The sequence below is a fragment of the Mytilus galloprovincialis genome, chromosome 1 (genome assembly GCF_965363235.1).
Source record: "Mytilus galloprovincialis chromosome 1, xbMytGall1.hap1.1, whole genome shotgun sequence".
In the NCBI taxonomy this organism is placed as follows: Eukaryota; Metazoa; Mollusca; class Bivalvia; order Mytilida; family Mytilidae; genus Mytilus; species Mytilus galloprovincialis.
Genome location: NC_134838.1, coordinates 82,760,936 through 82,888,668, shown reverse-complemented (window position 1 = coordinate 82,888,668; position 127,733 = coordinate 82,760,936). Strand labels below are relative to the sequence as shown.

The 127,733-nt window shown below is 32.4% G+C and overlaps 2 protein-coding genes across 6 annotated transcripts; both read right to left on the bottom strand.

Moving 5' to 3' along the window:
* Nucleotides 1-21,003: 21,003 nt before the first annotated feature.
* LOC143042043 (olfactory receptor 2M4-like) lies at nt 21,004-33,501 on the bottom strand. 5 transcript variants are annotated; one of them, XM_076214301.1, is made up of 3 exons: nt 33,391-33,427; nt 23,243-23,388; nt 21,004-22,173 (listed from the first exon to the last, which is right to left on the bottom strand). In XM_076214301.1, exon 3 carries the CDS (start codon nt 22,093-22,095, stop codon nt 21,091-21,093), a length of 1,005 nt encoding a protein of 334 aa, XP_076070416.1. In that variant the 5' UTR covers nt 22,096-22,173; nt 23,243-23,388; nt 33,391-33,427; the 3' UTR covers nt 21,004-21,090. The 5 variants fall into 5 exon arrangements, with proteins under 5 accessions (XP_076070416.1, XP_076070395.1, XP_076070405.1 ...); XM_076214280.1 differs by lacking the exon at nt 23,243-23,388 and having other exon boundaries at nt 33,391-33,501; XM_076214290.1 differs by lacking the exon at nt 23,243-23,388 and having other exon boundaries at nt 33,385-33,487.
* Nucleotides 33,502-51,520: 18,019 nt separating this feature from the next.
* LOC143042039 (TPR and ankyrin repeat-containing protein 1-like) lies at nt 51,521-110,107 on the bottom strand. The gene is made up of 29 exons (XM_076214268.1): nt 110,009-110,107; nt 108,911-109,158; nt 108,475-108,634; nt 106,724-107,071; nt 105,314-105,583; nt 101,918-102,168; nt 99,921-100,077; nt 99,514-99,672; nt 98,803-99,018; nt 98,127-98,393; nt 89,340-89,776; nt 88,704-88,875; nt 87,029-87,343; nt 85,888-86,163; nt 77,615-77,986; nt 71,866-72,126; nt 70,403-70,558; nt 68,786-69,396; nt 68,352-68,489; nt 67,022-67,928; nt 65,302-66,404; nt 64,612-65,025; nt 64,126-64,219; nt 62,361-62,579; nt 61,595-61,920; nt 59,629-59,793; nt 58,590-58,836; nt 54,879-58,003; nt 51,521-54,086 (listed from the first exon to the last, which is right to left on the bottom strand). Exons 1-29 carry the CDS (start codon nt 110,052-110,054, stop codon nt 53,928-53,930), a joined length of 11,619 nt encoding a protein of 3,872 aa, XP_076070383.1. The 5' UTR covers nt 110,055-110,107; the 3' UTR covers nt 51,521-53,927.
* Between the last annotated feature and the right edge of the window lie 17,626 nt (nt 110,108-127,733).

Below are 127,733 nucleotides of genomic sequence, written 5' to 3'. Positions count from 1 at the left end.
TAAGGCTCGACTAGGCACGTGCCTATACATAGATTTGCCGATTGTACCCCCTTTGGAAAAATAGAATTAAAAAAACTTTTAATTCTAATGCGTATTAGTATATATACATAACACACCCGTATTCAAATCCCGATACTAGTATCCTGGTTAAGTACGATAAATCGTGCATAGGTAAACAAAATTTCAAAATGGATAAATTTGTTGTTCGTTCAAAACGAAAGAAAGATAAAGAAGAGAGTCCAAATTGTCAGACTAGGACTGTAACTGACGATAGTGGCGAATCATCTAAGATTGAAGCTTCTCCGACAAGTAATACATCGTCATGTACACAACACCATCCCCCTTACCTAGATATCGGGCTTTACAACAAACAATACCCGACTTCTTGGTGTCCTTTCGACTTAAAAATCTATCTCTTTTTCATATACACTGACACCTCAGTGTTGATGTGGATGCGAGTATTACTAATTTTATCGGCAGGAAAAACCGTCGACATGATTTGAGTAAATGTATCATTGATTGTCATTGTCATTGTGTATGAAACTGGATCTGAAAGTTATCAGTCATAAAAGTTCAGAAATATTAGAATTGTTTAACCAATTTTTGCCCTAATTTGAGATTTTAAAGATTCGTTCAAAAAAGTTGACAATCTTTTCCTTTGATCCTCTGTGGGCCTTAATCTAAAACTAGTCTGATCTACACTGGGCATATTGTAATATTTGTGTTTCTTTCAGATTTTTGATTGTACACTACTACGTTAATCAAGGTGTTAATGTAAAATTATTCATAATTCTTCGAACTTTTCTTCATGAATATTATCATGATAAAAACCAGTAAATATGATATTTTTGTACACAAAAATTATGCAACTAAAATGCTGAAAACCGTTTTCCGTCGGGGGGCTTCGTCACCCTGAACCCCCTACCAGACCTGCAGGGGGCCTTGGGCGGCCCCAGACCTCCTGCCGATTTGTGCCTACAGTAGATTTGATACATAGCTACGCCCCTGGTTTTGTCATGTGTTTTCCTACAGTTTTACATCAGCATTATTCAAAACTTTCACATTGAATGAAGAAGTTTAAATAAAAACAAGGAGATTTGGTATAGTATTGCAAATGAGACAATTCTCAGCCAAAGACTAAATGACATAAAAACAACTAAAAACTATGGATCACTTTACAGTCTTTAATAATGATCAGCAAAACCCATACAGCAAAGTCAGCTATATGACAACATACCCTGCATGTGTTTGTAGGATTGGTGTTGTGTAGGCAAGGTGACTTGCCAGAATAGAAAGTTGAAGAATGCGAGACATGGGGAGCTTTTCATTTGTCATGTCCATTGTATTTGATCTCATTTTCATGGTTAAGTGCGACTGCTTGAACAAATATATTTTTCAATGATAAATACTCATTTAGCTTTATTTGATATATAGGATTCTTCCTAGGTCTCATTGACCAGTGCCTCTGAAAGGTGTACCAGTTACCACAACCTCAATTCAAGGATCAGTGCTTCATAAAGGTGTTCCTGGTCTGACCTTAAAACCATGTTAAGTGTATGAGGTTTGTCTGTTTTTAGGGTTCTGTAAACAAGAGGACTCCTATATTTGGTGAATTGAATGATTGTAAAACAATGAAAACAACATGTTAAATAACTTCATGTGTCTGAAGTGCTTTTCTGGATTAACCTTCAATAGAATGACTTAAAGCTGAAGATGTAAGGTTTACATGTCTGGCGTGGTTCATCTGAATTTGACCTCATTTAAATGGTTAAGTTCATGTATTCATTTATGTAAAACTTCATATTATAGACTGTCAACATGAATTTAGTCATTAGTAAAAACAGCAGGCGATACACGTCAGCGTATGCACACTAGTTTAATGCTAATGTAGTTGTCAGTTTATTTTCTACAGATAAGTTTGAAATATCCTTTTATGTCTGTTATGTCTTTTGTCTCTCTTTCAACTCATAATTGAAACCCATATCTCGTTCTTTGTCAGTTTACAAATGGATATAACCAAAAAAGGCTAAACAGTAATAGTAATAATTAACAAAGATAAACAAAAGAACACTATACATGTAGCACTTAATAAATATGATTAACAGAGTCAGAACGTAGAATATATACTTCAAGACCATCATGAATTAGTTTTTAAATTGATACAGAATAATTATCAACAAGGTCTTGGTTCTTTCCGATGATTTTTTTTTACATTTTTACCTATCATGTTAGTTTGTTTTGTTCACACATCGTTGTCAATTTAATGGAATTTTATGCTACTGTCATACAAGTGAGAGGTGCAGATGGCTATAAAACTTGGTTTGATCCACAATTTTCTACAAACGAAAATGCTGCTTAAAAAAGAAGCGAAATATATCAAATGGACATTTAAACTCATAAGTAGAAAATAAACTGACTGCGTCATGGCTAAAAAGAAAAGAAAATGACCAATAAACAATAGTACACAAAACATAAAATAGAAAACTTAAAACTGAGCAACATTAATCTAATCTAAAACTCGGAAAGATAATTAATAGCTATCCCACGATTACGCGGTGTGTCAGTGTAAGATCAGCCCGGAGGGCAGAGGGTGATCTGACACTGACACACCAAGTCCGAATCAATGGGATAACTATTTTACATCCCAGCTGTTTCAGATAAGACGAAAAACCATTTACAATTCATAAAATCTTGTTTAGAACGCCACAAACCATTATAATATACTCTATACTTTACTATATGATTTATACCCTTTTTCACCCCCCACGATGAGTAGATATCAAACAATGTCAACTCGCCCCACTGGCCAATCGACCCAACCTATATCGCCACTCTTGTTTACCGACTCGCCCCACTTTTGAAAAAGTGTAAAATCAAACTGAACAATCACTGACAACTCACTTATTAACGAAAAGGGTTTAAAGCTTACTGAATAAAGGTCTGCCAACTCGCCCCACTTATAAAAATATCTTGCTTCTTTTTAGTTTTTATAGTGGATTTGACATTCCCGCCAAAATGTTACAGAACAAAGGAAAGCATGCATAACAAAGAAACTCAAACTGGGGTGATCTGGTAGGGGTGATCCGGCTCAGATCACCCCTGTTAGAACAAAGGAGCTGGGATGTAACTTAACTTATTGATAAAATGTAAGTATTCAATACATTCAATAATGAAAGATAATTATCCAAAGAATCTGATAAAATAAAAATTTTGTTCATTAAAACATTTAATTTCTCATCCGACTAGCTTTACTTTTGTCGTTTATGTTTCTATCAGCTCCTTAACATTTGCCACAGAAATTTGACTTTCAAATATATTGACCTCGAGCATCACTGAAGGGGTTTTTGTTGTCGAAATGTGCATCTTGTATCATAAAATAAGTACCTTTTATGTTATTTTGTCTGAAAGTTGAATGCTTCAAATGATAATAGTTTTTTTTGTGTGAACTTTGTTCGACTTTGCTGTAGATAAAAGCAACAGTAGTATACCGCTGTTCAATAGTCATAAATGGATTAAGCAAAAACAGATTTGAGTCTTAAACCAAAACCAACGGAAAAATATCATGTATAAGAGGAACAACAAAAACACTGAACTGCTACTAAAACAAATGCCAACATACATAAAAACGGAACTGCCGTATATCTGACCTATTACAGGGCATGTGTCTTTATATTGACGTATAATCTTCATTCAGGATTCTACTTCGTCAAAATTATCTCCCCATCACGCCAGTTCATTTTCACAATCGTAGAAATGGAAGCCATTGTAGGAATGGAGCGCTGCCAATTTTGCTCTCGGAAACCGATAAATTTATCCACATTGCACCATTACGATCCTTATATGTCAGTTGTATTTTAAAAAACAAATGTATCAACTAGCTAATTGGCATCAGTTAATGATCTTGTCTGCATTGATTCAACTTAAAACTATTGTCTGATTGGTTGTCAGGTGGAATTTTCGAAAATTCATAAACATTTAAAAAAATTCTAATTAAATATTTCGTGGAAGGGCAGACTAGATTTTTTAAGTGGTTGAAGACTATAAACCCTAGTTTTCACACACACAAAAAAATATAATTTTTCGAAGATATGCATTTTCATCATCCAACTTGAAAGACTGTCGTCAAGTACTTTCAGTAAAAAATAGCTATTCGAACACACCTACTCTGTTTTTGTGATTCATTAGATAGGTATTTCACTTGACCCATATATTTCATCTTTTAGTACTGTGATGTTTTTATGTTATAAAGTCAACCTGTAGCTTTGATATATAAAAATGATAGAATCTGAAGCGAGACGATGTATGAAATATTCATGCTTTGTACGATATTAAGACAAAATATTCAACTCAAACACGCCCTAACATAAAAAGGTGCACTCGATTTTCTCTTTTCGATACAATTGTTACCCATTTTTTGGAATTTTTTCTTCGAGTCACATAATGGAAGGGTAGACACGAAAATTACTGAACTAAAAGATTGATATGTTTTCCGTCCGTGGTAAGTTTAAAAAAAAAATCGGAGGTTATGCATTTTCTACATCCAACTTGAAAGATACACATGTCTTCGACTTGATATCTAATTATTCTGCTTAACTATGTACTGAATAATTTGAAAACTTATGCAAATGGTGTTTTTAAAATAAAACACTTCGTAATTGAGAAGAACATTGTAATTTTGTTTGTTTCTATTAACTTTTAAAATTTTTGTCACTATAGTAAACATTACAGTAAGCATTTATCGCCTTCTCTAACAAAGAGCTTCGATTCTTTTGTTCTATTTCAACCGGGTTTCCGACTGCATTGTCTGTCAAGAATCTAGAAAAGTAACAAGGTATTGCAAAACAGCCGTACATTATCTTGTTGGAAAAACTCCTTAAAGACACCTGGATTATAATTGTGTACGCAGAGCGTTCAAGATTAATCCATCCATTTCGCCAAAAGAACAAGAAAACTCTTCTTGATCTATATTATTTCCACCTTTGCAATTTCACCTTGAGCACTGAAGAGAAATTGATAGGCGAAATGCGCATCTCATGTAGAAAATTGGTATCGTTCATGTTATAACTAATACTGGGTTGATGCCTCTGCTCGTGGACTAGTAGTCATCGAGGGAATCACCAGCCCAGTAACCAGTACCTCGTTACTGACATGAAAATATGGATTTTGAGTTATTAAAACTTGTTGGAAATTATTTGAAATTAAGGAATGTATCATCGTCATTCAAAGCTCTAATTTCTTGCCCAGCTTTGGCTATAGTTTTTTTGTCCTTTTACGTATATAGCTCTTCATCTTTTTATCAATCTTTGAATTTTCAAATATTTTGGTCTGGAGCATCATTTGAAGAGATAATGATTGTCGAAATGCGCATCTGGTGCAGATCTTGAAACAGTATTTCTATCTACTAGTAAATCATTACTTTTCAAAACCTCTATTAATGAACTGCCTAGATAACGACTATGAAGGGTTTTGGATATATATATGTGTAGACGATTGTAACTGCCTATATTATACGCATTATTCAATCATTGTGTTGACTCTTAAAATTAGAATACGTTCAGTGCTTCAAAAAAGTAACATGTTTACATTTTAGTTGAGCAAACAATTAGATTCACTTAATAATATATAAAACAATTTGCTCTTCTTTTATATGTTTGCTATCAATTGACATCAATTAAAAAGTAAAATTTAAAGTTTTATTCTTATATTTCAGAGGAAAGGTAAACATATCTAAGTAGAAACACAATGTCAATATATACTGATGTTATACATTTCCTTATTTTTTTCTAATTTCCAAAGCTAATGTAAGGTAACATGAAGGTAACCGATAAAATTCCTTGATGATACTAGCATTTCATTTAAAAATAGCATAATATAGGGTATTTTGTTTTACTCACCCGTAAACGAGTATACATATGGTAATACTACAAAGGGGTGTTAAATAAATAACAGAACCATCGCAGATAATTAACGTCGGTTTGTTTGATGTAGACATGCTAATAAATAGAGAAAACATGGTATCTTTTAATAATTAAATAAATCTAAAAATATAAATCATTGTATAACAAAAGGGAAAAAAAACCATGTAAATACATCTTAATTATCTATACGATCAAAGATATCTAGTTTGATAACATATAATTACTGATACGATAATCAATACTTTGTTTCATCTGAATTTTTCACAATAAAATGAACTGTCTGAGATTTCCACTTGAAAATAACGTTATATCATTGGCATAGAGGTCGCTGCACGGTATGAGCATTGCGATGTTTACATTTTGCTTCGATTAATACATAAATGCTGGCGGTTTCTGTTTATTAAATACTAAAACTATATAACTTGTCCATCCATAGGCAAACATGGCTTAAATGATAATTTTGATTTAATTTTCTTTCTTTTTATAAATTGTACTTTTTTCTTGCCACTGGTGAGACGAAAAGATTTTTTGAATTATTAATTCATGAGCCTGATATATAGTTTTTTTTTACTGTTTTCTTAATATTATGATGGTTTTGTTTGGTTCTACTGTCTGTTGGTATTAAAATTTCAGATGATATGACAATAGACCACTTTCGAGTTCATCCGTCACCGGAAAAAAACTCGTCAATTATACACGCCTTTATGACGTCATTTACCAGATAGAGGGATCGCCTGTATCCCTGCACTATTTACGTTCATCAAGCGTCTTAGTGATCGTCATTGTGCATGACAAACTAGAAATAATGGTTGTTCTGTAGGTACTTAATGACAAATCCCTAATGACAGCAATGCTGATTGTCAATTTTGAGAATTCAATTTGCCGAATAATTCGTACAATATAGAATTGTAGTTTTCCAACCACTCGCTCAACATTGGAATGGAAGTGACGACGCCCCTAAACGCACAAATGACGTTCACTAAAACCAGAGTTTTTGACGGAAATGCATCGAAATCGAAAGTTGTCTATTAGGCCGCGAATTACTTTATGAAATATAATAAGACGCAGTTTAAGGCGGCGTTCAGTTAATGTAGGTAGTTTTTGAATTATTCGTCATATGTGTAACGCTACTGTTGTTATTGTAGTTGGTATGATAGCATTAGCTGTTATAAGGGGAAAACTCGGATATTACATCATTAGCAGGAAAAAAGTGTACAGTTGTTGTTGGAATTTATTACACAAATACATTTTTTTATGTTTTATCTATAATATAAAGGCAAAGAAATTCCTTTTTGGAGAACAAACATGTCAACATGTTATAAAAAAATCCAAAGTTCATGTAAGGATATTAATTTAAAACTAAGGGATTTCATCTAAAATTATGTACACTAAATATTTTTCATTTTGACAACATATTCGGTTCACGTTTACTGAGATATTGGACAAACGCATATGAGACAGCAACAAAAACTCATTTTGTTTTATTTTTTAATTTTATTCTATTATTTCTGATATATATTTTATCTACTATATACAATGTTCAACCAAATATAATGTATAAAAGTTATAAAAATAGTAGGTTGTGATTTTAGTTGAATAATCTTTGTATAAGAATATTTATCAAAGGTACCAGGATTATAATTTAATACGCCAGACGCGTGTTTCGTCTACATAAGTCTCATCAGTGACGCTCATATCAAAACATTTATAAAGCCAGACAAGTACAAAGTTGAAGAGCATTTAAATCTGTTTAACAAAATGTAAATTACAAAAGAATCTTGAATCAAATATGAAAAAAGGATATTTTTAATCAATATATTTATTGTCATTAAAAACATCAAGGTTGGTACAAAAAAAAACTACACGTCAACATTATATAGCAAATAAATAACAATTCTATAATAAATAAACACATTAGTACAATTATAAGACTTCGATCTGACCTCAGTTCTGATGACCATTTTATAAAAGATTTTATAAAATATTTTCAACATGTTCCATGATGTAGTAGTTTAAAAACTCTTTTACTTTTTGTTCTTAGGTAAGAGACATAAGATAAGCAAAAGGTAAATAATTTTTTAATAGGTCATCTCTTATATTTTTGTTTATTTTAAATGCAAGGAGGAAGTGTATTTTTTATTAGGAACTTTCCGTTTTGAGTATTTTTGTAATTTTACTATTCATTGCCCAGCAAAAAACACAGTTTACATATTCTATCTTTTCTTAGAATTTTGTAATAGCTCCAAGATATAAAGAAACATTTATCATGTAGACATAGGTATTGGAAACGTTTGTACTTCCCTGAAAGAGATAGATAAATAGCAATCAAACAAATGTGTAAAATTAGATTTCATATGTAGAATGTTTAATTCCAAAATAACAACGATTCATATATCCTTGACAATATTCAGCAAACAAATTCAAATTGTTTACAATTTTCAAACACACTTAACATTACGGAACAATTCTATAACACTACATCATTATTAAGATTTTCTGTGGAATAAGTATTCTTTTCTGTATTCAGAAATGTTCCGTACATCAAAGTCCTCTTCTGGATCTGTGCATCTTTGAATTTCTTTCTGCAGAAGCAGAGATATATAGATATATTCAATCTACATTCCTTAAATCTGAATACATAAATTATAGAATCAAGGAACATTACGGCTGTGGTGAATATGGACTGTATAGTCAGAGCCCTTGTTGAGGTCTGCTTGATAAAGGGTTTCAGGAGGAATAAAATGATGTATAATACATGTAGAACTAAATGTGGTGCGACTATGAGAAGAATTTTAATAATGGGTCGCAATTCGCCATGTTTCATCCCACTACTGTATATTTTCTCCATTGAGAGGATTTTCACATATATACTCGTGTACGAAAAAGCCATCAGAGATATGCAAATTACTCGTAAAAATATAAGAAACCAGGGGTAAATTTCTTTTTGAGACATCCGTAGTTCGCACCCTTTTTCTGTGTATGTAAACTCCATAAACATAGTTGTAAATGAAATCAATGCTCCTGTACTCCATAATACCCAACAGACAAGAGTTAATGCATGCTTTGTGACATGCTGAATATACTTCATTGGAAAAAATACACTGATATATCTGTCAATAGCGATCGCAGAAACCAAAAAGGCAGACACATTAAAAATACATGTGGTAAATAAGATATCCATTCTGCAATTCATTTCCTCGTCTGTGGAACTTAATCTGAACAATGCTCTGATACATCCCCAGACACCGGCTATAATGTCGATAATGCACAAGTTTGTCACCAAAATTTTAATAGAATTTTGTACGATTCTACATTTTGATATCAGAAATATTGCAAAAGCATGCTGAAGAACGATTACAAGGCTTCCTAAAATTTCCGAAATCACTCCTAAAAGTACCTGTTTTTCCTCCATTTTATTTGTAGCATTCATTCTATCCTCTATGTGAATACCAGTGAATCTACAAAAAATTGTAACAGGTAATTGTGATGGTTAATCACATTTAGTTGACGTACTCAATTCTTATAAATCGATCAGAGATTAACACATATTCCTTTATTTAACAATTTAACAATGCGTGAACCTTTTTGTTCGCTTATTACATGTATCTGGTATTGAATTCATTATCTGATCATAATATCCATAATCCACGGATTCTTATCACGATTTTCCTGATCAAAAATAAACATCGTATTTGATCTCATCTTCAAAATTCTTTAACTGAAGTGTGCCCTTCCCGATTACGATACATCATTAAAAGAATATACATCTTAAAAAAAGAGAAAATATGTCAACGAAACACACAAGCAACCGACGACGTAAATAAAAAAAAACGAATAACAAAAATACCGTTTTCCACAACCAATTCAAAAAGAGAAAATATGTCAATGAAACAACAAGCAACCGAGAACGTACATAAAAAAAAACAACGAATAACAAAAATACCGTTTTCCACTGCCAATTAAAAAGGAGAAGTCCATAAAAACTTAAGCCAAACGTTATCAACCAACAAAACAAGTGAAAAAACAACTGCCACACTCCAAACTCGGCACAGCGATTTTCCGAAGATCCACGTAAATATAGTGTTTATCAAATTGTCTTTACAATATACCCAGCTGTTATTCATCACACCAACAGCAGGGAATAATTGAGTAAAAGTAATCTGCTATCAACACCAAATACAAGACAATATCACAAAACATTTGATAGAACTTAAGAAACCACAAAGAAAAAACAAAAGTACAAACAACAGAGTCTGAACAGTAGATGACAAATAACGACACAATGGTTGAATAAACACAAAATAAAAACATTGATACAATAGATTTAAAGAATTACCGAGTCGAACAACAACATAACAGATTATAAAAAAAGTACAAACAACAGTACAATTAATAGACGAAAAACACAAATGAAAACAACGGCAAAACAGTTTAAAAAAGCACAATAACAAACAACGACCATATAGATAAAAAAAAAGCACAAGTACAAACAACGACACAATAAATAAAAAACACGAAATACAAATAACGGTACAATGAATGAAAAGTACAAAAAAAAAACCCACAATAATAAGCAATAATATAGCACACGATCAAAGTACTCAAACTGCTCATACGCTATCCCGCTCGTGTATACTCTGATATCAATTACTGTACATATTTAATTCAATATCAATCTCATAAAAGAATGAAAAGATAATATTTTATAATAAATTTACTTGTAGTGGTTAAAAATAATACATTAAATAACACCATTTCAAACTTAATCCCAATTCCATTTTTCCAAATTCACTCGTGACGTCACTTTTTGTGGTGTTGATACTTTCGTGTGACGCACATTCACCACCATTGTGATGTATTTATGTTCTGTGGTTTACATGTTGCAGAGTACTATAATATTATTTATTTATGTATTTCTCTGGCGTGAATGATTTCGCATTTATTTGTACTGTAATCCTGTCAAGTAATGTAATTTTAGCGGCATTTTTAACATTATCATAAAGCCGGAGGTTTGGCTAGTCATAAACCAGGGTTAACTCCACCGTTGTTTCTTGCAATGTCCTATTCCAAGTCAGAAATATGACAGTTATTATCGCAAAGTCCGTTTCTATGTATTTTGGCGTTTATTTTTGTAGCAGCTCAGTGCTCTTGTTGTTCTGCATTTCTTTCCTATGTGGTCGATGTATTTCCCTCGGTTTTGGTTTGTGACCCGGATTTGTTTCAGTTAAACTATTTATGACTATTGAAGAGGGAAAATCCTATTGCTTTATTTTGTTTAGTATTTTAGTCCAATACCTTAAAACAAGATGTGCGCACTTCCAATGCATAGAAATAAAAGCCAAGAATTGAGTCTTGCTTCAAACTAAAAAAAATGACCAAGTTGATGCTTATGAAAAAAAAATCAAAACATGACGCAGAGATTGGACAAGGTTCTTTCAAATATCGTGCAAATACAACACTTTTTATAACATCCTTGCGAGTTGAATCAGTTTTCCTCATCAAATTTCCATATAAATGATAACATTTAGAAAGTGTTTAGGCGAAGTCTTGATATCTTAATCATTGCTGTAAAAATTTGACTATTTAGATATGTCAATCAATAAAATCATAGAAGAAAGAAAAGCAGTGTTAAGGGAGATATATTTTACAGAAACAAAATGTTTTGTGAGACTGGTTGAGTCTCAAAAGCACGATAACTGATTCCAATATGTTCCAAACATTTTGTAGACATGTTGCGCAAGAAAAGGTAGCACTGAATAAAACAAATCAAGACAAAACTAGTCTGTGAACAGAAAATGGAACGAAACCATGGGCGTTTTCCTTTTTTGGTTTGTTACTGCTGTCTGTTAAATTCCATGTAAGTTTCGAAAGATATTTTAAAATATTGAAAAATAATAATCAAGTGAATATATACACGTATATGTATGTAGAGAAATGAACTTCATGTTTAGTAAATTAACGATTCGTTAAAAAATCTTCTATAGAATTTACTGTTATACAAAAGTCTATTTTACGCCTCTTTCCAAATTTGTTGGCAGTATATATTCGAATAATTGCAGAATTGATATGTTCATACATTATGTTTTTGTTTAAATGTGTTTGAGTGTTGACTGTGATGCTGGCACATAGAGAATAACAATAAGCTATCTAACTGCAAAACATAATCTAGTAATAATAACAATACCAATTGTTCTGCATCAGATGCGCAAATTTTACAGCTAAATGTCCTATTCTAAAATTTACGACAAAAGTGAAGATTTGTCATTCCCTTTTGTTAATTTTCCTTTTTTTAAACGGCGATGTTCCTTTGGCTCCATCATACGGTGTATATATATCCCAACTCGTTCGTTATTTCAAATGTAAATCAGTAGAAACTGAACTATATACTTTTTGTTCAGAATTAAAGAAATTATTTTTCACATTTTTTGGGAATGTAATGTATCACAAAACTTCTGGCTATCCGTTAAAGATTGGATTAAAAATTGTGGCATTCTCCTACCTTTCAGTGCAAAAGAAGTCATTTTAGGTGTGTCTGAGGATTTTGTTAACAGTAAAACAGTTATTACTCAAATATTATATATACAAATGTAGATGTTAGAACATATCTCTCACAAAATATGGTGGGGCAGAATATTTAAAATATTTCTATCAAGTATTACTTTATTTTTTATAATGTGTATCGAATACTGTAATATGTAATTTTACATATTTCATCATCAAAAATGAAATAGTTACAAAAAAAAAACTTTTTCGTTATTGTCATAGATTTTAAGGAATGTAATCAATGCATCAATGTTAAATTATAAAATCAGGGATTTCGTAACCCTAAATTACTAAAATTTTTACTTAATTCTTTCATAGGTACACAAATTTGATTAAACATTCGGCTGTACTTGTAAAAAACTTTTTAAAAGCGGTATTTCACATCCTACATTTTACGGTAATAGTGTACTAAATAAAGGCAACAGTAGTATACCGCTGTTCAAAACTCATAAATCTATGGACAAAAAACTAAATCGGGGTAACAAACTAAAACTGAGGGAAACGCATTAAATATGAGGGGGGAAAAACGACACAACATTAACTAAAAGCGGTGAAATCACTATGTGATCCGTGTAAATTCATCAAACATATATACAAACTTATAAGTAAAGGTTTTCTTAACAATTTTGTAATTAGATCTTTGATAATATTTCACTTTAGCAAAATATCGATATTGTCATCAGTAAATTAAAACCAGTTTAGTTGGTGTGTTTTTTTAGCTCACCTGTCCCGAAGGGACAAGTGAGCTTATGCCATCACTTGGCGTCCGTCGTCGTCCGTCGTCTGTCGTCGTCTGTCGTCGTAAACTATTTCAAGAATCATCTCCTCTGAAACTACTGGGCCAAATACTTTCAAACTTTAACTGAATGTTCCTTAGGGTATCTAATTTATAAATTGTATCCGAAGTTTTGATCTATCAACAAACATGGTCGCCATTGCTAAAAATAGAACATAGGGGTCAAATGCAGTTTTTGGCTTATAACTCAAAAACCAAAGCATTTAGAGCAAATCTGACGTGGGTAAAATTGTTTATTAGGTCAAGATCTATCTGCCCTGAAATTTTCAGATGAATCAGACAACCTGTTGTTGGGTTTTTGCCCTTGAATTGATAATTTTAAAGAAATTTTGCTGTTTTTGGTTATTATCTTGAATATTATTATAGATAGAGATAAACTGTAAACAGGAATAATGTTCAGCAAAGTAAGATTTACAAATAAGTCAACATGACGGAAATGGTCAGTTGACCCCTTTAGGAGTTATTGCCCTTTATAGTCAATTTTTAACCATTTTTCGTAAATCTTGGTAATCTTTTACAAAAATCTTCTCCTCTGAAACTACTGGGCCAAATACTTCCAAACTTTAATTGAATGTTCCTTAGGGTATCTAGTTTGTAAATTGTATCCGAAGTTATGATTTATCAACAAACATGGTCGCCATTGCTAAAAATAGAACATAGGGGTCAAATGCAGTTTTTGGCTTATAACTCAAAAACCAAAGCATTTAGAGCAAATCTGACGTGGGTAATATTGTTTATCAGGTCAAGATCTATCTGCCCTGAAATTTTCAGATGAATCAGACAACCTGTTGTTGGGTTACTGCCCCTGAATTGGTAATTTTAAAGAAATTTTGCTGTTTTTGGTTATTATCTTGAATATTATTATAGATAGAGATAAACTGTAAACAGCAATAATGTTCAGCAAAGTAAGATTTACAAATAAGTCAACATGACAGAAATGGTCAGTTGATCCCTTTAGGAGTTATTGCCCTTTATAGTCAATTTTTAACCATTTTTCGTAAATCTTAGTAATCTTTTAGAAAAATCTTCTCCTCTGAAACTACTGGGCCAAATACTTCCAAACTTTAACTGAATGTTCCTTAGGGTATCTAGTTTGTAAATTGTATCCGAAGTTATGATCTATCAACAAACATGGTCGCCATTGCTAAAAATAGAACATAGGGATCAAATGCAGTTTTTGGCTTATAACTCAAAAACCAAAGCATTTAGAGCAAATCTGACGTATTAATGTCTATAATGTTCAGCAAAGAAAGATCTTCAATTAAGTCAAATTTACCAAAATTGTCAATTGACCACTTAAGGAGTTATTGCCCTTTAAAGACTTTTTTCACAATTTGTTCATCATGTTGACTTACTTTAAAAAATCTTCTCCTTTGAAACTGCTGTATCAATTTCAGCCAATCTTAGGCTAAATGAGTTTCAGAGTATCTAGTAAAAATTTTTATTTTATTTCCTTGTATGTCAAGAAACATAGCTCCTATGGCTAAAATAGAACATAGGAGAAAATGATTATTTTTTTTGGCTTTTGAAGAAAATAGAACGATCCAAAAAACATTTAAATAAATTGAAGAGCCAAAATAATCATTGATGAGAGATTTAACCAAAAGAATTAAGGTGAGCGATTCAGGCTCTTGAGAGCCTCTTGTTTCAAACGGGATGAATAGATACACACTCACGTTCATTTGTTTTTTTGTATATAACTTGACTTCAAACTATCATACTGCCTGTCGATACTTTTATTTTTTGGCATTGCATGAATCATGTCTTCTCCGACTGTCCATGACGATAAAATATTAAATCCCTGGGATGTGTTTTAGCTGATTTTAGTCTCTGATGCATGATTAATTTATTATTAATTCTTTTTAGCTTTTAACTAGCTTTCAGTAGCTGCGAGTACTCCCAAATCGTACGTTCGTGTTATTATGAACTGTTGATACAATCTGGTTTCTCTATTTTTAATACAAAGTGTTTGGAATGACTATACATTTTTACTCCTGTTCTCGTACTATGAACAACAAAATTCTTTATTTTGTAAGAAATAATTCCGTAATTTATAATGTACCACATTATTTTCATTCATCTTATACATTATTTTATTTGAAGGTATTTTGTTCAAGGTTATGGTTGACTTTCTGAAAATGTTTATTATCTCGCCCCTTATTTCATTGATTTTGTATTTACATTGGGTCAGAGACCAAATTTATTCGTTCAGTGTATGTTCACTTGTTTGTGTTAATATGTTTTCTGATTGAGTATTGATATTCTATAGTGTGTCTTTCTGTGTTGTGATTTTACACTATTGTTTCAGGTAAGGGTGAAGACTGGTATTTTAGCTCGTTTTTATATAGACCGTTGGTTTTCCCGTTTGAATGGTTGTTTTGGGGTCTTTTATAGCTTGCTGCTAAGTGTGAGTCAAGGCTCCGTGTTGAAGACTGTATTTTGACCCATAAAGGTTTACTTTTACAAATTGTGACTTGGATGGAGAGTTGTCTAATTAGCACTTATACCACATCATCTTATATCTATCAACCAAAAAAGGACAAAAAGTATAGCCACAGCCTGGAAAAAAATCAGAGCTTTTAATGAGGGAGATATATTCCTTAATTTTAACGAATTGCAAAAATTTTGTGAGAGCAAATTTTCATAACACGAAATCCGTATTTCATGCTTGTACTGTAGCACTAGCTACTGGGTTGGTATTATCGTTGGGACCACATAAAATTGGAGTAAAAGTTCAGCATATTCATTGATTTATATTCTATAAATTGTATAAATTTATATATATTGAACGAATTTCAAGATTAATGTTTTGGTTTGTTTTTAGATGTTTTCCCATCTCTCTCATTGAGTTCACCAGATTCAAAGAGTTCGTAACTGGTGCATCCAAAATCTCTCTCTCTCTCTTGTCATCCTTGTGTGTCCAAAATTTATTTTCTCAATGATTTGAAATCTGACGTTTTCAAAAGCATGCCCTTCTCTTAATATATGTCTTGTTATTTGACCGTGTCTTTCCTTTGTATAAAATGATCGATGGTTATTCACTAGGATGTTGAATTGTGTTTCTGTCTCACCAACATATTGCAGCTAGCAAGTTCGGTCCTCAACTTTCTTCAATTTTGTACTTGTTTGGCTTTTTAACTGTTTTTATCTGAGCGTCACTGGTGTGTGTTATGTTGACGAAACGTGCGTCTGGCGTATTAATTATAATCCTGGTACCTTTGATAACTATTTACACCACTGGGTCGATGCCACTGCTGGTGGACGTTTTGTCCCCGAGGGTATTACCAACCTGTAGTCAGCACTTCGGTGTTGACATGGATATCAATTGTATTGTCATTTTTATAAATTTCCTGTTTACAAAACTTTGAATTTTTCGAAAAACTTTTGCGTTTTGCAATTTGATGTTATAAATTTATAGTATTTATATTTAAATAGATACTCATTAACATGCACAAAGGTTTAACACACATAAAACAGAATGTTATAAGTGCCGATATTTAAATGTCACAATATATGACGATTTAAACGGACATTATCACATCTTCTTTTTTATAATATGCTACCATTTTCACACTCGATTATCAGAGTTGATGAGGTTATTTTTAAAAACATCGGTATTACCGGGTTAAAATTGGCTAACAAATATTTTTGAATAGTTTTTCTTTCAATATTCTTCGGTTTCAGTTGATGAAATCATCAAAGATATAATCTGAAGTTTTTACCACGGAAGGAGAACATATCAATCTATTAGTTCAGTAATTTACGTGTCTGCCCTATAATTATGTGACTCAAGAAAAAATTCCAAAAAGTGGGTAACAATTGTATCGAAAAGAAAAAATCGAATGCACCTTTTTATTTTATGTTAGGACGTGTTTGAGTTGAATATTCTGTCTTGAAATCGTACAAAGCAAGAACATCTCGCTTCAGATTCTATCATTTTATATATCAAAGCTACAGGTTGACTTTATAACTTAGAAAAATCACATTACTAAAAGATGAAATATATGGGTCAAGTGAAATACCTATCTAATGAATCACAAAAACAGAGTAGGTGTGTTCGAATAGATATTTTTTTTAACCCAAAGTACTTGACGACAGTCTTTCAAGTTGGATGATGAAAATGCATATCTTCAAAAAAAAAATCAAATTGTTTGTGTGTGATATCTATGGTTCATAGTCTTCAACCTCTATAAAATTCTAGACTGTCCTTCAACGAAATATTTAATAACATTTTTTTTAAATGTTTATAAATTTTTGAAAATTCCACCTGACAACGGATTAGACAATAGTTTTTGTTAAGTTGAATCAATGCAGACAAGCATATTAACTGATGCTCATTAGAAAGTATATACATTTGTCTTTTAAAATACAACTGACATATAAGGATCGTAATGATGCTATGTGGATAAATTTATCGGTTTTCAAGAGCAAAATTGGCAGCGCGTCATTCCTACAATGGCTTCCATTTCTACGATTGTGAAAATGAACTGGCGTAATGGGGAGATAATTTTGACGAGCATAATCCTGACTGATTAAAGACGAATATTTGAAAGTCAAGAATCGAAGCAGTTGAACGGCAATATGAATAAAATGACCTTTAAAAAAGGTCAAATCTATAGTAGGTGAGCTTTGCGTGAGGGAGTTGAAACCCTAGTTACTTATAATTTCAAAATTTATAAACGGATGATTTAAGAAATGTTTGTGCCAAAGTACTAACGATTGAGCTGCGCCTTTCTGGACCTAACTTCATGAAGAACGATCACACTCAAATATAAATAAAGGCCAAGGTAATATCTTAACTAATGTAAAGTAAACTTAACGTATTTTAACACACATGTTATGAATTATAAACCTCATTTCAATCGTAGTTAAAGCGTGCACATCTAACATCGATGGAAGTTTTTAACAACATTGACTGGCTATAAAGCCCTTGCACGGTCGGTACATATCTAATATTTTATATCCAGTACATGTTTAAATTAAAATTATATCAACGTGCTGTATTTGTGATCTCAGGTGATTTAGTAAAATACTTTCGTGAAACCAGAACGTTATTGGCTGCTTTGTTAATAGGTGCATACACACAATAATGTTTTTCGACAGCATTTTAAAGGTATAAAGTATGGATATTGTATAAGTATAACACCTTTGTATAAATGTCATACTTCCAACGCGCTTTTCTGGATTTGGTTTCATCAAGAATGCTCAAAGTTGAATATTTGAAAGCCAGGGATGTTTGCGAACCAATTCAGTTGACGAGCGAAAAAACAGACAAGGATAATAATCAGATCTAACTACGGTCAGTTTTCCCTGACAGAGCTGAAACATAGTTTAAAGACGGGCAATTCAAGAAAGTTTGCTATTAATCATGTTAAAACCGAGGTACTGAGTGTTGAGCTGATGATACCAAAGTTTAATTCGAATTAGCTATTTCAATTATAAATATTATTCATGCATTTTTCTCAAAAACTAACATGTCTATGAAGTGTTTTTTTTATTCACGTTTGTGTTGTCGTCGTTTCAGCTGATGTCTTTAAGAAATTGCTTTTAGTCAGTTTTTAACGGTGAATGCAATTTCGTTCCTTTCTTTAGTCAAATACTAGTATATATAAATCTTGTGGTATGCAGACAACTTGTTGTGTTCGACTGTATTGTTTTTTCTCATCTTTCTTTCAACAAACCCTCTTTCGTCACTTTATAACTTTAGTTTAAAATTAAAGTTAAAATGCACCATATGATATGTAATAACGGGAAAGTATTCAAGGCTGATAAATTTAAGAAGAATTGATTACTGTAATTTTTTTAATTATCGTCTGCATTAACTATTGCGATATTCAAAGAATGGACAAACGTGCAAAAATTATAATTGCGATATATGTAAATCATATATCAAATTGCGAGTTCTTATCATTGCGATGTTTGTCAGGTTGCACTATATATTGCATTTTTGCACTATTAAAAACTTTATTAAATAATAATTATAAAAAGTATCAGTAATCATTCATTTATTGAGTACAAAGTAGGAATTGTATAATGTTTTAACAGTACACGAGCAAATTTTAACAGTTTGTTACCCAATCCTGCTAAAGTGAAATACTCAAGTTATATTTTGCATCGGGAGTGGATAAAGTTAAAAGTATCTTGAGTATAATTCATCAATAGAGGTTATAAACGTCCTGTTTAATGGGAATTTTGTACTATTGTTCGTATCCTTTTGTTCATATTTAAACAAAAGAAAATTATTAAGTGAGAAACACTTGTTCATCGTTCACACGAAAGAAAATCAAATCGTAAAATTCCTGACGCTTTTCTTTAAATTATTTTTTTAAACATATATCCACTTTATATCTATGCAAAAAAGGATGATTTTACTCTTGCGTCAATTCATATCAGAAAGATTTAATTTTAATAAAACTGATTCATTCATGAGATTTATTTTATCTTTATATAAAAGTAATAAAAACAACCGTCATGTAAAGCGATCTGTTTCGAAATCGAAATTTGGTAGAGAGGGGAATATTTTGTTTGGTTTGTTATATAATAAGATTATCCATTTAATCATTATATTTCAATATTGTTTTATTGGTACTTACATCGATTTTGTTATTAATAAATTAACATACGATTAAAAATATATTCCTATCCAGTAATGAATACCTACTTTACATCCTGTCGATACATTCATTTATGTATAGGGGAAATTCGTGTAAATACGGACGGCGCCTAATTGCGGACGGAATATGAAGTCCCCGTCTTATGAAATAAATAAAATTGTAGTGAATGTGTTTTCTTTTTTTTTTAACTATATGGTTGTTGACTTATTCTGTTTAAAATAACAAAGTGAATACATTTAATTGCATATCATGTGATTTAAAACTGACATTGTACTAGGTATTTTTTTCCAGAACCGTTGGAGATGTCTTTACACTGAAGCAATGGATGTGTCCGGGTCGATTTAAGTCAGGAAACATAATCTATTGATCAATTGTAGATAGCTTTGAAATTGATTTCAGTAACTACACGTATTCTTGGAATGGTAGTTAATATCTTAAGTCCTTTTGTATTTTTTTTTCTGGGAATTTGTCAATCTGATTGATCAAGCTTTTTCCATTTTTTTTATAATGGTTTATTATTGAGTGATGTTCTTCCATAAAGCGATTAGAAACATGTTTAACCCCGTCACAATATATATTTCTTTGTCCCTAGTGAGGAGCCTGTAATTCAGTGATAGCCCTATGGTAAAGTTGTCTCATTAGCAATGACACTACATGTTATTTATAATTACTTTCGAGTACAATTAGATGATACTTTTCACGAACACAGACAATTTAACAGAGAATTCGTCCATTGATGTGTTATCGTAGAAATGATACGGAATCACATATTTGTATTTTGTTCAATGTTTTCTATTTATTTTTTTAAATCTGAATATTTTTTGTTTTAAAAGTCATTAACTGTCAATTTATATTTACTGATTAGACCCAAACTCTCAAATTAGAATTATAAGACTATTATAACATATTAAAGCGTTTATCCAAAAAGAAAGACTTTAACTGTACCTCGGCAAATTTTGAATTCCAAAGGTATATAATAACCAATACGGCGACGAATCACCCACACACAAGGCATTAGCATATTTTTAAACTTGACCAGTTGAATAAAATGTTTATGCCATGCATGTGTGTAAGTGATCCGTCACCGTATGGGATATTAGAAAGTTGACACAATAAATGATTAAACAGTTGGTTTGTTTCTTACTTTTTTATTGGCACTTGTAAATGGTATCCATTTTTAGACAGCAGTGTCAGCGACATTACAATCTACTGTGGATAGTTATACTTTATTTGATATAGCATAAACAGAATCAACGTCTATTGTCGATAAACTTCGTTGATTTTTTACATTTCTCCTTAACGTACTTTGCGGATTTCCATCCAAAAATGTCCCGTAAAGCAATGTCCTCTGTTTTATTTTTCGATCTCTGTATTCTTTCCTGCAACAACACAGATAAATCGCCATGTTTATTCTACACTCTTTGAATCGAAACACGTAAATAAGAGCATCTAAAAGAATTATAGAAGTGTAAATAAGAGATATGGTAGATATAGCGTTTTGGATCTTTAAAACTGGCTTCAAAAAGAATATAAAAACATAACACGTGTGTAGTATCAGATGCGGTGATACAATGATAAGAATTTTTGCAATGGATCGTAATTCTCTACGTTTGATTTCGGATGAGTAAACTTTTCCTAGTGATACTATTTTGGCATACATCCGACTGTATGTGAAAGTTATTATAAAAATACAAACTACCCTTAGCACCACTAACAACCATGGGAATACTTCTTTTTGTGACATTCGCAGTTCACAACCAATATCATCTGTATATGCAAACTCTGAATATAACGCAATTACAGCTATAATTGCACCGAGAGCCCAGAATACGCAACATACAGTTGCAAGAACTCGTTTGTTTACAATCTGAGTATATGTCATTGGACGAAAAACGCTTGTATATCTATCGATTGCGATTGCAGAAACCAGTAGTGCAGACACATTTAAAACACAAGTGGTGAACAGAACATCCAACATACACGTAATTTTTTTATCGATCATATGAAATCTGAATTGCGCTCGAACGAATCCCCATAGTCCAGCTATGATATCTATAATGCATAAATTCGACACTAGAATTTTCACTGATTTTTGAACATTTTTGCATTTTGAAATAAGAAACATAGCAAATGCATGTTCAAGAACTATAAACAGCGATCCGAACATTTCCACCAATGATCCAGTTATAGTCCTAATTTCTTCCACATCTGTATTATTAATCATTTCTGTGGAGTTCAACAACTTTTACTTGAGCCTCAGAGTATAACCATTTCCTTTCATCTTAATAGTATGTCAATGAACCTAAAACAAATTGAAAAGAAAATAGCTTGTTAATGACCAGATAATGGAATTTCCTGTAAAACAAAGACAAGCATATAATTATCCTCTGCGTGATATGATAATTTTTATTCATTGTTTGTTAAATCCTTCGTACACAGTACTACCACTATATACAGCTTGTTAAACTATAGCTGAATCAAACTTGACCTCGTATTTGTTCCATATGTCTCTATTGTCATTGTTCATGCAATGTTACCAGAAATAATTTGTTATTAATGGTTCAAATGCGGAGGAAGGAAGACAGATATTTTCCCATGGAAACTACCGTTATCTTTATAGTTTTCCGGTATTTTTTACCGTTTACGATATATTTTTAGTATACGCAATTTGTCGTGAATAAGCACACAAGTACCGACGTGAATATCTGTCTCAAAGAATGTAACTCAATATAACGCTATATGTCGAACTGGTTACAGAATTGCATGTCTTTAAAAGTATTTTAAACAATCGACTTTCTTTATAATCACGAATGTAAGTTGTTATGTTCATATCGTAAATAAAACACATTTTCAAAGAACTTCCTTCGTTTATTACCATAAAGGATTTGTAAGACAGTGACTACTTCATCTTTAATTCAATAGATAAACAACCTCTGAAGTATTGCTCCCAGATTCCCTTGATGTACTGTTAAAAATTCAATAAAACATATCTAGTAACTGCATTATATGGGTTTCCTTCGTAAGTAAGAGTTATCAATGCAATTATCTTGATAATTTTTTAATCGTTTTGATGTTTAGAAATATATTAAGCAAATAATAACACAGCACACTTTCTTTGTAGGTAAAATATCAATGGCTCTATCTTCTGTACCAACAAGAAGATGGACAGTAATTTTGAAGTATTACTTTAATATTCCTGATTTTGACATTTTGGCTGAAAGTGGATTCTCATGGCGGGTAATTTATGCATAACTGAAACCGTTCAACCTGTCGAAGCAAATAGAAAATATTCTGAAGATCATTTTTTTTATAGTTGTTTTAACCCCAGAATAAGAAATTGTAAAACATTTCGTTTAAAGTTACTACTTAACAGAAAGCTTTTGAACCAACAGTTTTAAACGATAAAGTTAAAATCATCCTTTGAACACTATGGGATAACTGTTTCACAGATGACAATTAACGGATATATTCAAATTATTGTAAACACCAATCACGCCCTCATATCCTGAAATGTGATCTACCGAATTAAATTAAAGTTAAAGTCTAAATTATAAATGTTATGAGTTTTGAATTGTTGTTATTGTCTTATTTTTTTGTTTTTTTTTTACCATAGAGTGGTCAGTTGATTTTAGACATACGAATTTGAAAAATCGTGTGGTATCTTTTCGACTATCTTTTGCATGACAATTAAAAACGACTTTTAATGAAGAATACACAACAGTAATTAAAAAAAAACATGTTTTATAGCTATATATCTACTTAACTAAACGCATCGGTCAACATGTTCAACTTCTGACATTAATTTGTTTGCAATAAAATTGAAAAACAATGAATCTACTTCAGCACCGTTTTTCGATGACTTTTTCATAATTTTAATTACGTTGTTTTTTTCAGATTTAAACCAAAACTGCATGGAACGACGAAAAATAATGGGTGAAAAGGTGCATTTATTTTTTACTTAGTTACTTAGTTTTTTTATTTTTATATTATGGCTTTTTTTAATGATTTGGCATTTACTTGTTACAAAGAGTGGCACTAAAAGATTGTCCTTTCTCACTCTATCAACAATTAAAAATGAGATTAAATAAGTTTCATTTTGAATCGGATTCAGTTACTACTTATTTATAACTTAAATTACACATCATATTTTGTTTTATTCATATTTCTTATCAATGCTCTATTATGTTTTTAATGTTTTTACATTTGCTATTGCGTTTGTTCGTTTGTTACAGAATATCATGTCAGTGTTATCGAAGTACTAGATCAATTCTAACTTTGTCATAGCTCATGTTTCATCCCATAGCCCCCAGCTACTGGGTTTGATACGCACCAGGGGATTTTACTTTTGAACTATCTAAACGAGACCTTCGATAAACAAAAATAAGACAACAACTAAATGAAACATTAAAGCAGAAAAATAAATTATTCACAATAAGAGAGGCCTACCCTGTCGACGCACGTGGTTTCATTTTAGTTGTTCTCTAACGTGCTGGTCTATTTATATCTATGATGTTTCATATTAGGTCGTTGCACTATCTTTACATTTTACATGTAGAAGGTTGGATTAAAATAACTGATTTTATCTATGAAAATTTGTATTTCAGGTTATAAGATAAGACTTTGTAGTACATGTAATTATCGCAATATATTGACCTTTGTTATATCATTTATGTTAATGTCATACAATTTGTTTTTCAATTAGACTGTCATGTCTTTAATTTTAAGATATTGGATATTTCCAGTTTTAAGATTTAGACTATTTTGCGATATGAATAAAACCTTTAAAAAGCTAAATACTTCATTAAACAATAAACTCAGAAGAGATACTAGGATTGAAATTATAAAAGCCAGATGCGTATTTGTCAAAAAATAAATCTCATCAAAGAAGGGCAAAAGATACCAGAGGAACAGTCAAACCCATAAATCGAAAATAAACTAACAACGCCATTCGATCATTTAATAGTGTAACAACGAAAACGTACATACTATGTGATTGCAATAAAGTGTACTCAGAGGTTCTCACTATTTATTATCGTTTTATAGTGAACAATCAAAGAGGTTGTCACTATGTTATAGTGTACCAGCCAAAAGATTATCACCATTTTATTGTATAATAGTGTTCCAATCAATATATCTAACTATATGAACGTACTATGTAATTGTATGATAGTGACAAAAAAAAGAGGTCACACTTTGTGACAGTATCACTGTATATCAACATGAGATGTTCGTATTATAGCGTACCAACCAAGATGTTTTCAGTTGTGATTGTATATTAGTATGCCATCACGAGTTTCTCAATGAGATCGTATTTAGTATACTAAGCAAGTGTTTCTCGTTGATCGTATTATAGTGTATCAACCAAGATTTTATCACTATGTTTTCGTATCATTCTGTACCAACGAAAATGTTTTCATTTCGTGATCGTATTATTGTGTACTAATCAAGATGTTATCATTTTGTATGACTACCGTATGATAGTATAGCAAGGGAGATATTTTCAATTTTTAGTCTTATTATAGTGAATCAACCAAAGCATTCTTATTATGTATCCGTACGATAGTTTACCAACGAAGAGGTTTTCAATTTGTGATCATATTAAGGTATACCATCCAAAAAATAATCACACAGTATCCATATTGTAGTGTATCAACGAAAATGTTTTCAATAATATGTACCCATCAAGAGTTTCTTAGCGTGAACATAATTTATTTTAATTATGTAATCGATTATAGTGTACCAAATAAGAGTTAATTCTATTTGATAATGAACAAATCAAGAAGTTCTCACTAGGTGTGTGTATGAAGTTATTCATTCCGAACAAGAGATACCCACTATATGATGTTGTTATGGTGTAGCAACCAAAACGCTCCACTGTGTGATCTTTTTATCTTGTACCAAACAAGATTTCCATTCTTTGAGAATAGACTACAGTGTACCAAACAATAGGTCCTCGCTATCCGATTGTTTTATAGTCTACCAAGAAATTCGAATTATCTCATAGTTGTAGTTTTATATTGTACCAATATGTTGACAGTTCTCATTGTTATTTGAATGTACAAATATATCAAAGATATTCAAGAACCACTAGAGATCAAAATAACATTTACATTTTTTTTTTCTGTCCGATAATATTTAAATAATATATAAACAGACAAGTTAGGAAATGTATGTTAATTAATCATGTAAATGATGCTCCTACTTGGGTTTTTTTTCTAATGGTTTACCAAAATGTTTAATCAATCAACTGAATTGTATATAAGTAATAAACAAAAACCTAAAATTACAAATGTCTTGATTAAAGACCAAATAAAGGCAACAGTAGAATACTTCTGTTCGACAGTCATACATCGATTTAGAGAAAACAAATCTGGGATACAAACTAAAACCGAGGGAAACACATGAACTATAAGAGGAATACGACAAAAACAACAGAAACACTAAAGTGCAACAAAAAGTTAATACATTTATTATTTTATTCAAGTAAGAGTTAATGTCCTTGCTTAAAAGTTTGAAATACATTGAAAAATCTTTTAAATGCAGCCAATTTATATAAAATTTTCTAATATTACAACTATTGCAAACTTAAATTTGAGGTGAAAGGAATTTTTAAACTGACATAATATATACAGTAATGGAAAATTCCAAAAAAGAACATGCAAAAAACCTTTGAAACATACGCGTCATACAAAATACAAGTTTTTTAATTTAGAAAGGAAACACATATGTCATGCATTGGTTTCTACGGAAGCGTATTAGCGCCACACATTTTTTTCTTCCTATGTTTGCGTTATAACGCAAACCTTTGCGATATAACGGAAACCTTTGCGTTATAACGCAAACCTTTTGCGTTATAACGCAAACATTTGCGAAATAATGCAAACCTTTGCGTTTAACGCAAACCTTTGCGTTATAACGCAAACCTTTTGCGTTATAACGCAAACATTTGCGAAATAACACAAACCTTTGCGATATAACGCAAATATTTGCGATATAACGCAAACCTTTGCGTTATAACGCAAATATCTTGATTTCAATTATTCATTTAGTTTTGTATATATGTCCGTCTGTCATTCATTTCAAATGTGATTTACTAGTAGATAAAAAAAAAAGAAACATACATACAAGGCCAAATCATTATAATAAATATGCATAGGAATAATGGAATACTTGAAGTGCAATTATACATAAATTAAGACTGATTTGTGCATCAGAAAAGTATATAATTTAACAAGAAAATAGAAATAGTTTAGTATATAGTCATATTTAAATTGAAAGATCAAAAATAATGTCATACAATTGTGAAACCTCCAAGACAAATATACAAAATGATCTTTCTGCTTTAAAATGAATTATTAAGGAAACATTTGTTTTAAATCTCAGAATATGATCAAGATTCTTTGATAGAAAGTCATTGAATTTTCATTTCAATATAATGAAGTATTTTTAAGATGCTTGGTTAGCAATTTGAATAGAGAGAACATAATTTTATTAATAAAACATCTTCATTCTATACATTTATTGCCAAAGGGTAGCTTGTTTGAATCTAACCTACTTTACACAGTTCTCAAACGAGAGCTTACTTTGGAAGTATATTTATATTCGGTTATAGCTATATTAGCAGGGTTGATTTTTTTCTTAGGTAAAACCTCAATTTACTCAATTTTCTTTGTCATATATATACTAGTAGTAACATGGATATCGTTTTTGGGGGCCTTTATAGTTTGTTGTTCAGTGTGAGCCATGCTCCATGTTGAAGACCATACTTTGGCCAATGATGGTTTACTTTTACGAATAGTGACTTATATGGAGAGTTTTCTTATTGGCACTCATACCACATCTTCTTATATTATTCTGCTCATTATTAGTCAATGATATGATATAATTATTCAAGCATTTTACTTTGCAATGACTACAAAGGTGATAATTTTTAATATATACAGCCTCCTCCATTAATAACTACTGTTTCCTTTAAATCATAAATAAGAAATAAGATAAAACAAATGTTTGCGTTATAGCGTTATAACGCAAACATAGGAAGAAAAATAAAAAAAAATGCGTGGCGCTAATACGCTTCTGTATTTCATTAACATAGATCTTTTTCGTAAAGTTCAGATCTTAATCTTGAGAGTAAACATTGGTTTGAAATTTTTTTTAAACTACTCCAAAGGAAAACAACCATGCAAATTCTAAAAACTTAATAATTATCGATGTAAATCGACCTTCTTTTTTTATTTTCCATTACAAGACGTGATCTTTAAGAATATTGATTCAAATAAATAGGTTAGCAATAGAATGTGAACTTAATGAGTCACGAGGTTTACCACAATTTACCAAACGGATGCATTCAACGTCTACACTATTACGATAGCCCATACTCCATAATTATTGTTTCGGATACTAGATGTATTAGTATCAAATAAGATAATCATAAGCAACCTAATCGACAATCTTAATTGTTTTAATCGAGATCGATAGAGATCGATCGATTTATATGCTAGGTTTGTTTGTTGTTTTAAGTTACATTTACTTGATTTATAGACAGAGTCATTCCTATGTTCAGGACAACCTATCGTGTAATTAGTTATAACAAATTTCATGATCATACATTTTACAAAAATTTATAACATGCAATTAAACACTTTGAAAATCATCAAACAATTTCGATTTTCAAATTAAATTTGTATATCAAAAACGGAATTGTATTTATGAATCTTTAGAGCACTATTGAGTTCAATAAAATTTTATTTGATGGACGAAGACAAATCATCCTATATTAATGGGTTTTTTTAATAGGAGAAATGAAATATACAAAATGAGAATAATGGATGACGCAGGACATGAATTAGAGTTTATAGTAGTTTAATTGTTTAGATTTTAAATTCTCATAAATCCATTAACTAGAATCACACCAAGGTTACAAACCTTTCAAAAGAAGACCAAAAGGCATACACTTTTATATATCATATGAAATTAATCAGACCTAAAAAAATTTAATTGCACGAGTCTGGTTTCTATTTATATCTATATCTATGCTTATATGGCAATAAATCAAATATGAGAATTTGAGTCAAATCGGTGAACATGAATTTGATAGCTAACGTCCCTTTAAAAGGACTAACTTTTCCATAGTTTTAGACATGAGACAGTCAACATGAGATTGTCTGTTATAATCATACGTATAACCTGCACACTAGCCTTAGATAATCACTCATCTAAACAAGTTGTCCATGAATACAACTTAGAGTACAACATATTATTCAATGATAACATATTCCCCTCAGTGACAACTAAACAGATACGATACAATAGATCGCAACCACCTAAGGGGAGTTACCGACTTCAGGCATACACATCAATATGTTTTGGTTTTTGACTAGTGTTTTTTTGCGATAATTGCAATATCAAGGTATACTGAGAAAAATCGATAGCTTTCGGACAATCTATCCAAAAAAGGAAGGAATTCACAGTACTTATTAAAGCAGATGAACTCAATGTCAATAAACGATTCCCTAATTAAAAAAATATCGGTATAACATTTCTTACTACCAGATTTCAAAACATCGGTATAACATTTCTTACTACAAGATTTGACATGCTTTGTCGTTGGACACGGTAAAATAGTTACTGTACGCGTTATAATCATACATATGCTGATTATATTTTAGCTGATAGGCATATAATTATTCAGTCATATGCTTTCATTTGGCATGCAAACAAATTATGCCACATGGGAGCGAACCTATCCCTATGAATGCAACCCAATAGAATTATAAGTTACGTGTACTACAAAAGATAATGTTTTTACGAAGAGCGCAAATTTTATTCATTTTAAAACAGGTAATGAATACTATATCTTAGAACATAGCTAATTAATATAATATCATTAACGGTGTACTTTTTATACGCATTTCTAAAATCGCTGTTTTCACACTGATATCTAAAATATTTGAAAACAAATTAATGTAAAAACATTTACGTAAAGTAAAGCCGAAACAGATAACAATGAATAATCATTTTATTACATACATGAACAATGTGATGAAATGATTGAAATTTGATGAACATTTTACGAGCCATTGGCCTTAAAATCGAAATCGTCATATAATAATTTAAGCTATATAACGTATTCGTATAATCAATTTGAGGTGAAACAAAATTGGAATACAACTATTTCTTATTTCAAAACACATTTGTAGAATCAGAATGATCATTAGGTTTTGAAAGAAGCATGGTAATATCATACTAACATGTCTTCAAGCTCACACTCGTAGCAAACGGGATTCAGACAACCCCTGAAAACAAACAAAATACTGCGAAAGTCAATATAACCGTTTAATCCCTATGACAGACATCCTTGCTACGGACTTGATTCAGTATAAAACATTAAATCTGACTTCATGTTAACTCAATTTCGAACCAATCAACTGATAACGACAAATAAGGCTGGTTAAATGATTCAAATGTGTAATTAACTAACAACGAATAAATAATGCGAAAGTGTGTAAAGGATGTGGAAACTCGTATAGATCTTGTTGATTAAAGACTACCAACAAGTTTTCTGGATTGGCCACAACATACCTCTGTACAAAGCAGTTGTACCGTTATTACTGTTCTTTAAATGGATAATGTTGATGTCAACTTATACAAAATTTACTAGTTTCAATTGTGCTGCAAATACAAAACGTTCTACAATTCCACAGTCAGTTATGTGTACAAATCAATTTGGACATGCAAGACTCTCTTCAGTAACCGGAAAACAAAAATCGATCATCTTTCAAAAACTGTCAGAAGAATGCACAATTTTTTTGAAACAATTTTGAAAGGGTTATCTAATTGACATTTCAAGTGAAAACATCGAGACGTGCAAATTCTCAAGAAATCGGTTATAAAAAAAAGATCATTAAAACATAAATTTATTGCCGGATGCGTACTGATAAAAAAAAAGTACGATAAGAGTACCCGGGAAAAATCACCGAGTGCCTGCAGAAAAATAAACCTTACACTCCTAGCCAATTAAGATCTGAGTCAAACGCAAAGTTGGAACTTATATCATAAATATTTAAACTAATTAAATCTAGTAAGACAACCCTACAATATTTCGTTATCATTATTGCAGGGGTTGTCCGGCCCACCCCTGTAAAGAATGACCAGCAAGGAGTTATGCACTTCTTATTCTCATTAATTTATCCAGATAGAAAATGCATAAAGTGTTGCGTTTAATTTTGAGTCAATTTGGTAGATTCTCATTACAATTTACGAAACAGGTTCTAAATCGATTTTCCATAATGTACAAATAGAATTTCAACTTTTTTCGAAGGAATAAAATTAAAATAAACCTTTTAGTTTATTTAAATTTTGATGATTTTAGCAGTATATTCAAATACAAACATGTTCATTATGCTCATGATAATGTCTTTTTTAACCAGGAGGCAGATTGTATTTTAAATAAAGATTAAAATCTTATACAAGTATTCTAATATGATTTAAAACAAGTGGTCGATCATATATAACCTTATACTTGTATTCTTATATGATCTTATTCAAATATTCTAATATATACTTTTACTTTTAACATAATTTTATTCTATTATTGTAATATGATTTTAAAATTCTATTTTTTTTAAAATTCCATTATTGATTGTTATTTAATTATTGATAGTTTATTTAATTAGTGATAGTTTATTCAATTATTGATAGTTCAAGTATTGAAATTAAAAAAAAACATCTATTTTTTTTATTCTTGTCTTTCATGTTTGCTAATGTGCATTGTTTTTATGTCCTTTGGTGATTCTTAAATACATTTGACGTGGCTCTGTACTTATATATCCGGTTATTGTGCTATTGTAAATTTTAGTTTTTTTGTCTTTCAATTTTGCTAATGTACTTTGTCTTTATTCCTATTTGTGCTTATTTGTTACATATGTGTTTGTTTTTTAGTGATTAAGTTTATAACACAATGTTGATTGCTGTACCCCTGTTTTTGACATTTAAACCTTTTATGTATGTTTGTTAATTTCACACATCGTTGTCAATATAATGGATTTTGATGCGACTGTCATACAAGTGTGATTTTTGGCAAGCTTTTAAACCAGGTTTAATCCACAATTTTGTACATAAGAAAAATGCCTGTATCAAGCCATGTATTTGACAATTGTAATCTATTCGATTGATGTGTTTGAGCTTTTACTTTTTGCCATTTGATAGGGGACTTTGCGTTTTGAATTTTCCTCGAGTTCAGTATTTTTGTGATTTTACTTTTTCTATGTAAGGATATTTCATATCTATATTAAGAATACAATCCCAAATTGAATGGGAGGAACAACACGATTAGTGAAGTTTAAAGTACATTTATTATGTGTTAATGTTTTTAGTGCGATTTTTAAGGATGCACTTCAAAAATACTTTTAATTTTCCGGACACGCGATTGTATTTTTTTTTTATTGTTCTCATCACAGGCACTTGTCTCAGAAAAAAAATTTCCTATATACCTTAATATAACAAGGTATATAGGAATTTTTTTTCTGAGACAAGTGCCTGTGGTCCTCATTTATTATTTGTTAATGTTTAAGTGCAATTTCTAAGAATGCACTTCAACAATACGTTCAACTCCCAGACACGTTTATAACACCATATATGTTTGTAACAAGTATTAAGTTCAGCATCAACAGAAATCAAGTGATAGAAGTAAAATTCCCATTTTTCTCTGTATATCCTGCCTGTTATCTATTTGTGTCCAATTTTTATAAATTTATATAACTTTGTAATAAGTTATGAGTGCCTATTTGAAACCACCGATCTGGAGTACATAGAGTAAACCCCAAAGCCGGAGTGTCTAGAGTAGACCATTAGATCGGAAAATATGTTGTTAAGTCACGATCTAGAGTATAGAGTAATCAATCAGAATGCAGTGTCTGATGGTAAACAACCGACATGAAGAGATTTAAGAAAACCACCGACCTCGAGTCATTGATGTTAACAACTCACCTGCATTGCTTCGGTAAAATAACCGAACTATAACAAACACGCTACTGACAAACTGTTATTTAACCATCAAATATCGAATAAAGATTATCTACCTAAATTACAAAAGGCTGATGTGAAAAAGGGAAATTGTTTACGATAATTTACCCGTTTCCACGATAAGAACGTGAGTGCCACCGTTTATACGGGCAAACACTAAATCATTGTAAACTATTATTTAATAACCAGTAACATCAGCAACATAGTTCATATAATAGAAGTGACTGTTATTGAATCTGTATAAATTATTCTTCTAATCATTTTAATAGAATGAATATGTGTAATATTAATTGTTTACATGATTAAGTTTTAAAAGAATTGAGTTTGTTAAAAAAAGTCAAGCTGAGTATTATTTACATTTACTGTGATGAATATCTTTAAAATATTTATTAAATATGTATTTTTTTTTATAAAAGATAATTTTTATTTTGATGTAAAACCAACATATAACAATTATCTACAAATGAACATTATAGTTAAACGTACTTACATGTACGTATACATACTTATCTATTACGTCCACAAATCACAAAATGATTCAAATTGTCCTTTTCCATGTATAAATACAGTTAATAGGAAATGAATCGGCTAATGGCCTCACGATTAATAGAATGTAACCTCATCACACTCATATATTTACATGTACGCCTACTAATTACTAAATATTTTTCTGTTATTTTTTTCTCTAATTTTGTATTAATTTTTTTTTTGTTGAATTTTTCTTTTTCAGGCTAAAGCTATAAACAGATTATGTATCATATAATTATACGAAATTCAGTCAGAGATATCGGTTAAATGAAAATGGAAATAAGTCTGTATCAATCTTAGGTGTACAAATTGCTATTCTCTATTTACCTCCAACTGAACGCTCAAAATGCTAAATATTTAAAAAGAAAAAAAAAACAAAAAAAAACAGCCAATTGTGTATAAGTACCGAAACTTATGAGAGGCTAACATAAGTGACGAATACACATAAGGCCAACTTTTCACGAAGATGCTGGCACTCTAGTGTCTTAGGTTTGTAAATGTAAATGATATTCTTAGGTTTCAAATGGTTAGAGAAATATTTGGTTATTTGAAGAAAAAATAGAAATATAAAAAACCTGACATGCTGTTATTTGTCTCTTTGTACACGAAAACTCGTTGGTTCATATCAACGACATTTCACAGATATAAATTATAAGTAGATATTTATCTTTGAACTGTATGAACATAATGCGTAAGCATTTGTAATGGCCATGCCCTCTACTACGACGCATATTGTAAAAAGATTAACTTTCAAGAATGAACAAAACACATAACGTCACGGTACCCAAATTGCACCTATTTAGCTAAAATACCAGCGGAAATCTTTCCAGAGACTAAACAATTTGTATTTTTATGATTTTATACTATGCACGTCTTTCAACATAGGTAAAAATATTTAGATATACATAAAACGTTCACAGTATTCATCAACAGATGAAGTGTTAACTGAAAAAGTAAAATGTACGGCAACGTCACAATACGACGTCACAAAAAAGTCATCTTTTTAAAATTATCAAAAACAAAATGTTGAAGATGCGAATTTAAGCATGGATGCAATTTGGGTACTCCTCATTACAGAATTATTGATGATTAGGAGGTCAGTTCAGACCAATTTTTCTATGATTCCACATGAATCCAAAATTAAATTGGCGAGACCATACAGTAAATAATGATATATCTACAAAATATTAAACACATAATTAAAACTTCTGTCTGAATCATAAATAAACGTAGGTTACACAACTGTCAAAATAGGTCAGTTTAAACATATCTATTTATAGTGAATTGGAGAAACAAGTTTTGCAATATATATTAATTCCTGTCCACTTTGCGGGTGCGAGTTCTGCCTTGTAGCGGCATTAACTTATTCTTTTTTCGAAATCTACAAGGGTGTTTTTTACGTGCAAGAGATATGGCTCTCTCTTAAAACGGGTCGGCCATTTATCGTCCCCTTCCGACGGACTATCATCGTCTCCTGAAGACCATACTCGCAAAATGTGTCAAGGGAGAGCCGAAAATTCAGTCAAAATAGGTGCAATTTAGGTACCCTCACGTTATATGTACATCTAAATGTGCCATTTGATCCCTCTAAGAGGTGTCTCCAACTCCCTACGCAATCCAGAAGACATCTCCTCTATTGTCGGATGGAGTACTCAATTCGAGGTAATTTGAATGATGTTTATTCTTTATCAAATAAGCATTGTCGTACAAAACCTGATGGTAAGGGTGTTTTCACCTCAGAAGCTAAGAAAACCTTTAGATAGACTTATTAAGAAGGGATATAGTTGTAATACTGTTGTCAGGTCATTAAAGATTGCATATTTTGGCGTTAATATTGATTCACTTATAGGGTCTTTGCATCGGAACTAAACACATTTATTTAAAAACCAGTTATTGGCATGACACGGGTTATGTTCTTCTCATATATGTTATGATGGTATGATACTAAACCCCTCACGGGAAGGATTGTGCCTGATATTCATATGATGAAGACATAATCTTTCAATCAGTTTAATTGAAGTCTGGAGCTGACATGTCAGTTAACTGCTAGTAGTCTGATGTTAATTATGTATTATTGTCATTTTGTTTATTTTCTTTGGTTACATCTTCTGACATCAGACTCGGACTTCTCTTGAACTGAATTGTAATGTGTGTATTGTTATGCGTTTACTTTTCTGCATTGGCTAGAGGTATAGGGGGAGGGTTGAGATCTCATAAACATGTTTTACCCATTTCTGCGCCTGTCCCAAGTCAGGAGCCTCTGGCCTTTGTTAGTCTTGTATTATTTTAACTTTTAGTTTCTTGTGTACAATTTGGAGTTTAGTATGGCGTTCATTATCACTGAACTAGTATATATATTTGTTAAGGAGCCAGCTGAAGGACGCCTCCGGGTGTGGGAATTTCTCGCCGCATTGAAGACCTGTTGATGACCTTCTGCTGTTGTCTGCTCTATGGTCGGGTTGTTGTCTCTTTGACACATTCCCCATTTCCATTCTCAATTTTATTTAAGTGATAAACGATGCATTAGGGCGACATTAATGTACTTATGTTCAAAACGTGCTATTCGAAATTTCAGGCATGGTCAGTCATACATAATAAAAGTCGGATGTCAAAAACTCGTGTCATATCCTCAAAAATCTAACAATTATCAAAAGTCATCTCTTAGAACACTGAGAAAATCATCATAACAAACCACATATGTTTGCTATTTAGTATCGATTTTTCGATTTTAACATATAGAAATTATATCAAAATGACAGGTTTATTTGTTGTGGTTCGTGTGAAATATCCTTTTAACTTTATAATTAAAAAACAGGAAATTAGCCCTCTAAATTACAATGTCGTGACGGAATATCATATTTCTCAGGCAAATATTGTATTTTTAAGGTTCAAACCTTTTCACACATAGGAAATGTTTGACTTTTTGTAATGTATGCTCTCAAAAGCCGTCACATTATTATATTCATTCTATTAAATGTTTCGGTATAATGTATGAATCAGTGACGATATTTGTCCTCTTAATTGAAAGAACAGGATGGATGCAAAGTCAGCTTTTAACTTGCATCCTCATCATATCTGATTAGCTTACAGGGTCATTGATTATATAGCTACAAAGATAAAGATATAACGTACATCTTTAAAAAACACCAAGAAAAATTGCAGAAAAGAGGAATCAATAATTCACCGATTTTAAATTGCTAAAGGAATTTAAATGAGTTTTGTGTTATTGTACACAATCAAAGGATTTGGTTTCGCTGAATCGATTTATGACTAATGGACTGTGGTATACTGCTGTTACTTTTATTTATTACTGTTTTACATGTCTTAAATTAATGAGACAGAAAATACAAAAAAATGTTGTTGTTTTTTTAAATTAAGCAGTGTAATCAAATTGAACTTTATTACAAATCCGACAATGTTTTACAGGGTTAAGTTAAATTACTCAACCCAGAAAATACAAAAAAATTAAATTGATACCAGTATATATATCTAACCAAATTGAATCATTAAAAAATGGATGTTTGTCAATAAATATAATAATATAAATCTACAGTGCTTCTCGTAGAAGAATATAAAAACATGTGCCTATTTGACTGCTATTGCAAAGCAGAAGCACATAGGTTCTCCCAAGTGACCATTGCAAAACCAGAAATAGATTATCGTTGCTGTGTTTTGGTCCATACAGAGCGAAAAATTATTCAAGGTGAGGAAAACGATGTCGGTAAAATATGACTGAATGTTCTGAGGATATCATAATTTTTTAAATAATCACATGTACATGTATTAAAAGATAAGGGCGGTATAATGTCTTATTTCTTATTAAGCAAGAATCTTGCAATCTGATTCGCTAATTGTCCGTGTGTAAATAACAACCCATCCATTTAGCAAACTAGAACCTTTTCTCTATGCTGTTAATCTTAATGTTATGTCATAATGACATCAGTGGTGTGCTTTGTCGTCCGAACGTGTTGATATTGTATTTGTCAGATGTATTTACATATTTTGCCATAACATTTTTACTTTTATTACCTTTTTTCTTAATTTCACGTAATTATAGGACTAAAATTGACTCTTGGTGAACTAACTCCATTACTTTAAATGCTTTCATAATTTCATGACAGTTCCAGTAGCATACTAACCTTAAAAGTGAGGCTTTATATGAGTGGCTTCGTACTTTATTTGGCCTTTTTAACTTTTTTGGATTCGAGCGTCACTGATGAGTCTTTTGTAGACGAAACGCGAGTCTGGCGTATATACTAAATTTAGTCCTGGTATCTATGATGAGTTTATATTCAAATAAATTTTCACATTTTTCAAAGGTCATTTGATTAAATAAGAAAACTTCTATCTGATAATATCGTGCTGTAGTGCAGTTTAGATTAAATGGTTTTTGCAGTAATGACAATTTTTCGATCCATTTATAAAACAAAATTACCGGTTTCAGTATGTAATGTTATTATTTAGATAAGATATATGAACGGGTTATTTTTAAGTGGCTATACCAGTTCTTTATAATTAGTTTTAAAGATAATTATTGTCTTTATATACAACATGTACAGCCAAGATTCAAACGATCATATTCTTTGATTTGCGTAATTATTACCAAATATGGTTAACTGCTAGTTCAGCAGGAAAAATTAAGATCAGTCAATGTCATTAAAAAATGCAAATGGTCTATAATGGATTGTTAATTTGAACATTGAAATGGAACTTAAAATGACGAGTTCATTAGTTTTAACTTTAAATAGTCGATGTGTTTGTTTACATTTTCTACACTTTTTAATGCATAAAGCAGTGAAAGAAACCATTTTTTCGTATTCCTTTATTTAAACTGAATTAAGTAAATCATTCTTTTTGATACTTTAAGAACGAAAGGTAATTATTTTCGTTTTATTTTTGTAAAGGCATTACATTAAAAGCTGTATACTACTGTTGCTTTAATTACATTTCAGCTGATTTGAAAGCTGTCAGTTATGATAAATAACGAAATACCATTGATGCAACTCTAAATCACTAACTTTATCAGGAATCCTATGAATATTATTTCCTGTAACTTAGTTTTTTTCCGTTTTAAAGACATTTGGTTTTTGTCCATGTTTTGTTGACAACATATATTCTGTTGACATAAACAAACTCTGTATGCTGATTGCGACAATTTTAACAAGTTTTAAGATTGCTGATTGATTAAGGATAAAAACCAAAAATTCAAAAGTTTTCCCTGTTGAGATGAGTCAACATGTTGATCCTCTTTAAAGTATCAGATATTTGTTCTTAAACTAAACGTGTATAGCTTTTGCGGACATACACGGTCATTGTAAGAAAAAATCTTAAAAAAGGTATTCACAATATATGATGATTTGTTATCTAGTTGCAATCTGATAAAACGTTATCAACGATAGGTGATTAAAAAGAGGCATAGTAGTTTACCAATGTTCTAATAGTTGGAAAGTCAAATACAATACAAAGTTTGTCACCAATGATATAAATTTAACGGTACCAATTTGACTGCAGAAAAAATGCAATCGACAGTTAATGTCTTTTGATGTGTCGTTTGATGTGCTTGATTTTGCCATTTGATTAAAGACTTTCCGTTTTAAATTTTCCTCGGCGTTCGGTATTTTTGTGATTTTACTTTGTGTGTACATTCTGTCGGTGCATCTTCGGAATTTTCAAGGTTTGAGTTTGAATGTCCCTGTGGTATTTGTTGGCTCTTTCAGAACAATTTGCAATTACACATGATAATTTACCCTAAAGAGCAGAATGTAATTGGAGAAATTCTATTAAAAATACTTCCATCAATTTTAGTCATCAGGATGTATTTTTCATTGTGTAATCTTATATGTTTATTTTTTATCTCACTGAAAGAGGAAAAAAGAAAGGGAATAACGCAATCAAAATAAATGTATTTGCCATAGATATGAGAACATGTGGTATGATTGCCAATAAGACAACTCTCGATCCAAGTCACAATTTATAAAAATAAACCGTTAAAGGTCAAAGTACGGTAATCAACACAGAACCGTGACTCACAACGAACAGCAAGCCATAAAGGGCCCAAAAATAAGTACTGTAAAACTATTCAAACGTCAATAGTTTTCGAATTAACAATATATTCATAAGTAAACTCCCCAGAACATCAATTTTATTAAACATATCTTATACTTATTCTGAATATAATCATAGTGTTTTATTCCCCTATATTTATTTCAAGCAGCAGGTGCGTCTGTGTTAGCATAATGATTAGATAAAATTATTATATATATGGCATTTTGTAAACTACTAGCTCATATATTATGTAGGAGTGCTAATATCAAGGTTCAAAATCTAGCTATAGTGCTTTGTGTTTGAAACAAGAACCTACATAGTTACTCAACACGCCATAGAACGTGAATATTTACTCATTCATTCTTGTGAATAAGAAAAGATATAGTGTAAACCTTTAAGACAATGGTTGAACCCAAAGTTACTATATACAGCTACGAAGATTTTGAACATATAAGTAACTATATTGTGTCCTTACTGCAGATTATGTCACTTTCTCATAACTCACAGCTTATATCTATCTTATATATTATATCTTATATATGAACTAACAATAATCGAAGCAAGTGACAATTCATTATACATATTTAAGACAAATATCAAGACGTCATCTGTAATGTAAAAACTTCCAACATTTTCTCGAATGAAATTCATCCAATTCAATTACTGTATTTTTTTTATTTTCGTGTAGAATATATTTTTTAGACCAGACCTGATTGCGAGGTTTAATTTTCCCGTAGATTATATTTTTCTGACTGAACCTATTGTAAAGTTTTATTTTTGTGTTTGGTTGTATTTAAATTGATTCTAATTTTGCAGAAATATGAAATTTACGCGTGATGTTATTTTCGCGGTTTCATTTGAAATAGCGTAAATCACGCCGTGTCTTATATATATATCTCTTTAGTACTCTGACTAACCCAAACGTCGCTGTTAATCGTTGTTCTTGTTAAGACTTGGATATAAGGATGTCGCAAGTTATTCATACTTAAACTTTTTAAATTGCTAGTTTTATTTTTTTGACAGTGATTTTTCTTTGGACCCTTGTTATAAGATGTCGTTGTAAAGTGGCGTCTCAAATGTTAAGTAAGGATTTCTCTCCATACTAAAAAGAACTGAAACATGGGTATCTATTATTTAAGATGCATTTTCAAGAGGCAATCGGTATTTCAATGGGTACTAATTGTGCGACCCTTCTTGCCGACCTGTTGTTGTACTCGTCTAATGCAGAATTCATTTAGAACCTTCTAAAAGACAAAAAGAAAACGCTCATTGCGAATTCTTTAAATCTACTTTCAGTTAATATTGATGATGTCCTATCACTGAATAATAATTATTATTCATACTTCAGTCGTCAGTATATATCCTGGTGAAAACTACAAATACTAGAAGAACGGTTTCATACCTTTATCTTTTCCTCTATATTGACACAGATGAACGACTTCACACTAAAATCTATGACAAACGGAATTATTTCAACTTCCAAATTATTTACTCTCATTTTTTCAGCATTAACACACATCTGCTCTGTCGTGTGGTGTTAACATATCTCAATTGATGCGTTATGCTCGTGCATGTCTACCTTATACAAACTCCATATACATGATTGTGTTCCTTACGCAGAAACTGCCCAAACAGAGTTATGAAGAGGACAGATTACATATGACATTCCGTAAAGTTTATGGACATCAACAAGAATTGTATTTAACATGACCTATTCTTCAATATGACTGGTTTGCCGAGGGTGAATTCGAATTGCTATACGACATGTCTCGGTATTCATATATCCAACATTCGTGTATTTAGTTATGAATATATTGTGTGGGTTCGGTTGGATATTGTGACCGTCTTATAGTTTGTGGTTTGAATTCTGTATCTTTGATACATTTTACAACATGTCTTATGTGTCAGTATAGTTGAGTTAAATTTCATTTCACATTGATAAAATACTGTGTCAGTCCAAATAGTTATGACATCGTTACGTTACAGCATTCATTTAAAATAGCCTGTCAATACGATCAGAATCATGATCATTATTTGGACTAGTATTGTTTAAATAATTGGGATTTTTTGGATCTGGTTCCATACAATGTATGAATTTCAAGATTATATATACGTCACAAAAATACGACACTGTTTGTTTTGCCCTGTACTATCGTTAATAGAAGATGTTCGTTGTAATTGTTCGGTTAAAATTTTGTAATGTACTATTACATTATTTATATATGCTAAGTGTTTTTGCGTTTATTTGCATTCCTGTACTCCTGTCACGTAGTGTTGCCATTTAAGCGATATTTTTTTAACATTGCCATATAAGCGGGAGGTTTAGCTAGCCGTAAAACAAGGTTCATTAGCACTGACAGTTGTTATCAAATAGTCCGTTTCTATGTATATTAGCATTTGTTTTTGTTGCTTGCACTTCAGTGTTTCTGTTATTTAGTTGTTTTCCCCTTATAGTTGATGTGTTTCCCTCAGTTTTAGTTTGTAGTCCAGATTAGTTTGGGAATGTAGAGACTACCATATGGAGTTTTCTAAATGTTCTCTATCTTGTTTGAATAAGATGACGTTGCATATAGCCTTCAAGTTTCATGTTCATATAAAAAAAACCTCTTTGAAATGTTCTTTTAATCTTTCATGTGACTCAAAGACTTATTGACCAAGGTTCTTATGAATATACTCTTATTGATTGATCATAGTGTCTGGTGAATTTCGGGTTACAATATAACTGCCAATAAATTAAATACAGATAGAACCAGTTTATGTCCGAATTACTTGCAAATGAAAAAAAAGTACTAAAACTACTAACACAAAAATAAAATACCTAGAGTACTTGCACAAAAAAGGGTAAAGCTTTCATACGTCAAACGAAGTGATGCAATTCGAGCCAATGTGCTCTGCATAAATGATAAGTCGTCAAATTCATGAGTCACACCAGGGTCTGAAATGTTTCTTTACGGGTGGAAATAGTGGAACATGAGTTAGTTCCTGTGTTGCTTTTTTTTTTTTTTTTTTTTTTTTTTGCCGAGTTTGTGTTAATCAATAAAGGCAACAGTAGTATAACGCTATTCGAAAGTCATAAATCGATTGAGAATTAATAAATCCGGATTACACACTAAAACTGAGGGAAACACATCAAATATAAGAGAAAAACAACGAAACAACAGAAACGCTAAAGTGCAACAAAAAAAAACACAAAAAAAACGACAATGTAACACACACAGAAACGAACTATAAAGTAACAGTTGTCATTTTCCTGCCTTGGTAAATAACATTTTAAGAAAAAATGGTGGGTTGAATCTGGTTTTGTGGCCAGCCAAACCTCCCTCTTTTAAGGCAATGTTAAAAATAACACTAAAATGACATCATTACATGACAGGACTACAATACAAATAAATGGAAGAGCATACAGGACAGAGACATACACAAATAAATAATACGATAGAACATTTCGACATGCTAATCGTTATCAAAGGTACCTCCACGTTTATAATTGAATACGCCAGACGCACCAGTTACGCCCAGGTCAAATGTCAATGTTTTTTATTTTGTGCAATTTTTCTTGGACTCGTTTGTGTCGTTCGTCTTTTTGAACATAGCCTTGTATGTTATTATTCGACTTACACCTGTGGTTGTGCATTAGTTTCAAGGATTACAAACGGTCCAGGGTCTACTACTAAAAAAAAAACTCCATAACATATGTATGTACACCATAAAAGGTCATACATGAACCAAAGCATTGTCGTTGAAAATGTCTATGGTATAGATAAAAAAAAATGAAAACTACACGTTATCAGTTTCATGAGACCTAATCACTTTTATCGATTTACTTTCACCAGGAACACTTAATGCATAAAGTTTGAAAGCCAATGATGTATAAGAACCGACACATTTTTAAAAAGAGCTATATTTCCGAGAAAAAAAAATGACCTAAAAAAATCCTAAATCCATCAATAGTCACTTTGACTGAGGGAGTTGAAATCTTAGTTTATAATAATTCCTTGAATTGTTAACGGACAATGTTGGAAAGTTGTGTTATAATAAATCATGTCAGTTCCGAAGTACAATAACTGACTACTGAGGTGGTGATAACTTCCGAAACTGATACTACACCTGCAGAGGTATTGACCCAGTGCTATAAAAAATTAAAAACCACACGTTCTAAATTTCATGCGTCCGAAACGCTTATCATCGGGAACCTGAGTTTTGTTAAGAGTACTTATTTAACATTTAAGTAATATTAGTGATAAAATGTTGTTATGTGAATATATTCCTTGTGTATATACTAATGTGTCTACTGAGGGAACACCTCAATGAAACATGTCAACTGTCTTTTTATGTTTGCAGTAAGATCAGATGGGTTCAGGGGGAAATATGGTATGCAGCAAAGATTAACACTTTTGAAATTAAAATAGTGAACAAAAACAAATTCAAACGGACCTTATGGTATTAATACTGATTTTGTTATCAGTAAATAAAATTCAAACTAAAGATTATTGTTATTTATTTCATATCGGTTAAGAATAAGCTTCTCTTATTAGATAAAAAGGGACCACATGACATTCCTTATTCTTCAGTAATAAATTCCATCGGTCATTAACAGAACAAAACGGACCAAAAAACCGGTCGTTAACGGATTTTTACATGATAATGACCGGTGGGGCGTGGTTTCCGTTTGTTAATGACCATTGGGGCGTGGTTTCCGTCTGTTAATGACCGTTGGGGCGTGGTATCTCTGTTTAGAGAGATGTCTCTTTAGTACATATACACATTCATGAATCTACAATCTGTCGATACATGTATCTTGGCATTGCACAAGGTCATGATTTTCTCTGACTGTTTTTCATGTCTTTACACTAAACCTATTGGATGATGGTTGTGTACTGATTGATGATTTAGTCTTATTATAAGATGCATGATTTTTTTTTATAGGTTGTTAGTGTCTTTGAACTAGCTGTCTGTAACTGTGAGAACTCTCAGATTAGTACTTAGTGGTTTTTTTGTCGTTGGGATATACAAGTATCTGGTCAAGTCCACTCTGTGTTTTATGTTAGATTTATTTTTTCTATTTGTATCCATCTGATGAGTTAAGCCTTTTTCAATTGATTTTAATAGTTCGTTCTAATGTTGTACTGTTAAGTCACTGTCCCAGATTAGGAGAGGATTGGGATCCCGCTAACAGTTTAAACCCAGTCACATTATGTATGTATGTCAGAAGCCTGTAATTCAGTGGTTGTCGTTGAGAAGTTTTATATAATTTTTTTTTGTACAATCTTGTGCATAAATTTGGTCATTAGTTTTCTCGTTTGAATTTTTTTACATTTGTCATTTCGGGACCGTTTGTAGCTGACTATGCAGTATGGGCTTTGCTCATTGTTGAAGGCTGTACGGTTGCATATAGTTGTTAATTTATGTGTCATTTTGGTCTCATGTGTAAATGTCTCATTGCCAATCATATATACCACATCTTCTTTTTTATACTTATTCAGATGTAAACTTTAAATGCGAATATACCGAGATGATTTCATATACATGCAACTACTCTGTAAATATATTTTTCTAATTCTTACTACAAATTGTGACTTGGATCGAAAGTTGTCTCATTGACACTCATACTACATCTTCTTATATCTAGATATATCACTTTCCTGACATGCTTATTATTTATGTTATTTCGCTAATTCTTACTAGAATTAATAGAAATAAATTCAAAACCTCACAGGTATAAAACAAAAATGTCGCTAAAGGTTAAGCACAGGAAAACGTACAAATTCGATTATAAAACAATATATTCAGTAGATTGCGGTAAAAAGCCTGCATACGTAACTTTTACATATCTGTAAGAAGCTTTAACTGTGTTTTTAATTATCTGTTTATTGTTGCTAATTCGACAGAAATATTGTAATTTCGATAATAAATGGATGGACTGTTAGGCTTAATTCTTGCATGATATTAGAATTTTATGTGAATATCCTCTTATACTAGATTGTCATGTGAATATCCTCTTATACTAGATTGTCATGTGAATATCCTCTTATATTAGATATACCTTAATACAGACTTCAAGATTAAGACGATGTGTCCTGTAAAAGAAATGCACTTTCTAATATGTGCATGGTATCAGTACCTGTTTAACCCATCCATTAAACATTACTATTTAATCTCTTAACAATAAAGAAGCGGCAGTTTTTCTTTTTTTTATTTATCAAAAAATGATGATTATAAATAACAAGAGGCTCTCGAGAGCCTGAATCGCTCACCTTGATTTTTTGGCATTTGTCTTTCGTTTAAGAGTTTAAGTGTCCAATTTCATTGCAGTTTGTTTTTTGTTGTTTACAGTTTATCTTTATGATTAATAATATTCAAGATGATAACCAAAAACTGCAAAATTTCCTTAAAATTACCAATTCAGTGGCAGCAACCCAAAAAATGGGTTGTTAGATTCATCTGAAAATTTCAGGGCTGTTAGAACTTGACCTAATGAACACTTTTATCCAATGTCAGATTTGAATGCTTTGGTTTCTGAGATATACATGTAAGCCAAAACCTGCATTTTACCCCTATGTTCTATTTTCAGCCATCTTTTTTTGAAGAAACAGAAAATAAAACACAAACTTCATTCAAGATACCCTAAGGATCATTCAGCTTAAATTTGGTTGGAATCGGTTCAGTAGTTTTAGAGGAGAAGATTTTTTGAAGTTGGAAAACATGATAAACAAATTGTGTAAAATTGTCCTTAAAGGGCAATAACTCTTTAAGGGGTCAATTGACAATTTTGGTCATATATTTTATTTGTAGATTTTACTTTGTTGAACATATTTGCTGTTTACAGTTTATCATTATCATTAATAATTTTCAAGATAATAACCAAAAACTGCAAAATGTCCTTAAAATTACCAATTTAGTAGCAGCAACCCAACAATGGGTTATAAGATTCATCTGAAAATTTCAAGGTTCATACAACTTTACATAATGAACACTTTCACCCCGTGTCAGATTAGCTCTAACTGCTTTGGTTTTTGAAATATAAGCCAAAAACTGCATTTTATCCCTAGGTTCTATTTTTAGCCATGGCTGCCATGTTTTTTTGACGAAACAGAAAATAAAACACAAACTTTATTCTAGACACCTTAAGGTTCACTCAGCTTAAGTTTGGTTGGAATTGGTTCAGTAGTTTCAGAGAAGAAGATGTTTGAAATAGTTTACACCAGACGGACGCCAAGTGATGGCTAAAGCTCACAGTTCCTTTGGAACGGTGAGCTACTAAAAATGAATAGTTTGAATTTTGAAATGATATTTATTTCATTGCAAACACATCTTTTTATTTGATGACGATTTAAATTAAATTGGTATCCGGTAATTGTATCTTTCACTTTATAAACTAACGAATGCTTTGCGATATATTTTGCAAATATTCATCCAAAAAAAATTTGTAGATAAAAAAAAACCCACCAGATTATAGCTAATCTAAATATGCAGAATGATGTACTATTTGACTTACCTGAAACAGTTATGAGTAAATCAGGCAATGTAGTGGTACTGTCTTTATTCTTCAAAAGCACATTAAATTTTAAACTTAACCTCGACAATTATGAGTGACTGTTTCAGGTACATCCTTTAAAATTTATTACTTAATTAGTGTAAGGAGCGTAAACAAAGCTCCTAGTAAATGTGTCGAGACGTGCCAAGATCACACCTCCTAAAAAATAAAAATACACATTACACCTGCCCCTAATGAGATTAACTAATTGGAAAATTGATTTCAAATTGAAGGAAAATTATTGTCCCTCTTTTAGCTTAAACATGGAAGCTAAACGTATAGTTTAAATGCTTCATAAACATTAGATATACGGTTTAAAAATTCCCTGTTTGAACAATAAAAAAGGTCACTTTTGTGTGAGCAGATTTTGAAGGAAATAAATCTGGAAAACCCCCCACCTTAACTGCGTTTTTTGCAAAAAACATGCTAAATCTCCTGATTTTTATAAATATATTGTATAATTTTGCAGTTTGTCATATTTGTGTGTGAAGTGAATCCAGTAGAATTATTTGGCTATGTGTTTATAACACTCTACAATTCATCATAGGTTGATGACGAAGCAAGCAGTTATAGTCTTTTACGACAGTTTTTAAAAATGCAATTATGATAATAGATTCGATACCATCACATTGTAGTACCATTCATTAGCTATTCATTAAAGCAAAGTCTATAATCCCTAAATATTAAGAACTAACGAGACAATAACGAGACAATATGTTAATAGTGATTGGGACTATTATGCTAATAGTTAGTATAATTGTCCCAGATAGTGGGTACCCCAAATATGTATTTTATAGATTTTTTTTCGATGTCTCGGACGGATTTTTTTCCGCCTTCAGAATGCTTAACCACAAAAAATGATATAATTCTATTGTATTACTTTTTTAGCTATTTATTAAAGCAGGGTATTTAATCCCTAGCCATTTAGAACAGCCGAGCCAACGTGTTCGAAAGTGGGTATTCCAATGCGTATTTTTTAGATTTATTTTTTTCAGTGTCTCGCACGAATTTGTTCGGCCTTAATGAATGGTTACCATAGAAATTCGATACAGTACTATTGTAGTTCCATTCATTAGCTATTCGTTGGTATGGGAGTCTAAAATAAAAATGATAGAATTTGTTCATACTTTGCCAAAACGTTGTATCTATTGATACATGTTGAAAAATATAATAAAAATGATAGGTCACCGCGCATTTTCTCAAGCTACAGCACGGGACAAAATGACACATTTTGTATGGATTATACAGGAAAAAAAACCATTTTGTTATTAGAAACTAAACAAAATGATAGAATTGTTAAATACTTCAGGAAAAGATAGCTTTCAGACACTGCTTTGAGAATATCAAAAGAAAAGATAGGGTCACCGTACGTTTTTTCCGGCTAAAATACAAAATAGGAAAATTCCATACAGAATCCTTCAGAAAATGCACTTTTTTAGAGTTACCTCCCCTTAAAATGCCAATTTTTAAAAAAGATAAAAACAACCAAATATAATTAACATTAGCAAAAATATCAATATTTAGAAGTTATATTCTTATAAATTGGTACTTTTAAATGAAAATGTACATTAAACATCTGCATTCCTGCATCAAATTTTGCTAACTTGATGGAGAATCTGGACCTTTGATTCTCTGTTTTTTACAATCCAAGATGGAGGAAGACACCCATACCACCTTAAAGCAGAGTCTATAACCCCTAGCCACAAAGAACTGCCGAGAATATATGTCGGAAAGTGGGTACCCCCCCCCCCCCCCCCCCCCATTGCGAAACAGGAAAAGTTATCATTGGACAATGACCCATAATAATGAGATGAAGGTCAATCACAGGTATGATACCTGTCAGACAGACATATACACCTTGATACAAATTTAACACCACTGTCAACACCTCTGGATTACGATCCTGAAAGTGTCTCCCATTTTGCTACAAAATTTGCAGGAGGGACAATAATAACAAATTATAAATAAACTCAAATACTAAAAACGATGAATTATTAAACCAACAAGTGTGCACGCTTCACTGATTCATGTTGAAAGTCTGAAATACACAGCTTTTTATCTAAATTTCACATAAACTTAACATGATCAAATATCCATGTAAATAAAGTAAATGTCATATAAACCAAGACAGACAAACATGTACATCTTACAATAGCATAAACCAAACATAGTTAGCATATTTCTTATAGTATTCGAGAAACAGACATGATTAATACAAGTGTACACGCTGAAATTGTGTATCGCCTGCTTTACTGGTCATTGATTTTATGTTGATAGTCCTTAACATAAATCTTACTGCAAGTTTCACATTAACTTAAATTGATTCAAGAAAATGAGGTCAAGGTAAGATAAACCAAGCAATAAATTAAGAACAATCATTCCATACACTGAATATAGTTGCCCCATTGCTTAAAGTATACAAGAACAGACCAAACCATGAAAAGTTTATATTGATCATTGAACAATTAAAATAAGGTCAAGGTCACATGAACCGACCTTCCAGACAGATATGTTGACCTTACACTCATTCAATGGATCAAACATAATGTTGACAACTTGACATAGCGCCATAAAGTATCTAAGAAACAAACTTAAACAAGAAGTTAACCATGAAAATGAGACCAATGTCATATGATACCTATCAGACAAATATACATTTTACAATCATTCCATACACCAAATATGGTTACCTATATTGATTATAGTTTAAGAAAAACAGACCAAAGCATAAAAACTTATCAGTGAGAAATGAACTGTGACAATTGGGTCAAGGTAAAAATAAACTGCTAGACAAATGTTTCCATACACCAAATATTTTTGACTAATTGCATGTAGTATTTAAAACAGGAGTGCACACGCTGAAATGTCTTGCCTTCTTTACTTACCATTGCTTTTATGTTGATAGTTCTAAATAGAAAGCTTTACTACAACTTTCAAATACACTGCACATGATCCAAGAAATTAGGTCAAAGGTCAGATAAACTAAAGTGGAAATACAGTTATACCTTACAATCATTCCAAACACCAAATATTAAAGACCTATTGCTTATAAAGTGGACTTGAACACGACAACTCAACCTTGTTCACCGATTCGTGAAATAAGGTCGGGGTTAGGAGGAAACTATCTGACGTGCATTAGGACCTTGCAACCTACGCACATACCCAAAATACTTATCCTATTACTTATAATAAGAAATTAAGCATACTAAACTTGAAATCTTCACTTTTTTTCAAGTAGTCACTAAACCATGAAAATGAGGTCAAGGACAGGGGACATATGACAGACAGAAACTTCATACCATTAGGCATCCATCGTTATACAAAGTATGAAGGATATCTAGGTATTATACCTTCTGAAATATTAAGCTTTTAAGAAGTTAGTTCAGCCACCGTCACCGCTGGCAGATAACTTTCCTCATGTTAAGCTTTCTTTGACAGAAGTCACAGGTGTACTCACTTCTAATATAAAGCTTTAATTTTAAGTAGTATGTTAATGCCCCTGAAGCCAGATCACTTTACTCATCTCCAGCTTTCTGCGATAGAAGTCACAGGCTCGACACTAATTGAACAGTGCCAAATTAACCACAAAAACGAGGTCAAAGTCAGATGAACCCTGACAGACAACATGTAGTCTAATCATTCTGGGAGTCATTATTTATGTCTTCAAGCAGTTTTCACCATGAGATACAAAATTTACGCCAGGCTTATTCCAATTTAGGCTTAGTTTAACAGTTTTTTTTTAATGCCCGACACATCCATGAATTTATGTTGCCTTGATCTAGACTCAATATTTGTTATTCCACCCAAATTTTGATGCAATAAGGGTTACTCCACGTACAACTTTTTGCATATGTGTGTTCCATTTTCTTCCATTTAGTAGTGGTGAATTAGACTGACAATATTCATCCCTGAACTCCTAGTTGTTTTCAAGTTTGAGAGCAAAATCAATTTTAGTGCACATACAAAGGCATGGCTAAGTTGAACTGAGTTATTTTTTGCCACCCACAACTGAAAGTTGGGGAGCATATTGTTTTACACCTGTTCGTCTGTCCTTCCATCCCATTATGGGTATATAGTTATTCTGGATAACTCCTCCTACAGTTTGAATGCTAGGAAGTTTGCACTTTGCTGGCTGTTTGTACATATATTGATTGTATGCATGTGGTCAGGGTTTTGATTTTTATTACTATTTGCTCTTTTGGGAGATAGTTGAACTTTGTCATTTTTTGAGTATTTAATTGTATAAGAGGTCCTCCTACAGTGAACCATAAACCTAGTATGTGCTCCAATGCTAAATTTTATGCATTTTAAAATATAAATTCGCCTTTGCGGGGGCATCATCTCCCAGACAAAATAATATCTCAAAGAAAATCTCATGTTGACTTTGTTACAATACAGTTACTTCAGAGTGGAGTGCTGAGGCATCACTTTGTCTAGTTTTACCCTACTTTCAATGTACAGTTTTCTTTTATTCACTTTACACACCTCCAAGTATTGATAAACAATAAAAATAAAACAATTTTCTAAGAAACAATTTATTTGAAAATTAAACAAAATTAACAAAAACAACCTTAGAAACATTTGTACAAAATGTTCTCAAAAACATATAAGAAAAAAATTATCAGCAAAACCATATTTACATTAGTCATTTGTAGTGAGATATAATTCATATAATATTGTATTCTATACAGAGAGTGGAATATCAAAATTATAAAATTATTAACAAACTGAACTTATGAAATTATTTCAATATTTCACAAAGACGGGGTTTGAAAAGTCAATACAAACTAATAGGTAACCTTAAATCTGTAATTACCTGATTTTGCTTTACCAAAGTCTAAAAAAAAAGGTTACAGAATGGCTTAGATATGTTCAGGGTTATTACCTTTGGAAAATGTGAGGACCATGAGAAAACAAATGTTGAATAGCTTATCATCACATGGCTTAGGGATAGAAATGTAATTATCTGATTTCAAATGGCTAAATTAAGCAAAAAATAGATTCCAAACTATAATTTAGAAGTCAAGGATTGCCGTACACAAATTAAGTCCCATAATTATATGTTATTACAAAGCAATGCTTATCTTACTATATAAACGGTCAAAGTATAAATTTCTGATGATTTCTACCTTTTAAAATACACAAATGAGTTCATTTTAAACAAAAACAATTTTATTAACTAAAATATTTGTTTTAGTTTATTTTCTTTACATGTGATAACCTTATGAGACCATAATAGAAGATATTTAAATCACTGGGAATTTAATTTACAGTGGAATTATATGTGTTAGGCGTTGATACCGTATTTGGCCGTGTATAATATGCAGTTATGTAGAGTCAGCACCCCTTTTTTTTATCCCCTTATCCCCCCCCCCCCCCCCCCCAAAATAAAAAAAATAATTAAGATTCACTGGTATTCACAAATCTTTTGATATAATAAGTATATTGTCATTATTCCATAATACAATGTTGGTACACAATAAATTAACATTGTCGGTAAAAATGAAATTTATTTGTATAAATGTACAAACATTTAAAAGGACAAAAGTATGGCGCTCAAAACTTTTCTCCTGTAATGTAGCAATCATCTCACAATATACATTTATTGTTTTTATCCTGCAATTAAACCATGGAACTTTGACAATTTGTTCGGTTTTAAATTTGAAACTGTTTTCTTAGGTTTTATATAGAAATCAACATACTTCAACACAATTATCTGCAGAGAGGCTCCCAAAAGGAACAATAAAGTTAAAATTACCGTTCGCTCACAGCTTAAGCTAGACAAAACAAGTCTTCATTTGAAAATCTGTCATTTGCACAATATTTGGCCGACTGCAGGATAACTAAATTAACCAAGAATTTATTGACATCTGAATAGACCCAAGACCAAAATGTAATTTATATATTGAAAAAAAACAGGGGTTAAATAGTTCAAATACTAATTTTTCAAACAATTTTACAATCACAAGCTTGCTACATAATAACACTCATTTTATTCGAATCTAGATACATATTTGAGCAAACTTTATATTACAATATATAATATTTCTTTTTCCCCAAACTTTAGAAATACCACACTAAGAAAATGGCATTCAATTTTATCTAAACTACAAAATGTAATTGTTACATGTATTTCTTTAAATTTTCTAACCAATAAAACAAAATTCTAAACATTGTTATTTTTATAATACAAAAGGTTGCAAACAATCATATAATATATAAAGATATTGGTATTTTAAAGGCAGTTGCTTTGAATTATAAAATTTGGATGTATTTTCAGTGGTCAAACTAATGCTGCAAAAGGTATAATGATACTACATGAGACAGAGTGGTCCTAAACTCCTAACATGTGATACAGGTCACATTTTGGTTGTGTAAGCATTACTTTCCTTGATTTTGCATTTTCTTCCTTGAAAAAACCCATCCCCATTAAAATATGTCAATCTGTTTCATCAAATCAAAAACTATCAGTAGGTGGTCAAGTAATCTCAGTTTATTGTAAAGACTGTGAATATACCTATGAATTATTTTACCAAAAATTTAAGCAAGGCTTTTAAATAATCAAAATACAAGGCTAAACATGGACGTTTTTATATCCTTTTCATTTAGGGGAAATTGTGACTTCTTTCCAATCCTTATTAACAATGATCAAACAAAATAGTTTTGAATTCATCAAAAATGTGAAAAATAATTAACTTATTTTTTTTATAAGAACTCAAATATATTCCATATCAAAATGAATAAATGTGAATATAAATCATTCAATATTTCAAGATTTCATTCATTAAATAACAATTTGAAAATTCCATCAAAGTTAACAGAATGTGTAACATCTTTATCAAATATAAATGAAATATCAAAATAAAAGGCAAGCTTGCTTTATAGGACGGTGTTTATAAATCATTTGATCCAATTTGTAAGATGATTTATTTTCCACGTCTTTTTCCTGCCTGTTTGTACTTGCTATTGTAATACTCTTTGGTCTTTGGTTCTGCAACCACTGGCTCAAATTCATCATAGTAGTCAGCATCATCATAATTGTCTTCATGTCCATATTGCTGAACAGGGGTCTTTTTTGTAGAGATCTAGAAAAAAAAAGTTGAAACCTTAGAACAAGCTTGCATTGATTTGGGATGATGTTGTTCCTGTGATTTTTTTGGCTCATGTTTGATTTCTTACTTTCATTTTTGTGTTGTTTTATTACAAGCATTTATTAATATTTTAAATAGCAAACAAATAAAACAAGAGTGCACACTCTGAAATGTGGCCTTCTTTACTTATATAACCAGTGATATTATGTTGATACATTTAGTCCTAAATATAAAGCTTTACTATAAGTATCACATAAACTGAACATGATCCAAGAAAATGAGGTAAAGGTCAGATAAACAGAATTTAAAATACATATTCACCTTAAAATCATTCCATACAACAAATATGCTTGAAATAAAGTTGACCTTTTGTGCATATCTAAGAAACAAACTTAACCAGGAAAACTTAAAATTGATCAATGAACCATGAAAATGAGGTCAAGGTCAGATTAACCCTACACAGAAACTAAAATTCAGCACAATAAACCCTTGGAAAATATAAAAATATGTCATTGTTTAAAAATCCAGAGCCACTGAGTGAGTGAGTGAGTGAGTGAGTGAGTGAACTCCATGACAAATCACACAAGTTAAAATCATCAAAATCAAATCTAACCTCCTTTTTGTCTTTAGAAGCAACATATTAAAAATATCAAATAGCTCTCAACTTATCAAATAAAAATAATTTAATTTTTTGTTTTAATCAATTCCAAGACTTATGTCATGATGAGCAACATATAGACATTACTTCTGGCCTATTTTAAATCACATATGCATTGCTATAATTACCTTTGATTGTAGTACGTATTTCTCCAAAACATATTCATAAATCACCTTTCCATGTCCAATCATCTCCTTTACCATTTGATGAAGATGTTGGTCTCTCCAGTCTCTATTTTCCAAAATGTACTTAATTTGTTTAACAACAGTGTCGTATGATCTTGTTGTATGAGCGATTTCCAATGTATTGTCTGGATAAAGGTTCTTTATTCTAGAAGACTTGAGTTCATACTTTTCTATGAAGGCTTTCATTTTATCCACGTCTCTCTTTAGGTAATTATTATAAGCACCCTGGAAAAGTTTGAACTCTTGCTGTTTACTTAAATGACTCTCTGATCTCTCATGTTTTTGTAATAGAGTCAATCCACAATAACTTTCCACTCTTTCTACATTTTCTTGTGTAGTTGCTGCCTGTTTGTCAGGTTCTCCAACAAAGCTTTTTATTCCACTAAACAGTTTGTGAAGAATGTTACCAGATGAAGTAGGAGAAGTAGGCTGATTGACAGAGTGTGCCAGATTGGGATATTCATTGTCTTCCAAGTCTTGTTCAGGCTCAATGCTTCTTTCTTCTGATTTGAAATACACTCCGCAAATACCACATATTTTATCATTTACGATGATATCTCTGAAAATGTCAGTTGACCTAGATTTGTCCTCTTTTACTTGTTCTTTTTCACAAAGTTCCCTCAGATTCTGACAATTGTCCAGGAATTTTACATGTTTAAAGAAGTTGTGAATGATTTGAGCTGACTTTTTCTTCCTTTGTTGCTCTTCATATTCCTTATGTTCTGCTCTTATTTTTTCCTTTTCTTCAGCAGATGTGGCGGTTTCTTCGTCATCAAAATTAGTTTGGCTAGCTATGAAAGTGTTTGGATTGACAAGGACCTCTTCAGTTTTTGTAAGGAAAAAGGAATTGTTGAAAATTGACACATCAATGTCTGTATCATCTAATTCAATACCATGTCTACGACTCTGCCTTGACTGCCACCAGCAATGTAACAGTTTTTCCTCTCTCTGAACAAGTAAGGCTTTCAGACAAATCACAACATCAGCTATGCCCTTTGCTGACTGTACACCTCTTACTGCTTGTGCTAACCTTTCTGGACAATGCTCTGGTAGCCTTATTCTGCATATTTCTCCTATAACATGTGTTTCTGAGTCTGTATATACCATTCCCCCCATGTTACAGATAAAGACCAAACTTGCCACAAGCACCCTTTCTGCAATTGTTATACTCTCAATTCTTTCCTTTGAATATTCAAATTGCCTAGTAGCATCCTCTTCTTCAATGTCATCCAATGGTTGATGATCTTTCATGCTTTCTGTCAATCTACGAAATGCTAATCGAATGATGTTTATTTTCCTGTCTGTACCCGCCAAAATACCTACAAGTCTCTCAGTTCTGTTTCTAATCAGATCCTGTTCAATAACATGATTATATCTATTGATAGCTTCAAAGGTTGGAACTCCCTGTTCACCAAGGAAACTGGCATCCACAAAATTAACAATGGAAAGGTATGATGCTGGAATGACGAAGGACATATGTTCTCTGGTTGTAAATTTACATTCCAAACAAAAAGCTGTTACTGAAAAGAACTCAATCCACAACATCAGATTATTTATATCTGGTAACATTGGTGTGTGATTCTTTCTCCTTTCTAACTGGATAAATTTGGAAAACTGTCGCAAGGCAAAATCAGGATTATTGTTTGTGCTTGAAAGGTATTCATAAGCCTCAAGAAATCTTCGCACCAAGCAGTGAACTAAATCCTTTTCTAAGAGAAATCCTAACTCTTCTAAGTATCTTGTGGATATGTCTTCCTTTCTATATTCAGTAAGGAGGTCCTGTTCAAATTTCTTCAAGATGTTGTGAAGAGGTATTGTTGAAATGTTAAAGAATTTGATAATAAAGATCATATTCATGAAAAGTTCCACATTTTTCTCTCTCATTTTATTGTTTTTGTCTCTGACTCTGTCATAATTTGTTCCCAACATTCTCTCAAGCTGAATTCTTACATGATAGTACTTCTTTTGCCCTATCATTTTCTTCAAACGCAATGCTTCACTACTGGTTGATATGGTAATACCTTCTTTCTGACTGAATCTTGTATAAATACTGTTTAATAGAAGCTTACAGGACATGTAATCGTTTTCTTTGGGATTAAGGAATGTTTCTTGTAGCCTCTTCAATTCATCAGGCATTGCTGAAATTCTTTTTGCCCCAGATTGAACATAACTTTCCATTTCAACAAAAAGTATATCTAGCTCAATCAACTTTCTAAAGTTGGATTCTGACAGCTGGTTGTGTTGTCCTCTTGAACATGGTGTCTGACACTGGTCCCTAATACCAATACTGAACAGTGAACATTCTCCCAACATCTTGTGTTGTCTTTCAAACTCTAAGCACAATAGTTTGTACCAATGTTTTCCTTTGGTCAATAAATACTGTGCAATACTAAATCTGGCCTTCTGGTGTGAAATTTCAATTCTCACAAATTTTTCATTAATGTTTGTACCTTGGGATTTCAATACTCCAAGAATTCTTGGTTTCAATGTAGGATTATATATCAGTTCTGTGTTCGTTTTACTTTCTAGACCATAAAACCTAAGAATCTGATCTAGCCTGTGTTTGTCCTCCAAACCTGGTATAATTATGACTTTCAGCACACCATATAAATTTTCCATGCCTTTGACAACCTGAAACAAATTTTGTCTGTCAGTGAGGTTGGAGTTGTGTACCATCCAATTCATACATTCCAGCTGAGCAACTTCATTTCTATATGGCTTGGCCTTGTTAAAAGCTCCCCAGGAAAGATTTATACATGTCGTGTCGTGCGTCAGTTGACCAAGTAAAAGACTGGCTTCTCCCGCTCCGTTCTGAGAATCTCCAAACTTGTAACAATTTTTTTCTTGCAAGTTTTTGAACAAATCAAAAGCTTCTTTTACTTTTTCCACAACTTCATCTTTCTTGTCAGAAATGGCACTTCCGTCTAACTGGATGCTAGTCTGAATTTGTGCTTCTACAACCAAACAGTAGCCAATCCAATCCTTCCTACCTAAATCTCTAGCCAATAGCAGTGCCTGATCGATCTGTCCTTGGTCAATATATAATTGGGCAGCCTCATTCTCTTGACCTAAAATAGAAAATACAAGTAGACAATTGGAATGAGCAGTAAAATGGTTATAATTTTACATAATTTCAGTAATAACAATTATTCAGCATAAAATCATGGGAAAAAGGTAACACTGATTTTAAGAAGGCAAGATGGTCAATTTCAGACAATCAGGTGAAAAGCAACTGACATACTTGAAAGCATGAATGAAACTCCAGATCTTTATCTCTATCTCTCTAAAATTGATTGTATTAAATATCTTAGCATTTAATGTTGAATAAGCCTTGAAACTTGTAAAAAAGTATCATATATATCTAGCTTAGTGTCAATCCCTCAGGACAGATTTTTGTTGTGTTGGTAGTATTAGTTTTGCTATTATTGTTTGAAGGCTGTACTGTAAACATAGATGCCTACATCTATGACATTTGGTCTCAGACTCTCTGGTGAATAAATGTCTCATTGACAATATTTTCTATATAAAGGAGTTTTTATAAGTATATATTTGTTAGATTGAAATCAGTATCAAACAACATGACTAAACTAGAGGGGGTTTAAACAAAGTTTGGAAACTTTTTGTACTTTAAAATTCAAAGCATTAAATGATTACCATTATCTCTGAGAATTTTAGCTGCATGTGACATGTATTCGTTCTGATGGTTGTGATGCTTCCTCAAGAAGTCCACTCTGTCCTGGATACTTGACAATCTGTTCAATGATGCTAACATCTTTCCAACATTTTTCGCAGTATGGTACATCCCAGCAGATACGTAAGCTAACTGTTCCTCTGTGTGTTCTTTACGTGGAGCATGCTCCTTCAAATGTTGAGGTAGAACCATGCCTTTCTCTTCAAATTCCTGTAGTGAAATAACAAATACTTCATAATGCAAACTTTATAGAAAATATCACCAATCTATCACAAGCAGTTCCTATCAAACTAACTAAAGCAGAAAGATTGCTTATTGATTGGAAGTTGCTGGACAATAACCTAGGGGGTATTATCTCAAACAGTTGTCAAACTGATATCTACCAATAGTGATGTTCTCTATAAAAGTATCAATGATCTATCAGGATTCATTCCAATCAAACAATCTTTATAAGGAGAAAACTGAATAATTGAAAACATTTTCACTGTCATCCTCCAAGGCGAGCAATTTGATTTAGATGATTTAGTGTTCACAAATTCCCCTGTTCACTGAAAATAACTTTGGGTAATTTTTGTAATCAGACTTAAAATTAAACACTATAATTTTGTGTTTCAAAACATTGTACAGTGTAACCTGTGTTATTTGATACACTGGGGGACCAGACAAAAATGTCGGATTAAGCAGGGTGTCGGAATACTCAGGTTTTTTCTGCCATGATAGGCATATTTTGGGACAAGAAAATGTGTCTGTTAAAGCAGGATGTTGGAATACTCAGGTGTCGGATAAGACAGGTTACACTGTATTACATTTTAAAAGAAGTTAAATGGAACTGTCAGTAACACCAGGGAACCAAAAAATAATAAATTATTGACTAACTCAGGGAGATAACTTTTGAATGGTAAATGTCAACCTATCAAAAATCTGAATGACCTGTATTTCATGATCCATAACATAGTGTTCATGTTACAAATTTTCTTTTTAATATTTTTCAAATATACATACCTTTTTCTGCATTCTGAATCTTTTGAGAGTATCAAATGCCATGTCATACATTTCTTGTTCATACAAAGTATCTATAGCTTTGTCAAAGAATCCCAATCTCTCATAACATGCACTGCTTTCAATTGGACGTCTCAACTTTCTATACGTTTCTGCTGCTTTTTCAAGCTGAAAAATATAATTATATATATTTACTAGAAATTTATTTTCCACTGCCTAAATCATGTAAATGCCTCATCAAGTCTGATAATGGAACAAGAAGTAATTTTCAAAGATACTGCATAATTCTTAATTGGTCATATTGTTACCCCATTTAGTTATGTTCAATGGAGGAAATAGTAAGTAACTAATAAAACTTGAACAGCTTCTACATACAATCTAGTGATTTATGGAGATGTATTTGGCCTCTTAAATTGCACAATTATGCTATTTTTTTATATATATATATATATGTTTATAAATAACAAGTGAAACTGCGAGCTACTGCTCACTGATGATACCCCCGCCGCAAGTGGATAATATTAATAGTGTAAAAATATGCAAGTGTTCGGTAAACAGGAAGTTGTCGAGTGATGAATCTGAAAACGCATCACACAGTAAAGCTGACTTATATAAATCCTGAAACCAAATTTCAGAAATCCTTGTATTGTAGTTCCTGAGAAAAATGTGACGAAAATGTTCAACTTGGCTATCATGTGTAAAATCATACAAGTGTTCGGTAAACAGGAAGTTGTCGAGTGATGAATCTGAAAACGCATCACACGGTAAAGCTGACTTATATAAATCCTGAAACCAAATTTCAGAAATCCTTGTATTGTAGTTCCTGAGAAAAATGTGACGAAAATTTTCAATTTGGCTATCATGTGTAAAATCATACAATAGTTCGGTAAACAGGAAGTTGTCAAGTGATGAATCTGAAAACGCATCACACGGTATGGCTGACATATATAAATGTTGATACCAAATTACAGAAAGGGTGGATGTGTAGTTCCTGAGAAAAATGTGACGAAAGTTTTGTGGGACGGACTGACTGACTGACGGACGGACTGACGGACTGACAGACAGAGGTAAAACAGTATACCCCCCCTTTTTTAAAGCGGGGGTATAAATATAGATTATTACATTGATACAAGTGGATTATCGAATTTATCCATTTATCGAGATAGTTAAAATATCAATATTAGATAAATCTGATAATCCACGTGTTACTATGTAATAATCTGTTTCTCTAATGATTAAAAGATAAATTTCCTTTTTTCTCTAAACCAAATTCCCCTTTGAGTGCCTTCCACTATCCACGAAGTTGTCAATTTCATTAACACCTGTTAGAACATTTTTATCATTTCAGGGAGCTGAGAAATGTTTTGACCCTTTGACTCAGCCAATCATCTTCTGAGATCATCAGCAACCACACATTGATTAAATTTTTTTATACAATGGGTTCGGAAAGGGATATATTTCCATAGAATTAGAGAAACAGGGTTATATAATCTGGCCCTTTAGTGCAAAAAAGTCATTTGCATTTGTGATGTCAAAAACATGTTGAAATTAATGTATTGAGCTACATTGGCCCATTCACTCATAGTTTTGGGTCAACTATATTATCATCAGTTTTACCCAAAATGATAATTTACACACATTTAAAACATCATTGTAAATTTTTTTTATAGCAAATTTTCTTTTCGGTAAAACTATTGCTCATATTCAAATATTGATAAGAAGTCCTAAACAGAGAGTATTTTGAGAAAAAAAAAAGAATTAGGGGAGGGGTTGCATAAGGAATCATGGTTAACCCCACTTCATTATGGAACATATGGTCTCTTGTGGAGAGTTGTCTTATTGGCAATCATACCACGTCTTCTTATTTTCATATGAACTACCTGGAGACATTTCAATTCCTCTTCCCATTTCAAATTGTTCAAACAGAACGAAAATAACAGTCAGACAGTTCATAGTGTTCTGTACATACCTGACCCATTTTCTCATATAGATGAGCTAAAAGTTCCCTCTCTCTGGCATTCTGTAAGCACTTAGCAGCATGACCGGGAAGGTTGACTTCTAAATACTGTTCTGCAGCTAACATAAACTCCTCTCTCATTTTTGCAGGGTTGTCCTTTATTCTGGAGGCTTTCAGCGCCCTCTGGTGAGACATTGCCACTTTCTCCATTAAAGGTTCACCTCCTTGTCGATAACACTTTGCTGCTACTTCATACAAGTTATGTTTCATGAAGTCTTGTGCTCTTTTTAACCATTCCTCAGGGGTAGATTCTTCAGCAAACATTCCATTAGTGGATACTATAAGAATTATATCAAAAAGATTAGCATTATTTTTAAACCTTGTAAAGTGAAAACTGAGTGGTGTCAATTAAATATGCATTTTCTTTTAAAGGTAAATGATGTAAACAAGAAGTAGGGATTAATAGATGTGCCCCTTTACTTAATCAGCAAGCAGGACCTAGAAATATATAATTCTGTCTAAAATAGTTTAAATTAGTTTGCATACAATATGAAAATAATCATAAATTGATTTGGTGATAAAGTTGATTCACACATTCTCCAGTAAGTAGCTGACGTTGTGAAAACCTAATTTGGCTTATATATTTTCATAACTTCATGTCACACAGACAATGTCATTTTGTATTTGAAGAGGACACAAAAATCCAACTCTTTCCATCAATCTCTTAAAATAATTGGTCCTGTTTCCATTTACAAAGAACAAAGTTATTAAAACTTACAATTTTGTACATAGTCACTACTGATGGCCTTGACCAAATGTTGAGCTTTGAAATACTCAAACATTGGTGCTCTTTTATCCATATCTTCGTCAAAGATCCATACATTCACCCTTGCTCTTGTTACTGCTGTGTACAGATGCTTAAGTTCAGAGTTCAACACTTTATGTTGGTTAGGGTCAAAGGTCAAGGCTCTTGGTCTGTCTTTCTGCTGCAAAATTTCTACAAGAATATTTTGTATATAAAAATCACAAGTAACAATTTTGGTGAAGACTTAAAAGTATGTTTTGTTGATACAAAACTTTGAGAATGTGTTTTATTGAGTGAGCAGTGTTAAGCAGGCAAGACAATGAATTGACCATAACATGAACGCTATGTATAAGTTCAAAAGTATATTAACAAAGATTGAGGGGGCAGGGCAAAATTTTTCAATAACAATGATGTATGCCAACAATATACAAGTTCATACCTTATATCATTGACATTAACTAGGGGTTCCCATTAAACTAATCTAATAACATTCAATACATAAAACTATGCAAAAGTTTAACTAATGGTACATGGTTGGAGGCAAGACCAAATGATGTTCACTGGTTGTGATTTGTTGATCTTGTTTATAAGTGTTTCTTAATTCTCGGTTTTTTTTTATATATAGATTAGAACATTGGTTTTCCGGTTTGAATGGTTTTACAGTTGTCCTTTATGAGGCCCTTTATAGCTTGCTGTTTGGTCTGAGAAAAGGCTCTGTGTAGAAGATTTACTTTGACCTATAATGGTTTACTTTTATAAATTCTGACTTGGATGGAGAGTTGTCTCATAGGCAACTAGATATCATTGAGATGGGAGCCATCTCTGTGGGCCCCGCTGTGAATAATGTGCATTAAAAAATTGTATCTTTACCATAGGACATGGGTTTGTCAACTGAAATCAAAGTTTATGACCTTGACCTTTGACCTAGGAAGTTGTAAATAAATTATGACACACCCTTTGGTGTTGGTTTATAAACATGTCAAGTATAAACTTTGAAATGATAACGGTTCTCAAGATATAGAGCGGACACGATCTTTCCCATAGGACATGGGGTTGTCAACTGAAACCAAAGTTTTTGAACTTGACCTTTGACCTAGGAAGTTGCACATAAATTATGACACAACCTTTGGTGTTGGTTTATATACATGTCAAGTTTAAACTTTGAAATGATAACGGTTCTCAAGATATAGAGCGGACACAATCTTTACCATAGGACATAGGGTTGTCAACTGAAACCAAAGTTTTTGACCTTGAACTTTGCCCTAGGCAGTTGTTCATAAATTATGACACACCCTCTGGTGTTGGTTCATATACATGTCAAGTATAAACTTTGAAATCATAACAGTTCTCAAGATATAGAGCGGACACGATCTTCACCACAGGACACAGGGTTGTCAACTGAAACCAGTTTTTTTACCTTGACCTTTGACCTAGGAAGTTGTACATACATCATGACACGCCCTCTGGTGGTGGTTAATAAACATGTAAAGTATAAAGTATGAAATCATAATGGTTCTCTAGATATGGAGCGGACACAAAGTGTTACGGACGGATGGACGGACGGACAGACTGATCACTATAGGGGACCCACCTTTGGCGTGGCCCTAATTATACCACATTTTCTTATATCTATATCACAACATCTCCATTTTTTTTTTATTAAACTATTAATCTTATCAAACAAAGACTTAAGTACCAAAGGGGCAACTTCATTTTATACTTAACATTCACTACTCACCTGTATTTACTGTGACCAAACTCTCTGTTCCAGTTTTCACACTTTTACTAAGTCTCTCCAAGAAATCTGTCACAACTCTCCATTCTTTTGAAGCCTGCAATAAACATGTACAACTTTTCTTAATTTAGTCTCTGGTGAAGGGCTTTATCACATCTTCATATCTTTATTCAAAGTAAAAAATACAAGACAGTTTTTCTTTGTTTAGCCTACTAAATTGACTATGAACATGCAAACATCTAAGGATCAGGCCATTATAATTACATAACAAACTACACATTGCTCATTGTTGAAGGCAGTACTGTGACCTATAGCTGTTAGTTTCTATTAATTGGGTCTCTTGTGAAGAGTTGTCTCCTTCTCAATCATACCACATTTTTTATATATATATATATACACACATGTTAGAAACAGATTGATCAATGGTTTCAAATCAATCTTCTTCGTCCAGTATCAATTATAATAATTAAAGAAGTAACTCTTTCATACCTGTGAATCCTTGAAAAAGTTGTAGAGCAAAATATCATCAAACTCCAGACCTTTAGCTTCATATATTGTCAATATCAGACCACACTGAAGTTCTTCTGGCACATTCTCTCTTGCTGCATCATTTACAACCAAGATGGCCTGATGAGCTCCAAACTCGATGTGAGAGGTCTTACGTTTGTTTCCTCTGAGTAACAGCGCCAAGTCACTAAAGCTACAAGACTCTAACAAGACTGGTTGTGGTCCATGAAAGAGTCCTTGATCTTTGTTCAGTCTGTCAAAGGATTCTGGGAAAAATTCAACCATAACATCAAGGATACTAGAAGCAAGAGAGAGAATTCCTGCATGTGAACGATAGTTGTGTGTCAGCTGGTATACTTGCTTAGGAATTGCTACTCCAGAGGTTTTTCCCATGGCCTGAAAAATAAACCCATATATTTTTAAAATATCATAAATATGACTTTTTAAAGATTTTTTTTCATAGAAATACTGAAACTTATACAGTGTCTGTTTTTAATTTAGGTAATTAATGTAAGTCAGTGAATTTAATTTGCCAAAACTCTTCTTATTTTGGTTAGAGGAAGGTAGGGAAATCTTAAACACATTTGTATTTCATTTTGATCTTATCACTGACAAGTATTGCAAATATCTCATTAATAATTAAATAAAGAGTGTAAAAAACTTTAAAATTACCTGTAATGAATGACTAGCATAGAAGAAGAGAGATTTGAGATCACTGAATCTGAAGGATATCCCTCTCATTATGCCCTGAGCTGTATCTCCAGTCAGAAACATATCATTGGGATTCTGACACAATCTCAAAAGTAAACAAAGCTCAGCCTGCGTGAAATCTTGAGTTTCATCAACAAATATCTGATGGATAACCCAGTTCATATCATGCTGTTTACACACACGCTGATACACGTTGCGAACAAGATCAGTCTCGTCAAACAAGAATTTTTGTTTTCTAGCATGTTCATAGCGTTTGAACAAAGTGTAGATATGTTCTCTTTCTCCTGAAAAATTAGGTGCTCTCTTTCTTCCAAGGTAAAAATATTCTTCTTTCTCTAGGTATCCTGTTGGTTTGGATAAAGCTTCATATGAACCTTTTATAAATGACATTATTTCTGTCCACACCAGTGAAGGATGATATTTCTTTCCGATACCTTTATTCATGTGCGGCCATATTGTTTCAGCAAATAATTCATATGTCATTTCTCTTCGAGGAGGTACTCTCTTCCTGTTTTGACGATCTTGGTTTAGATTATCTTGATCATCTTCCAATCCTTCTTCTTCATCATCATCATCACTGTCACTTTCTTCATCAGAATCTTCCTGAAGAAGTGGAAGAATACTAAGGGGTCCATCTCCATCTGTCCATCCCTGAATATCAACCTTCAAACTACCATCCTCTGTACGATCAAAGAAGTAAGGTTCATCTATTGATGCATCTAGCATGAGCAATAACTGTCGAGAGGTAACGAATAAAGGAAACTGGTAATCATTCAAATCCTGAAACCGATTGGGCAAATTTTGATTTTCTGCTTCTAAATGATTTTTAGCTAGATCACAGGCATGCATAAGTTCCCTGAAGTTTTTCTGGACTTCATTACATAATACAGCATTTTTGGTGATGAAGACTTGATGCAAATGGTCATACTTTTGTCCATTAGCATCATCGATTTCTTCAGCCTCATTTTCAATATCTGGTGCTGCAGTAGCTCCCTCTTGACTTCCTCCTGATATTTGTCTGTCCAGGGGTACATTTTCTTCCTCAATCAACACATCTTCAACTTCTGAAATTTATAATTGATGGAAAATAAATATTTCTGTTTTGGGTAAAATAATTCTACAAGAATAAACTGTTGAAAAGAAGTTCTGTTAAATCATTTCCTAATTTTTCAAAACAAGTTAGCTAAAAACTACAATCAATTCAAGCTTTATTTCTGTATCAATAAACATTCTGTTTAAATTTCATAAATTAGAACAACTATAAGATGTTATGGCATCAAAATCACAGTAAAAAAATATGGAAAAGAAGAATAATTTAAACACATCACATACAGACATAAATATAATATATATATAAGGTTCCACCTACCCTGTGTTTCACCTGAAATTGCTGTGTTCAGTGAAATTTTGACTGCCAAAAACAAAGTTCATTTATCAGAGGAATTTTCTGTCAATGTTTTGTTTATTGAAGTATTGATTATACAACATCCTCATTTTAGCTGTTCTATATACACAATCTGTACAAATTTCTCAGCCTAATGAAGAAGTTTCCTCATGTATTACAAAAACAGCAGTTGTTATTTTTTATATACATCTGTAGATCATGTTAATAGACCCGTCACAACGCAAGAATTTTTTATTCTTCCGAAATTGAAAACCTTATTTATAATCAAATCAATACCTTCTAGGTCCTCTTCCTCCTTTTCTTGGTTCCTTTGTTCTTTGTAGATATCACCTCTGGGTAACAGTGGAGCATCAGCCTCCTTAGCTTTTGTCCAGTACCATAAAAACCTACTCCATAATCTATACAGGCAACAGGTTGTCTTGCCTGTACCACTACGACCTAGTAAAAGGATAGGTGCGTTTGACTGGAGATTAATGATGGCATGTTCTAAGTCTGTCACACGGAATGGAAAGTCTACTTTGATTTCAATGTTCTGTAAAATATGGGAGATAAGATTGGAAGAGAAAGAATAAAACTTTAGAATGTGATATTCTGTCTCGTTGGCACTTGCAGGTGGGAAGTATTGCTTGACTTCCTCCAAGACACTCTTTTCAAGGTCTGTTTCGGCATAGATCCTAGGAACTCTCTTCTTTTTATTAGAATACTGTTCATGTTTGACACCCTTCAGCTTTTTCTGTATGATGCAAGACTCACCTCGTGTGTGAGATTTTACAATTCTTTGAACAGAACTGTATATTTTATCATGGTCAAAGACTATGTCCCATACTCTTATGATTTCTGAGTATATTTTTCCACCTTTAACTGGACGATCTGACAATTGTTCCTCGTTGCATTCAAGAATTCTTTCTGCCGACTCACTCAATCTTGGAGAAAAGGCAATGGCAAGTTCCCATATAATTCTTCCTCCTTTGGTGATCTTGGCTTCATACAGCCGTAGTGTTTCAGGAACGTGATGGAGCTTCTTGCACAGAATTTTAGTCCACTCGCCAGCTGCCAGATGCTGAACCTTACAAACAATTCTTTGTTTTAATTCAGGGAGAACATGTTTGTCCCTCAAGGCTTTCCATACATCAGCAGTACATTCCACTTCCCATTCTAAATTTTCAAACACTTGTGGATCAAACTGTAAAATATAATTGCTTCATTATGATTGATTGATTGAGGTTTGCTTAACAGTAAGGGGCAAATATTTCATACATATTCAAGTTGAGAAAAATTAACAATAAATACAGTATGCAGGTTCTGCAAAAAGGGTTGTCCAAGACACAATATGACACTATATATAATTTGTTCAAGTCTCATCTGCAATCAAAACAAGTTCTTTTTTTAAAACATGTTAAAATCAGTTTTAATTCCTGGAATCTTGGAAGAAGCAGGATAAGATGACCAATAGTAAGGAAGTGATTGGCAACTTTCAAGTTTGGAAACACCAAGAATTTTTTATGAGTCTGTCAGGCTTTTTAACCCCAGGTACATCCATCAAAACATACTGTTTTTCAAAGTAGAACAGATAATGGGTTAATTGAAAGCAAATACTTGGTTTTACCTGGAACTGTTCTTCTATACTCTCCTCTTCATCATCATCTAAGTCCTGTTCTATTTCCTGCTGCAATGGTTCTGGTTCCTGGTTTAATGTAGGTTCCACAGTAACTGGTACTTTATCTGAATCCTGGGGTTTTGGTGTCTGGAAAAAGGTATAACACTGAAGTTTACAAATCAAATTAGTTAAATATTTATATAGGCAATTGAAAGAGCTACTATACATTATTCATTGCAACCATGAGCTATATTCAAATTTAATAATAGGAAAAATATGATGATAAAAGTCCCATTGAAAGGAACCTTTATAACTCAAACTGTATGGTCTAAAGAAAATGTATGGCTTTCCATGACCTATGACCCTTATCAAAGATGCTTATAATATGTATAAGTGTGGTCAAAGTGTATCTAAACATTCTTTCTTACAATTAGATGTTTTACCTGAGATTCTGCTTTATCCTTTTTGGACTTTTTACTGGATTTTTCTAAATTATCAGCTCTACTGGAGTATTTACTGTAAGCCACATCATCCAGTTCATAAATCAGCTCCTCGATTCTTCTTCTCAAAGCCTCTTTTCTTAATGGTGCTCTGATGACAGGTTTTTCTACAACAGTGGGCACTTCCTCTGCTCTTTCATATTGCAGAAGATCTTCTGCTTCAGCATCTATAATTCCACCATTTTGTTCTGAAGGTTGGTTATCCATCTTGGTTTTGGCAGACTTTTTCTGCTGTCCAGTTGCTTTTGGTTTTTTGGATGAAATTTTGGTTGGTCCACCAACAGATGCCAATCTAAAGAACTGAAGCCTACGATCATTCTTAGCATTCAAATAATGAATTGGGAGTTTGCCTTCATTGTTCTTTACATTTGATGAGATTTTCTTGTCACAAAGAAGTTCTGTTGCTTTTTGTACAGTAGAATTGTACTTCATTTTAGCAACCAGGTGGTAAAGACTGTCTCCATTTTTATCCTGCTCATTAGGATCTAACATGTGGTATTTTTCTTGATCATTTTCAAACATTTCCAAAAACAGGTTGAAAATTGAGAAATTCCCTGTGAATAAAATAAAAGTATTAAGTTTATAAATTGCAAGGCATACATCTATGATTATGTTTGAGTTTGGCACTTGTGACATACAAGGTGTACCCGATTGATTATAACATGAAACAAGTTTGTCAATTTTTTGTCAAAAATCTGTGATTCTATTCACTGTATATATATATATAGGATCTCCTTATTTGTGAACATAAAAAAAACCCATTATTTTATATGCTTATGTTTACTTATGATACCAGCATTGTAAGTTTTATGTAAACAGGAAGTTAAAACCACATCTGACACACAACATAACATGCTCACATGAAGCTTGATACCACATATAAGAAAGCTCTAATTTGTACTTCTTAGAAATTGTCTTAGGAGGACAAAGATATAGCAGTATAGCACTTCCTTGCAGCAGGAGTATAATAAAGTTATTCAACAGCTCTTCACCTGCAGTCATATAAATCTATAACATCTTTGCTTTAGAAAGCTGTATAAATGGAAGTGTCTACCTATCTCTTTCCCTTTTTATTACTATTATAGATAATGCTGCATGGATGGGTGTGTCTTCCTGATTGACAGACATCTATCATCTTACTTATATATTAACTTTATCCATTTCCATTGCAATAGATAATATTGCATGGATGGATGTGTATCCCTGATTAACATCACCTTCCTTACCCTTATTCCTTTATATTGCTGTAAATAAGCAACATGTATGGGTGCGTCTCCCTGTTTTACAGATGTCTATGCCCTTTCTTACCTCCATCTCTTTCTATTGCTGTAGATAATGCAGCATGGATGGGTGTGTCTCCCTGGTTGACAGACATCTATCACCTTTACTTACCTCTATCTCTTTCTATTGCTATAGATAATGCAGCATGGATGGGTGTGTCTCCCTGGTTGACAGACATCTATCACCTTTACTTACCTCTATCCCTTTCTATTGCTATAGATAATGCAGCATGGATGGGTGTATCTCCCTGGTTGACAGATATCTATCACCTTTACTTACCTCTATCTCTTTCTATTGCAATAGATAATGCAGCATGGATGGGTGTGTCTCCCTGGTTGACAGACAGATGTGATGGACAGGCTCCATGGTTAAATAAAGTCTCCAGTACTTTAAATTGTTCCTCTTGTACAGCTGCTTGTATACATCTCTTGCCCTCTAAATAAATAAATTTAGAAAAAATATTACTATTTAAAGTTGCAGGTGTTGTAAGGGCTTAAAGATATTTAAACAGTAACTGTATTTTGTGTTTATCTTGTCACTGGCAAGAGAGTATTTTGGATGAAATTGTGGTGAAATTTAATATACTAGCCATAAGTGTTTTACAATTAGTCTTCTTTGCTGAAAATCTGATAAATATTAATAAAACATGTTTATTTTAAATTTTGACAAAGTTTTTTTCGCAAATGCCAGAGTAAAAAGTGGCTTCTTAATGCCTTCTTATATATATATTAAAAAAAGGTTTGTCTACGAACAGTTATAAACAAGTGAAACTGCGAGCTACTGCTCACTGATGATACCCCCGCCGCAAGTGGATAATATTAATAGTGTAAAAATATGCAAGTGTTCGGTAAACAGGAAGTTGTCAAGTGATGAATCTGAAAACGCATCACACGGTATAGCTGACTTATATAAATCCTGAAACCAAATTTCAGAAATCCTTGTATTGTAGTTCCTGAGAAAAATGTGACGAAAATTTTCAACTTGGCTATCAGTGTAAAATCATACAAGTGTTCGGTAAACAGGAAGTTGTCGAGCGATGAATCTGAAAACGCATCACACGGTATAGCTGACTTATATAAATCCTGAAACCAAATTTCAGAAATCCTTGTATTGTAGTTCCTGAGAAAAATGTGACGAAAATTTTCAACTTGGCTATCATGTGTAAAATCATACAAGTGTTCGGTAAACAGGAAGTTGTCAAGTGATGAATCTGAAAACGCATCACACGGTATGGCTAACATATATAAATGTTGATACCAAATTACAGAAAGGGTGGATGTGTAGTTCCTGAGAAAAATGTGACGAAAATTTTCAACTTGGCTATCATGTGTAAAATCATACAAGTGTTCGGTAAACAGGAAGTTGTCAAGTGATGAATCTGAAAACGCATCACACGGTATGGCTAACATATATAAATGTTGATACCAAATTAAAGAAAGGGTGGATGTGTAGTTCCTGAGAAAAATGTGACGAAAGTTTCATGGGACGGACTGATGGACGGACGAACTGATGGACGGACTGACGGACGGACTGACAGACAGAGGTAAAACAGTATACCCCCCCTTTTTTAAAGCGGGGGTATAATAATAATAATGTGACTGTCTCTAAACAATTCTGCACTTATCACGCAATGACTTACTGATACATACCAATATTTTTCAATAACTTACTGACAGGGCAATAAAATGTTTAATGGTCAACCTATTAAATCACATATTGTTTTTCCTCATACAATTACCTACCATTTTCAATTACAGCACCACTTTTGAGCATAGATTCAATAATTTTTGTGAGAAGCTGATGAGATCCTTTGAGTGAGGAATGAATGATGACTCTTGGTAGTTTGATACCCTTGGCATAATCCAGTAGGTCAGTCTGACCATGATGTTTCCTATGTTCATCAACTATAACATCTAACTGTCTCCAGTTCTCTCCCTTTACTAGTCCTGTTACAATTCTTTGGTAGTACTTGTACGGTATCTTAGCTAGTCTTTCAGGAATTTCTGTAATTATAAAGGATGTATGGCAAATACTTATTTATCATTGAATGATGCTACACCTTCTTGTTTTCATATGTACACCCCTCCATATTCTGAATGTATGTACCTGTCCCAAGTCAGGAGCCTGTTATTCAGTGGTTGTCATTTGATGCTGTGTTACATATTTATTTTCGTTCACTTTCTGTACATTATTTAAGCTGTTAGTTTTCTCCTTTGAATTGTTTTATATTTGTGATTTAGGGACTTTTATAGCTGACTATGTAGTATGGGTTTGCTCATTGTTGAAGGCTGTACAGTGACCCATAGCTGTTTATTTTTGTGTCATTTGGTGTCTCATGGAGTTGTCTCATTGGTTATCTTTAGTTGGTCATTAAAACAATAAGCAATGAAAAGGAATCAATTATCTGTCCCTTATATTCTAAACGTGCACAGTTAATTCTGTGTCAACGCTAAGTGATTGTACAGTCGATTCCACTTAATTGCATACCGCTTAATAGCATAATTCGGATAATTGCATACTTTTCTCCTGCACAAAACCATTTCCCATTCATCTAGTGTTAAATTGACCAGTTATATGCATAGCCTTTAGTTACAAGTGGCATTTCGGTTAATTGCATAGAAAATAATCGCCAGCTAGATATGCTTAGTTAAAACTAACGAGATTTTCGACCGGAAACGGCAATTTGGTAAGTATATTTTTCTTGAATGCATCATAATTTTCGTTATTATTTCACATTTACTTCAGTGTTATTCAAATAAAGTTTAAAAACAGTTTCATTTGTGTTTATTTGATCATAAAAAGGCCTCAATGTGTACACAGGTAAAGTTTCCCATATTCTATTTTAAGCCTCAAGGTCATAAAAATGTCAATCAGCTGATTCAAGGATTTGTATACAAATCCTTGCCTGATTGTTGTAAAAACACAACCATTCTATTATCTTCTATCTCAAAAGGTGTTAATTATTGATTGGATTTCAAACATTGTTCATAAATTACATTTTGGGTGAATTTTTAAAACATAAACGCCTGTTAATTATCGATCATTATCCAATGTGTAATCTCTTAATTCGGCTAGGGGTCATCTATATTTATGTTAAATATTACAGGGCATTTATATATGGCTGAAGAATTTTATCCATCAATCTTTCATTTTTAATATTTTTTTAAAGAACATTAACTTCTAATTATTATATTTTCTCATTTTCAGTCTCGTGTCCAGCAAACCCCATTACCTGTTGACTGCTTTGCATATACGAAACGAACGAGGTAAAAGTAACAGTATTACTTCACTGTGCAATCGGTAAAAACTGCATATTAAAGGCAGTTCATTACATATTTATTGTTTAAAATGATTATAAACTGTGTAGTATTATTAAACAGTTTGTTTTAATCAAAGCGTAACAATGTAATTTGTACATCCGGGTCATAGAAATTAATCTATTTTTAGAACAATCTTATTTTCGTATCTCGGGTTAAGGAAAAGTTGGTATATAAATAAACTAAAACAAAATGTGTTAATAAACTTTATTGAAAGAATACACAATGAAATAAAATGTATGACACTAGACAAATAACTTTTATTAGAATAAATAAGCATTCAATATGTTGTAAGTGGATTATGGATGCTCATCTTTCTTCAGGGATTTCCTTTACTGATCTGCACTATCAATGTTTTTTTACTCTGAATTTGGCATTTCGGATATAAGCATACTCCGCTTTATTGCATAATTTCGTCTGACAAATAGGCTATGCAAATAACTGGAATATACTTTAGTATTATAAGAGAACAATAGTGAACATTATGTTGCAAGTATGGAAAATGACAGTAGCCTGAGAGTAAATAAATGTTCTCCAGTTAACTTTAAAAAAAATTCTCAAAATTATACGTAAGTAATATAAACATATTCAAGTTTCAATATTATGGTGGTTACAATTTACAGGTAATGTAGTGAATTTATCTTCTAGTAAAGCAAGAATGTGTCCAAAGTACACAGATGCCCCACTCACATTTTCATTTTCCATGTTCAGTGGACCGTGAAACTGGGGTCAAAAACTCTAATTTGGCGTTAAAATTTGAATGATCATATCATAGGGAACATGTGTATTAAGTTTCAAGTTTATTGGACTTCAACTTCATCAAAAACTACCTTGACCAAAAACTTTAACAAGAAACAAGACAGAGGGACGAACAGACATATGAAGGAATGGACTCACAGACCAGCAAACATAATGCCCCTCTACTATCATAGGTGGGGCATAAAAAAATAAAATGTCTTCTGCATAAACAAATCAAAGCGCTGTAAGCGCTGAAGGCAGTTAACCAAAAACCAAAGCAACCGTAATTATGAAAACTGTGGCAATGTTGCCTCAACATTAAACATTCATATATAGTCCGAGATTACTCTGACGTCCAACGGCTGTTTTGCCAGACAAGCTGGGGCTGTGGGACGTCAGAGCTCGTCCCATATCAAAAGCCGAAATCGATAGGTCACTGTGAAAACTGTTAAAATATGGAAAAATAAAGGTTCGCAGGTAGGTGAAACTTACATAAATGAAGAGATAAATGAAAAATGAATAGATTGATGCCCGATTTATATAATTCCAAGGCCGTCAGTCGGCATCAATAGCGACGAAGCAGCGCATCTATTTTGGGTGGGCAAATATCCACTTTTTGATATGGGACGTCCCACGGCCCCAGCTTGTCTGGCAAAACAGCCGTTGGAAGTCAGAGTAATCTCGGACTAATTCATATATAGTACATTCATGTTTATCTAATGATTTATTTATTAAGGCAAATAATTTATATGTTATCAAGGTTTCAAAAGCAATGCATATATCAATGTATATTTTTTTATGGTGAGTCTGCAGTGTTACAAGTTCCCAATGATTGCAGTTGTTCTACTTGGTAGTTAACCTTGGTTTTATTTGACTGCTAGAAGTTCAATTTGACTTAGTATGAACATGTAATAGTATGAATGGACTGGTTTCCCTGGAAAGAAAACTGAGTTTGTGTTCTATAGCCGTGACAAAAGTTATGAGACACGAATCTGACAAATGTTCACTACAACAGGGATCAAAGGTGAGGTCTGACTGACCTGCCCATAGTAAATGTAAATGATTTGTTATTTTGTCCCATACATATGAATATATATAATTTAGGGGTGGGGATCTCAACGGTTTTCAAGTTCTCAAACAGGTAGGGGTAGGCAGAGGATTTAGGGGGGCAGCCCCCCCCCCCTTTTGGGGAAAAATTGGTTGCTTATATAGGGAATCACTGAAGCGTGACTGGAGCGGGCCCCACTTAGGTCGGTCAGTGGGCCCCACTTATGAAAATTTATGGATCCGCCACTGGGGGTAGGGTGACCCCAGGGACTCCCCCTATCTTTCATTTGAATTGTTATATTGTCCTATACATGAATATATATGGTTAAGGGGTGGCGATCTCAATGGGTTTCAAATTCTCAAACAGAAGGGGGTGGGGTGACCCAAGGGACTCCCCTATATTTCATCTGATTTGATATATTGTCCAATACATGAATATATATGGTTTAGGAGTGGGGATCTCGACCATTTTTAAATTCTTAAACAGGAGGGGTGGGGTGACCCCCAGCGACTCTTCCTATATTTCATTTGATTTTTCATATTGTCACAAACATGAATATATATGGTTAAGGGGTGTGGATCTCGACCGATTCCAAGTTCTCAAACAGGAGGGGGTGGGGTAACTCCGGGGACTCCCTCTATGTTTCATTTTTAATTTATTATATTATCCTATACTTGAATATATGCAGGGGCTGATTCAGACAGGGGGAGGGTTGCAGGCTTGCACACCCCTTAAATTTGCAAAGCATGTGTTGTTCTCAGCTTAATAAAGAATATTCCGATAATTTTACCTCAAATTTTTGTTAGCCTCGCTCTGCTCGGCAAAAATTTAAATTTGCCCCTCCTAACCTAAAATCCTGGATCTGCCCCTCATATGGTTTAGGGGTGAGGAGCTTGACCGTTTCCAAGTTATCAAACAGGAGGGGGTAGAGTGGCCCAAAGAATGCCACCTATATATCATATGATTTACTTACATTAAGGTATATATAATATAGTTGCATTTTTGTGAAAATAAAGAAATAAACTTTCAGCTACTTTAATTGACCCTTCAAAATTGAGAAAAACAAATAACCCTTCGAAATTGCAGTAATATGTTTACACTTTAAAAGCATCTCACATGCATTATCATCATTTATCATTTATAAAGAAAATTAAGACTGTGACCATGAACATGTATATTGTTAGATATACTGTTCCCAGCTGTCACTTTGTATTGGATTTTATAAATTAAAATTTGTCAAAAAGTAATTTTGAGTTTCTGAATTTTTCTGCTTTTTTTTTCTTTTACATATATCTTTTGGTTTACAATTCTAGTGTTTATATTCATTTACCATGCATAGATGTATTTTTTCACCTGCTTGGATTTATTTTGTAAATGATCGCCAAACCCGGAATTACCCTTATCCGCTTCCTGAATCGGATCCGATATTGTAAAATTTTGTCTTCACGGCCGCCATTGTTATGTGTTTACAATGTTGTTTTTGTCAATTAGATACGATTTTACTCGAATTTATGCAATAAGTGTCGGCGATTTTTTGTATAAAGCTAGCGGTTGAACAAAATGAACAAGGCTGTCGTGACTAATAATGACAAAAATAAGTTTTTAGCTCGTTTAATTGGAGACTTTGGTGAACATGGTGAAAAGGTTTGCCAAGTAATTTCTTATTTTCTTTCGATTGGAAGGTGACTACGTCGGGCGTAGTTAGAAACCAACTATCCATTCGAAATTCCGCTTGCAAAAGTGGAAGGTCGCGGACCTCGGACCACCGCTAATTTGCACCCTGCCTCCAAATTGAAAAGCTACGAAAATTTCTTTTTCTTTAATTTGAAATTGCCGCCAACAGCATGAACAGTTGAACTTATTATATAATAGATTACTGACGTAGTTGTACTACGTATTGATGACAAACAATATTCCTACGACTTTTGTCATTTGGGAAATCTAAACAACTTGTCTTAAGAGATTTTCGGCGATTAAATATTTCATACATTTGTTCTTTGACACCTTAGCTAAAAGCACAAGTCATAATGAACTACACAAGGATTCTTAATAAGCACTACTTCCTATGTGTAACTTTAAAACTTTTGGATAAATCGACGATCATTTAAGGTTTTTCTGGTCATATTTTTTGTAATCCAGAATAAAAAGTATTAAAAAAGTGTTCAATTAGTTATATATAACATAGTAGCGAGCTAGATAATAACAATGGCAAGTATTTCAGCATTTATTGGGTAGAACACAAATCTAGGGTGCTCGCATAATGCAGCTTAACTGCATAAAAATTACATATCAACCTAATCAAACACAATTCACTGAATCCCTGTATCAACACCTGCATTGAAAACATTTATTTCCAGAAGTGATATTTTTAGACTAGTGAATACATACCTGGATTGAGAGTTTTAGCAATAGAATCTGTGATCATAGACAGCATCTCATCCACAATCTTCTGATGTCTCTCTTTATTATGGTTGTTCTCTCTGATCACTTTCGCCATGTCAAAGTAAGCATAACCTGTCCTGGTTTTGATTTTTGTGCGACATTCCTCTAAAACTTCGTCACATTTACGACATTTGTCATAGGTTGGCCTTGAGGGTTGTTTAGGCATATAAGACTGTTTCCATGCATCATCTTCCTGTCGTTTGTTGGGTTGTGGTTGTCTCCCTTGAGGTGTAGCAGAAGCATTAGGTTTGCTCTGACTTTGTTTTCTAGCTTCTCGTTGCTGCTGCATTTTTGTCTGCTTAATTATCCTTTCTACATCTGCAGAGGAATATAGAATAAAACTTATGAGTAAAATTACAATATGTCAGGCTTAAATTAAAATATTGTTTGTTTGCCCTTTACCGACAGACCCTATAAATTCGTTCCGCCTGAAAATCTTTTATTTGTATTTACCAGCAAGATTTTATTTTATTTTATTTTTTCGTTCCTACAAAAAATCTTATATTTGTATTTCCCGCTCAAAGTTTTTTACCGGAATCCTCGGGTTTTATCTTTATCGTATAAGGTCTAGTCCGTTTGGTATCACGTGAGCGATTGACAGGCACACTTGCATTTAGAGTTTCAAAGCATTTGTTTGAAATCAATGTTGAACGCTTTGAAATCATGATATGACGTACGTTAACTCTGTATCTTTATACTTGAAGAGCCGGGTTCATTTACAAAAAAGTTCGTTTAATACAAAATTATCAATGTGTTTACAAACTATTTTGTGTAAACGGACGTTGTATTCTATGTAGGGATGGCCTTTTGTGATCCGTAGATCAGGATGATTATGTTAGCAATGCCTTCGACCAGCATTGCTATATTATTTATATCTGACATGAACCAAAGGTTACAAAAGCCTGTAAAGTGGAGAATATTTGGCAGTAAAATCGCCCAAGTTTTCCATACAGATCATTTATAAATGCGATGTAAAATACGTGACAATTGAGTTCAAGGATTTGTATAGTGATACACTATACAAATCCTTGTTGAGTTTAAGTCTTGTAGCATTTTTATTGGAAACATAGGCACACACGGAAATTTAAACACTAGGGACCTTTTCTACTAGTAATGTATGTCTGCCCGGACATATTTTACCAGGACAAAGTTATCTCTTACAGAAAGCCTTTAGCCGGTAGAGGTAAGCGTACAAGGTACGTAGTACAGAATATTAGTGCAAGTTAAAAATCTTCAAAGTTCCAGGCATATATATGTTACAGTGAATTTGTATAATCAGGGATTATGTAGAATCCCTGATTTTTCAGGGAATATGTAGAATCACTAAAATCATTAGTAATTATATATAATCCCTGAAAATGACCAGTGAGTTTACATAATCACTGAACATTTTAATAATTATTCTACAAATTCCCTAATATGATTTTAGGGATTATGAATAATTTAATGATCCTTAATTTGTTTGATAAAAAAAAATAATATAGACAAATTATATTTTTTCCTTCATTAATTCCTTGCCAGATGAAATAATTTTGCTTTTAAACACAGAGGATGATCTAAAAGATATAACCAACACAGGGTTTCGAGATAAAGTTGAAGACTTCAAAATTAATAATATCAACATCTCCTTTATAGCAATAGCTTTACATGTAGTGTTTGTTTATTAAAAGCCAGCGTCAAATGAATATTCAGGTAAAAAAAGAAGATGGTGGTGTTATTGCCAATGAGACAACTGTCAACAAGAGACCAAAATGACACAGAAATTAACATCTATAGGTCACCGTACGGCCTTCAACAATGAGCAAAGCCCATACCGCATAGTCTGCTATAAAAGCCCCCGAAATGACAATGTAAAACAATTCAAACGAGAAAACTAACGGCCTTATTTATGCTCTATTTTTAAATCCACAAAGCATGTTATTTGTGATACATGTAAAGCAAATGGTGGAGAAGATTATGGAACATCTGTTTTGTGTGGTTTTTGTTTTTGTTAAAATGAACAAGACATTCAGACTGTGAGAACTTAGGCATCTAAATGTAGGAAAAAAAGGCAGAACTTAGGATTGACACATAGAAACAAATTTTAGAGGAAGCTTGCATTTGGTGTAATATTCTCATAGCAATTCCACATGGTAAAAAAGGAAAGGGAAACCCGAAAAACATAATGACAATTGTTTTAAAAAAAGTCTGAACCAGGTGCTCTGCAGGGCGCAGCTTTATACGACCGCAGAGGTCGAACCCTGAACAGTTGGGGCAAGTATGGACAAAACATTCAAGCGTGATACAGCTCTGAATTTGGATTGTGATCAAATTTTTGACATTACATGGGTTTTTTTTTACACAAAACAAATGTCAAGATTTTACAAATCAATTAAAGATTTCTTCTTCAAACTTTTTAAATCTAAAATTAAATAGTTGACACAGCATAGGTTTCTGACACAGAATGAATGTGGTCTAATGAACTTAAAAGGTTTTTTTTGCCTTTGAGCAATTCACTATGCTGTTGAATATTAATCCTCTCAAAAAAAATGTTTGAAGAAATTTTCTTTTTATTTATGAAATCTGAAATGAGAAAAATTTAAACCCCCCCCCCCTTTTTTTTCACATCCCCGTTTCCCTTTTTCCAAAACTGATATCAATTCAAATTTCTAATGGAGTTTGCAACAATAACTACTCTTTTAAATACATCATAAAATATTAAAATGTAAAATAAAGTGCTTGTTATCACTGAATGGTAAAGATTGGTTGGTAGTAAAAGTGAATATACATTGTTTATTGTATAAAACAATAAAAAAAACTTCATCAGCAACATTTTATATTGGCAAATTTCCAATGAAGTTATTTACATAAAGTTATTGGCAAATAAAAATAGAAAATGACATCATAGTCATGTCTGGCAAATGTCCAACATCAAGGGTCCGGAAACGGTCATATATGCCAGTCTTGACCTAAACTGAAAGTATTTTGTCCTAAATGAGTAATTGGGATTTAGGACAAATTTTATTTTTTTACAGAAATAATTTCGGTCTTTCAATGTCATTTCGTTGAGATCGAGTTTCTAACATTGTCAAAATCGCCATTTTGAACTTTTTTTTTGTTTGTTATCCGTTTTTTGTAATAAAACTGCCACTCCAGTAAAGTGTTATAATCCTGAGGGCCATCCTAATAACTATAGTAGTGCCTCGGGGAAATATTGGCTAATGATCGCTAATCTCTTTACCTGTGTTTTTAATTAAATTTTTTATTGATCACGAGGTCAGAACTAATATTTTAAAGAAATTAAAAGTTCATAACAACTGTCTGCATTATTTAATTACTTTCCTCAGCTTAGACAATTGTCAATTCTGATTTAAAATAAAATTAAAATTAAATTAAATATTGTTTCACTACAAACACACGTGCTTTGTTTACTAATACGCATGCTTGAAATTCTCTTCCGCAAATTAGACACTAAATCGTAAATTCAAAATGATTTTATGCTAAATTAAAACAAGTCCAACTATTATAATTATTATTCAAACACTATTAAAGGTAAAACAGTTAAAAAGCCGATTTCCTGTGAATTTGATAAACAAAACTTATCCCGGAAATGAGTCCGGAATTGGTTGTTTTACTATTGTCGTAAAACATCCTGTTATAATTTTGTCTTCAAAATCGAAAGAAACGTAAGCGAAGTTTTAGAAATTTATCGTTTTGAGTCATTAAAATCATTTCATTTTTAAACTGTTGCCTTCCTTTTATTGCTCAAGATCGATTTTAAGGAAAATGGTAGGGAAATTTCTGAAGCAAATGCGATGCAACAGTAAACAAGTTTGTTGATGATACGAGTATGACTGTATGAGCATACACACAATCTTTGTTAGAAAAAGGGCACCAACTTTTTAAGTTATCCCAAAATGACCGAAATTAGGTGAAAAAAATTCCGGATCCTTGTCCAACATACATTATCTAAAAACATTTTAGATAAAATAAGGAAAAAAAGCTTCATCAGCAACATTTTATATTGGCAAATTTCCAATGAAGTTATTTACATAAAGTTATTGGCAAATAAAAATAGAAAATGACATCATAGTCATGTCTGGCAAATTTCCAACATATATTATCAACTACTATTCTATACAAAGAAAGATAACTCCAATTGAAAATTTCTTGCTATTGCACAATATTGTGCAATTAGATATTTCTTGCTATTGTGCAATACTGTGCAATTGAAAATTTCTTGCTATTGCACAATACTTGATATGTAATCCTGATTTGGATCAACTTGAAAACTGGGCCCATAATCAATAAAGGGCTGCGCTTGAGCGCATGATACGCCCGTTGCTCTTTTAACTTGTCTTTTATGCTTTAAATGAATTTATATGATCAACTAGAAATATATATACAAATCAAAAGGGATGTTACATTAATATATTCACCAAAGTTTCATAAAATCCCCCTTTTTTAAGTATAAAATTCATTACTTAAGAAAACATAAAATCTAAAATTTATAAAAATGGAAAGGGAGCTTATGTCAATAGATATAAACAATTTATCAAAGTTGCATAAAATTTTGTGAAAGTGTTAGTTATTGTCCCAAAATTGGAAAATCCCCCCTTTTTTAAGCTTAAAAATTCATAACACGGAAATGTAAAATCTGAAATTTATAAAAATTAAAGGGAGCTTACATCAATAGATATAAACAATTCACCAAAGTTTCATGGACATTGGTGAAAGCCTTTTTGAGTTATTGTCCGAAGTGTTGAAAATCCCCCTTTTTTTAATGAATAAAGCCCCATAAATCCAAAACTTAAAATCTGAAATTAAAAAAAAACGAAAGGGAGCTTACGTCAATAGATATAAACAATTTACTTAAGTTTCATGGAAATTGGTGAAAGTGTTTTTGAATTATTGTCCGAAGTGTGGACGACGGACGGACGGACAATGGTATACCATAATACGTCCCGTCTAAAAGACGACGGGCGTATAAAAATCAAAGTACATATTTAGATAAAGCATATCAAATAAGCCCAAGAATTTAATTTTTGTTAAAATCAAACTTAGTTTAATTTTGGACCCTTTGGACCTTAATGTAGACCAATTTGAAAACTGGACCAAAAAATTAAGAATCTACATACACAGTTAGATTTGGCATATCAAAGAACCCATTTATTAAATTTTTGATGAAATCAAACAAAGTTTAATTTTGGACCCCCATTTGGACCAACTTGAAAACTAGGCCAATAATTAAAAATCTAAGTACATTTTTAAATTCAGCATATCAAAGAAACCCAAGGATTCAATTTTTGTTAAAATCAAACTAAGTTTAATTTTGGACCCTTTGGACCTTAATGTAGAGCAATTTGAAAACGGGACCAAAAATTAATAATCTACATACATAGTTAGATTCGGCATATCAAAGAACCCCAATTATTCAATTTTTGATGAAATCACACAAAGTTCAATTTCGGACCCTTTGGGCCCCTTTTTCCTAAACTGTTAGGACCAAAACTCCCAAAATCAAACCCAACCTTCCTTTTATGGTCATAAACCTTGTGTTTAAATTTCATAGATTTCTATTTACTTATACTAAAGTTATGGTGCAAAAACCAAAAATAATGCTTATTTGGGCTTATTTGGGCCCCTTTTTGGCCCCTAATTCATAAACTGTTGTGACTTCAACTCCAAAATTCAATCCCAACCTTCCTTTTGTGGTCATAAACCTTGTGTTAAAATTTCATTGATTTCTATTTACTTATACTAAAGTTATTGTGCGAAAACCAAGAATAATGCTTATTTGGGCCCTTTTTTTACCCTTTATTCCTAAACTGTTGGAACCAAAACTCCCAAAATCAATCCCAACCTTCCTTTTGTGGTCATAAACCTTGTGTCAAAATTTCATAGATTTCTATTTACTTAAACTAAAGTTATAGTGCGAAAACCAAGAAAATGCTTATTTGGGCCCTTTTTGGCCCCTAATTGCTAAAATGTTGGGACTAAAACTCCCAAAATCAATCCCAACCTTCCTTTTGTGGTCATAAACCTTGTGTTAAAATTTCATTGATTTCTATTCACTTTTACTAAAGTTAGAGTGCGAAAACTAAAAGTATTCGGACGACGACGACGACGCCGCCAACGTGATAGCAATATACGACCAAAAAATTTAAATTTTTGCGGTTGTATAAAAAGGATTTCGCCTGACTACAACACATTGTATCTTTCTTGCTCAAACCGGTTCAAGGTTGCAAATTCCCATCTTTTGTTGGGGTACCTTCAGATGTTTTACTGAACACTTTATTTCAATTAGGCGTGTCATTAAAATCTGATTCGATATGTGCAGGAAAAGGTTTTCTAAAATGTGGATATTGTGGTAAAAACAGATGTGAAGCATATTATTTTGATATATTGTGTTTCACATTTTCATGTTGTGTGTCTAACATTTAAAAAAAAATGGGTTATAATTTTGATATGTTGTGCTTAACATTTTACAATTTATGTTACTTTATAATGATGTTTTTATGTGATTTTATAGAATAAATAATTTCAATTTTATTCATTTTCTTTATAAATAAAACTATTTCTTCATTTCAGTTATTATGTAGAATCCCTGAAGTTTTTTCTAGTGATTATACATAATCCCTGAAAATTTCAGTGATTACATATAATCCCTATACTAGCCAGTGATTCTACATAATCCCTGAAAATTTCAGGGATTCTACATAATCACTGATTATACAAATTCACTGTAACATATAAACGATGAAAATATGCGGCACAGCTGTATATTTTGATATTTGAAAACAAAATAGTAGTGCATATGAATTAACTTCACATTCTACATGATATTTTTTTCCAAACGTAGTCCCAGAAACTTATTAGCAAAAGCAAAACAGACAAAAATGACATTATGCAGATTTTGTATCTATAAAATAAAATATTATACCTACCTGCCTACCCATGAAAAAAAATATACCGAGCCAAGTTATTTTTTTGGGGAAAAAAATAAAATATTTTACCTACCTACCTACCCTGTTTCAAAACATTGGGTCGGAAAAGGGCAAACTAAATATTTTAATTTAGGCCTCAGGCAAACAAAATGATTAGGACTAAACCTCTTCATATAGCTTCAAGAGAGGAAGTCCAATAAATCACAAACAATTTATTTTCCTTGTAAGTACTTCCCTATTTTATATTAAATTATAATTTTGTTTTAAACACAGGAGTTGCTATATATGCTTTGTTTCATTTATATATTTTTATCCTGTAATCAACATTTCTACTATAGTAATACAAATTTACAGATAACACGAAGCAATATTATATACTGTAAACCAACTTATTTTAGTGGATACTTTATTTCTCGTTTTACCCTTTCTAGTCTGTTTTGCAGCTATTTAATTTCACGATTTTCTAATCTACTTGAAGTTTTATAAGAAAAGATAAAAGTTTAAAATATTTATGAAGATTTTTATTTGCCTTTTTTTTATACTCACAAAAGTCGCAAACATAAATTGCTTGCGAAAATACTTTGGTTTACAGTATACTGGATGTATACTAGATAAATATAGTCCCCTATTATCCTGCTTCTGATGCGAGCAAACAGTTATGTTCAATTTTGGGTCCTCTTTGTGGATCATGTCGATTTCTTTCATTTAACGATTGAAATGGAAAAATAATGTACAGATTGCAAGATAAAGATAACAACTATTTAGTGTCTTAAAAATCAGCTGTAATTATATGAGGCTAAGAAACAGGTGTAAAACTCAACTCACAACCTTGGGTGAATTGAACATCAAACAAGTCCAAAAGCTATGTCCAGTCCCACTGACAAATTACTTATTGAGGTTCTTTAGTACTTTCATTTCTAGATGAATTTATGCACAAATTATTTTACTCATAAAAACAAAAGCAGAAATGGCTAAACAAGCCTTTTACTATGTATAATGAACAAAATTGGGAACTAATATGTTATTTTCTATTGCCTTGTGCATGTGCCTACAAATCAAAACTGATTTTGATGAAACATACATGTCATGTCATAGTAAAATAATAAACATTTCATCATTACTACTATCAGAATTATTTCCCCTGTAAATGAATTAATACTTGTAACATCATGCTCCAGATGACTTTTATTAACTCAGAGAAAATTATATACATACTAATTTGGTTATCACAATGCTCACCATTCTTATAATAAAAGACTCAAAATCTAATACATTTTAAGTTTGAACTTGTACCTTCTTGTTGCCTCATGACATTGGCAAGAATTTCTATGGCTCTTTCTTCATTTCTTGGAAGGTACACTACTGCATATTTCCCTTCATTATTTTTGGTTAGTGGATTGACCTCAGCTTCAATCAACATGATAATGAATCTAAGCCTAATCCTCAAATCAACTGCTTGGTCTCTTGTGATAGTGTGAAGGGCTGTGTTTCCTTTGTCATCTTGCAAATTTTGGTCTCCTTTTGGTACCACAATATTTGGAAGTACATATTCTAATAGTCCGAATGATTCTACAAATAATATTTGCAAATTAATGATAATGACTTACATAAAGCAGGAATCAGGAACCTTCTTAGATTTTATTACATAATTACAGTCAAACCTGCCTTTATAGTCACCTTGATAAAGCGGTTAGCTGCCTCTAATGCATACTTTCAGACACTCCAAAATCTTTTCTTTATATAACTCAATTCAGTGGTCTGAAACTGATTGAGGTTACAAAAATCATTCCCCTTCATTGAAGCCAAGAAACTTTGACAAAAAGTTTACTTGAATATTGAGTAGTATAAATTTTTTATCTATTTGCAAACAGGAAGGGTTGCAAGGCAGATGTAAAAATTGTTTACCCACTACAACATTAAGAAGCAACAGAACAAATTTAACAATGTATAAAATCATTTCCATTCATAATGGCCAAGAAAAGTTTGACAACTCTTGGACCAAAAGAGTCAAGTGTTTTCTATTTGATACATTAATCAAATGTGTGTCACCTAGATAGACAGGTTTCTAAACTTGTATAACTGAAACAATACAATACAACACATCTGAAACAAGAATGTGTCCTCAGTACACGAATGCCCCACTCGCACTATCATTTTCCATGTTCAGTGGACCGTGAAATTTGGGTAAAAACTCTAATTTGGCATTAAAATTAGAAAGATCATATCATAGGGAACATGTGTACTAAGTTTGAAGTCGATTGGACTTCAACCTCATCAAAAGCTACCTTGACCAAAAACTTTAACCTGAAGCGGGACAGACAGACGGACAGACGAACGAACGAACAAACGGACGGACGAACGAACGAACGGATGCACAGACCAGAAAACATAATGCCCCTCTACTATCGTAGGTGGGGCATAAAAAATAAATTACCTGATGCTATACACAGTCTGATTGTAGCATGGAAATATCTGTCACCAGTGTAGGTTGTCATGGTATTGTAGTCTGATCCACAAATCAGAAAGTACCTCAGCAGGTCAATACACCACGCACAATTCTTAACATATTGCAATTCACATATAGGTCGAAGGTTAACTCTTTCAACTTTGATACATGGCGCTTCATCATCTCTAAATTGTATGTAAGAGAATGAGGCTAAGTTCCAGTTACCATTGGTAATGAAGTCATAAGTGACCAAAGCCCATGTGTGAGTTGCTATTTTTAAATTTTTCACTTTATCAAGTGGATCTGAAATAAAAGTTAAACTTCAATGATACTAAGACTGAAAATAATTTTTTTCCTATTCCATGTTTAACTTTTTTAGGATGTTCGCTACTCTGATTTAAAAATAACATTAATAGACTTTTGTAACTGAAAATATACGAATAAAAGGAACCAAAAAAAATTTGAAAAAATCGCATGGTCTGTGTGCTTGTTTATGAGATATAAGCCATCAAATTAGAACCTCTCTAGATGTTTGGTATGCAGTAACACGCTGAATTCTGAGTTTTTGTTCACTAATGATACTGCATTTATGAATTAGTCAAACAAAAAGATGATGAGCAATTGATATGAAAATGCTTCACATGGTATCTTGTGCTAATTGAAACTGATAATAATTTTAAAGTCAAGCGTACTCCAGCTGATCAATATGTGAAAGGATAAATGAGAATTGATTAGCAAGAAGTTGATAAGGAATGAATTTGAAAATGCACTTAGCCTCCTAGAAAATGTAATTTTTATTCTGAGACTGCGTGATTAAATGTTCCATATATTTATATTTTTTACCTAAAATAATGTGTTCACCAAAACATATACCACATTACACAATTTCAAAACTAGGAGAAACAGAAAACAAGTGACATGAAATAGGCTGGCCTGGTGAATGATTTTGCAGTCCGTGAGAACCAACAGTTTATATATGCTATAACATTATCATGTTTCCTTTGTCTTAAAGTCATATGAAACTTCAAATTAAAAAAAAAAATTATGCATATGTTTTTTGTAATTAACTGACTATTTTTTATTATAAAACTTTTGTACATCTACTTTTTTTCTCAAAAAAATTCTATAATTTGTCCAAATTTAGAAGAAGTTGACTTTTTTTTTAATTGTTTGCTTCCAGTAAACAATTCACCGATATGTTTTCTGTATGCAGTGAACTCAGCTTAACCTTTCTAGTCAAAACATGATCATCGCAATAAGCATGGATCTGTCATTCAAGTAAACTATTATCTTATTATTCATGTTATATATGTGCTCAATGTCCATGCTTCTTTGTTGATTGTTTGCTATAAAGGTGACAATCGATAAACTAAAGCTTCAATTCACCACAATTAATAAGCTGCCATATTTTCAAATCATAACAGACCGAGAGAAATATTTTTTGACGATTATACGATATGAATGCTAAAAATTTAAAGAAATGTGCACAGAAGACTAAGTTTACGATATATACATTCATAGGTTCAAGATTTGGATACATTATTTTTCACCAGTCACTTGTTCCATATGACTTTAAAAGGCCAATGCAAGTAACACTAAAGAGAAAACATTTGATGCGAACTGAGATATTGATTTTTCTAGCAGAAATCTTCAATAAACTTACATTTGCGATTATCCAGGTTCATGTAATGAAAACAATAGGAAGCGAGTATCTCTCGCTGTGATTTCTCTGGTGATTTTTCTGAGGCCAGTTCATTGAGAGCATTCGTGTAGGCCTGTAAAGCACCTTCATGATTCTGTTTGGCACCTAAAACTTTACCAACCTTCATATGTGCCTAAAATAAAATCATTCAAAGAATTTTTCATTGGTATTTGAAATATACAAATGCACCTATACTTCTTATATTTGAACTAATCTGGGGGGGGGGGGCATTTTTCAAGCTTGAAAATATGTGAAAAGGTGGGGAAAACTATCAGAAATATAGGAAAAGGTTGATAAGTTCTTGTTACTTATATATCATACAGATCTCCCTGTCATATTTTCATAGCCGTAAGTCTCGCCTTAAGTGAACATTACATATAGTATCTTAGCTTTAATAAATATTCCATTTTTCCAACATAACACATGAAACCCAACCAATATGGGAAAAGGTTACATTTTTGCCTATGCAATAGGTGAAAAGGAGAAGGATGGGGTAACTGTACTCCACTACTCCAGTGACATCCCCTATCAGATAAAAATTGAAGTGCTCCCATTATTGATGACTTATACTAAAATAAGACTTAACAAGAAACTTACTTTGAACCAATGACCATCATAAGACACACTCTCCATAGCATCATTCATAGCTTTATCTAATACAAACGTCTTAAGAAAACATTCTGATCTATTAGCATATAATATAGCTAGATCTCTACTATGATGAACATGTTCTTTCATCTTGGCTTTCTGTATACCAATAGCTTTAGTGTATATTTCAACTGCAGCTAAATAGTTTCCATTTCTGAATTCTTCATTCCCTCTTTCTTTAAGGACTTGTGGATCAACTTGTCTTGTTTGTGAAGCCTGTTGGTCTTTAAAGACTTGTGAATCATTAGGTCTTGCCTGTGTCCCTTGGTCACCACCATTTCTAGGTTTTGGAACATTTGACTGATCATTTGGTTGTTTCCCATCTTTGGTTGGCAGAGATGGCTTTTTTGCTGCTGTATTATCTTGGCTACGGTTTTGCATTTCCTCTGAAAAGTCAATAAAAACCCTTCTTATTATTATTTTCTTTGACACAAATGCCTAATAAAATGCTTCGATGAGCGCAGCCTGGTACGACCGCAATGTCGAACCCTGAACAGTTGAGGCAAATTTGGATACAATATTCAAGCTAAATACTGTCTGAATTTTCATTGTGATCAAATTTTTGACATAATAAAGGTTTCTGACACAAAATAAATGTGGGCAATTATCCCCAAACTCAATCCCAGGCTTCCCTTTGTAATATGGAACCTTGTGCCACAATGTCAGAGAGATCCATACACTTACACACAAGTTATTGTCAGGAAACTACAAAAATTGTTGTTTTTGGCCCCTTTATGGCCCTTCCTTAAGGCCCAAGACCACAATTAATGACCCTGCTTTTCGTTGTCAACGAATATAGTTCCTTTTAATTAGAGTGTATTTTTCTTCTTATTTTTTTTGCTTTTCCTTCCTCACTCATTTTTATTAAAAAAAAAATTGTTGGTGCAAATGAAAGAAGAGATGTGAAATAAATATTTGGATGTTGTATTTAAACTGATTTTGATATGGAATGAGTGATTAGGCCAAGTGCAAAAAGGTAATATTTACAGTATTCAGAACATCTCTTGACTTTTCAATAGGGGGTATGGATGTGTATTGGCTAAATTTGTAAAAGTGATTGCTTCAATCTTTCTGAATTTTGGATATATATTTGGACTAGTACTATACATTACACACACAAAAAATTTAACAAAAGTGCATGGTGCAATTTTTTAAATGATACAAAACGTTATAAAGAACTGATAGAGGAACTAATTGTGGTCTGTGGCCTTAACTGTTGGCCCCATAACCCCTTAAATAAATCCCAACTTTCTACTTGTGGTATTAAATATTGTGGTACAATTTCAGAGCAATCAAAATACTTATTATCCTGAAAGTAGAAAAAATGCTTGTTTTTGGCCCCTTTTGGGCCCCTAATTCCTAAACGGTTGGGACCATCATCCCAAAATCAATCCCAATCTTCTTGTAGTGGTAATAAACCTTGTTAATGATCCATTCACTTAAACTAAAGTTATTGTCCGGAAACCATTGTGTCTTTGGATGACGATATCATACCATTATACGATTCCAAAATATTTTTTTGCGGTCATATAAAAATCACATGATTCCCTACTTAAACTGAACCAGATGCTCCACAGGGCGCAGCTTTATACGACCGCCGAGGTTGCACCCTGAATGGTTGGGGCAAGTATGGACACAACATTCAAGCTGGTTTCAGCTTTAAATTTGGATTGTGATTAAATAGTTGACACAGCATAGGTTTCTGACACAGAATGAATGTGGTCTAATGATCTTAAAATATTCTTTTTGCCTTTGAGCAATTCACTATGCTGTTGAATATTAATCCTCTCAAAAAAATGTTTGAAGAAATTTCTTTTTATTTATGAAATCTGAAATGAGAAAAATTTAACCCCTCCCCCCCCCCATTTTTTTCACATCCCCCTTTCCCTTTTTCCAAAACTGATCTCAATTCAAATTTCTAATGGAGTTTACAAAAATAACTACTCATTTAAATACATCATAAAATATTAAAATGTAAAATAAAGTGCTTGTTATCACTGAATGGTAAAGATTGTTTTGATTTATCAGTTGGTAGTAAAAGTGAATATACATTGTATATTGTATAAAACTTATAAACATATTAAAATTTTAAAAGCTTTGGTTGAACGGTTCATGAGTTAATGCACGGACAACATTTGATTGCCGCCCGCCCGCCGTACATCCCCAAATCAATAACCGACATTTTTGTCACAAAAATCCGGTTAAAAATCTAAGTACATTTTTAGATTCAGCATATCAAAGAACCCCAAGGATTCAATTTTTGTTATAATCAAACCAAGTTTAATTTTGGACCCTTTGGACCTTAATGTAAACCAATTTGAAAACTGGACCAAAAATTAAGAATCTACATACACAGTAAGATTCGGCATATCAAAGAACCCCAATTATTTAATTTTTGATGAAATCAAACAAAGTTCAATTTTGGACCCTTTGGGCCCCTTATTCCTAAACTGTTGGGACTTCCACTCCCAAAATCAATCCCAAACTTCCTTTTATGGTCATAAACCTTGTGTCAAAATTTCGTAGATTTCTATTTACTTAAACTAAAGTTATAGTGCGAAAACCAAGAAAATGCTTATTTGGGCCCTTTTTGGCCCCTAATTCCTAAAATGTTGGGACCAAAACTCCCAAAATCAATCCCAGCCTTCCTTTTGTGGTCATAAACCTTGCTTTAAAATTTCATAGATTTCTTTCACTTTTACTAAAGTTAGAGTGCGAAAACTAAAAGTATTTGGACGACGACGACTCCAACGTGATACCAATATACGACCAAAAAATTGTATAAAAATGCTGTTTATTGAAATGTTAATGTTACACTTCATATTTTGACTTTTGTGACCAACTCTAAGGTAAATTTATGACATGCTGTTGTAAATATATTTGTTTAAAAGATTACAATGAAATTGTATACTGTGTCATAAAAACATTTCTTAGAAATCTACTTTCATTTTCTGTCACTTATCATTCGTGGACTTAATTATCTTTCAAACCATAAACCTTCAAAAAAATTATAGATTTCTAAAATGTATGATGTATAGAAAACAAAACTAGAGGCTCTAAAGAGCCTGTGTCGCTCACCTTGGTCTATGTGCATATTAAACAAAGGACACAAATGGATTCATGACAAAATTGTATTTTGGTGATGGTGATGTGTTTGAAGTTCTTACTTTACTGAACGATTTTGCTTCTTACAATTATATCTATCATGAACTTTGCCCATTAGTAACAGAGAACTATATTGGTAAAAATTTACATAAATTTACCACATTAATGAAAATTGTTAAAAATTGACTATAAAGGGCAATAACTCCTTAAGGGGTCAATTGACCATTTAGGTCATGTTGACTTATTTGTAGATCTTACTTTGCTGAACATTATTGCTGTTTACAGTTTATCGCTATCTATAATAGTATTCAAGATAACCAAAAACGGCAAAATTTCTTTAAAAATTACCAATTGGAGGGCAGCAACCCAACAACCAGTTGTCCAATTCATCTGAAAAATTCAGGGCAGATAGATATTGACTTGATTAACAATTTAACTTCTTGTCAGATTTGCTCTAGATGCTTTGGTTTCATAGTTATAAGCCAAAAACTGCATTTTACCCCTATGTTCTATTTTTAGCCGTGGCGGCCATCTTGGTTGAATGGCCAGGTCATCGGACACATTTTTCAAACTAGATACCCCAAAGATGATTGTGGCCTAGTAGTTTCAGTGGAGATTTTGTAAAAGATTACTTAGATTTATGAAAAATGGTTAAAGATTGACTATAAAGGGCAATAACTCCTAAACGGGTCAACTGACCATTTTGGTCATGTTGACTTATTTGTAGATCTTACTTTGCTGAACATTATTGCTGTTTACAATTTATCTCTATCTACAATAATATTCAAGATAATAACCAAAAACAGCAAAATTTCCTCAAAATTACCAATTCAGGGGCAGCAACCCAACAACCGATTGACCGATTCATCTGAAAATTTCAGGGCAGATAGATCTTGACCTGATAAACATTTTTATCCCATGTCAGATTTCCTCAAAATGCTTTGGTTTTTGAGTTATAAGCCAAAAACTGCATTTTACCCCTATGTTCTATTTTTAGCGGTGGTGGCCATCTTGGTTGGTTGACCAGGTCACGCCACACATTTTTTAAACTAGATACCCCAAAAATGATTGTGGCCAAGTTTGGATTAATTTGGCCCAGTAGTTTCAGAGGAGAAGATTTTTGAAAAGATTACTTTAATTTACGAAAAATGGTTAAGAATTGACTATAAAGGGCAATAACTCCTAAACGGGTCAACTGACCATTTTGGTCATGTTGACTTGTTTGTAGATCTTACTTTGCTGAACATTATTGCTGTTAACAGTTTATCTCTATCTATAATAATATTCAAGATAATAACCAAAAACAGCAAAATTTCCTCAAAATTACCAATTCAGGGGCAGCAACCCAACAACCGATTGACCGATTCATCTGAAAATTTCAGGGCAGATAGATCTTGACCTAATAAACATTTTTAACCCATGTCAGATTTCCTCAAAATGCTTTGGTTTTTGAGTTATAAGCCAAAAACTGCATTTTACACCTTTGTTCTATTTTTAGCCGTGGTGGCCATCTTGGTTGGTTGACCAGGTCACGCCACACAGTTTTTAAACTAGATACCCCAAAGATGATTGTGGCCAAGTTTGGATTAATTTGGCCAAGTAGTTTCAGAGGAGAAGATTTTTGTAAAAGATTACTTTAATTAACGAAAAATGGTTAAAAATTGACTATAAAGGGCAATAACTCCTAAACGGGTCAACTGACCATTTTGGTCATGTTGACTTATTTGTAGATCTTACTTTGCTGAACATTATTGCTGTTTACAATTTATCTCTATCTATAATAATATTCAAGATAATAACCAAAAACAGCAAAATTTCCTCAAAATTACCAATTCAGGGGCAGCAACCCAACAACCGATTGACCGATTCATCTGAAAATTTCAGGGCAGATAGATCTTGACCTGATAAACATTTTTACCCCATGTCAGATTTGCTCTAAATGCTTTGGTTTTTGAGTTATAAGCCAAAAACTGCATTTTACCCCTATGTTCTATTTTTAGCCGTGGCGGCCATCTTGGTTGGTTGACCGGGTCAAGCCACACATTTTTTAAACTAGATACCCCAATGATGATTGTGGCCAAGTTTGGTTTGATTTGGCCCAGTAGTTTCAGAGGAGAAGATTTTTGTAAAAGTTAACGACGACGGACGACGGACGACGACGCCGGACGCCGGACGCAAAGTGATGGGAATAGCTCACTTGGCCCTTCGGGCCAGGTGAGCTAAAAAAAGAGAAAAATGCCTAATATTTGTTTCATCACCTTATCTTCATATCTTGTATTGTAATTGAAGTATGTAAAACAAGGAAAAGAAGGTTCTGCCACTAATCAGCACACATTTAATCATTGGATATACTTTGGTGACAATTTAATTCAATTGTAAGAGTGAGATTGCTTACAAGACATTTTTTATGGCTTAGAGAAATCATAAATCATCATTGCCCATCTATAAAAGACCAAATTATTTTTATAAAATAAAATCTTTTACAAAAATTTCATTGAAATTTATCCAAAACTGTATATGCAAGTGGTTTTTTTAAAGAAATTTTGCACCAAAAATAAGATCTCCTATATAGGTCATTACCAGTTCAAATGTTCAATAAGTACTAATATTTTAAATAGACTTAGATACTGCAGGTTACAAACCTTCATATATTTTTTTTTAATACTGCAAAACTATATCTGAATGGAAATATCTTTATTTAACAAGAAATTATTTGAATCTGGAATAATTTTGAATTCTGGAAAATTGATTAGAAATGTATGATGAAAACTAACCCATCTAAAAAGGGTAAGCCATGCACGCATGGCTAAGGTTAATTTTACTTTCACTATCATTTCAGTATGAACTATCTAATCCCCCGTAGCCATGCATATGTGCATGGCTATCCCTATTTAGTTGGGTTAGTTTTCATCTTAATTTCCTCATCAATTTTCCAGAATTCAAAATTATAAGAAATTGCAGACAAATAATAGCCTTACCATCAATCTTATTGTAAAGTGATTGCTACCAGGAAAAAGTGACAGGCATTTTTATTTTTTACCAAATCAAGACAAAAATAAATTTTTCCTACCTATTTCTGTTACAAAATGAATTATTCCTGGCCATTTATTGGAAAACCACTATTACACAGGTTTCATAATTACATATTTTTTTAAAGATTGCAAAACTGAATAACCAAATTATCTTTTTAACTACTGTCACAAAAACATTTTTCAGAAATCTACTTTCACTTTCTATATATAGGCAAATAATTGTTTATCATATTTAATTATAAACCTTCCTTATTGACAAGTGACTGTGTTCAATATATGCTACCTGTGCATAATGTATTGTACATTTAATCTATATTGTAAATAAACATAAGATATTATCTTAGTGTTGTTGCAATCAATACATACAACTTTTGTAAAATTTAGATAGATATAGGAAGATGTGGTGTGAGTGCCAATTAGACAACTCTCCATACAAATAACAATTTAAAAAGTAAACCATTATAGGTCAATGTACGGCCTTTTCAAATACAGCTGGTTCTTTATCAACTTTATTTTGTATTTATCTGACTATTTTATCAACTAACTTTAAATTTCCACAAAGGCAGCTGATAATTAAGTCTGCACCTACCAATACTTCATGAAATAAAATTCAATTTCAATCAGGTTTAGTGCATAATTAAAGGGGAATAACTCTTAAAGAGTTAACTAAAATTTCAGTCATGTTGACACAAGAATTGGTAGATTTTTCCTGCTTATAATTATTCTTTTTAAGGTTTCTATTTATCTTGTAAGATTATGAGCAAAAATAACCAAAATTTTCAAACATTATCATTAAAGGGAAATAACTCCAATAATGAGTTATTTTTGCTATTGTGGGTTGTTTGTGAATGTTTTGCTGATATTTTTTGCTTTTCAAAGTTTCTATCTATCTAATTTAGTTAACAAAATCTCACAAGAATCCAAATTTCAAAGACTCATAACTCCTCCAAAAGTCAACTTAAAATAATTTCTTGTGGATATGCATGTCTACATATTATCTTATTATTTATAAAATATGATAGAGTTTTAAACTTTGTTGTGTGGTTTCTTAGATTGTGATGACAAACTGTTGCAGTTGAATATTAAGGCCAAAACTCTTGAGTTAAAAGACAACAAGAATGTGTCCAAAGTACACGGATGCCCCACTCGCACTATCCTTTTCCATGTTCCATGGACCATGAAATTGGGTAATAATCTAATTTGGCATTAAAATTAGAAAGATTATACTATAGGGAACATATGTACTAAGTTTCAAGTTGATTTGACTTCAGCTTCATCAAAAACTACCTTGACCAAAAACTTTAACCTGAAACTCTCACTTTCATTTTCTATGTTCAGTGGACCGTAAAATTGGGGTCAAAAGTCTAATTTGCCTTTAAAAGTAGAAAGATCATATCATAAGCAACAAGTGTACTAAGTTTCAAGTTGGTTGGACTTCAGCTTCATCAAAAACTACCTTGACCAAAAACTTTAACCTGAAACTCCCACTTTCATTTTCTATGTTCAGTGGACAGTAAAATTGGGGTCAAAAGTCTAATTTGCCTTTAAAATTAGAAAGATGATATCATAAACAACAAATGTACTCAGTTTCAAGTTGATTGGACTTCAGCTTCATCAAAAACTACCTTGACCAAAAATTTTAACCTGAAACTCCCACTTTCATTTTCTATGTTCAGTGGACCGTAAAATTGGGGTCAAAAGTCTAATTTGCCTTTAAAATTAGAAAGATGATATCATAAACAACAAGTGTACTCAGTTTCAAGTTGATTGGACTTCAGCTTCATCAAAAACTACCTTGACCAAAAACTTCAACCCGAATTGACGCACAGATGAACAAACAGAGGAACGGAACCACAGACCAGAAAACATAATAACCCTCTACTATAGTAGATGGGGCATAAAAACTCTGAGAAAAAATTGAATCACAATTTCCTTTCAGTATGCACATCTACATATTGTATGTCTGTATTATCTACAAAGTTTCTTGGTATTCTGATGTGTGGTTTCAGAGGATTTGAGATGACAAGAACAGGACTTACAGGTCAATTACATTATACCCTTATGAATTTTGTATAACTGAACAGGGTAAAATTAATAGATTGGATCTTAAAGAGTCATTTTGAACTAAAACTATCTTAAAAGACTGAACAATATAAAAGAAATTCATAAGTCAAGTTCATTCTTCTTGTTAATCATCAGATTTTTACACAGCACTTAATTCAGTGCTGTTCAGAGAATTTCAATTTTAAGATCTCTTCTCAATTTCAGAATATACTATGATGCTTGAATAACATGTGCGAAAACATTAAATATTGAACCGTCTTTAAAAGTAATTTAACAATACTGAATTGGCTGCAAGCAAGATGCTTGTGTAAGTTAAAGAGTACTGAATATGACACCTGAAAAATATCTGTTAAATAATAAGAAATTAAACAACAAGACATCATTTTCATATTCAGACATCTCAGACAATATTAAGATGAAAATGGTTTACTTTTAATTACCCGATTACATAGTTATTAATCCTATGTAGTACCCCTTGCTAGAACTTTAACAAGGCTTCTGATTTTCCTTATATGTTTAATTTATTAGAACTTACTCCAAGAAACCTTAGCAAGGACATCATACAAGGGCTTCTGCCGATCTTCTGACACATAATCTATAGCTAAACACTTGTCCTTGTTCATCATACTTGCTGTAAAGTTTTTCCCAATAAGTACCCTGGCAACCTTTACCATGAAACTAACATCCTCTGTGTGTTTATACTTTGTAATGACGTGGAATGGCGTCTCTCGTCGACCATCTAAATACTCATCTCGAAAAGGTGAACTTTTGATTGGCATCTCATTCAACAGATCAATATGACCTAAAAATAAATTGTACAAATCAGTTTGAAATTCTGGCATAATTTTTAACCTTTTTTCAAAATAACTCACCATTATGTAAGCAAATGAAATCAGGTTAAAAGGTTCATTCTATTATTTTGAACACGTAACAATATGATTGAAAGAAAGATCCTTGATTTGCTTTAAGTAACTGGTAGGCTTCTTTTAACTATTGGTTTTGAAGACCTTTTCAGAATCCTTTGGTTCCCCCTTTATTTAAAAATAAATTTGGAGATGAGAATTTCATTGGTGAACAAAATGATTGAAACAATAAATACTACATTGTAAACAAAGCGTTTGACATATGATCAGTATTTCAATTAGATTGAAAATTTAAATAGATTTATTCAAAAGAGTAGATCAGAACAGAGACATTTCATCTTTTCCTACCTGTAATTAGAGCATATCTGACCACAGCATGTACACATGTATCTCTTTCATCAGCTAGGAAGTTAAGATAGTTCCCTTTATGTCTGTATAGTAGCACTACCAAAGTAGGGGTCAACCAACTAGCTGTTATTGTCATATATCTTACAGTCTTCAGATATTCAAATACAGTGCCAAATGACATACTGTTAGTGGTTGCCTGAGCTGCTACACCTTCTCCTGTAAAAATATATGATACATTAGCGTGACTTCCATTTTCAATGAAATAGTACTAGGGGCAAACTGAATTCCGCCTCTGGGTGCAAGATTTTCTCTGTGTTGAAGACTCATTGTTGGCCTTCGTCTGTATTCTGCTCTTTGGTTGGGTTGTTGTCTTTTTGATACATTCCCCATTCCCATTCTCAATTTCATGTTAATAGTAGAAATATGCAATAATTTAAAACACTTTTTGATCATAGCTGTTTGGGTTAGTTCTCCCTTTTCATGTAAAAATATAGATAATGGTAGAAAGGAATGTTGATCTAAAACACTTGGTTGTCTTGGTGGCTACATCTGCTTATGTAAAATGTTTAAATCTTCGTGGAAAGATATGTTAACTACTGTTTCCAAATAATATAAGAAATTCCACAGCCAAGGAATGGAATACATTAAATCACTCATTTCAAAAATCAGCATGAAAAAATCATTTTGACCAACCACAACAACACACAGTACCTCTGCTACTAGGAGCTTTAGGAACCTCTGTCAACATCCCCATCAATAGATATCTAATGGTCAGCCAGTCGCCTGTCTTTGATAACTTAATTAAGATATTGGCCCACATATCTCGGTCTCCTAGTGATAACATCTTGTACTTGTCTCTTTTCTGTAAATCTGTGAATAACATATTTGAATCAATGATTTTATGCTGAAATAAAAGTTATCAGCATTTAAATCTAGATTTAAAAAAAATACTGTTTATATATCATTCCCTCAAAGTTTGGTTCAATTGCCAAAGTGGGTTCCATCAAAAATTTCAAATGCAAATTATCAGAGGACAGAAAACATCTCTATAGGCTGAAACTGTCACAATTTGTCTCTTAACTTAACTACCTTGTCAAATAGTTGTGTTTACTTCATACCTGGAATATCTTTGAACAAAACAGCAGCTTCTGTCATGAAGTTAAGTTTGTCTCCTGGGTAGACATCGTAGCATGAGGTAAACATGCTAAGGAATGTTGTATAGGCATCTGTAAATCTCTTCATCTGTTTCAACTCCTGACCTTTTCTCCAGTAACCCTAGTGGTTTATATAATATACTTAAAATCTGTATCCCATACAAAAAGAGGAAACTAAGCCCTTACTTATAAATCCTAAATATAGGGAAATGCAGACTAATTATTTTATTATGTGACTTTGTTGATAATAGACCATTTTCAACACTCAACAATTTGTATACATTCCTGTAAATACAGGGTTTCCAAGATTATTATGACATCATACTGTGGATCAATTTATTTTCGTGAATACCAATTTTCGTTGATAAAGGAAAACTTACATGTTTGTGGATATTTAATTTCATGGTTTTGCTAAAATCTGCATACAAACTTTTAAAAAATTTGGTATTTGTGGAACATTTAATTTCGTGGTTTCCACATTCCTCTCGAAAATTGGTATCCAACGAAAAATAATGAATCCACAGTATTCTTCATTTGATACAAAATTGTTAGTTCCTTTCAAATCACATTTCAAAATCACTAGAACACACCCGCGAAATCGCGGGCATTCAGAGCGTAGTTTAAAGTATGTAAAGTGTTGTTGGAAGAATTTTGTGAAATATTGAATGACTGGAGAATTTCAGCAAAAGTATCATAAATCATAGGTTATTGGGGACAGGAAAATGTTCAGTTTTTTAATCCCTCCTCCTTTATTTCCAAAATTCCCAATTTGTGGTTTTCTATCAATTTCAATATGAATATACATTTAGTATGTTATGAACATTTAAGTAAGGAGCCTGTACTTGAGTGGTTGTCGTTTGTTTATGTGTTACATATTTGTTTTTCGTTCATTTTTTGTACATAAATAAGGCCGCTAGTTTTCTCGTTTGAATTGTTTTACATTGTCATTTCGGTGCCTTTTAAAGCTGAGTATGCGGTATGGTCTTTGCTCGTTGTTGAAGGCCGTACGATGACCTATAGTTGTTAATTTCTGTGTCATTTTGGTCTCTTGTGGAGAGTTGTCAACATGGCAATCATACAACATCTTCTTTTTTTTTGTAATCAATGAATTTTGTAAAAGATTTAATGACTGGAGAATTTCAGAAAAGGTATCAAAAGTGCACATGAATAATTTTAGCGCTTATCTGTATATTATGAACATTCACTATATAAATAAAGTGTATTTACTTTCAATTCTAAGTTTTCTAATCGATCCATGGTGGTCATTGATATAGTATACAGACCCTCTCTATTTAATAAACTCTAAACGTGTATTTACTTTCAGTTCTAAGTTTTCTAATCGATCCATGGTGGTCATTGATTATGATATAGTATACAGACCCTCTCTATTTAATAAACTCTGTGACCACCGTGGATAGTAAACTTGAAAATGATAGCAGATAGAATTCTGAAAATACACTTTATAAGAAAAACGCAAATCGGAAGTATAATCTGACTTAAAATTTTGTCCAATGACGGGACAATATCCGGATGCCCTTTTTCTCGTTTTTCTCCCAAAATAACTCAATCTGAATAATCATATGAATGGATGACAAATGCGACTGTGCACTGTACCTATAGGACACAGGGGCGTGTTGGTTAATTTATTGTGGAAAGAAGAGAAGCGACACCCAAAATGAGGTCTTCTCGTTTAATAGTATAGATAAGCTCTTTTTCAAATATAAAATCATTCATACCAACCAAGAAAACTTTGATAAAAAATTTAAATAACAATAACTTCTAATTGGTAATATCATTATTGCACAAATAAATGCTCACAATATTTTCTGAATTGACAGTGGTGTATAAAAGCAGTATTTAGCTGATATCTTGTAAGACTAGCTAAAAAGTGATACCCAGGCATTCTATTATCAAATTATCAACTTTTTTTATTCTCAACATGGCTGAATCCTAGATTTTACCTTGTACCAAGAATTATCACTTTTGATAGATTCATCTGCATCCTTCAAAGCTTCTTTATGCATTCCCATCATGCTGTACACATTTGATCTGTTGCTTAGCAACACAGCTGCTTCTCTTTTCAGTACAGAGTTATCTCCACATAGTTGTAAACCCTTGGTATACATCTGTATAGCCTGTCCATTGTTGGTGCTTTTAAGTGCATCGTTACCCTTGTTTTTAAACATTATGATCTGCTTCCTGATTTCTTCATCTATAAAAAGAATGAAACATGTACTGCACTACAAATGTATACATCTTAAAACTATTTGTCTGTCATTACTGGACATCACAAAAATTCCAGTAAAATTTTCACATCATAATAGGAAATTGCTGATGCCACAATGGTAAAGTGATTGCTGTATGAAGTCAAAAGTTGAAGCAGGACAGATTTCCAAATAGCAATAAGATGTATTCAACACTGCAATAGGTTAATAACCCTGCTCAGGTTTGCACATAGCACCCTAGAAAAACATGAAAAGTCAAAGAGGAATAACACTGAACCACAAACTCATCAAAATATTGAGGTAAAACCTAAGTTCCTATTTTTTTTTTACTTTCAATGGAAATCCAACGCATCTATCATTTACAAGATTTAATATATAAAATGAAGGGTGGTTCACTTAAACATATGACATGAACAGAAAGTTTTCATTTCAATGTTTTTTTGAGGTATTGTCTCTCAACATTTTTGGAAAAGGTTGATTTTAGGATGCTTTTACCATTCAAGATTTTATTTTTCTGTATACTGGGAAATTTTTGCTCAGTCTTTTTTTCACGAGTTACCAACAAACTCTAGATTCCGGTCGTTGTAAAATTGTGATTTCCCAATCAGTTTCCTATATAAGTTTTTTCATATAAAAGGATTTGGAAACTGTAAATAATAAATGTATTTAACTTAAGTGATAAAACCATTCAAAATTCCTTTTTGTTGGTTCACATTTATAACTTTAAGTCATGTTTGCTTGTAAAAACACAATCACAATTAACAAGGGAATGACCTAATTAAAAGTGAATTGAATTGAATGCTAACAGAATTACTGCTTATTTGTTAAAATCTGATTAATCTGTGCAGCAGATACTTATAGATTATTACATGGCATTTTTCATATTGCCCTGGTATCAGCCCTAGACTCCCATATCAAGCCAGAGGGCTTTAGCCCGAGGGCTTGATATGGGTCGTGGGCTGATACCAGGGACCATATGAAAAATGACATGTAATAATCTATTTATCACATATTTTTAAGCAAGAGAAAACAAATAGCTTACACCAAATTATGTTTGATATTTCATCAAAAATCAAAAAGATATTTAACGAAAATAAAATAAACAAGAATGTGTCCACAGTACACGGATGCCCCACTCACACTATCATTTTCTATGTTTAAAGGACTGTGAAATTGGAATAAATTCTCTAATTTGGCATTAAAATTAGAATGATCTTATCAAAGGGAACATGTATACTAAGTTTCAAGTTGATTGGACTTCTACTTTATCAAAAACTACCTTGACCAAAAACTTTAACCTGAAATTTGCACTATCATTTTCTATGTTCAGTGAACCGTAAAATTGGGGTCAAAACTCTAATTTGGCATTTAAATTAAAAAGATCATATCATAGGGCACATGTATACTAAGTTTCAAGTTGATTGGACTTCAACTTCATCAAAAACTACCTTGACCAAAAACTTTAACCTGAAGCCAAAAACTTTAACCTGAAATTTGCACTATCATTTTCTATGTTCAGTGAACCGTAAAATTGGGGTCAAAACTCTAATTTGGCATTTAAATTAGAAAGATCATATCATAGGGCACATGTATACTAAGTTTCAAGTTGATTGGACTTCAACTTCATCAAAAACTACCTTGACCAAAAACTTTAACCTGAAATTTGCACTATCATTTTCTATGTTCAGTGAACCGTAAAATTGGGGTCAAAACTCTAATTTGGCATTTAAATTAGAAAGATCATATCATAGGGCACATGTATACTAAGTTTCAAGTTGATTGGACTTCAACTTCATCAAAAACTACCTTGACCAAAAACTTTAACCTGAAGCCAAAAACTTTAACCTGAAATTTGCACTATCATTTTCTATGTTCAGTGAACCGTAAAATTGGGGTCAAAACTCTAATTTGGCATTTAAATTAGAAAGATCATATCATAGGGCACATGTATACTAAGTTTCAAGTCGATTGGACTTCAACTTCATCAAAAACTACCTCGACCAAAAACTTTAACCTGAAGCGGGACAGACGGACGAACGGACGAACGAACGGACGAACGAACGGACGAACGGACGCACAGACCAGAAAACATAATGCCCCTCTACTTCGTAGGTGGGGCATAAAAATGTATCACTGTGAGTTTAAAAAAGTTCGTATCACAGTAGGTAAACAACGTTTTGTGAAAAGTTTCAGAAATGATTAACAATAAATATATTAATTCTAAGAATTGCAAATATTAAACGACTTTAAAATGTTACATTACAAATGTTAAAAATGCTTAAGAAGAATCCTATATAGCTACTCATTCCAGTGTGGCGTCATATATTTTATAAATTCTTTATGATGTCAAAATTTTACGGGAACTTTTGTGATTTTCACTGTTGATTTCTACTTTTTTCTTCTACAGCAGATTCGTAACTTTCTAAATTTCTTTTCATTGTGTTCAACTTGTTTACAAATAGTCTTTGATTGACAGTTTACCGGAAGTTAAACTCGGGGGCTTGATATGGATTTCGAGGGCCGATGATATCGGCCCGAGGACTGATAACCAACCTTGACTTCCGGCTATTATTGGCCATGCAAAAACGTACATATCAGTACAAAATATGTGATACAACGGGTTATGTTTTTAAAACTGATTGACAGGTGTCATTTACATAACTGTATCGATAGTTGTTTATTTAGCAATATCCATAATGTCCAATTAGATTAATTAGGACTATCATGAGATAAAGTGTTGATACTAGTATTCAAATTCTTCATGTAAGGTCTTCATATTGGTGTTTGGTTTTCTATGAAATACTTGTGGTCGTTAAATCTCGGCATTTCAACTCGTACTGCAAAAATAGCGAAATAAAATTGCCGCAAAAATTTCCCTGTTTACAGTAAATGAATGACCTTCAGACATCAATACTATATAGCTGTTGAAGGCCTTTAGAATGTTTCGTTAGCATTAAAAGAGGGGGACAAAAGGAGACTGGTATAGAACGGTAGAAACTTGAGAAGAAAGACCTTGGGAAGACCTTGAAGGAGATTGAGGAGAAGGCAAAAGAAAGGCATTTTTTCATGGTACTACTTTTATCTGATTGAAGTACTGAGTATCATCATATTTAATCTTCTAACAATATTTACCTGCATTACTTTTTGCTGCCTGTAATAATGAAAAGCCCTGGTCAGTTGGTTTAAGGTAATCAATTGGTAGCTGTCCAGACATATTCTTCAAATAAGCTGTACATCCACTGTTCATCAACAATCTTAAAATAGATTCTCCAAGTGTGGTATTAATTTTCCCTGACTTCACCACTAAATGGACAGCTGAATCGCCATTTTTGTCAATCATATCCTTTTTGGCTTGACTATCAATGAAAGTTGCCAACAAAAACTTCAAAAATTCTAAATCTCCTACAATTATAACAGAAATGTATATTATTCCCAAAAATGTGTAAAATGTTTGTATACAATTTTCATATGTATAAAAATAATAAAAGTGGACATGTTAAATGATTGCAATATATACCAAAGAAATTTTAATTGTAAAGTATCACCCGTAATAACTAAAAAAAAAATGGGCTACAGAACATCATGACCAAAAGTTGTAATCCCAATGGGTTTGTTTACAAATATTTTTTTCTATACCTGGACTCCTTTACACATGAAAACTCAATGTAACATGATAAAACTATGGTGTAAACTTTGTGAAATTCCTGAATATAGGCTGTGTCGCAAAACTTTTATGTGGGATTTCAACATTTCCAACAGATATAAAAGAACATGGAGTAATGATGTAAAAACAATAATGACTAAATGTAGTCTACAAGATGTGTATTTCAATCAAAACTCAGAACGACAACCAACGGCTCATATCGTATCTTGTGTTAAGAACAAACTCGTTGAACTGCATCAACAGGAATGACTAAAAGCACTGGAAGATATGCCTAAATTACGAACATATAAAAACATTAAAGCTGACTACAATGTAGAGCCATACTTGAAAAAGTGTTTATCAAGACAACAACGATCAGTGATAACCTGGATGCGAAGTGGAACTTTACATTTAGAAATCGAAAAGGGCAGATTTCGTAATGTGCCACTTGACCAACGCCTTTGTTAAATGTGCAAGTCTCAATCAATAGAGGACGAATCCCATCTCTTGCTGTTTTGTGAACGCTATGAACAATTACGAACAACATTATTTAATGATATCCGAGATAAGTACAACATAGACTTAACTACGCTACCAGCAAACATCAAATTAAAACATTTATTTTGTAATTACAGCAAGCTTGTTTCTAACTTTATTTTGAACTGTTTTACCATTAGAAAATCTAGAATCAACTGTTAACGTGCCTTGCTATATAAATTTGCGTGTAAATTTGAACTATGTTTATTTATTTATTTCATTTTTAATAATGATACACAATGTACAGTGCATCATAAGCCTATTTGGCTGGCTGAAAATTACTTGTATATATGAATGTAATTTTTGTTATAATTCAGGTTGCACTTTAATATTAAAATATTCTATTCTATTCTATTCTATACCAGTTTCTAAAGCAGATTGGACTCCAATGTGAATAGTAGCCTGTCCTAATGTAAGTTCCATCTGTTCAAAAGAAGAACCATTTCCAAGGAGAGTAATTGCTAAATGTATTCCCCAGCTTTTCCTCTGGGATACTGATGTTTCTCTCAGGAGGTCTCCGACAGGAACAAATGATAAGTCAAGGTCACAAAATGATTCTGCTAACTCATCATTATCCCCAGAGGATAATCCTGTCACTAAGTAACTGATGGCTTCCCAAGCCTTGTTAAATATCAACCTTTGTATGACCTTGACTTTAAGTGACGTCTGGCTTGAATCAGGGCTTCGAAGAAATGGATTAACTGAGCAACCTGCAAAAATATTATGTCTGTATTACAAATTTGTAACTATGTAAAATAAAATAAAATGTATTGTGTAACCACCATATGTTTGATGTCTCAAAATGCATACCCTAATGTTGCTCTTGGGTGAGAACATCATTTCTTTTACACAACAACTTTTTTTAGCAAAAAATTCCATCTTATTAGCAAGTTAAGGTGGTACCTAACACTACAGGGAGATAACTCTGTAAAATCAGCTTAACATTTAATCACGTTGTATGGTTAAGAAAATATTAAGACTCTCATTGACCAGAATTAGTGTTTGTCAAACTGATTTATATCCAACCAATTTTTTTCTGAGAATGAGATTGGTTCAAGCAAGTTCTTTGAAATTTTTATATTTTATTTAAAGGGTCAAAGTTAATACTTTGTCAAAATTTTATTAAAATTAAACGAGCCAAATTAATTTTTATCAAGGTGTTGGGTACCACCTTAAGTGCTACATGTGATATTTAGAAATCAATATTCCATACAAAATTTTAATTGATTGGTAGTGAAGAAATAGTTACAAAATAGGATTTACAGGATCTAAAGTTAGTACTAAAATTGTCTCATTTCAAACAATGAGGACTGATGTATAAAATACTGAAAGGGCTACTGAGCATATAATGTATATATCGTTTTTTTTTGCGTAGATTTTTTTTGGCGATTTGATGACAAAATTGGCAGGTTTATTTTTCACTGTGCATTATTTTTGCTGAATGGGAAAATACATGCAAAAAAATAACCATCGTATTGTAAAAGTTGTAAACAACACAAACTTTATTAAGTAACAGTTAATCTATATCAAATAAATATGAGTACTACAAGCGAAACTACACTTTCATTGAACGTAAAATATGTACATTGGGTATGCTAAAAGTTTAAGGTTTTGATCATTACAGGTATACAAATATCCATGTAAATGTGATTTATTTAATTTTTTACACTATATGCAAATTTTTCAGGTTATGACACCAATCAATAGATTCTCTAAATTAACATTTTTTAACATGTCACTGATTGCTTGTTGTCAAAAGGTGTGACATGTTGGATTAGCCAATTTGATTAAATTATTTTGAAAACAAGAGATCTTAATTAAGTATGCAAATTCTTGTAATCTGTCGAACAACGAAAAAGATTAGATAAATAATAGCATAATGTATAAAACTTTCAAACAACGTTAAAATTTTGGAATATGCTAGTAATTTATGCAGGGTAAAATTTTACATGTTTCTTTGGCTGCAGCAAACAAATAAAGAATATACGGTGTTTCAGCTGAGCACTCTTAAAACATACAAACTACTTAAATTCACAGATAAATAATATTGTTAACAATTCATCTTGCTAGGATTTGAGACCAGATGAGATAAAACATTCAAGAACCTGTTTACCTTTGGCATAGCTAAGAATTGTTGCCATCTCCGTAAAGAAAGTCAGCTGATCATCCTTATAAGAATATTTCCTACAAGCATCTAATCCTTCATTTAATATATCTACAGCTTTGTACAATTGTCCTTGTTCTTTGAAAACTTGGCTTGCTCTCCAGAAACCCTAAAATGGACAAAATGAAATTTTCATATTTTACACAGATTTAAAAAAAATAATGCCTACTTATATGGAAGCAGGTCTTAAAATAGTTTTTTCCCCCTCACTTTGATGCTAAATTTATATGCAAAATCTTATCTTTAACATCACCCCTCATTGCACAAAAATGTATCGACCATCACATTTTCTAAGGAACAATTCACTAGTAGTAGACTTTTAGCCATTAAAAACATTTTCTTCTGTAAAGTCTAGGGACGCTCTTTGATATGTTTAGTTAATTACTTTAATCCAATATGGAAATTCATTGATGCTGGCCATGGCATCAGCCAATGCTTCTGCATATCTCCTCATTTTCAGGAGAACCATGGATCTGTTACACAGTAGTTTTGGCATCTCCTCTCCAACAAAAGGTATAGCTTGTGCTACCCTTATGGCATAACTATAGTCATCATAGGCCCCAACATAGTCCTGTTGCTGTAATTTACTCTCTGCTTCCTGCTTACAATGCTGAATCATAATAGTCGCCCCAACTTCAAACATAAAACAGACAAAGTTAGCATAATAAGCATTATGAAAAATGCAGCCAGGTGTGGAAAAAATCAGATGATTTTATTTTAGAAGTCCTGTGTTAGCAATTTCTGTTATTAACTTTGACCATTTTTTTTATTTACCCCTAACTCTTACTCGATACAAGATGAGCATTATGTCATTGACTCTTATGATTGGATGAAGTAAGCATAGCTAAAACAAAAATATTGGTCATTTTATGGTTACCAGATCCACTCTGCTTTTGAGTGCTGATCCTAAGTCATTTTATTTTTGTCAAAAATTTAACAATTAATTGAATTTGTGTGAAATGAAAAGAAGAAGTTGCCAATATAAGAAATAAATTGCCTTATACATTCCAATGTTCCCCATCATGAATATGACAGATGTTTTAAGGAAATTCATGACTTGGGTGATGAAACAAACACTTTGTCACTATTCTTTCAATCGAACAACAAAGGCAAATACTTCAATCATCAAAAATCTGGAGAAACAATATTATCGTTTTAAGAACAGATGTGTCTTCACTTTTTACTTCACTAAATAGTGTAAGCACAACTGTATTTGTACTTGTGTCATGTTGTTTTTATAGTACATTTCCTTTGTACAATAAGTTTATTGTAATATACATGTAAAATAATTTATATTTTGAAATCCTTTTGTGAATTTGTGAACTTAAACTTCAGAGTTGTATAATAATCAGTGTACTAGGAAGGTTGTACTACATGTATGTTTGAACTTTGAACTAGATTAGAGGTCATCTAGAGATGTCACTTTTAATAGTTCTTGAGTGTGATGCTTAATAGAGATTTGATTGTGTACACTTTTCATTACCATTTTCTTCAATCTGGCCACGGTCTTGAGGGTTATAATATGCCATGACTTCTTCTCTTTCTATTCTTCATATCAGACATCTGACAGCATAAAAATTCCTGAAAAGAAACAGAACAGGTAATTAAGGATTTCATGATGTAATTACATGTATCTGCAATCACTCCACAGTATAAGGTTAGAGATTGCTTTCAGTCACCGTGAGCATTCTTTAAAACTTGTATGATTTACTTGAATTTGTGTTTACATTGATATTGTTTGAAACACAATATCATCCCATCCAATTCTATATATGCCTGGTTCATGTCAGGTGCCAGTAATTTGTTGGTTTTGTTGGTTGTTGTCTGTCATATTAGTTTAAAATCAAGCCATTAGTTTTCTCATTTAATTTTTTTTTTAATTTCATAATCACCAGTGATTTCAAGGGCCATTTGTAGCTTCATGTCCATTAGCACTAGCTATATATAGTCACAAAATATTGTTTTCTTTGTAAATAATAATTTGAAAGTTTAAAAGCAATGAACCTAGGCAAACTTTGACCAATCAACAGAAGAAAAATCAAAGCGCGAAAGCGCTGTAAAGGCAGTTAATTACAGGTTGTGTGTATTTCTAGTCCAGTTATATCATTATCTTCCATAGAACAGAGGTGGTTTGTAGTATTTAAGATTTAGAGTTCTCTTGTATCTAGTTCACCTATATCTATAGTCTACTGTTTACAGTATATTTTCTGTACCTCGCCATGAAATGCATTTTTAAGACATAAGAACTTTTCCTTTTTAATGTAAATAAAACTATTTTTAATTATTGATTATATACACATATTCAATTACTCCTATCCTATGAAAAATAATTCACAAAGATTGACTAGTCTCAATTCTGTGTGTATTGCTAGAACATCAAGTAACATAATGGTTAATGTACATAGTAACATGTCAACTCTTTTGAAGACAGAACTTTTTTAAAATTCTCCCTCCAAGCAAAATTATTTTTCAGTATAAACATGATAAAGTTATCTACCTGTATTAATGACCTAGACTCTCAAGAGCCTGTGTCCCTCACCTTGGACGGTCTATGTGCATATTAAACAACGGACACATATAAAATGACAAAATTGTGTTTTTGATGATGGGGATGTGTTTGTAGATCTTTCTTTACTGAAAATTCTTGGTGCTACAATTATCTCTATCTATAATAAACATGGCCCAGTATTTACAGTTGAAAATATTTTTTAAAAATTAACAAAAAATACAAAAATTTATGAAAATTGTTAAAAATTGACTATAAAGGGCAATAACTCTTTAAGGGGTCAACTTAAAATTTTGGTCATATTGACTTATTTGTAGATCTTACTTTGCAGAACATTATTGCTGTTTACAGTTTATCTCTATCTATAAGAATATTTAAGATAATAACCAAACTCTGCAAAATTTCCTTCAAATTACTAATTTGGGGGCAGCAATCCATCAACGGGTTATCAGATTTGTCTGAAATTTCCTGGGCAGATAGATCTTCACTGAAGAGACAATTTCACCCTATGTCAGATTTTCTCTAAATGCTTTGGTTTCAGAGTTATAAGCCAAAATCTACATTTTACCTGTATGTTCTATTTTTGGCCATAGTGGCCATCTCGGTTGGTTGACCAGGTCTAACCACACATTTTTTAAATAAGATACCGCAATGATGATTTTGGCTAAGTTTGGTTAAATTTGGCATAGTAGTTTCAGAGAAGATTTTTTGTAAAAGTTTATGGACGACGAAACCAAGTGATGAGTCAGGTCAGGTGAGCTAAAAAGGAGTTTTTAATCAAGGTAACAATGACATCTGGTGGCCATAAAAGCTGTCTCATTAGCATTTTAACCACTTCCCATATTTGCTTTTAAGACAATAGAAGAAAATTATTCAATGCAAAAACAAAACTTACTTGTAAATATGAAATTCTCTTTACAGTATGAGTTTTTCTCATTGTTGGAGATTGTACAGTAGTACAGTCCTGTAACTGCTTATACCCATTTCTTATCCCCTTTAGTTTGATAAACTCACAGAATATCATATATTTACATTGTGCCACATCTCCTTATTTTTATATGCATTACAATAACATGAACAATTGTAATTCAAATCTATATATCAAAGCAAAATAAATTTCACTACTTTCATTCATGCATCCTTTGGAAAAATATAAGTTCTAAAATGACACAATATATGTTTATTTATATAAAAATAATATTTAGTTTTCGACTCTTAACAGGTATAAACAAGAATGTGTCCCCAGTACACGAATGCCCCACTCCCACTATCATTTTCCATGTTCAGTGGACCGTGACATTGGGGTAAAAACTCTAATTTGGCATTAAAATTAAAAAGATCATATCATAGGGAACATGTGTACCAAGACTTCAACTTCATCAAAAACTACCTTGACCAAAAACTTTAACCAGAAGAGGGACAGACGGACGGACGAACGGACGAACAGACGAACGGACGCACAGACCAGAAAACATAATGCCCCCCTACTATCGTAGGTGGGGCATAAAAATGCACAGCTGTGTCATGATTTGTGAAATCTGTGCTGAAAACATAGGCATTTATGGTGTTTGAGTAATTCCATCTGTGAAGCTCAACATTAGCTCGTCAGTTGGTGGTGGATGTTATAAATCTTTCCTGCAGGATGAATGTACATCTGTTCAGGAAAACCAATTTCACAAATCAAAACTTTCCTCTAGATTTCTCCTACAATATTCATCCAGTTTAGTTCTGATTTTTAATTTTGTAAACCATTCAGTCTCTTGCTTACAAATGGTGCATGAAAATAGGATGGGAATGCATGGCAGTAGACAAGTCTCTATAAAGTGGGTATGTGCCCTGAAAAAAGTTTTATAACATTAGCTTTTTTGAAACTTGTGAAAGACTTGTGCAAACCACATACCTAAATAACTATAACATAGGTGGAGAGCATTATTCATGTCAATGTTTTATTCCTGTTTACATTGTAATTGATATTTTACAAGAAAGCCAGAGGCATAGCTCATTAATTCTTGTCATTACAACCGAAATTTACATAATTACTGCTAAAATAATTATCAGTATAATATATCTCTTGTAGAAAAACCATACAATTGTAGTATTAACCAAAAAATGTCAAACAGATGATATTGAATCGTAATCCCAAAAGTTATGACGTCTTGAATTCACCCCCTTTTTATTCTAAAACGATAATTGCGGTTGCAAACAGACTTTGGTTTACTTGCATGGCGATTATATAAATAACAGTATATATTTCTTAAAGAAAATAAAGTTTTACCATGAATAGTTTCCTGAACGTAGTCGTTTTCAGTAAAATGTGCCTTGCAAACAACAGCTGATTGATATGGGTTCTACGATTGCATCGCACATGACAATCTACGTTTGAGCCATGGCGTTGATCCAACTTTTCCTTCTTATTAAGTTATTTAGAAATGCAAGTCCTCCTCTAAAATGACACTCAGGTACACACCAACAAGGACTAGGCATCGTTAATTGTGTGATTGTTTTGCAGTGCAAAAACGGAAGTTAAGGACGGAACTGACTGGTCTCACTAATAAGAGACAAGGAGAATTTTAGAGACAAACAGCGACAAGAAGTTTAATTTAGTGACGAAGCGACAATAACTAACAAGGGACAAGCGAATCGTAATTCTCTCACGAGGCTATTCTCATTTGATGTGATAGGGTGAAGCTACACCTATCAAATATGTCCCTATGAAAAAGAAGAATTTCGCTGTTAGAAAGGAAATGATATTGCATGGTTTTGATTCAATAAATTCTTTAAAAGGAAATTGAAATTTTTTTGTTTTGATGGCCAATTTTTAGCGTGTGCATAAAATATTTTTTTTTTTTATATCTAATAAAAACTAATCCCTTTCTTCATAATAAAAACATATTTTTATCTATCAATGTACAGTAATATAAAAAATGTTTTATAACCGCCCCTATAATAAATCAAAGAGCAGAATGCTCTGAGGGATACGATTGCCATAGTTTTCGTTGACACATGTATAGCAGTTCTGCCAAATTTTCATTAAACAAATGCTTGAGATTTGGCCAAAATTGAAAAGATCAAAGAGGAAAACAATAGATCCAAGAATACTGCCGCAAAAAAGCATGAACATGCGTGAGTCTCAAGCATTTTTGGCCGGTAACCCTGATACAGCTGGATAGTATTATTCTCTAAACTAATTCAACTGCACATGCAAAATGTAACAATCTGAATAGTCACTCAATTTAAAGAATAGCCAATCCCTGTTACAAGTGTATGAGCCATGTACTTATTGTGTTTTATCAAATTATAGTTATCCTGTACCATTGTAAACTTGTACCACTAAAAAAAAACTTGTTCCAATGCAAACTTGTACCATTGCTAACTCGTTCCAACTTATTTGAATGCATTCAAATGGTGTTAAATGATGAATATACATGATATACGTTACTTTCACCCAATACCTCTTAAGTCTGTAAAATGTATATAATTTGAAAGTACAATGACCAATTTGTAGCTAATGTTCCTTGTATATTGGATAGAAAATACTGTGGCAGATGTAGATAATTAAAGTATAAACAGTTTCACCCGAAGAAAATTTTTCATGAATTATTAAATCTTAGCAGTTAGTCAAAATGATTGCCAAAATTATTTTTACTGTCTTATAAATAAATGTAACAATGAAATGTAACTGATTCCTGTTAAGGGGGTCCGCATTTTCCCCGCAAAAAAAAAGCACATGGCTTTCAACAATTGTAAACATAGCATTCAATTTGTGATCATGGATTACAGCTTTAATTAACTTAAATTGGATATATATATATTCAACATGTTCAATTTTAATAAGGTACAGTTATAAAGCAATGTTTTAACTTTCCTCTGGATTAAGTTCTACAGTGGCGGATCCAGAACTTTTCCTAAGGGGGAGCCCGCTGACTGACCTAAGAGGGGGCCCGCTCCAGTCATGCTTAAATGATTCCCTTTATAATCAACCAAATTTTTTCCACGAAAAAGGGGGGGGGGGGCTGGATCCGCCTATGTTCTAGTTTGAAAAATCAGTTAAAACATTAATGCTTTAAAACATTCTTTATTTTTGTCTAAGTTTTCATTTAACTCCTGTGTAAAATTCAAGTAATTCAACTTTATTTCTATTAAGTTTACAAACAGAAACCAATAAAACATCATATTTTTTAATATATTTTTCTGAATGGTACGACTTCCCAGTAGTACAAGTTAACTTTTTTGGTTCCAATGCCGTGGTACGAGTTAACTTGCACACCGTAATTCTAGGAGGAACCCTAAACTGGACCCCTGTTGTGTTCACTTATTGCTACACTGACCTTATATATAGAACGGCGGACCAGTTTAGGAGGAACCCCATTTCTTACTCTTTAATTATTGAAGTTCCTTTGGGTCAGAGGGCATGACTCCTTTCCGTACACACTCCTCTGTTTACATTGAGATCGTTTCTAATATAATACAACGTTTATCGGCATTAACGAGTTAATTCTTCTTGACGAATATTTCGAAAAGGGAGACAACTCGAAACAATAATATGGAAGATTCCATTTCTGCTGAAGGGGTGTTATAGGTAATTTTTACGATGAAACATTTATTTTAATTTAAATTATGCATATGATTTAAAATTATGCAACAACAATAGCCCTCCATATGCAGACAGACATAGAAAGAATCCCATGAGTTTCAAATTGATAAATGAAGCGGGGAATCACTCAATCTGATACCCCTTGAAATCAGGAAAACTACACGCATGTGGGGTCTCACTAATTAGCGACAAAAAGCGTCAAGAAGCGACAAGAAGAAAAATAATAAGTGACAAAAAGCAACAAGAAGCTATTTAGCGACAAGAATACATTTTGTTATCACATACATCAAAATATTTTTTTAGGATTATATTGAAAGATGAAGAAATAAAAAAAATTCGAGGAAGAGATTGTGTACTTTTTATTATCATATTGATAGATGAAGAAATTAAACATGTGTAAGAGCAAAGGAAATGTAAACGCTAGAAAATAAAAATAAAAACAAAGATTTGTCACCTTCCTTTTGAAGGATTTATTAAAACAAAAACATGAAATATTATTTCCTTCCTAACTGTACAATTAATTTTTCCTGATATGACCATCATTAGCTGTGGCTTCACTCTAAGGTAATACACAATTAAGAGCAACAAATGAGATTAACTAGGTGCGTGTCCTTTGTTTTATTGCTACAATAACATCAATTAACACCTTCATCAATTACACGCACCAGAATATACAATTATTGTACCGAATAGTGAACACCTGTTGAAAACTCAAGATTGTCATCAGTTTCCTTTAATCTTCAATTTATATGCATAAACATGATAAATATCGTTAAATGAGACAATACACTAAAGAAAATGATGAAAAATATTCACATTTTAATTATGTTTTCCTCTTGTTTGATTTCAGTTCTTAATTTGTATTTCACAATGTTGTGTATCTATTTTCTGGACAATTATGCACAAATAATGCATTTTGCAAGTTAATTATATATTAACAAAAATAGTTTTAAAAACAAATAAAAAGACAAAATATATTATTGTTCTAAAACACAAGTAAAAGTAATACCATAAAACGACAGGGTAAAGGTAATACTTCCTGTGATACCTTATAAAATATCATGTAAATAAATGTAGCAACTGAATTAGATTTACAAGTTTCATTTTTTCCCCTACCAAAATTAACTTTCCTGTCATTGAAATTGTTTTCTTTTGCATATTTTTTTAATATTTATTTCGAATAAGTAATATAAGTAAAAAAAATGTTTTCTTGTCGCTGAATAGTTTCTTCTTGCTAATATTATTCCTCTTGTCGCTTCTTGACGCTTTTTGTCTCTACAATTCTTTTTGTCTCTAATTAGTGAGACCACGCATGGGCATTAATACATAAACAAACCGCGACTTGCGATTTGGAACAAGAACGTTTATTAAATGATATGATGAATGGTTCTCCATTTCTTTATGAGAGTACAGTATCAACTATCAGTTTCATAACGGTAAAATATAGAAATACTCCACTTCAGTTCTTGTGACAGAAATAGAATTATCGATCGGCTTTCAGAGAACTCTCGCAAGTTATCAAAATTTGGGAAATCCCTCTGACGTGTTTCTAAATTTATAAAAACACTAAATATAAATACTGTTTAAATCTGATTTTCCGTATTGTTAAAAACACGTATATACGTCAAGGAAAATATCACACATGAAGTTTATGAGTAAAACATTACAGGAAAGTTGTTTATGTTCAATTGTTTCGCTTGTTTTTACCTTTTAAAGCAAGACAATTATAAGAATCTGAGATGTTGCTGAATGTTTAGAATAAAACGAATGACGTGAGGGAGTGTATCATAGGGTCAACGGTAAAAGTCTACAGATTGCTTGACAGCAATCGTATCCCAAAAATAATGCATGTTTTTTTTAATATCTATGGGGAATAAGTTGTTGCAATGACATTTTTTTTATTTAAGTATAGTCGCTATAAAGTCTTCTTGACGCTTCTTCTCGCTAAATTAATTATATTGTCGCTTCTTATCGCTATTTTAATTGTATTGTCGCTTCTTATCACTTTTTGACGCTTCTTGTCTTTAATTAGTGGAACCCTATTCAGGAACGATAATTTCATATTTTACATAACTGAGACCGAAATAACTATAACGTCATACGGCTTCACGTACAGAAATACTTTAAATTGTATATTATGCAATATAATTCACGGTCAGTCGACTTTTAATTATAATATCATGTTATATCAACGAGTGAAATGATTTTAAAATATCTTTAGATCGCAAATAGTACTCGAAATTGAACGGACCTCTTTCCACACGGAATTCGAATAATGATAGTTTGTAATCAGATTGACTGCTTATAATGCAAAAGACACATTAATAAACAGATTTTTAAAACGAACAATACACACTGATCGTTTCTTTATTTCCCAATGTAAATGAAAGGAACAAAAACCAATACATAACACAAAAAGTAGAGGAGATATTTTAACATTTCCGGATCTATTTCTTGCAAAATGACCCCCAACAAAGATTTGCGTAAGGAAAGATGAACCTCATGACTTGAAAGTCAGGCCTTAAAGCACTGCCTTTAAAAACCATGAAGGACAACCAAGAACATGCATAGCCAAGACTTTCCAAGAATGACTTCAAACAAAATTAGACACATCAAAATTTGGTTTGATACCAAACATTTTATAGATTGGAACCAACTACCACAGGATATTTTTGTCAAAATTCAGACAGCAAATCAAAGAAGCCTTTATACTGAAAGCAGCAGCAGAACAACTTGCTCCTATACTCACAGACCTATATCAAACCTTATTGAACACTGGTGAAGTCCTGGAAGATTGGAGGGATGCCAATGTAGTTCCACTTTTTAAAAAAGACGAAAGGCACCTAGCATCTAACTACAGACCAGTATCTCTAACTTCCATTACATATAAGGTCTTAGAACATATTGTACATAGCAACATCATGGACCACTTTGACAAAAATAAAATACTAACTGATGCACAACACGGATTCGGCAAAAGACGATCATGCGAATCCTAACTAATTGTAACCATCAACGACATTGCATCATAATTAAAAAGCAGCGGCCAAGTAGACATCATCCTGCTAGACTTTGCAAAAGCATTTGACAAGGTACTACATCACCGCCTCCTACACAAGCTGGAATACTATGGCGTCAACCCCAAAACCAATAAATGGATTCGCTCCTTCCTACATAACAGAAAGCAGAGCATGATATTAGAGGGTGCTGTCTCCTCACAAGTACCAGTACTCTCTAGTGTACCCCAAGGCACAGTCCTTAGTCCATTACTGTTCCTGGCCTACATTAACGACATGCCACAAACAGCATCTACATCAGAGACCAAATTGTTCGCGGATGACAGCCTACTCTTTCGCACCATCACCAAACAAGCTGACAGTGAACTTCTTCAAAAGGACTTAACAGCATTGGAAGACTTGGAAAACAAATGGCAGATGAGTTTTAACGCCAAAAAATGCCTTATTAGAATATCCCCAAAAATAGACCAGTGATACAAACATTGTACCATCTACACGGTCATACTCTAGACACAGAGGAAGCAAGTAAATATCTTGGAGTAACCATCTGCAGCAACCTAACATGGGATAAACACATAGATAATACAGTAGGCAAAGGAAACAGAACATTGTGATTTATGCGTAGAAACCTCAAAGGCTGTACAAAACCTGTAAAGGCAGCTGCATATGTATCCATGGTAAGACCTGCAGTGGAATATGCAAGCACAGTATGAGACCCAACCGCCCAAAATAAAATCAAAGCAATTGAACAGGTACAGAAAAGAGCTGCACGATTTGTGAATAAAAACTACACAGACCGAACACCTGGCTGTGTCACAAATATGGTCAAAAATCTGAAGTGGGAAAGCCTCGAAGAATGGAGAAAAACAAATAGATTATGCATGCTATTCAAGATCCAGCATGATCTTATAGATATAGACCGTCACCAATATTTGACCCCGAATGATAACCGGACCAAAGGTAAAAACCGCTTCTTCCAAGAAAGAACAAGTACAGACACCTACGGCCAATCTTTCTTCCCGAGGACAATCAGGACTTGGACCAATCTACCAACAAGTTACAGCGACCAACACCGTTGAGGGATTTAGAGCTGCCCTGAAGGCATGCTCTGATTGGAAGTAGGAAAAACCAGTTGTAAATAATTTTAATTGTATATTTTTTGCGAACGTTTTAAATGTAATTTGTAAATAGCCAAGAGAAATCTTTCTGTGTTGCCCGACACTGTGTAAAGTTTTCACGTGGAACCATTAACATTCAGCATTGAATCTAGTTCCTTATACCTGGAAGAAGATAAAGAAACAAAAATGTATGGGGGCCCACCTAAGTAGATCATTTGACCCAAGCACAGTTTATTAACATCCTTGGATATATCAGTGTATACCTATCAAGATCAAGACATTGAACTGTTGTCACATATGTTACAAATGTCTAAGCCTTGTAAAGGCCCTTAATTAACTGTTAAATCCGTTTATGTCCAACTGATTACAAATTTTGAGGATCTATCCCTACCTGTATACACGCATGTACTAAAATTAGTTTTGAAAATTCTACAAAGGGGCAATACAATTATTGGCAGTGTCCATACTCTAATTTCTTGTCACATGCAGAAAGATCCTAAGTTTATTACGTTTATTACGAGGCAGAAAGTTTCTTAAAAATCATTCTACTTTCATTTTCCTGCATGACGAGTTGGTAAATTTAGCTGATAGATATTTATTTGGAATGAATGATTTTAAATTTTATCTATTTTATCCTATCAAAAACATTTAAATTCTATACCTGACACACATTGCATGTCTCAGTATCACATAAAACATATTCCTTTTTCTTTATCTGTTTCCCGCCATTGTGCCACACGTAAAATCGATTACTTCCCCTGGATCATCATCACTCGGTGACTTCCGGACATTGACGAACTACACCATAAGAGGGTCTACATGGGTTTTTCTTTTCTGTTTTCTTTCATTTCTTATTTTCCCAGTCTTTAGAATATTTTGTCCATCTTAATCAAATGAATGCTTTTTAATTCTCGTAAAATAATGAGGCATACAGAAATTATAGGACTTATAGAGAAAAATATATATATGGGTCATTTTCAAAAAATGTCGAATTTTGAAATTGAAAAAAATATTAAAAGTTACTTATTCAAACAACCCTCTACATAAGCAAATCAAAACAAACAGTACTTTAAGAACAACATATTAAAAGATGCAATCTTAATGATGTCATACAAAAATATGTTGAAACATTTTTTGATCGGTGGTACATTATTTTGTCTATCCTGTTACCATTTTCAAAAGAAATTTTGGGTTATTAAGAAAAGGTTTAGATAAAATGTTAAGCTTGTTTTACGTAGACAATTAGATGGTTTTCAAGAGAATAAACTTCCATATGTATTCATTCTGTAATATAATAGATTATTTGCCAATTTAACAGGTTGTACTGAAAATGCCTTTAAAAATTGGTTTTCAAAGGTTGTAAAAATTACCACCAGTAATGCAAGTCTAAGATAGCAATTAATATTGTTCGGCATTTTTTCACCCTTTCAAATAAACCCAACATCAAGTAAATCCCTCATAAGTTAGTTTACTTTTCTCTATATTTCATTGGTAACAGGAACGTACGTTTCTGATATATTACTATATAAAAGTCTATCCTGTTACCTTTTTGTCTATCCTGCATGTTACCGATATCAGTATTGCACCTGCGAATGCTTAATTGGGAAGATTAATACGTTATAACCTTAAGATGACTTCAAACAACGAAATATTTCATTCGTTTTGCACCTATATGTTAAGATAAAAAAATTAACGACGTTTTTGTCTACAATTGTCTATCCTGTTACTGTAACCATAGCAACCATAGTAACAGGATAGACATAACAGGATAGACAAATTTCTTCGTTTTTGATTGCTGTTGTGAAATAACTACTCCCTTTGGTGAAGTGATTATGTTTTTCTATTGTGAATTTGGTTTCCAACACGTTATTGCACTTTTTACAAGTATACTGTTGGTGTATTTAATCAAAATTGGTGGTAACAGCATAGACATGAAAAAAAGTACGCTATATTTTTTTCACTAAATGTCTTGAAATTTCTTTTCTCTACACTTTCGTTCAAGAAACGAGGCGTTTTAAATGTAAAGATAACTTTGTACTTTTGAGATCAACACTGACTGATTCAATATTCATAGGGAGAATAATTTCACGGCTGATTTAAGTAGCGGTAACAGGAAAGACATGAACCTCCTGTACGCAGATTCAATTTAGTTTGTAGATAATATGTTACATACAATGATATAGAAGCTACGATTTTTCGTTAGAGTAATATTAAACGTTCTTAAAAAGTCCCTTTTGCAGATATCAAGGCGATCAGAAAATCACAAAAAAATCATTTGAAATGTGTTTTTCTGACACTGTACGCAGACAAATACCCCCAAAATGGGTCTTAAATGCAGTTTAATCTTATCAAAATAGATGTAAGGTGTGTTTATTATTAATGTTCTGAATCACAAATCCGACAAGCTTTCATTTAAACCATTACAACTGAAATTTCCATTTGAAATAAAAAAGTTAGCATGGGTGTACTGAAAATTCGACATTTTTTGAAAACGACCCATATAATGAACAGTCACTGTTCGAATGAATGATGATGATTCGGAAGCAAGACTGAGGACAGACTTTATCAATAACAGCTTTAGCAGTGGCGGATCCAGGGGGGGGGTTCCGGGGGTGCGCACCCCCCCTTTATTTTTGCCGATCAATGCATTTGTATCGGGACATATGTTTTGCACCCCCCCCCTTTGCCCTGGGTTACCTGGGTTAGCACCCCCTTTCGAAAATTCCTGCATCCGCCCCTGTTTAGTATACCCATTATCGACGCTTAACATTTTTTTGAAACTGTAAATTACTTTTAGTTAAGTTGTCATAAGTTGCTTTTCCCAACAAAGTTCCGATCAATATTTTTTTCTGAAGTTTCACCCTTGTGAAACTGAATTGTTTGCCGCAAACTTGCAACAGCGCTGTTGCGGCAAACAAAAAGTTTGCAGGAACACAGAAAATAGTGTTTGCAATTGTTTGCCGCTAGCTGAAAACTTCAGGCAAACATTGCTGCAAGCTTGCGGCAAGTTTGCAGAAACATTAAGTTTTGCCGGCCGTAAGATTGCCAGAAAGTTAAAAATGATAAAGAATGTTTGCCGCAAGATTGCAGAAACCTTTGACCATTCTATACGTTTTCCAGAACATTGCAGGGATTACACAATATTGACTGGACACTTCCTGGATGCTAACAATTTGAAATTGTTGTTAAGTCATGTTGGTTGTGTTTGGAAATGCATTTCATATATAAGAGATCAAGGAGGCATTTTGGGTCAATAATATAGGATAATCAGTATGTAATTTTGTAAGTACAAATGATTCATAGAGCTTCATGTTTTAATGAAATAATTAATGTTATCATCATACATAATTAAGTAAGCAACTATATATACATGTATGTGTGATTGAAAAAATTAAGCTATTATAAGTTCGAATTTGTAACTGTTGTACTGCATCATTATGATCATATGTATTAAGATTCAGTTAAATTCTGTAATGCAATTATTACCTAGTCTCAATAAACATTTGAGATTTTACCTTTTTTTCATTTTTTAATACAGGTATATTATGTCATTTGAGAATGACTCCTGCCCCTTTTTCAAAACTCAAATGCATGTATGTATTTCCATCAATCTCATGATCGAGTTTGTAAGAATTCTTTCAATGACTGTTTGTATAAAGACAGGAATTGACTTTTTAAAAATGCTGCTGTGTAATTTAAAAGAGATAAATTGAATGTGTCTACACACGTGCTATGGTATATATGTGTAGTTCCTGCAAGTTTGCCGCAAGTTTGTCGCAAGTTTGCAACAAACAATTACCGCAAGCTTGCAGCAAACAATTGCCGCAAGCTTGCGACAAATCTAATTTGCATAATTATGTTTGCAGCAAGCTTGCCGCAAATTTCATTTGCATGGTAAAATGATTGCGGTAAGTTTGCGACTGGAGCTATTTGATTTATGGTAATTACAGACTTTTTGACTGTTCCACTTCAGATTTGCCTCGGCTTAAAAATGTGTTTTAGATATTCTATACTGACTTAAACCTTAAGATGTAGAATAAATATTTTCATCAGGGTCCATTCATTATCAATTGATCTTTCTATATTTGCATTAAACATCTAAAAATCAACAAAGCAGAACACATAAGTTTTACAGAGCGCTTTAAACATACACGTATACAAATGAAGATGAAGACAAAAATTTTAAGCCAGTGTAATTGACTAATGAGGTTAGAGCTGGAATATCAGTAGCTTACTGCTGGCATAGTCCTTTGTCATCTTGCTTAGTTTATCTCGTGTTACCGATCAGTCTAACATCGAACTTATTTTATACTGAGTTCTACTGTTTGTATTTCTGTGTGTTTTGTTTATTCTACATTGACTAGAGGTATATAGAGGGTGGGTTGACATCTCCTATTTAAACCCCGCCTAATGTTTGTGCCTGTTCAAAATCAGGAACATCTTACGATTGATTTTTTTTTTACATTTCGAATCATTTATGTGTTTCGGAATTAAGTGTGACGCCAATTTTCTATGACTCGACTAGTACCATTGTTGTTTACGGACCATGCAACTGAAGACCGTCTCCGGGTGCTGGATTTTCTCGCTCTGTTGAAGAACAATTGTTTGCCTTCACGCTTGGGTAGTGTTCTGTTCTTTTGTCGAGTTTTGTCTCTTTGAAGCATTCCCCATTTCCATTCTCAATTTTATAGGCACTACAATAAACACAACTTACATACACCCCTTATATGTATGCTTACAAAACATTGCTGTCGTATTATATGAACTGCCTTGCCAAAGTGTCTTATTCAGGGATTGGCATAGAGGTATACGCCTATTGGTCGAATTTTTAGCATAAAACTGTCCGAAAACTTTTCACTTTCAGTTCACTTACACAGATCTTGGATTCCCCCTGTTGTTTCCCGTTCATACTTTACTTGCTATAAAAATAAAATTGAGAATAGAAATGGGAATGGGAATGTGTCAAAGAGACAACAATCCGACCATAGAACAGACAACAGCCGAAGGCCACCAATGGGTCTTCAACCGATTTAGCGAGAAACTCCCGCACCCGGAGGCGTCTTAAATTTCAGCTGTATGGTCCCTAAACAAATATTTATACTATACTAGTTCGGTGATAATGGACGTCATACTAAACTCCGAATTATCCACAAGAAACTAAATTTAAAAACCATACAAGACTAACTAACTATGTATGGTTTTAAAATATTTCGATAAAAAATTATCTTTCACGCAAAACATATACATAAACTTTACTTTCAGGTAATATATATGGTTATTTTCTGAGACAAGTGCTTGTGACCATCCACAAGAAATTGCGGTTATCCGGTGTTCAGTACTTCAGTACTTCAATTTTCAGAAACCTTACCAATAAAATTCTTCCTTTTACCACGAGAACACAGTTATTTCGTAAAAGAAAATCGCACCTGCTCTATCTCAAAAAGATTTTTACAGAGTAGTTTACTACTAGTAGGACAAATAATATCAAAATTATAGAAACTTGTACTAGCTCTAAAATATTGATAATTATGTGTTAAGGGGTGTAAAATTCAGTTTGACATCTTCAGACGTAATCTATTTTTTTAACTGGACCAAAATCACTACTTAACATAAAGATTCAGCACCCAAATGACGGTTTTGGACGACTGCTAAGCAGTTGTTTAAGGGGAAAGATTTATAGATATAAGAAGATGGTGTACGAGTCAAAGTTATAACTCGTTTAAAGTAAACTATTATAGTTCAAAAAATGACCTTAAACACGAAGCCTTGGCTCACACCGAACACCACGCTATATAGGACCAAAATATTACCAGTGTTAAACCATTCAAACAGGAAAACCAACGGTCTAATTTGTATAAAAAACGAGATTGAAAAGTACAGGTCAGATTTTGTCGAATCAATCTGAACGAGGACAGTATGATTCATCTTTGGCACAAGTTAGTTTCATTGTTACCAATAAAGAAAGTCTTCCATGCCTGCGTTGGGAGAATATCGGATATATATTGTTTCGATGCGTTCATTAAAAAAAATGATTGAATGTAGACAATGGCCTTAAAACTGCTTATTAACATACAATACTACCAAGAAGTAAAATCACAAAAATACTGAACTCCCCGGAAAATTCATAACAGAAAGTCCCTAATCGAATGGCAAAATCAAATGACAAAACAAACAAAACGAATAGACAACAACTGTCATATTTCTGACATGGTACTGGCATTTTCAAATTTTAAAAATTGTTGATTGAACCTGGTTGTATAACCCCCACACTTGTATGACAGTTTCATTAAATTGCATTATATTTATAACGATGCCGCGGTGAACAAAACAGACATAATAGGTAAAATAGTCAAAATATCGGTACATCAGTCTAACATTAATCCTAATATGCACTAATACAAAAACACTGCTATGATATTTTAAAAGTATCGCATTGATATTAGAATTTATAGCATTTGTTTATTCATGTACATAAGAAAAACACAGCACTTCAAATTTCACTCGGACATACACGTTTGCTTTCAAATAACTTCTGAATGTATATTTGGATTTAATTGATCTTTATATTTAAACAATAAGTTTTAAAGTTCGTATTTTCTTAAGTTTTCGTTGCCATAAACAACATTTTCTGCATGGAATGTCTGCATATTTATATTTAATATAAGACAATGTCGCTATGTAATATAAGAAACAATTTTATCGATTCGCTTCTTCCATAGACTATATACACTTGGATGGTTGTCCAGGTCCAGATATATGATATTAAGTTTAAAAAAAAATAATCTAGGTTTGAATTTGCATCTTTTTTGTTTATTTAAGATACAGACATACTGATTATAGCGGCGGATTAAAGATATACGAAAGGAGCTGCGCAGTTCAATAATACGGGTTATATATGGGTAAAAAAATTGGACGATTTTGTAATTTTTTCCAATATAGTAACACATAGAAAACAAGAATGTGTCCCAAGTACACTATCATTTTCTATGTTCAGTGGACCGTGAAATTGGGGTCAAAACTTTAATTTGGAATTAAAATTAGAAAGATCATATCATAGGGAACATGTGTACTAAGTTTCAAGTTGATTAGACTTCAACTTCTTCAAAAACTACCTTGACCAAAAACTTTAACCTGAAGCGAACGGACGCACAGACGGACGAACGGAGGCACAGACCAGAAAACATAATGCTCCTCTACTATCGTAGGTTGGATAAGGCAAACCTAGAGGAAGCCAAAATAATAGAATTACAAGACGACCCTTATAATGGAATCCACAAGCAAAGCGTGGTAAAGGTTGACCAAGATAGATTTGGAGAAGAAACCGTGCAGCCGAGATGGAGAAAGAAGGGTACAAGTGGCGTGATCTGGAGAGGCTAGACAAAATAATCAGAACAAGATGGAGAAATATCGTTTACTGCTTATATTCCACTAAGAGGCAGCAGGAGTAAGTAAGCAAGCATATTTCATTGGTTTTCACATCAAATTAAACTTTTCAAAGAGTTCTATTCACAACATTGCAAAATAATTCTGAACGGCAAGCATGGAGTGGACATTTGAGAAAGGAAATATGTTTTTGTTATATTTATTTGTTTTTCAATAGTGAAGATTTTACATATCCCTTTTACTAACTACGTGACAGTGTGTAGAAACTAAACCAATATGCAATATGTATCTCTGACTCATTGATTTTGACAATTATAAGAGTATTTTTAAAAGGTTACAAATAAATTTTTATTGCACTCGCACTTTCTCTCATACAATACTAATACTTTCTCACCTGATCATGATTTTCTATATTGTCATGTATCATACCTACTTTTTAAAACAAAATATTTTGATAAAAGACAAACATAACTTTCAGTGAAAAGTAGGCTGACTGTCTTACACAACACCTTTTAAACATGTTATAAATGTTCTTTACCTTAATCAATTACACATGTTACAGTCACCACTGGGTCGATACCACTGCTGGT

Bases quoted from the DNA above. Each gene is read 5' to 3' on its own strand.
- LOC143042043 (XM_076214280.1), bottom strand. From the start codon at position 22,095: ATGATTAATAATACAGATGTGGAAGAAATTAGGACTATAACTGGATCA.
- LOC143042039 (XM_076214268.1), bottom strand. From the start codon at position 110,054: ATGGCATATTATAACCCTCAAGACCGTGGCCAGATTGAAGAAAATG. The intron at 89,777-98,126 runs GTAAGTTCTAAT...TTGACTTTTCAG, and splicing joins CCTTGCTAAGGTTTCTTGGA to AGGAAATGCAAAACCGTAGC. The intron at 65,026-65,301 runs GTAATTTTAAAG...TTTATTTTTCAG, and splicing joins ATGCTAGTCATTCATTACAG to GCCATGGGAAAAACCTCTGG.